This window comes from Gallinula chloropus (assembly GCF_964237585.1).
Source record: "Gallinula chloropus genome assembly, chromosome: 9".
Lineage (NCBI taxonomy): Eukaryota > Metazoa > Chordata > Aves > Gruiformes > Rallidae > Gallinula > Gallinula chloropus.
In genome coordinates, this window is record NC_140094.1 from 18,945,123 (window position 1) to 19,086,154 (window position 141,032).

Genomic DNA, 141,032 nt, shown 5'->3' on the forward strand with positions numbered 1-141,032 from the left:
TTATGTTTTAAATTATCTGCCCATCTGGCTATACTTGCAAATAATGACTGTTTATAGTGGGAGATATTAAACAGGCGCTGTTGATAGATGGGTTAATCATTGCGAGAGAAGAAAAGGGATCGTTTTATGCCTCTGTATTGACCCACGATACCTAGTAACTAATGACAGCTCTGAATACAAACAGGTAACGACCGGCCTTTCGCTTTAGAAGTGCCTTCTAATAAAAATTACAGTGTACACATCATAAGAACTCACCTGATGAGTCATTACTGCGGTACAATGTACCCACGGACTTAAATAAAGCCCCGGTTAATTATTAAACCCGAGGAGTGTACGTTTCCAATTGCACAAACTGAGGGAAGAGCTGGTGGAGCTCATGGTGTGCCAAGGCCCCATGTTTTGGGAGGGTATCTTTGGCTGGAGCTTTGCCCACCCTCTGCTCCCAGGAGCTCTGCTCCTTGCCATGCACCATCACCGGTCGCATCCAACTCCCTGAAGGCACCAGGAGAATTTCCCATGACTGAGGTAGACCTGGTTTGACAGATGCCATGCAAGTGATCTTTCTGGTACTGTCTGAATTGGGGTGTGACCCATCCTCAAACCAAAGAGGATAAAAGTTTCAAGCCAGGCTGCTCAAAATCGGTGAGTGTTTTGCAACCGGTCGCTGGGAGGAGAAGTGTGGAGCAATGTCCAGGAGAACACGTTCCTCAGAGTCCCATCATGGGGACACCTTCTTCCCGCTGCCCCCAGCAAAACCATACAGCAAGTGGAAAGGTTTTGCCACCCCAAAACACTGTGCTGCCTGAACCACTGCAGAGCGATGGGCGAGGGCATCCCTGCTGCTTCCCTCCTCCCGCTGAAGTGCTGCCTTGTCGCCCAGGAAGTGTCTGCTCTTTGCTGGCCCAGCAGAAGAACAAAGCGTGCAGTGTAATCAGAAAAGCCATTAACGCTGCCAGCTCTTAAGAAAAATTAACATTATTCTTTAATGCCAGGCCCTACTTAGGCAGCACTCAGCAGTGCAGCGGGCTGCGCCAGTCACACCAGTTTAGGAAACCGACCATAAAGCAAGATGCTTCTGGAAGGAAACCCGATAATGCATCTCCCTGGCTGTCTCCTCCAGCAGAAGGAGCTAAGAACAAGATGATTTGCTGCTGGGCTATCCAGGCCCAGCCCCTGTGCTGATGCTCCTGCCACCACAGGCAGAGCCAGGTCTGCCTTGGGAGCCCCGATGCCCGAAGAAGACATCTCATCAGCTGGGGCTCAAACAGGTCAAGCTCTGATCCTCTGAGGAAATCACTTTCTGGGAGTTTCAAACCAAAGAGGATAAAAGTTTCAAGCCAGGCTGCTCAAAATCGGTGAGTGTTTTGCAACCGGTTGGTGGGAGGAGAAGTGTGGAGCAATGGCCAGGAGAACACGTTCCTCAGAGCCCCATCATGGGGACACCCTCTTTCCACTGCCCCCAGCAAAACCATACAGCAAGTGGAAGGGTTTTGTCAGCATGAAACAGTCAAAAGAGGCTTGGGATGTCTCATTCCCCATGGAAAATAGCTCAGCGGGGCACAGACACCACTGATGGGCAAAGGGAAAGTGAGGAGCCACCAAACTCCAGGTCTAGCCATGGAAAAATAGTGTTGGGACTCACAACATCTGCATGTCTTCCTTGCTCCCTGCATGTCTCATCAGCCAGGATGAGTTCCCTGGGCTGCCCTTGCTTTGGGTGATGGTTAAGGGTGCGGGTGCTGGGATCCATCCTTTGGGTGCTGAGGAAGGACCTTGCTGGCTGGGCAGCAGGGAAGAAAATGAGGGAGATTTCCACGATTATGGAGTGAGAGCGAGCTGGGGACACCCCAGAGGGAGAGTTTTGGGGGACCTGCCAGGGCAGGGTGTGTTTTAGCAGGGGATGCAGGGTTTTTAAACACCCTCACTTTAGGGAAGACACCAGGGGAAGCACCCATTGCTGCTGGGAAAGATGAGGGCAGGGAGAGAAGGACGGAGGGAAGAAAAGACAGACCAGAAATTCACTGCAGCAGCAGGCGGTAGTGAACAGGAGCAAAGGTTGCCCCAGCACTTCCATTATAAACCCATTTTCCACGGGTTTAGTGTGTAACTAAGGCAGCCAGGAAAAGAACGGGCGCCGTGCTGGATGATGCTCTTATGTTTCCTAATCTGGAGCAATTTGAAATCTCTTTGGCCATTTCAGGAGCAGCCGTACAGCAAGAAAAATAAACAGGAGTAAGGTTATTTAAATGCTTACTTGGTGCATTAAAGCTTCCAGAAAGTTCAGGGCCATCTCAGTGCTGCTGTCATGTGCAAATATGTCCCTCGGCTCTGCTCCAGCAGCCCCAACCTCCCTGGCTGGTGGGATGGTTGCTGCTGGGCTGCTCCCATCCTGCCTCAATGTGCAGCTGGGGAAAGCTGAAGGCAGCGTTTTTGGTAGGACCTGGGAAGGGTGCTGGCCTTGCTGAATGTTCTTAGGACACACAGACAGCCACACTTACCTGTCTGGTGCTCTCCTGTCTGGAGCAGGACCTGCCCTGCTGCAGAACCTGGGCGAGCACAGCACGGCAGCTGAAGCCCATGCCATGATGAGGTTATCCAGGTGAATCATGGAGAGCTTTTCCTCGAGGTTACCCACCTGTCATAGGGGATTTTGGTCACCACATATGCAGACATCCCAGTTTCTCTTTCCCAGAGAGACACTGGGAAAGAAAGCAGAATGGCAGAACGGGAATTCCATGCACTCCATAGTCTGCAGTTGTTGCTTCTAGCTGCCTTCCAAAAGGCAATTAGCCTGTTTTATCACATAACAACAACTTATTGCTGGAGTAATGACTGAAAGGAAGCAGTGGGAACGTGTTGCTGGTTCCATGTCGCGCCGCTCTTAGCCGGCACCGTGCCGCGGCGTCAGGTTGAACCTACAGCACTTCAGCTGGAGCAGAGGGATAATTTATTAATGTGTGCACTTTGTGTTCCCAAAATATCCTGCGTGCATCGATTACCTCGCCTCTCATCTTGGCTGGCAACTCAATAAGTCCTTTTAAGTCTTGGTTTTGCAGGTGAGGGGAGAGGGAGATGGGGGGAAGGAACCTCCAGGTGCGGGAAAACCCCTGGAGAGGCCGGTCCGTGGGGGTCTGGGAACTAAACACCCCGAGTTTTACCAGCAGCAGGATGGGGGCTTAAAGGCATTTACAGTGTTACCCACCCATGCATGGTTCTGACATAAAAACCACCTCCCAGGGGCAGGCAGATGCAGGCATCAACCCCAAACCAACAATATTTTGGGGTGGGAAAAGCCCCTTCCCATCACAAATGGTGCAGGGAATGGCTAAGGAAAGGGAAGGGCTGGGAAACGGGAGTGGTTTCAGCCTTTCCCCATCAAGGCTGGTGCTGTGGATCACTCTCCTCCAGCCACACTCTTCTTTGGACAGGCAGATTCTCCCAGAGCCAGAAATAAAGCCACAGGGGATGGCAGAGGCAGGTTTCCCCAGCGTTCAGCCCCAAATTTCTCATGCTAGCAACTTCTATGAGTTTAGGTTTGAAAGGCGACATTCCAGCAAGGCTTATCACCTCAAGGGGGGAAAGGGGAGCTAAACTGACCTGTCTTTACTCACCTGCTCTCACTTTGAGCATGGCTGAGTGATGCAAGGTCAGCCCCTCGGGGTGACGCGAAATCCCTCCCGAAACATATTTCCCTTCAGAAGCAGCCGTTCCGTGTCACTGGAGGGACCCGCCATCATCCTTGCACACATAACCTGCATTCTCCTGCCAGGAATGCAACCTGATTTATATTTTTCTCCTGGTTTATATATAAAAAAACCCACCCATGGGGATGTTTACCCCCTGCTCATCCTAATTGTCCCAGGGGGATGCTCTACTGGGGGCTGGGGACCACCTTCGGTCCATTGTCGTGCAAACTTGGGCACAAGTGTAAAATTCACACTGCCAAAAACTTTCCCACTTTGGGTCACTTATCCTGTGCTCTCTGTTGGGCTGTAAAATCAGGAAGTTATCCCAGTGAGCAGGAAGATGTGGAGCCAAACTCACACCGAGTGATGCAGAGGGGGAAGTCCCCTAAACGAATTAATCAGGTGGAGTGGACCCCACAGCTCCTGCGCTGCAGCTGTGCTGGCTTAACCAGCCCCACATCCCCCACTTGCCCCCCACAGAAGGGTTTTTGGGGATGTCTGGCAAGGGTTGGGCTCAACTGCTGGCAGCAGCCAGAAGTGTTGGGAAAGGTGGGGATTTCTTTTTCCCTGAGATGGCATCTGGGTACAGATTTGAGTCAAGACGCAAGGGCGAGTCTCTGGTCCAGCACGGAAAAGTTGGGCATGGGGCTGCAGTGCAGGAGCATGCTGGGTCCTGCTGGTCACAATAAACCCCATCACTTCAGCCCAAATTTACCATAAATGTCTGGACTGTAACTGTGCACATGCAGGCTGAAGCCCATGGACATGATTTTGTGCACAGTGGGGGCTTTGTGAAGCATCCCAGCCCGGCAGGATGGGGTCTGGGCACAGCATCCTCCCAGCTCCTCCCTGCATCCCTCAGGAAAGGCTCAGCTATTGCTAACGCCGCAGAGCAGAGGAGTCCTGACCAGCTCAAAACCCTTCAAGAGGGGAAAACAACTCCATGCTCACCCAGCAAACAGCTCGGAGGGTGCAGGATCCAACCCTGCATCCCACCTCCCAAAGCTGGTTTCCCCGGTGCCAGGCACGCTGCGACCCATGGGACCACTAAGTGCCAGGCTGAGCTTTTAAAGCCAGATCTCCCTGCTTGTGTTAGATGCTTTTTTGTTTGATTTCATGTCACCAATTCAAACACTTAGTGTACTTTTTGTGCTCCTATTAACGTGAGCTTGTTGGGGGGGGGGTTATAAAGGATTATATAATAATGCATATTTATGAGACAACCGTGAATCAAGAATACTGATATTTAAAAGATGCAATTATCCCTTAAAAGTTTGCCTTTATTTTTCCTTCTAATGAACACAGCTTTTTAAAGCTGGCTAATTGGCTTGCCAGTCATTTAGCTCAGTTGCCTGCTCGTTACAACTCCTCTATTTCCTTATAAGCAAATTTAAAAGCAGGCTGTTGCTCCAGCTTTAAGTACCAGGATGCCAAGGAATTAATTTATTTCTCTTTTTTTTTTTTTGGGTACCATACAATAAAAATAATGCTTCCTAAACACTAGTGGCATCCTCATTAGATGGAGCATCTTTTTGTTTTGATTGGGAAAGCCGGAACGCCAGATCAAAAGTAAAGGGGGAGAAAAGCTTTTGTAGAAGCTGCTGCTCCAGAAGATAACGCCTAACGAGTTCCAGTCTGCTAATTAATATTGTGATTTCAGCTGGAAACCAGGCTGGTCCTCAGATGGATTTCTCTGTAGTGGGGTGGGGGATGAGCTGAGCTGTGCTTGGAGCAGCCCCCAAGCCCCCAGCCCATGGGTGAGGGGGATCTGGAGGGACAAGCCCCCACAGAGGGGTGACACTGAGACCTCGGGTACCACAGTCACTGGGTGCATCCTGGAGACCCCTGTGTGCTGTGTGGGGGTGATGCTGGTGTTAGAGCTGGTGCGACCAACAGATCCCTTCCAACCCAAACTGGCCGATGGATCACATGGCCATCCCACTGCTCTCCCTGGAAACAGAGGAGAACAAATCATCGCTGCCATTTGCCTGGGCAAATCATGTTGCCATTCGTTGAGAAGCCTTTAAATCATGGCTGGGTGTCTCCATCATTGCTCCCCTGCTCCAGGCACCGGCTGGAAGGGAGGAGGGCACAGGAGAGGGTTTCCTGTATGCCACTGGTGGGGTAGGAGACACAAGACACACCCTGTGAGATCTCAAGCTCATTGGCTGGAAATCATTATCCTCTGGGATCGGCAGAGATGTCAATGCTGTTCACACCCCCCACCAGTCCTTTACTGGGGGGACTTCAACATCCTCCCAGGCCCAGACCCTCCCTCCTTAACCCTAACCCTGACTCTAACCATCCCACCAGAGCCCATGGGATGCTCGGTGTTGCTACCAACAGCCCCCACAGTGTGTGGGCAGGAACTGCCTGCTGCCTTGGGTCAGAGGTGAGAGGGGTTCTCCAGCTTAATGAGAAGCTGCCAGCTTTTAGCTAAAGCCCAGCTCTTGACCCCCAGCCCATCCAAAGGCTGTTGGGGACACCAGTCCCTCCCAAAGAGCCCTGACCTCTTCCAGATGCAGTGTGACCAGTGAGTGCTCCCTGGGCTTGTGCACACCCCTCACAGCCGGCTGGTACCCTGAGACAGCTCACCCATCCCCCCCTTCATAGGAACAGTCACACTTTTTGGGGCTGGCATCATCAGCTGAGGACAGAGCCCACACATCTGAGGGTGTTCCTGGAGGGGGAACATCCCCTGTGTGAGCCAGGAGCACCACCCCAAGCTGATAAGGAAACAGTCTGGGGCTGGCTGTGTTCAGGTGAACATCCCAAACCTATTAATTACCACAGCCCACATATGAGATGCTGCATCAATCAACGTGCCTCTGTGCAATTAAAAAGCAGCAGAAAAAGCCACAGGGGATTTGCTGCTGCTGCTGCTCCTGCTGGTGAGGGGCTGAGATGCCCCTGGTGGTGGGACAAGGGTTTTCCAAGGATGCAGCTTATTCCCAAGCTGGGATCCAAACCCAGACAAGGTCCTGGGTCCTGCTCATCCACAGGCATCCCACCTGGATCACGTTCCTTGAGACCTAACCTCTCCATCAGTATTCCTGGTAAAAAAAATTGGGGTTTTTTGGGGTTTTTCTTTAAAAATCAAGCCACTTAAATTACATATTAATTCAATTTTCCAGAGGGTTACTAGGAAATGTTTTCAATCAAGAAGTAAATTCGGATTGTAATAAAATATTACATAAATATTTACATCAGCCCTGGCTTTACTTTAAAAGGAGGGATTTTTTTCCCTCTTGCACACACTGCCAAAGTAGTTAGCTGGCAAGGCAGTGAAAAAAACAAGGTCTGAGAGTCACTTTTTCCCCTCACAGATCCATCACCGGGCGATCAGGAGATTTATTTTTCCCATGTCTCCCCCAGATTCCATCATTTCCCTTCCTAAAAGATTCCATGTGTATCCCAAGCGCGTGGACACCCAGGTAAGGCAAAGACATCAGCTATTTATACAAATTAGATGGGGGGGGGGGGGGAGGAGGAGGGAGGGGAAACCGTCTTCAAAGCTGCAGCACATTAAAAGGAATTTATTAGATGTGTTGTGTGGGCAGGATGCCAGCTAAATTTAATATGGATCTATATACAAAGAAACTGTCTAGTTACACAGAATGAATATTTAATCATGCATGGATCAAGCAATTTCACAGAAGTAATTAAAAGCAGGCTTTGTTTATTGCTAAAAATTATAGCTACCCTATTGACCTGGTGCTGGAGTTCTTTTGCCATATTGAACATGTTACCTGCTGATATTATGTTATTAAATGGGGATTAAGGCTCTTTTTTTCCCCCCCTTTGCAGATAAGAGCTCTTAAGCTATCTTGTCTGTTTGTGCAGAGGGGAGGGGAGGGGGGAAAAAAAAGCCCCATGGTGGAAAAAGCAAGCCTGTATGAATGAGAGGGGTTAGGAAAACACCCCCACCTGTAAGGGGGAGGCAGAAAATGATGGGTCAGTTGAACACCCAGAGGATTAGTTGGCTCCCTGAGGGGGAGCAGAGCATCCCAAGGGACCAGCTTGACACCTCTGGGGATGGCTGGAGGGCAGGGATGTGGGGCAGAGCCGGGTGGAAGGATGCCCAACAGAAGGATGCCCAACAGAAGGATGCTCAACAGAGCATCCATCGGAGCACAAGGGGGGAAACCCAAACCCCGCTCAGGTTGGGGTGAGGGGTTTGTGTCCCGGCCTCTCCTTGGTGCCACAGGGGAGCTGGGGCTGTCGCCGCTGCTTCTTACAGCTCGTTTGACATCACACCCCACTCCCTCCCGCCGCGGGCTCCGCAGATCGAGCACACGCCGTGGATCTGCTCTGAGGCAAACTGACAGCCAGGGAGTCGCCCTGTGGCCTTAAACGCTCCAGCACTGTCAGAGCCACACGCTCCCAGCCCCAGCCATCCCCAAAACCCCTGTCAGGCTGACCTTGGCCCCGGCAAGAGGAGACAAACCCCCTCCTCGGGCATCGCTGAGCGCCCGTGGGCACATGGCAGGGGGCTCCTCACACAGGTGAAGGCCACTTCTGCAGGTGCAGTTCGAAGGAGCACGTTAGCATCACCCACAGCAGATCCCTCAGGTGATGGGGAGCCAGAGGAAACAGCCCTCAGCTAATCCTGGAGACAAGCAAATGGTACTTACCTGGAAGAAACCCTCTGGGGAGACCAGAGCCAGAACAAGCTGGAGACAGGCAGATGCAGCCTGCATGGTGCTTCCCATCCCCAGGTAGGGTGGGGGGGTAGGTCAAGGGAATGAGTAAGAAACTCAGCGCTAGCTGCCTCTTCCTGAGCACCTCCTACTCCTCCCTGAGCACAGGGCAGCATCGCCAGCCCACACTGACCCCCTCATTACTTAATGAGCCACGTACTAAAGAGCCCTCTCTGTGCCAAGTAATGAGCTGATGCATGGGATCCACTTAGTCTGCAAATCCTTGCTGGTCTAGAAAGCCTCCCCTTCCCTCCTCCAGCATCTCTGCCTTGCAGGAGGATGGGGAGTGGGAAGACCAGGACCTCTCCCCGGGATGTGGAAATGGGTTGAGGCCATCAGAGCTTTGGGGTACCCGTGTTTGGGAGCAGACTGGTGACCCTGAGGGCTTCTGCAAAGCACCCCAAGCGTGGGTGTTGGGGGGGGTGTGTTTGCCAAATTGCTAGCTGCAGACAGCGCTCGTTACCGCAGCGCAGCTCGGGATGATAACGTCACTTAGGAGCATAAGAAGAATTTGGAGCCAAAGGGCTGGGGAAGCAGATGGAGGTGCTGGGGAACCCCAAGCAGCAAGGAACCACGCTGGAGCAGAGAAGCCTTCAAAGCCCACCCGCTGCTGGAGCGAGGAGTTCCCAGGCTCGGCACAGCCCCACACACCTCTCCCCGCTCCGCAGCCACCTCCCCTCCCAGGGAGAGCTATTAGCAGCTGAGGATATTCCTATTCCACCCTTACTTTGCATAACTCTAAATGACAGAGCAAATTGCTGCTCTGTGAGGAAACAAGCCCGATGGATGTGAGCTGACAGCGTCTCTTTCCATTAGGATTATTTATAGAGCCCTGGTACCGGGGCGGCTTCGCCCGGCGATACCCGGGGCCGGCAGCTCCCGACCCGGCTCCTTAGAACAATAAACTGCTGCTGCTTCCTGGAGTCCACCAGAGTTCATGGACTGAAATAAAAGCCAGGGGGGTGATGACATTTATAAAGCACTAAGATCTTAAAAGGCAGGAGAAACGGCTGCGGCGGGTGGAGGCGCTGAAGCAAATTTTAATAAAAAGCTGGAATTCTGGCCAAGAACGGCTTCAGTGGGATGTGAGGGAAACCCACAGCCTTTGCTAGAGCTGTGTTTGTTATGGGACACTTGAAGACACCACTAAGGACACATCTGTGTACATACAGATACGTGTATGTGTGTATGTGCACACACGTGTGAAGGGGGCCATGCGTGTCAGCGCTGTAGGGGCTGGAAGGGACCTCTGGAGATCATCTAGTCCAAAAATACATAAATATATATGTGTGTTTGTATATATATACACACAGACACATATATATAATAAAGGGAAGGGAAGGGAAGGGAAGGGAAGGGAAGGGAAGGGAAGGGAAGGGAAGGGAAGGGAAGGGAAGGGAAGGGAAGGGAAGGGAAGGGAAGGGAAGGGAAGGGAAGGGAAGGGAAGGGAAGGGAAGGGAAGGGAAGGGAAGGGAAGGGAAGGGAAGGGAAGGGAAGGGAAGGGAAGGGAAGGGAAGGGAAGGGAAGGGAAGGGAAGGGAAGGGAAGGGAAGGGAAGGGAAGGGAAGGGAAGGGAAAGTTTTACTCTGTATCCCACTGGTATCCCTCTCAGCATTAACCCAGGACTCAGAGTGGTCCAGCTGACCCGATGCTCTCCCAGTAACCCCTTCTGACTGGTCAGACTGTGGAATAAAGCAGCGATGCTGTGCCTAAACTGCAGCTGCTCACCTGTCACCTCTGTGCCACCACCTCATCCCCTCTGTCCAAATGAAGGTGGGTGGGTTACAGGTGCCCAGCTCTGCCCGGTGCATCCGTACCCCTGGTGCGGGTGGAGGTTGCTCCTGAGGGGCTCAAAAGCTGAATAAAACCCTGTTAAAAGTCCCCCATGCCCATTACCCTCCTTCATTGCTCTCTGTTTGGGAAGACAATTAACCTAACTACTATAAATAGCATTAATAGCATCCCTGAGCCCTGCCTTGCTGGCTCCCAGCTCCCAGCCCAGGCACTGCTGTGGTACTATGGGCTGGCACAGTGACACCTTCCCCATTGTCACAGCAGAGCGATGGCTCTCTGTGACACCCACAGCCTCTGCAAGACCTTCCCAGGACAGAGGGTGCTGCCAGCTGGCACCTGCCCTGTGCCCACACCTGATGCCACAACTGGCCCCCAGAGGGTGTGATGCTGCCGGGTTAGTTATTGCAGCCTCAAGGTGATGGAAGGAGATGCTGGTGATGGTTCCTTCTCCCTGGGGCAGAAGGAGCATCCTGCAGCGGGATCCTCCCAGGGCTGACCTGCAGGTAGTTATCTTGTCTATCCCACGTGTTAACACAGGCTAATCTGCACGGATGAAAGGGAGCTCAAATCACAGAGCGTAATTAAGATGTGAATTCTGATGTGGAGGGAGACAGGGTGTGTGGGGGGGGGGGTGGGGGGGGGAACGTGGCCTCTCAAGGTCAAAAAACAAACCCAGACAAAAGTGTTATCTCCAGTGTTGCACAGCTGATTGCATCATCTGCATATGAAATGAAATATAATTAATATTTGTCATGCACAGGCTGTTGCTGAACTCCCCTCACCCACCCCCCCCCCGCCCTCCCTCCTTCATTAATCTCCCAGTAACATCCAGAAAGTTGCACGTGGTAATAAAACACCAAGAACCCTCTCCAGTGATCTGAATTGGAGATAAATCTATTCTCTTGTCAGCCAGCCTCCAAGGCAGAAACTGTAACTTCCCCAGGAGTCAGCGACCTAGCTTGCAACAATTTGCTTAATTAGGAGAAAACAATATTTTTCACTAAATTGGGTGGCTAATGTATATCATTATCATCTGCCAAGGAAGGGGGATTTGCCCTTATCTGCTGTGCCAAGAAGACAGCTGAACGTTCTCTTTACCTAGGAAGTGTCCCTCAGCCCTGCGTTAAGGAGGATGAGAGACAAATTACACCTTCAAGTTAATGGCTGATGATTCTCTCCCTGTGTGTCTGGAGGCCTCTCTGGTCCTGCTCCTCTGAGACGTGAAACAACCATTGGTCCCAGGTATATTTTTCATCGAGCCCATAAAAACTCCCAGTTGATGTTAATGGGGGAAGAGTTTATTGGCAATGGGTCCCAGGCTGGTACCAGGGGGGTGCCAAGTGCCTGTTAAAGGAGAGGATGCAACAGGGCATGTGTTAGAGCACGGTAAAGATGCACTGAGCTGGGATACAGGGGGTTACATCACTGGTGGGAAAAGCTCCCCTCCTTCACTTTTGCCCTGAAGATGGGTTTGGGGAGGGGCTTGGTGCTGCACAGGCACACCAGAGCTCCCCAGCCCCCCCTGTTCTGCACGTACCAAAGCTCTGATTTACAAAGAAAACTCTGTCCCAGCTTGGTGCTGCTGTCCTCAGCTCCTTGGGGAGAGGGGATGCTGTACCCCCCGGCGCCCACAAACCCGTGGGCACACACTGAAACCCCTCCAAACCCTGGCAGCCAGTGCAAGAGCTGAGCACACAAGAGAGGCAGGGCTGGGAGCCAGTCATTTTAAAGCCCAAATTAAATATCCCACCACGGCCAAATGCCCAGGGAGGTTTCTGCACAGACCACCAGGCTGCTGGAGGAATCCCACTCGCTGTGCTGGGGTACAGGGGATGCTCCCATGAGGGATTGTCCTGCCCTGGGATGAACTGCTCTCCCCATCCTCCTTGCTGAGCGGGAGCAGGGCAGAAGGTACCAGGGATGCAGCATCGCTCAGTGGGGTTTGCTCAGCACCACATCCCAAATTTCTTCACGGCTCAGTCTTCAGGTGCAGTGTAGCAGCTCTCATGAATATTCCCTCCCCACCTCCAACCCGAGCGCTGAGGATGGCTGCCTTGCATGTGGTGATGCCCGGGGTGGGACTCTGCACTAATTAGCAGCCTTCCCCAGACAGTTTTTTCCCCAGACTGTGATTTTTCCACCTTTTCTGCCTCTGCCTTGCCACCACAACCCGCCCTCTTCTTACACCTCCCTGAGCACACGCTGGTGCACCTTCTGTAACAGCAAAACACCACCCCAAATTAAAACCAGGCTCCTACCCGAAGGTTGTTTAAAGACCTTGGGGGAAATTGGCAGGGGATGGAGGTACCCAGGGTCTGCCAGCTTCCCACAGCCCCAGCCCTCACGCCTTACAGCACCGTTTGCCCACGGCTGAAGCCACGAGCTGAGTTTTGTCCTGGGTTATTTCAAGCTGGGCTCAGATCTGAAGCTGCAGCTCAGAGTCCTGGCTCTCACATCGCCCAGTTCCACTACGTCTTTCCCTTCGCTTCTTTGGACTTTTATGAGCCCAGCAAAAGCAGCTGAGGCTTGGACAGCACCGCGGCGTCCGCCGTGCTCAGGCCTCGCAGGAGACCACACTTCCCCAAAGTTTACTTTAGACTGCAGCTTCCAGCTCCAAAAACAGAGCCCAGGCTTTTCCAACTCATCTGCTAACTTCTCATTAAACCAGCCAAACACCCAGTTGCCATCCTGTTTATACCAACTCTTTTTCTTTTATTTCTTTTTCTTTTTCTTTTCTTTTCTTTTTTATTTTTATTTTTATTTTCTTTTTCTTCTTTTTCTTTCTCTTTTTCTTTTTCTCTTTCTTTTACTTTTTCTTTTTCTCTTTCTCTTTCTCTTTCTCCTTTTTCTTTTTCTTTCTTCTTCTTTTTCATTCTTTTTTTTTCTATTTAATTTTCTTTTTCTTTTTATTTATTATTTTCTTTTTCATCTTTTTCTTTCTCTTTCTTTTTCTTTTTATTTCTCTTTCTTTTTCATTCTTTTTTCTTTTTCTTTTTCTTTTTATTTTTATTTTTATTTTTATTTTTATTTTTTATTTTCTTTTTCTTCTTCTTTTTCTTTTTCTTTTTTCTCTTTTTCTTCTTCTTACTCTTTTTTCTCTTTTTCTTTTCTTTTTCTTTCTTTTTCTTTCTCTTTTTCCTTTTCTTTTTCTTTTCTTCTTCTTTTTCTTTTTCTTTTTCTTTTTCTTTTTCTTTTTCTTTTTCTTTTTCTTTTTCTTTTTCTTTTTCTTTTTCTTTTTCTTTTTCTTTTTCTTTTCTTCTTCTTCTTCTTTTTCTTTTTCTTTTTCTTTTTCTTTTTCTTTTGTTTTTATTTTTATTTTTTATTTTCTTTTTCTTCTTCTTTTTCTCTTTCCCTTTCTCTTTTATTTTCTTTTTTTCTTTCTCTTTTTTCTTTTCCCAATTTTTATACCACTTTCCTGCCTTTACAGCCTGGGCTGGTCAGATCTCCCAGTGTGCAAACTGGGAGCAGTGCTTTGGGGAAGCTGGTGTTTAACCTGCACTTTGCCCCTGGTTATTGCCAAACCCCAGGCTGGGGCATCACTTACAGCACTGGATTTGGGCAGCATGCAAAAGCAGGGCTGGTTGCACATAGAAACAAAAATTCCTTGGATATTCAAAGCCGAATTTCCACCCATCCTCCGTTTTTACACCCCCCCCCCCCCCCCCAACGTTGCTGACACTGGGTGCTCACCAGCTGCGGTCACCCCCTCGTCCCCAGGATGGAGCAAACCAGGCACAGGTCCTCTCCCCAAAACACAGCGTGTGGGCCTTGGGGGCTGATAAGAAGCTGCTAAGGAAAGAATCTGGGGTTACACTGGAGACCAGCTCAACCTGGGTCATCAGTGGCCTGGGGATGTGAGGGCCTGGGATGCACTGTCCTGGGACATAGTGGTCTCAAATTGCATCGGGGACAAGGGGGGAAGGGGGGGAGGAGGGGTGTTTACATTGGATATTAGGGATATTAGCTCCACAGCCTTGGCAGAGATGGAAATCAAGGGCTTCCAGTCACAGACCAGAGAGTGCATCTCCCACATCCCATCTAAGTGCCTCAGAGAAGCTGCATCTAAAAGTCCCTATTGTCCACTGAGCACCATGCCAGTGCCATAGTTTTGTAGGACTCTACATAGAAGGCAAATCAGTCCCAAAAAGCCACCCATGGTCCACATACCCCACGGCCCATCGCTCAGCACCTCCCCAAAGAGACACCTGACCACCTCACACTGACTCACTTCCTACCAGCACCGACCTTCCGGGCTGCCCAGCTCCAACAAAGTCACCAAAACGGGGTGAAGTGAAAAGAAAACAGGCGAGCTGAGGAGTTGGTGGGGAGAGAAACCAAGGGGAGACCAAGGGAAGGCTCGTGCTTGGGGATAAGGGGTATAACCAGGAAGGAAATTGGAAAGGAATTCCTTGGAGTACAGCGTGATGCTAATGGGTTCCCTCTGCCCTACTGGAGCAGAGCCTCTCCCCATCTGGATCCAATGCCAGCACTATCCCGGGTATGTGTCATGGATGCTGAACTGCACTGTGCTGCTTGAGTGTGAGAAGTGAGCTGCACTGGGGAAAATTCCATGGGAAATGAGTGGAACTGCTGGATCCCTCCAGGTTTAACCGCAGCTGGAGTGAGGACATGCCGAGCCAGCCGAGCAGCGCCGGGCAGTGGGGACCTCCAGCCACCCTCATGATCCCAGAGCCCAGCCCCTGGTGAGCTGCTGGGATTCAGGCTGAAACAGCACCCGATGGGGATGCCAGTGGAGGGATGGGTGCTGGAGTCACCCCCGAATCTGCTGCGTGGTGCGATGCCACCCAGAGATGCGGGGTCTGGGCAACGCTGGGGCAGAGCCTTGGTGTTCCCACCAGAGCCGTGGTGTTCCCAGCAGTGCCGTGGCTGTTTCCCAGCACACCATTACTCCTGGTTTAGAATGTCACTCAGCAGCCAGAGAATGGATCCACGGAGCCTCTTTGGCACCGGGGAGGTTAACACTTCCCTCTTGGCACTTGCACGCTGAGAGCTGTTAAGTGCTGGCTGCTCCCAGGCCAGAGATACGCCTTGCAATAATCCCTTCCCTTCCCATCTCAAAGCCTCCACAATAAGTATTACTTCCTGGCAATTCCCGTTAGCAGCTCAGGACGTGCTCTGCCTTGTGAGACGATGCTCCAGGAGCAGGAGAAGGCTCCAGGAGCAGGAGAAGGCTCCGTGCCGGAGCTCTGCCGGCGTTGCTGCTCTTGTGGCGAAGGAGGAATTCATCTGCTATTATATTTTCATCCCTCTGTCATCTGTTGGTGTTGGAAAGCACATTCCCCAGGCTCGCTGGACACCACATGAGCTAGTTAATGTTAATAAAAGATTAAATTAACTGTGGGATCAGAAAGGCTTTCAAGAAACATATAACGTTATATTAATCCCAGGCATGCAGATTATGAAGCATATTACTGGCTTTAAATAGCGAGCTGAAACCGGAGGGGGAGAAGGACTGTGCAATATCTGACCCAGCCAAGCGTGCCCATTACCCAGAGAGGAAATAAATCCCCTCGGCCCCCAAAGTCCTTATGATTGGAAGAGCTGGGGCTGGAGAGCTGCGCTCACAGCCAGCGTTGTGCAGGGAAAACCCTTTGTCTGCCATTAGGCATCGATCCAGCCCTTAATGAGGTCAACAGGAGGCTTTCCATGGGCTTCGGCGGCATTTGGAGCCGCTCCTTCCCAGCAAATCCAAACCTAAGAACCCTCAGACAAGCACAGCTTCGTCAGCAGGGCAATTAAGCCCACGCCGGGAGCAGAGGAGTGCTGCACTGGCTGGTGCCACCGGCCCACATCCCTGCAGATGGCCAAGCTGAGGTGAGGAGGACAAGCATCCTTCCTCCCTTTCCCTGAGGGGTGTAAGCCATGGATGGTGGAGGGCATCGTGGAGAGCATCATGGAGGCCGTCACAGAGAGCATCACAGAGAGCATTGCAGAGGGCATCATGGAGGGCATCACAGAGGGCATCGTGGAGAGGAATGTGGATGTCATCACAGAGGGCTTCATAGAGAGCATCGTGGAGGGATCATGCATGGAGGGCATCACGTAAAACATCATGGAGCATCACAGCAGCTCTGTGGGAGGAATGGGGCCAGGGAGAGCTGGAGAAGCTGGTGCAGGGCTCTAGTTACAAGCTTGGTCTCAAGTTAGGAGCCAAATCTTGATAGCAAAGAACTTCCACTGCAAAACGAGCCCTGAGTTAACCAAACCTCCCCACTGCGTTCGAGCCACAGTCTTGGGGGGTGTTCCTCACATGTAGGGGCTTGGGGCCCTGGCTGCTTCCCTTGGCTGCCATAAGACTCTGTTCCTCCAAATAAGCTTCATCTCCTCCCCTGGGCTCGCCCAGGGCTCAGCCAGAGAGGCAGCTTGGTCCCAGCACGTGGTTTGGTCCCAGCGAGGCCACCTCCAGCTCCCCCCCTCTACCTTGGCTTCTTGGAGGGAGGATATTCTGTGAGAGGGTCAGAGGAAACACTGCCCAAATGTCGACATTTCCCCACATTTATGGGTCCTGCCTTCTCTTCCTTGTGGACCCCTGAAGTCAGGCAGTAGCCAACAGCATCGCCAAGGTGGGGGGTTATTTTTGCTCCCTATTTTGGGTACATCTGGTGCATAACAGCCAGAATATCAATACAACACGGTTTTCCCCACTTATTCTTTCAAAGACACAGAACAAATAGCATTGGAGGCTGTTTGTTGTGGGGGGGGGAGGGCATGAAAGAATCCCAGCAGAGTCAATAGGATGAGAGATCCGAACACAGACAGGGAGGAGGAGAGACTGGGGCTGACCAGACACATCTCACACCGATTCTAACACCGATCGCTGGCTCAGCACAGCGATTCCCCTCTCCTCCAATGAAAAAACTGATCGCTGGGAGCTGTAAATGAGCTGAAACTTGGTGGTGGTCCAGAAGATGGCTTTGCATCGTTGGCCTGTGATGGATTACTCGCAGGACTGACAAACAAGCAGCGAAACTCCTGTGCCACACTGACATCTTATGGAAAAAAGCATCTGTTACAGTCGCAGGGCTGCGGGAACCACAGAACCACAGGGGTGGGAAGGGAACTCCAGAGCCCATCGGGTCCAACCCCCTGCCAAAGCAGGGTCCCTAGGGCCGGCATCCAGACTGGGCTGGAATCTCTCCGGAGAAGGAGACTCTACACCCCCCTGGACAGCCTGTCCCAGGGCTCCCTCACCCTCTCTGTGACAAAATTCCTCCTCCTGACATTCCCATGGAGCTTCCTCTGCTCCAGCTCACACCCACTGCCCCTTGTCCCATCGCTGCCATCCCTGAGCAGAGCCTGGCTCCAGCCTCCTGACTCTCACCCTTTGCCTATCTATAGACATTAATGAGGTCACCCCTCAGTCTCCTCCAGGCTGAAGACCTCCAGCTCCCTCCGCCTCCTCTCACTCACCCCCCAGGACACCAGTGCCCTTCCAACCCTCACCCAGTGCCGCCTGCACCCCTGCACCATCACTCTTTAAGAGCAGATAATGGCAGGACAAGGGGGAATGGACTAAAGCTAAAGGAGGGAAGGTTTAGATTAGATATTGGGGGGAAGTATTTTACAGAGAGAGTGGTGAGGGGCTGGAACAGGCTGCCCAGAGAGGTAGTGGATTCCCCGTCCCTGAGGGTGTTCAAGGCCAGGTTGGATGGGGCCCTGGGCAACCTTGTGTAGCTCCAGGCCTGGAGGTTGGTGTCCCTGCCTGTGGCAGGGGGTTGGAGCTCTGTGATCCTTGGGGTCCCTTCCAATCCAGACCATTCTATGATTCTTTGGGAGTGGGGCCCCACAGTCCTCTGCAGCCACTCCCAGGTCCACAGGAGACAGAACCTGGGGTCTCCCCAGACCGTGTACCCCCCCAAGGCCGCCCCCACCAGCCCTCCCATGACAAACCCTCCTTGGGCAATAAAAGCTTTGCCGAAACCCTCAGCCAGCTCCATCACCGCCTTTTCCTCTTCTCCCTCTTTTAATTGCAGCCGACTGCTGGGAATTAATCCTCCCGGTGCCGCTGTGGCCACAAACACCATCACAAGTGTCCTTCAGATAAGGTTGCTGCCACTTAATTAGCTAATATTTGCACAGCAGTGGGAAGATGTAGACAGCTTCCTCAGCACTGAGCATCGCTATTAGGTGGGAGATGATCCATCCCAGCTGAGGAGCCGCAGGTGGCTGCGCTGTCTGCCAGCATCAGTATCACCCCATCATCCCACCATGGACACAGCATTTAGGGACTGATCCTGGGAATGAGAGGGAGAGAGGAGGAAGGAGTGGGAAGCACGGGTCCTCTTGTGCACAGGGATGTGCTCTCCTCCCTAGCAGAGCATCGGTGCTGCAGCCTCTCAGCTGCTTTCAGCATCCGTGGACTTTATCCCCACATCATTCCTTGCCTTTCTAACACTGCAGACCAAAATTTGTGGAGGAAAGCTGCTGATGGTAAGGCAGTTATTAGAGATACCCACATCCTTATCCAAACTGCAGTGAGAGTGATGGAAGAAGAGAGAAATGTGCTGAGAAACAGCAGTCACACAACCGGGGTGTGAAATGGGATGGAGAGAAATCTGGGATTTCCCCCTGCCTTGGGCCAAAAAAAAAAGGGAATATCTGGGATAAACTCCCTGGCTCTCAGGTTTCCAGGTGCCCTGAACTTTCCTGGGGGAGTCCCCACCTCCCATGGGGTCCCCACCGAGCCTCGGTGCCTGGGGAGCAGAAAGCAACTGGTGCCAAAGCTTAATTAGGTGATAATAGTTTTAATAAGCAACTTCAGATGCTCACCTGTGGCTGGCTCAGGTGGAAGGAGCTGTGCCCAGCACCACACCGTGGGGCTCTGCTGGGGTTCGCTCCCCTCTCCCAGCCCCGTTTGGTGGGATCTCCGTCTCGCTGGGAATTCCAGGGAGCTGAGCAAAGGGATGTGGTTCTGGTTTTGTGTAGCAGAGAGCGCTGGCACGGGGCTGCCTCCCGCAGACGGAGCCTTGATGTGATTTGTACCCTGGTGTGAGAACCTGCAGCCCTCAAGGGAGCGTGTCAAACCCTCATCCTCTGCTCGCCGCTGGATCCCTGCTGGGATCGCTGCCCACTCATCCCCCCCACTACCCCAAACCCCAGCATCCCCCTGCCACCTGCTGACCCACCTCCTGGGCTGAACTGGGGCTGCCTGAGGCTGATTCCTGACCATTGCTGGGGAATTTCCACATCCTGCTTGGAACACACATACAGTGGGGGGGGGTTGTTTCTTTGGGGATGCCCTTTACACACCCCTCACACACCACTTCACACCAGCTCCTGTGCTGGAGATGGGCTCTGTGCATCCAGCTCACCCAGCTGGGAAGTGACAGAGCTTCCAACATCCCAAAGGATGAGGACAGCTGTCCTGCTGGCCTCCAGCTGCACGGTGGCCAGCAGGACATCTGCTCGGTGCAGGATGCTGAGTTTTGGGGCTGAGCACCTCGTTCCAGGGGCTGTCACACGGATGATGAGCGGGGCTGTGGGCAGCGATGTCCAGCCAAGCACAGAACCTGTGCCACCTGCAGCCCCCTCACCCCCCAGCACAATTCCCTGTCCCAGCTCAATGCAAGGATAAATCTCCCTTCATCCATCCACCCTGGCAGATCTCCCGTGGCCTCAGCTCCAGCCCTGGCTGTGTGGGATGCGTGACACACGCCAGCCCTGCCAGCACCGATCCTTTTGTGGTGACATCCCAGTCTCCTGGTGGATCCAGATGGGCTCAGCGCTGAGTCATGGCACCTAGAAAGGACTCCAAGGGCAACAGCAGCGATTTGGAGAGGATTAAACAGCAGCATCTCACACCCCAGCTGCACTGAGGGACCCTGAAATGTGCCCTGAACTTTGGGGCAGCTCCCACATCCCTCCCTCTGCAGAGTCTCGGGATGGGGCAGCGGGTCATGAGGGTGGGTGCTGGTGTGGTTCAGGGCCTGGGGGGGGACACAAGCAGCCCCTCCTCCCTGTTTCACTTCAGCAAGGTGCTGGATTAACACCACCCAGTTCTGCACCAGTGACAAAGGGCTTTGCACCCCCACGGTGCAGCCATGCCAAGCCCAAGGCAGCTGGGGAGGACGGGGCAGCTGCCCAAATCCTGACTCTCCTGCTAGCTCCCAGATGCTGACACCTGGCCGTAGGTCATTAGCAGAAACCATCAGCCTGAGCTCATTTAGCCAGATGCTGACGACTGGAGGTCACAACCCCTCACTAACGAGTGGCACTGTGTGCCTGACCGATGCCCTGAAGCAATTAGTCCCTCGCCACGCTCATTATTTCTATATGGAGTGGACACTGTATGAATTCTCTTATTTTTGGCAGAATTTGCCCCCTCTGGAAGGTAAATAAGCACACTGGCATTCACCAAAAGAGTTCCCAAGCACCATGGCCCTGGCAGCACCTCCAAGGAGAGCTGGCATGTCTTGGCTGAGCTGGGGGTCCCCATCTATCTTCCCTGGAGAGGGGTTTAGCTCAGACCCCACGACCATGAGCATCCCTGGTACAGATGGCCATGGAGCCTGCACCCTCTGCTGAGGGCAGTGTGGAGGGGCAGACCCCAAAGAGCCACCCCTGGGTTACCTCCATGGGCAGGCTCTGCTTTGCCAGTGCTGCTGAGCAACCCGAACCTTCAGCCGAAACGCTGCAGCATCTATTTATATCCTGGGGGCTGTAAAAACCTCAATCCAAGCCCTGGAGTGGCTCAGCCAAGTCAACCAGGGATCACATTAGCACCTCCTGCACAGCCAGACCACACAAACCCAGGGCTGGCAGCATCCCCCTGGCCACACACACCTCCAGAAAGGCCATGGGGCAGGAATCACTCCTCTGGGATGGAGGTGCAGCACCACGAGCACCCCGAGGAGCCCTGTGTCCCCCCCAAAAGGGACCTGCCACCAAGGGATGGACATAAAACCAGCCCAAGCAACGGGGACCCATGGGGAGGAGGGGTCCCCCCAAAGCATGGCTCCCCCCCACCATGGGGTTTCTTGGTGTGGGGAGGTAGGAGGCTGCGCTCCTTCCGTGTCCTTTAAGGCACTGGCCTCCTGCTTCGGAAGGGAGACTTGAAATCAAAATTAAAAGGCAAACAAACCCAGTGTCTCCACTTAAAAGCCCTTTAAAGGCTTGGGAATGATTAATGTGTTTAAACTATAAACCCTAGCTGTTTTAAGAGGAGATAAATACAAGATCAAGACTTCTGGCTACACAAACAGTGCGAAGGCGTAAGTAAACAGCCGTGACAAGCCCAGCGCTCTCGTGGCGACGGCGTTCTGGGGGACACGTGGTGGGGGCACCAGGCTGACCCCGAGGAGAGTGGTGAGGGATGATGCCCTTCCCAGGGTCAGAGCCCCCTGCTCAGCTGGGGGCCGGGCTGGCCGAGCAGCAGAAGGTGGGTTGCAGCAAGAAGCAAAGAGCAGCAACTCCACCCAGCTCGTTGGAGAGGCTGATGGGATGTTGGCAGAGCTGGGGTGGGGTGGGTGGTGGGATGGGATGGGATGGGATGGGATGGGATGGGATGGGATGGGATGGGATGGATGGGATGGGATGGGATGGGATGGGATGGCACAGCGCTTCCCTGCCTGCCTGGGGGAGATAATGCAGGGGGAAGGGGAAAGGGGAGGGAAGGAAAGGGGAGGGAAGGAAAGGGGAGGGAAGGAAAGGGGAGGGAAGGAAAGGGGAGGGAAGGAAAGGGGAGGGAAGGAAAGGGGAGGGAAGGAAAGGGGAGGGAAGGAAAGGGGAGGGAAGGAAAGGGGAGGGAAGGAAAGGGGAGGGAAGGAAAGGGGAGGGAAGGAAAGGGGAGGGAAGGAAAGGGAGGGAAGGAAAGGGGAGGGAAGGAAAGGGGAGGGAAGGAAAGGGGAGGGAAGGAAAGGGGAGGGAAGGAAAGGGGAGGGAAGGAAAGGGGAGGGAAGGAAAGGGAGGGAAGGAAAGGGGAGGGAAGGAAAGGGGAGGGAAGGAAAGGGGAGGGAAGGAAAGGGGAGGGAAGGAAAGGGGAGGGAAGGAAAGGGGAGGGAAGGAAAGGGGAGGGAAGGAAAGGGGAGGGAAGGAAAGGGGAGGGAAGGAAAGGGGAGGGAAGGAAAGGGGAGGGAAGGAAAGGGAGGGAAGGAAAGGGGAGGGAAGGAAAGGGGAGGGAAGGAAAGGGGAGGGAAGGAAAGGGGAGGGAAGGAAAGGGGAGGGAAGGAAAGGGGGGGAAGGAAAGGGGAGGGAAGGAAAGGGGAGGGAAGGAAAGGGGAGGGAAGGAAAGGGGAGGGAAGGAAAGGGGAGGGAAGGAAAGGGGAGGGAAGGAAAGGGGAGGGAAGGAAAGGGGAGGGAAGGAAAGGGGAGGGAAGGAAAGGGGAGGGAAGGAAAGGGAGGGAAGGAAAGGGGAGGGAAGGAAAGGGGAGGGAAGGAAAGGGGAGGGAAGGAAAGGGGAGGGAAGGAAAGGGGAGGGAAGGAAAGGGGAGGGAAGGAAAGGGGAGGGAAGGAAAGGGGAGGGAAGGAAAGGGGAGGGAAGGAAAGGGGAGGGAAGGAAAGGGGAGGGAAGGAAAGGGGAGGGAGGAAAGGGAGAAGGAAAGGAAAGGAAAGGAAAGGAAAGGAAAGGAAAGGAAAGGAAAGGAAAGGAAAGGGAAATCAGAGCACGGTAAGCAAAGTGGTGGGATGGACTTCTCTGCTGACAGATTCCTGTTGAGTTCAATGGGCCTTTAGCAGGTAACTGTCACTTCAAACAACCGGATTATTCAAACAACAGGAGACAAGCCAGGGTAATGCCGCTCATAATCCTGTGTCTGCTCAAACACTCCGACGCCTAGATAAACAGACTATTTAATTAAACCAACAAGTCATCGTTTATTTTCACATCACAATAGGTTAAATGACTTTTTTATTCCCTTTTTCCATATCAACGGAGCAGACTTCTTTTTTTTTTCTTTTTTTTTTTTTTGGTAATAAAAGCTGAACTCTAATTAACAGCTGGTGCCGTTGTACTTGGCAGCCCCGGCGAGTCATTCAGCACAAAGCAAACACATTTACTATAAATGGCTTTTGATTGCAGGGACCAAGGTGATGGATGTTTTGCCAGCGGGTGCCAGCTACTGCCTGGGTATTGTTTCAGCAGCCTTGGACGGGATGGAGGTGAGAGCTGGGAGGATGGAAGTGGGAAAATAGCTGAAGGATTTATAAACAGAGCACCCCATGGGTGCTGCCCCCATCCCAGGCTCTGTTTATAAATCCTCCACGGGTGGAAGATTCCTTTTCCTTCCCTTCCCCTTTCCTTCCCTTCCCCTTTCCTTCCCTTCCCTTCCCTTCCCTTCCCTTCCCTTCCCTTCCCTTCCCCTTCCCTTTCCCTTCCCTTTCCCTTCCCCTTCCCTTTCCCTTCCCCTTCTCTTCCCTTTCCTTCCCTTTCCCTTCCCTTCCCTTTCCCTTCCCTTCCCTTCCCTTTCCCTTCCCTTCCCTTCCCCTTCCCCTTCCCCTCCCCTCCCCAGGCTTTGTTTATACACCCTGCCATGGGTACTGCCAAAATGCTTCTTGGGGAAGGCAGATAGAACCCCCTCCGACCATGGTGGGGATCCAGGAGGGGCCCCCAGGGCAAGAGGAACCACTTAGGAAATGGAAACACCATGGGCAGTGCTGGGCCCAGTCTCCCCATCGCGTGGCTCCCACATCAGCCCCATCCCCTGGGGGATGCTCAGCGGGGATTCGGGCAGGGCTGCACCCCCCCCCCACACACACACACCCCCAGGAATGCTCCCCATGGTTCCCGCAGCCAGAGGAACAGCCCTGCCTCCTCCTCCTCCTGCTGCTGCTACAAATCAAGCACTGCCACTTAGGGATGGGATGTAAAATCTGCCCAGCTCATCAGTTCCTATCATAACCTCTTTTCTTCTCCCCCCCCCCCCCTTAACTCAGCGCTGCTTTAATAAGCGGCTGATGCTGTCAGCAGGGGGAAACGAATGGGGTGTCAGCGGCTTCCCCTGCCAGCAGCGAGATTTGTGCCGCTCCCCAGGCCCTCCACAGCCCCGAGGTTTATCTAGGCACACTCTCAGCCACATCTCCCCCCCCTCCCCCCTTTTTTTTCCATGCTTCTCCTTATTTATGCAGGAATATCGACCACACCTCGAAGGCCCTGGCCACAGAAGTGATTCCAGATCAATCCCTCACGCTTCACTTGCTGGTTTCCCAGCCAAACACTCTCTGCAGTGATTCCACTACCACAAACTCATCCAGACCCCCACAGTGATGTCCCAGGGACCCTGCTCGGGCAGGGGGTTGGACCCAATGATCTCTTGAGGTGCCTCCCCACCCCTACAGCTCTGTGATGCTGTGACTGAGCTGCTGCTCAGCTGGAGAAGTCCCCACACCAGGCAGAGCGTGTCCCAGCACACCCTGGCTGCAGGAGAGGGGTTGGGACCCCTCTGGTTTGTCCCCACCAAGGTGGCAGCTGCCCTGTAAGATATGAGGGTGAGTTTATCCTGGGATGTTCTTTCAGGGTCTGAGCCCTGAGCCAAGGAGGAGGAGTGGAAGGGAGATGGGGGCTGCCCCCCAAGCCAGGTGTGCTCTGCAGAATGGGGTTCAGGTCCCCTCCAGAGCAGCTGCTGCAGCGATGGGGCTGGGAAGACACTTTGGGGGCAGATTTACTGCAGTGCTGAGGGGAAGCACCGGTGTTTTGCCACCCCTCTCACCCAGAAGCCCCTTCTCCAGTGCCAACAGTGCACTGGGCCAGCTGCAGCTACCTCAAAGAAACTGGGAGGTGAGAAACCAACCACAGCAAGTGATGACCCAACAGAACCAACCAGCCTCTGCCTCTGACAGCAGCACCACAGCAGAGGGGCTGCTGCTCCCACTTGCCTGGGAGGGGGGCACAGGGATGTGAAGCCCCTCCAGCCCCCCACAGCATCCTGTGGGAGCCACCAACCTGCAGGCCTGGAGCTACACAAGGTTCCCCTCAGCCTTGAGCAATGTTCAGAAGAGCAGGAGGGGTGGAGCAGGGTCTTGCACAAGCGCATCGCTTTCGGGCACAGCGGTGCCCAGACCCCCACCCACCACATGCAGCGAGGGGGCTCAGGCAGCAGCATCCCTCCAGGACCTCCTGCATCACCAAGCTGCCATGCCTGGAAAGCATCCTGTGTGCAGGGACCTGGGGCCTCAGCACAAGGAAGCCTTTCCTTGGGAAGGGGGAAGCCGTGTGTTGCCCTCCCTTGTTTCTAGAGGGAATCTAAAATAATTCAGGGGAAATGATATAAACTCTGGCTGTGCTGTCTGAACATGACATGAGTGATGAGTTCATTGCACTGGGAGTGATTCGGGGCGTGAAGATGCTCAGAGGGCTGGAGCAGCTCCCTGACAGAGAGGCTGAGGGAGCTGGGCTGGTTCAGCCTGGAGAAGAGAAGGCTGTGGGGGGACCTCATTGCAGCCTTCCAGTCCCTGAAGGGAGCAGAGGAACAGGAGGGGAATCAGCTTGTTAAAGGGCAGAGACTGGCAGGACAAAGGGGATGGAGTGAAGCTGGAGGAGGGAAGAGTTAGATGAGAGATTGGGGGGAAGTTTTTTACAGAGAGAGTGGTGAGGGGCTGGAAGGGGCTGCCCAGAGAGGGGGTGGGTGCCCCATCCCTGGGGGTGTTCAAGGCCAGGTTGGATGGGGCCCTGGGCAACCTTGTGTAGCTCCAGGCCTGGAGGTTGGTGGCCCTGCCTGTGGCAGGGGGTTGGAGCTCTGTGATCCTTGGGGTCCCTTCCAACCCAGCCCAGTCTGTGATTCCATGATCCTGTGTGGGCAGCATGGCTTCCCTTTGCCCTGCTAAACACGCTCTTATTTCTCTTGTCACCTTTTGTCTCCTCCCTTCGGCTTTGGAACCTGCCAGGAGGGAATCAGGAACTGCAGCCAGGGCAGGTTACGCAGCTCAGAAGAACAAGGTGACGCTGTTCAAGCCACATCCACCCCGCCGAGGGAGAAAGGCAAACCCAGGGCTCAGAGCCAAGCCAGGGAGAGAAACAACACCCAACCCAAACCCAGCCCAGCACCTGCGCTTGTTCTGTGTGACCTCCAGGTCCAGCTATCGCCCGGCGCAGAATAAACACAGAGCAGAGTGAAAAAACCCCCACCCTGCCCTAAAACAAACAGCAAGGACAAGCTGGATGAGAGTGTTTAAGGGGTTATTAGAGAGAGCTTGATTGCAAACCTTGTAGGAGCCCTGTGGAGCATGTGATGTTTGTGTTACCAGCACTTAGCAGCTGTCCTGTTAAGGGAGAGAACAAAGTGTAGGTGTTATAAAGTCAATATTGCTACAAGGAGGCGTGTGACAAAGGGCTGCCTGAGCTGCTGCAGCATGGTGAAAGCATAGAATCATGGAATCACAGACTGGGCTGGGCTGGAAGGGACCCCAAGGATCACAGAGCTCCAACCCCCTGCCACAGGCAGGGACACCAACCTCCAGGCCTGGAGCTACACAAGGCTGCCCAGGGCCCCATCCAACCTGGCCTTGAACACCCCCAGGGATGGGGCACCCACCCCCTCTCTGGGCAGCCTGTTCCAGCCCCTCACCACTCTCTCTGGAAAGAGCTTCCCCCTAATATCTCCTCTAACCCTTCCCTCCTCCAGCTTCACTCCATCCCCCTTGTCCTGCCAGTCTCTGCCCTTTAACAAGCTGATTCCCCTCCTGTTCCTCTGCTCCCTTCAGGGACTGGAAGGCTGCAATGAGGTCCCCCCACAGCCTTCTCTTCTCCAGGCTGAACCAGCCCAGCTCCCTCAGCTTCCCTCCATAGGGGAGCTGCTCCAGCCCTTGGAGCCCCCAGGGTTTGAGCTGGAGGGTTTGGGGTTTTTATTTAATCTTAACAAGGAGCTGGATTTGAGATGAATCAAAAGCACATTTGCAAATGGTTTCACATCCCCCAGAGCAGCAGCCACACTCCGGGGGGGGGGGGGGGGGGGGGGTGGTGTTGGTGGTGTAGGGGGATAGAGCATCCCCCTTCCTGTTTTTATTCTCCAATCCCAAGAAATTACCTTTTAAATTGAATTTGATCCTGTTTATTGGGCGAATCGAAAAGGAAAGGCCCAAAATCTCACTGGCATCTTGTTGATTATCGGGGCTCCGAACAGCAGCCTTCAGAAAAGTTTCAAACATCCCCTTTCTTTTTGCACTGAATCCTCTAATCCCCCAAGGGGCTGTCCCAGGGACAGACACCACCCCCACCCCCACAGCCCCCCCAAACTGCTGGCCTAGGGAGAGTTTTATTCAGACATTTACTTTGCACTTGCCAAATTTTGGGTGGCTTTTGCCAGAAACAATGAATTGCCTTTAAAAAACCCAAGGCAGATTGGCAGAGACACCCCTGCTGATAAAAAGGGGATGTTTGCCATCACAAAAATCATTCATTACAAAATTATAATCCCAATCCTGGGGAGGAAATATGTGTCATCCCCACCCCAGGCAAACCTCCTGCTCCCAGAGCCCCAGCTCCCTGCGCTCACTCTGCACCCATCCATCAGCCAGCACCCCAAAATAAAAGAGCAGGAGCTCCTAATTCCTGCTTCCTTGGTGGGAAGCACTGGGGCTCTGGGAGCAGGAATCCCAGGTCTGTGTGCTGAGGAGGAAGGATTTGCCTTCATCCTTATTGCAGCTATTAACCCCTGCCCCTGGGGACACGGGAGGTAAATGAGTAACCCCATGGCAGGGGTGAGCAGCAGACAGACACCACCACTGCTGGTGCATGGGGAGAAAGGATTTTTCTTCCCATATATGGGAATAAACATATTTTTTTGGTGCATTTTTTTACCAGACTGGACTATTATTTGTTTTTAAAGACTCCCCCAGTTTGCAAATCTTCCCATCCTCATCAGGGGTGTAGCTCCTGCTCCCCATCCAGAGCCACATTTACAAATGCCTGACTTATTTTAGCTCTTTATAAAAACCAAAAGCATCAAATCCCAACCCTGAAGGTGGAAATCCCAGCTGGAATCCTCACACTGCAGCCTGACCTCTCTGCCTGCAGTTTACACCTCTGGAAATGCCAGCAGCTAAACCCTGCTTTCCCACTTAAACCCAGCTTAAAGATGAAACTGTCTGTAAGCTTGGTGTAGAGTAACACAAAGAGGCTTTTGTGCTACCTGCTCTGCCCAGGGTGTGTGTGTGGATGCATCCCACCCCAACACCCTCTGCATCCAGCATCCCCCTCTGCATCCAGCATCCCCCTCTGCATCTAGCATCCCCCTCTGCATCCAGCATCCCCCTCTGCTCCGCCCTGGTCAGGTCCCACCTGGAATATTGGGTCCAGTTCTGGCCTCCCTGGTATAAAAGGGACAGGGATCTCCTGGAGAGAGTCCAGTGGACGCCGACCTGTGCACCCTGTCCCAGGGACCCTGCTTTGGCAGGGGGTTGGACCCAATGGGCTCTGGGGTCCCTTCCAGCCCCTGTGATTCTGTGATCCCTTGGCTGTGCTGCCCTGGGTATCACAGGCTGGTTTCCACGCAGCAAAAGGCTCTGGGGGCTGCAGGGAGCCCCTCAAAAAAAAAATCTCAGCAGATGGGAAACCACAGCTCAAGGAAAGGCTCAGTTTGTTCCCACCTGGGCTTTGCTGCGTTCCCCTCCCGCATCAGCCTCTGCAAATAGCAGCTCAGCTTGTTTGTGAAGGTGGGGATGGCATTTCGTTAGGAACGGGAATGTCAATTTGATAAAGTTAATTACTGATTGTTTGGAATCTAATTTGCATTGAAGGCTGAATTTGTTAAAAAAAAAAAAAAGCAGAATTGATGTTGAAAGGAGAGATGCTGGAAGATGCTCAGGGGGGGGAGACAAGGGAGTGGGCGATGGGCAGCGTGTGCTGGCAACGGGGAAGGATGGACCTCACTGCAGCCTTCCAGTGCCTGAAGGGAGCAGAGGAACAGGAGGGGAATCAGCTTGTTAAAGGGCAGAGACTGGCAGGACAAGGGGGATGGAGTGAAGCTGGAGGAGGGAAGGGTTAGATGAGATATTAGGGGGAAGATCTTTACAGAGAGAGTGGTGAGGGGCTGGAACAGGCTGCCCAGAGAGGGGGTGGGTGCCCCATCCCTGGGGGTGTTCAAGATCAGGTTGGATGGGGCCCTGGGCAGCCTTGTGTAGCTCCAGCCCTGGAGGTTGGTGGCCCTGCCTGTGGCAGGGGGTTGGAGCTCTGTGACCCTTGGGGTCCCTTCTAACCCAGGCCATTCTATGATTCTATGATTCCCCTCTCTCTCTCTCCTTCCAGACAAAACCACATTTCCCAGGGAACAGATTTCCTCCCAAACCCTCTGTGCTGCTCAGACACCAGTACCGGGGCAGCAGCGCATCCCCCAAACCCCTGCTCAGCACCCACCCCTCTTTATAGGGATGCCAGGAATAATGAACAGACATTGCCAAACAGCGGCTGCCTCCAAAACTCACCAGGTATCTGGGCAAGACCCAACCAAACCCCCCACCCCCTGGGCTCCATGTCCCACCCTCTCCATCCCATGCACCCGGCAGTGCCGATGTCTCAGTGTCCCAAGCACTCTCATCCTCATCCCTTCTCCTGGGGGGGGTCTCTGAGCCAACACTACACCAGGCTTCCTGTCAAAGTGCTGGCTGCTGACATTTTAACTGCCCCCTGTTCCCTTGAGCTCCTCACCCTTTTGCCTTGCAGCCCCCCAGCCATAACTCCTCACTGAGACCCTTTCACCTCGCAGCATTTAGTGTGCTGCAGCCCAGCATGAGGTGGGTAAGCAGCAGGCACTGCTCATCTCCACGTGATACATACCACCTACAGCTTAACAACCAATTAGTGCAAAACCACCACACTTAATTAGGTATATTCCAGCCAGGGTGGATCGTGAGGCAAGGTGCAACTGCACCAAGGAGAAGGTAGGAGCATCATCACCCTGCTGGAGCCTGGCCAGGCACCCAGGGGAGGAGGATGCTCAGCCAGGGACATGCTGCTCCTCTCCCAGCTACCCAAAGCTTTTCCCTTCTTCTCTCCCCTCCTCTGCCCCATCTTCCCCCCACCCCAAGAACACAAGAGTTGGTGCTCCCACAAAGCAAAGCTGGCAAGGTGCACTTGGAGCTGGCCTCAGCTTGCTCAGAGAGAGAGGAGGGCAGGATGCAGGCAGGATGCAGGCACACAACCACCACCACCACCTCATTACTCAAACTGGGGCAAAATCCAGGCGGATTGGGTACGTGGAGCCACTTACCTTCCCTCCAGCACCTGCCTGTGTGCTCACCATTGTGGTTTCGAGGAGGTGAGGAGAACATCTTCTGCCCCAGCCACCCTGCCGCTGCCCTGGGAGCCAGCAGGCAGCCCCTGAGGTGACACTTCACACCAGGGGCTGTCACAGGGTCACCTCTTCTTGCACCAGCCAGGCAGGAGCATCTTCAGGAGTGCTGAACCAGGGCAGCTGTGTGTTGCCCTCCTGCATCCGCGTCCTTACGGAGGGGACCAGTAAGTGATGAAGCACAGCACCGAGGTCTTCCTCCACTCATGCTTCCCAGTGTGCATGAGGGTGCTCCAGAGCTTCCTCCTTCTCCAGAGCATCTCCAACCTCCTTGCTAACCCATCCCAGTATGTTCTAGCTGGTCCTTCAGGGGCTGCAGCCCCCAGGGTCCCGCAGGCGCTTTGGGGCAGGCGGGGAGTGGGAGCAGCTGGAGCATCCCCCAAAAAAGGCCTTTTACTACTCAGGGATGCTCATGCATGGACCAACAGCCATGTGAGACCCATGACAGTGGTGGGATGGAGCAGCAGCGCTGGCAAGAACATCCCCCAGCTCAGGGAGGAGGGAGAAGAGTGCTGCAGGACCCCGGTCCCCTGTGCTCCTCCTGCCAAGCAGCACAAACAGCTGCCAGGACTCGGAGCAGTGCAGGGGGAAGGCTAATCTGAGCCTGAGAAGCCAACAGACCCTTCAGAAACACTTCCAGGCACCACAGAAGGGCTGGCTCTGCTCTGAAGCACCGTAGGATGGGAGTTTTACCAGGCAGAGCCAGCGTTCCAGGCTGTGAAGGTTAAAGCTCTGCGAGCCCACACGGGTTCAGGGGCTCTGCATACTCATTTAATTTAATTTCTCTGGCTTTTGTCTGCACAACACCTTCTACCCCTTTCAACAGCAAAACGCCACAAGCCCAAAGCTAATATTTATGCCTTGGATCTCCTTGATGATGCAATCTAGTAACAAATCACTTCTTAAATAATCCAGCCATTTAATCATCCAGAAATGTGTAGAAATAAGAGGATTAGCCTCCTATCCTAGGGAATTGTATTTTACAGGCTCTCAGGGTTTTTTTTTCCCCCTAATAAAACAACAAGAGCAGCTCGTGGTATTTCAAAAATACAGCCAAGTATCCAAAGCTCAGATCAGCCGAGCTGGTGGGGCAGGAGGAGGCTCCTCTGCTACCAGCTAAAGCTCCTTGCTGGCTAATTAAAGCCTTCTCATCCAAACCAAGGGTTGAACGATGTGTTTAACTCTTGGGAAGCCAACGTGAGTTGTTTGGGGGGGGAGACCAGGCATCAGGCTGGTGCCTTTCCCTGGCAGACCACCTGCACCATCATCATCCCTGCCCCCAGATCCCACCCCCAGCCAAGCAAAGGACAAACATCTTTCCTCCAGAAAGCAACTTTGGTTGCCCACCTTCGCCCTCCTCACTCATCCTTGTGCAGGCTCTTCTCCCCCCAGGCTGGCTACCAGCAGAGACAATACAATTTCAGCACGTGGGTGGATTATTTTTAACAACATCCCAACTCAACATCAATCAGGGCAGCCAGAGGAGACAAACACTGTTTCTTGGAAGCACGGAGCAGCCCGTGGGATCAGTACTTCTATGGCAGCCAGGCTGCAGGAGCAGGTCCTGCCCGGGGCAGGGGCTGTCTGCACATAAACATCTGCCCTGTTTATAAGAGGGATAAAGCCCTGTGTCCTCAGGCTGCAGCTGGTGCTGAGCTGTGGCAGACACCAGCCATTTTTCATACCCACTGCCCTCCAGGGTAAGCTAAACACTTCTTCCTGAAGGAGGGAGGTTCAAGGTGGGTTTTGTCATCTGCAAGCCCTGGGATGCTGCTCCCAGCACGGTCCCTGCACCCCACTACCCCATCCTGCCACACCCCCACAGTGCTGCTCACGCCTGGGGGGAGTGTTGCCTGTAATTATTCACACTGGGCTGTACTGGGTTTGCCTGGAAAGGTTTTGAGATGCTTCCCCCAGGTCTGACAGAGCCAACAGCAGCCAGCTCCAAGGTAGAGGTGCTGCTGGCCAAGGTCCAGCCCAACCCTGAGAGTGGCCAAAGCCAGGAGCAACCTAATGAGAGAGGAGGTGTGAGAGGAACAACTGCAGCCCCCTGGTAAGGGCAGGAGGGCTCCCAGCCCTGCAGCAGACCATGCTGAGTGCAGGCTGTACCCATGGAGGAGGATGATGATGATGATGGAACAGAGATCCTACCTGCAGCACATGGAGGACTCCAAGCTGGAGCAGGTGGAGACACCTGAAAGATGCAGTGACCTGGTGGGAAGCCCATGCTGGAGCAAACCTCTGGCAGGACCTGCAGACTGGGGAAAAAGGGAGCCCACACTGGAGCAGGTTTGCTGGGGGGGGCTTGTGGTTCTGTGGGGGACCAGCCTGGAGCAGCCTGGGCCTGAAGGACTGCACCCCATGGAAGGGATCGATGCTGGGGCAGGTGGTGAAGAGCTGAAGCCCCATGGGAAGGAAACACATTGGAGAAGTTTGTGGGAGAGGGGTGAGGGGAGGTGCTTCAAGATCTGGGTTTTTCTCATCACCCTCCCCTGATTTGATGGGCTATAAACTGATTTCCCCAGGTCAAGGCTGTTCTGCTCATGATGGTAACTGCTGGGGGAGGTGCCTGGCCTTCTCCTGACCCACAAGCCAGGGTCAGCCCACCCCAGCAAGCCCCTCAGAGGAAAAACTACTCCAGCTAACTCCTTCAGGCCATCTAAAGCTTATTCCTGCAACCTGGGAGGAGTCAGCTTTCAGCTCTCATCCTGCCCTGTGGCTGTGGGGGGGGAGATGGAGACCACCCCCAGGGCTAGTGAGCACTGCCAGCACCATGGAGCCACAGCCAGGACAGGGCTGGACAGGAGAGAGGAGAGCACAAGAGGAGGTGAAAACAGAAAACACTTCACTATGAAAGAGCAAACTTGGCTGACACAGGCAGAACAGAGATGCTCTGCACCGACTTTGAAGCCAAAGTTGTCTCCCCCCATTCAAGGCTGGCTCAGTCAGGTTTTTTGGCTGTTCCCTGTCCCTCCCTCTCTGCAAACAGCTCCCACAGAGCAGCACAAGAGGATGAGGAGGCCGATGGGCCACAGGAGAGATGCCAGGCTGAGAACAGCTGTAGCCTTTCAGGTCAGGTTGGGAGTGCAGCCCCGGAGGAGCTGCCAGGTCCGAGAGCAAATAGGCTCCTGCAGCTCAGCTCTGCCTCAGTTTCCCTCCCCTGCACCCAGGCCCCTGCCTCACACCCAGCCCTGTGCAGCCACGATGCTCCACACAGCAGCAGAGCGCAGACACCTCTGTGTGCTGCAGCCAGGCGAGCAAGGGGGGCTGCAGAACCCCATTAACCATGCTGGGAAAACCAGTTAACCCCACAGGCTTCTGGTACTCCCATCCTCAAGCTGGGACTGAGCACCACAAGCAGGGAGGAGGAGCAGAACCCAGGGTTGGCATCCCGAACTGGCGCTCCCTCCCTCTGCCCATTTTTGACAGCAGCCTCTGGCCCAGCTCTACGCCAGGTCTGTGAGCTCAGGGTTGAGCCTACACGTTACTCTTCTGCTTTTCATTACTCAGCAGAGGCTGCAGCCAATTTATGCCAAGAACATCCAAGCAACACAGGCAACAGAGCCCTGAGGCTTCTGCCAGTAGGAAACTCTGACGATCCCGAGCTGGCAGGAAGAGGGGGCAGCGCTGGCTGCAGAGCTGAGCCCGCTGGGGGAGGAATTTCTTACCTCAAAAGGTAAACAGGAGTTGAGTTCAGTATTCCTGACAAATGCTGGCTCACTAAGGAGCTAAAGGACAAGCAAACTGCCCTAGATTTGTCTCTGACATCAGGCTCACACGCCGAGCTGGGCAGCCACCCCGCTCAGCAGCTCCCCACAGCTGACTGGCAGGGCTGGAATCCTGCAGGTTTCCAGCAGCACAGCCCAGAAGTCAGGAAAACAGTCCCAGAAATGAGCCCCCAGAACAGCAGCACCAAAGAGCTGCTTTCCCCAGAACCACACTGGAACACGGTACCATCCTCCTGACCGTGATGGAAGGACTGGTGAAGTGAGAGCGACCTGTGGAGAACCCTGTTTAAACAAACACACACACTAATTGCATAAATTATCATCAGCTGAGGTCTCCTCAGCACCAGGTTGGAGCATTCTGGGTGAGCAGGCAGCTGCTTCTTCCACACACAGAACAAACCCAGCCCTCCAGGCAAACATTCCCACTGCTGCCACCCAAGGTGCCCTCAGGTTGGAGCCCCTGCTCCTTAAATTGGTGTAATTATATTACTCTATTACTTGGCAGTGGTAAATCCAAGGCTAAAAGACCTGACAACGTGCCTGCTAGAAACTTTTGAGTGACTCCATGGGGCACCATTGGTACCCACTCTCAGGAGATGCTCCCTGGGCTCAGTGCAAAGCTCAGGGGAAAACAAAGGGAGGGATAAACACACACCCTGCAAAGGAAGTTTAAAAAGCCCTATTTCCCAAGCTGACACCTGGTCCCAAAAGCCCACTTGCTTCAAAAAGGCTTTTCCACCCCTGCCCCCCCCCCCCCCCCCCCAGCAGCAGAGCAGGGGGAGCTGGCTCTGGCTGGCACCAAGCAGGAGGCCTGGCTCAGCTATTTGGGAGGAGTGTGGGTACAGACAACCCTCCTCCTGCGTGCTGCTGTTTGTTTTAACGCTTCCCACTGAATGTCAACGGAGACTGGAGAACAGCAAGTACACAGAGATACCCACAATAAATGCCAGCCCTTGTTAGCTGAATAAATTGTGTGCTTAGCTGAGTCTTAGAGGAATCTTTGCAGAGTAAACAGTGCCAGTGCTGTGTGTGAGAGAGTAAATATGTGAAGAAGACGCAGCCACGAAGAGCAGCTCCAGAGGAATGTGATTGAGTGGCACCAGGCACAGCTCTGCTGCTGGGAATGTGCTGCTCAGCCCAGGCTGGGGAGCTGCAGGGGATGGGCATGGCCATCCTGCCTGTGTTGCCATAGGGGTCCTGTGTCTTCTCCTTCCTCCCCCCCAACCAGCCCAAGTCCTCATTCAGAGGGCATGGAGCTCTTCCCCACTCAGGTTTCAAGCTCTGAAGTGATCTACGTGGCCCAGCAGGGGAGTCATTAAAGATGTCACAGAGGAGGGAGGCACAGCGTGGCTCTGGCTGCACAGGGCTCAGGTCTAGCCAAGAGTCCAAGGCTCGTGGAGCAGCCCAGCCTTTGCCCTGCCCTCAGGTCTGCTCAACCCACAGCTCAGACATCAAGGGCAGGTGAGGCACGTGGAGAACCAGACTCCAGACAAGTTGTTACCCAGCAAGGGCATCAGCCTCACCAAGGTCCTCCCCTTGCTGTTAACCTTCCTACTAGGATAAGGTGGCTGCAGCAACTGTTTTCTTAGCAGCTTCCTCCTTCAAAACAAGGATTCTGAGCAGAGCTCTTGCAAAGCATGACACGTTCAGATACAGAGCTTGGCAAAACTCAAACGCTTTGGCCACGTGTCCTTCACTACCAGTGCTATGAACCCAGCATTTCAAGAGCTAATCCAGAACAGCTTTCACAGCGCTTTTGAAGTGACCCAAACAAAGCCAGACCCCGTGGCTAAATATTTCCCTTCACAAACCCCTGAACATCGGTTTCCTGTGGCCCTCTCCCAGATCCCACCCCTCACCATAACACCTCGGCATGACTTCTGCTGAGGGGAGGGGTGGTGGAGCCCCAAGCAGAGCTCACCCAGCCCCAACGCTGGTGGTTTTGCTCCATCTAGTGGCACCAGCTCTGATGGCAGCCGCAGCCAGCTCAGTGCTGCGGCACAGTCACAGAGCTGTAGGGGCTGGAAGGGACCTCCAGAGCCCATTGGGTCCAACCCCCTGCCAAAGCAGGGTCCCTAGGACAGGGCACACAGGTCGGTGTCCAGACGGGTCTGGAATCTCTCCAGAGAAGGAGACTCCACACCCCCTGGGCAGCCTGTCCCAGGGCTCCCTCACCCTCACTGGGAAGAAGTTCTTACCCAGATTGGTGTGGAACTCCCTGTGCTCCGACTTGAGGCCATCGCCCCTTGTCCTGTCCCCACAGACACTGAGAAGAGGCTGCCCATTTCCCCTGTGTCCCACCCTTCAGATATTGATAACCATTGATCAGATCCCTTCTCAGTCTCTTTTCCCCAGGCTGAACAGCCCCAGCTCACTCAGCCTTTAAACATGCCACCAGATTTGCCTGTCAGGCCCAAGTTCAGAGCAGCCTCTCAAACCAACCCACATGTTCCTTCTTCCCCCCCCCCCCACCCTGCCTTTGCCCTGTACAAACTCCATCCCAATTAATTACAAGGCAGTAAATAAAAGCAAAGCCAGGAGGCCCAGCACCCATCTAACAAGCCCCTGCCTGCTCACCATCTCTGCTGGCAGCTCTTTGGACCAAGGCTCTCAGACCAAGCAGGAAAGCTTCTGAAAGCACCACACAGCCCAGCCTGCTGCAGGCAGGGTGACCACACTCGGGCTCTCAGGGGGTGGATGGGATCAAGGCTGCTCCTTGAACATGAGGCACCACAGAGGACAGCTCTGCTGCTCTGCAGGGTTCTGCTCTGGCTGTGGGCCTGCAAAACCTGTGGCCAAGAAGAGCTGCTGTAGGATATAAAGTCTTTTTGTGGACCATCTGAAAAGAAATGTTTGTAGCTCAAAGGTTCAAGGTCTTAATGAGACAGTCACTTGCTCCAAGCAGAGCCAACTGCCTTCCAAAGCCATTTGCAGGCAGGAAGATCAGCTTGTTCAAACCATGGCTAGAGATCAAGCAGCCTCCTCCCAGTTTGAGCCTCAAAGTACCCCAAAAAGGCTCATTCAGCCACAGCTCTTTACACAAGACCCAGCCAAGACGCTGCCACACTCACACCTCTAGTTTCTGCAACATAACATACCCCTAAGTGACAAGAATGTGGTTTGTAAGAGTCATTAAAATCAATCCTTTTATTCAATATGTTGGCAGAGACACACACAAAGTTCTCACCTTATCTGTGAGCAAGTTACCCTTTTCCCCCCTTACCTACAGATACAAAATATTTAGTTGCTCTAGAAAAATGAAGTAGGTCTGATGTCAAGTTGCCATTCCTCAGAGCAGTGCCCTTGCCTTGTTACTAGGAAGACAACTGAAATGTTTCCACAAGCTGATGTGCATATTAAATAATCAAAAGGTGATTCTTCCAAAAAGAAATCCATGTTGCCAAGATGTTACTAGTTACAGTAAAATATGAAATGGTATAGAAACACTCTTAAAGTGCATTACTGCATCAGAATAAATAGCAGCATTTATGCCTCTTAAACAGAGGACCTGAAAAAGGGAGAATGACCAGAATAGGTAAGGTTTGGACCATAGAAAAAGCTTAAAAAAAGAGAGAAGATACAGGACCAGAAAAAAGGGGACAGCACCAGAACCCCCTACATCTTCTTTGGAATCTCAAAAAGCATCTCCAACTTAATCAGGACACCACACAGGGTGTTGTTACAATAGAAGCCTGTAGTGATAAGAGTTGATTGAGTCCATCACCAGCAGCAGGTATTACACCAGCCTGATAAAAGTCAAGAGGATTCCAAGTACATGAAGTTCAGGGCTTTTTTCGCCTAAAAAAAAGAAGAGAAAGGCCACAAAGAGCTGTCAGATTCCACACAGCAGAGTTCTCCCTAACAGCTCACAGCCTGGCTACCTCCTCTTCTACATGCAGAAGTTTCAGTTATCTCCTCATGCTAAGAAATGCTACAGTTAACACAGGAAAACCATTAACACACAAAACCAAAGGGCTTATTTATCAAGATACAGTTATCTTGGGTTTTCCTTTTGAAAGGACCCTGAGTTTAAACCACAGTTTTGCTTTTATTACTCTACAAGTTTAAATAAATACAAGCTCCAGGGGCAAGCTGAAAGATTTAGTATATTACAAGGCCATGGCAAGCAGCAGTGGCCACCTTGAGTGGGTCCCAGTAATAAGGGATGTAATAAAGTACAGGATGAGAGGCACACACTTGTCACCTTAACTGAAAGAGGGATTAGGATTACTCATCTCATACTTTCTGAAATACTGTTCCCCACCATTGCTCTAAACTAGCAGTAAATTCAGCTGATTTGGGCTTTGCAGGAGCCCCTTCACAGGCAGGAGGGGAGGGAAATGTGGCTGGTAAAAGCACAGGCACTCAGAGTTGGAAGTGTGAGTTGCACAGCACTGTCAGCACCTGCCTGCAAGAGGCCAGATCTGGGTATTGAATTCTGTTCTCCAACACCCACCTTTAACACCACCTCACCCAAAGGGTTTCTTTTGTCAGATGTGGGGCTCAAGCTTTACAAACCACAGGGTCATTTGGACTTTTTCCTGTAAATTAAGACTTCTGATTTGATAGTTTACACTTGTGTGCTGCCACCACTGATCCCACCACATTAAAGGAGCATGGTAAGAGAGCCCAGAACTCAGACTTATCTCAGCATCTGAAGAGGAAGAAAGTTTCTTCTAGCATGAGTAGAGCCTGTGCTTCCTTAGCAGGCACCATGACAGCCACCCAGCAGGTAGCAGCAGGAATATCAGCTGCATTAAGTGACACAGCAGGTACTTCCTACCATCACCTCATCTCCCTCCTCCCTACACCTCACTGAAACTGTAGCCTTGTTGAAATTAAGTGTATCTGAAGATACAAAAATGAATATCCTTCACTCAATCTAGATCTGGTCAAGGCCAGAAGGACAGAAGAGGGAATACAGCTTAGTCCCCTGTCCCTGCCATGCCTGACTTGATGGCTTTCTGGACCTGCCAGGCATCCTGCTGCTCCCAGCTTTTGACAGCCAAAGGAGCACAAGATCAAGACTGACACTCTGCTCCCCACTCTGACTGCCAGGGTTTCACTCAAAATACAAGTCAATTCAGCAGAGGGTCCTACAGAGTCACCCTGTCAGCAGTTTCCAACACTGAGTAAGCCTGCTTATCTTGTAGTATCGAGGAGGTGTGCACCCCAAACCCAAAGCAGGAAGGTCAGGAAGGCCAAGTGGGGAAAAAGTAAACACACAATTGTCTCTTTAGATGTTATCACCAGGCAAGAGGATGCCAAACCCTTGCTACAGGGAGATGCACTTACTTGGGCTGAGCATGATGCTGGTATCCAGGTCCAAGAGCTGATCCTGCCCTCATCTCTACTGCCACCGAACACTATGAAGACAGGGAAGATCAGTCTCTCTTGCTGACCCCACACCCAGTTACCAGCATCACCCCAAACTCTCATCTGGTCACACAAGGTGTCCCCCCCTCCCTCCTTTGTTTATAGCTTACTCTGGTTTCTACATCAGTCCATTCAGAGTGTGCAGCATCCTCAGCAGGGTCAGGATGAGACGGGGAGGATCTTCGCTTTCGACTGGAAGAGAATTATGTTGGGGAAAGGTTAAAGCATCAGGTACCTCAGCAGATTCTCATGCACAAGAAAATGTTTTATACTTACTACACAAATACTTTGCTCTCAGCAGCAGACCAGCCTTATGGACAACTACAGTGTCTATAAACCTCTCTAAGTTGCATCTAACTTGATACTGTATAAATGTAAGAACGTTCTGTCCAATCTTTTGGACCAGAAGCAGCTACTATTGGAGTGACACCTCCCCAACACTGCCAGAACCTAAAGTGAAGACAACTCACCCAGTTGGAGATTCTTGCTTCAGAGTCTCAATCTCTGTGAACTGCACAGCCTGGCCACCACCCCTGGTTTTGAAGACGTCTCCCTGGGAACCAAAAGCAGTTACCAAGGCAGAGTTGTGAGGTGAGTATGATGGCCACAGTGCCTGTTCTCACATTGAAACTTCAATGGTTACACACATTGGATCCTTGCAGGTCAGTAGCAAGCAAGCACATGTGCCCAAACATACTCTCCTCCACTACAGACCTCCTCTTACATTGCACAGGACAATACAGAGTGAGCACCAGCTACCCTGATGATCAAGACACCCACAGAGCAGTCACTACAACAAGATTCCTATACTATAACAAAGTAACACTGCAGAAATCATGCCATGGGTTCAGTGGCTCCATCCTCACCACAAAAAGGTACATCCATCAGCTACACAAGGCTCTGCTTTTGGAAACAGTGCTGGAACCCAGGTTTCTTTACAGGGGTGAGGGCTTTTTTTAAAGCTCAAAAAAAAGAGATGATATTGGCAGGCCTGTGACTGTAGGAAAAGTGAACCAAAAGCTTCCAGCTACAAATTACAAAGAGCTCCCAGTTTGCCTTAGGTAAGTGCAGAGTTTTGGGACAAGCACTACAAGCATTCAAAGCCCAGGCTGCCTCACCAACTGGCTGTCAGTAGGCAGCTGACTGCTAGAAGTTACATCCCAGAGCAGTGGGGTTTACTCACACCATTAGAGGAATCAGAATAACATCCCTCCCACAAGACTGACTCTGCAAGATTTGCTGCAGCCACAAGTCTAAGAAATTCCCACTACAAATGGATTTGTAGGGGGGGGGGAAGAACCACTGTAATTGTTTCCCTTGAAAGCAAGGACTGAGGTAACCAAGGCTGTAGTGGTTTAGACAAAGCATTGTCTAAAGTTGATGAAAAGCATTTTCAGACTCCAAAAGCTCCCTCAAGTCCAGCTGCACAGGGCTTTCAAATCTGCTCCCTTGGGAGAGGGAGCCAGACAGACCCTTTGCAAGCCACACACACAGTGCTGGAAATCAGCTTGGACAGGGTTAGCACAAGGTTACAGTGGTGGGGTTCAGCTTTACCTTGATGAGCTTGGTTTCAATCTCCCCATCAGAGGCTAGCTCCTGGTGTGTCAGCATGTACTTGTCACACTTAGCTAGTGCCTTTTCACTGGCAGCAGCTACTGTGATGGCGTGAGAGACGTGGGGCTGCATGACTGTGTCAGTGGGCAGGTTAGAAGGTGGTTTATGATCCACCCATCTCTCCCCAGCTGAGCGGGACCGTCTGTGTCTGAGGCGAGCTGGAGGCGCCTTCTGATCAGAGTGGAAGAGAATCAGAAGAGATCAGCACACAGTAAATCACCCAGGGTAGCATCAGCAGAGGTGAACTTTGCAGATCTGGTTAAGATGCATTTGTATGGAGATCAAGGCTTCATTCCCCAAGTGCTTTCAGAGTGCACCCCAAAAGGCACCATTACACCAAGAGCCCACTTAAAATTAACAGATTCTTTTTGTGCCAATCCCTATTCCTTGTAAGTTTTGGCTAAGCATTATCCAATCTGTTGCATTCCATACCTCAGTTTCCTCAGGGAAGGAGGGCATCTTTACATTTGAGGACACACCTCTGGAGTTCCCAAACCAAAACAGATCGCTAGGAACATATTAACCAACCCAAAAAGAAAACTGATATTCCCATGGATGCATTCTTAGATCAAGAATGTATTTTTGAGGCAGCAAAGCAAGCAGACAGAGTGTGGATTTCCAGCATCTCTAAAGGATGCAAGACATTGCAAGCCCTCTGAGCAAGCAGAGCAGAGGAAGCATGCCCTGCCCTGGGGCTATGGCTTGGGAACTCAGCTGTTAGAAATCCATGAGAAGTGATTGAAGTTCAGACAGTTTTGTTTCATCAACACAGTTGTCAGTTGCTCAGGGAAATCAGAAAAATCTGGAAACTTGTTTAAAAACCTGTATGCCTTCAAGGTCTTTTAACAGGCTTCAGGAAGAGTATCTGCAGGCTCTCTGCTCCATTTGCACACTCATTTTAGAGAGCTCTGTGTCACATAACCCAAACCTTCAAATCCAAGTCCCATCCACTGCACTTTCAACTGATGAGAATCACTTAGCTTTTCTCTGACCAATCACCATGAAACTGGCTGCACCCTTTTCCAGATAAACCTCTTTCAAGTCTAAAACAGCTCTTAAGAATTACACATATAGAGAAACATGGCTTTCAGCAAAAGTTTCCATTAAAAAAAGAATTTCAATACTTCTCAGCCTTTCAGTGGGCAAGCACTTATTCCCATTGATGGCTCTTTGAAACAATCCTGCCACAGTGCCTTAGAAGGTACATTCCAAGGAGAAGGCACACTGCTACTGGTCATACTTCACTGTGGCAGAGACCACTTCCCTTACTCTGCTGATAATGGTTCATGTATTAATTAGAATAACATTTGCTAAAATCACATCCCTGGCTTCAAGGAGCCAGCACATACCAGGGATTTTGAAAACGTTACTGATACAAATACCACCACAATAAACTTCCCCCTCTCAGGAGGGGCCAGGGCTGTACAATCCTCTTTGATTTACTTGAGCCACTGCAATAATGCACAAGACACCACCAATACAAACATTTGCACATGGCAGCTTCATAAAAACACCTCCCACCAGTAAGCAAAGCCCCCAAAGCCCCCAGCTTTAATGCAGCTGTGAGTTAGGGAGGACTAGTCTAAGCAAGTTAAAGTTAAGCATCACAGAAGTGAGATGTCAGTCCAAGTGCTATTTCCAGTAGCCCATTGCAGGTATAGCTCATAAGACCACCTTTTAAGCTGGCCAAACAGACCAGGGCACATTGCAGACTGAAAGACAGATTTGAGGAGACAGACACCAGTTAAAACAAAAACTTTACAGCTAGAGAAAGAGTCTAGCTGGTTCAGAGTTCCTAATGAGTGCTATCTGCACGCCAGCAAGACAGACAGACACTGCTCTTAAGGGGGTTCTAAACAGCAAACTAAGAAGCCAAAGAGAACAAGTAGCTAGACTCAATTTGGAAACAGTACTGGCTTACAAGAAACATTTGGGGAAAGGTTCAACTTGTGTTATGGGTGCTCTACAGAGAGCAGCTGCAATGAGCTTTTGAGCCAGACTAAGCAACACCATGTTTAGCTTTTGACAGGAGTAGCACTAACCCTGCAGCATTGATCCTCTTCTATTTCTAGCTCATCTCTATGCTTGGGAACCTCAACGAGTCCAGTCCAGCACATCCCTCGCCTTCTGTCTGAGGTGTTATAGTCTCTACTTCGTCCTGGTTCTTGGTGTCTAGTCCTTGCAATAGAAATGCCACTGGGGTACTTGTGTGAAGGGGTTTTCTGCTCCCATTCCATGACACAGGAGGCCACAGAAATGCTGCTACAAGAATTAGAACGTCTGCGCACCCGCGGGTCGCTCCCGAGCTGCTGGCTGTTAGGGACCTGAGAGGTGAAGTTACTAGAAGGCTAGAGAGAAGGGGAAAGAAGTTAGTGAATATAAAGGAGTGTCAACTTTAAGGCAATAAAACAACATGCAGAGTGCCAGTTCAGTTTCTCAGGCTTGTGGTTTTGGGAGGTATCATGTTGCAGTGACAGGTGAAGCATCAGGGATTCTTCCAGCATGAGCAATATTAGAATGTAGGAGTATGAATAAAGAGCACTGATCCATACACCAGGAGACAAAGAACTCAAAGCATCTTTACCCAAATTCTGTGCTGGGCAACTGTTTTCTAGCCACCAAAGAGAAGCATCCCACATTTTAGTTCATTCTTAAAAAGATGTTTTGCCCTGTAGCAAGGATTGTTTTAAAGGCAACTTACAGGTGCTGGTGAAGGAGACACTGGTCTCTGAACAGGCTTCTCTCGATCTCTCTCCCGTGATGGTCTCTCTGGCATTTCAGTCTTTGGTTCAGTCACAAGGGCCTTCAGCTGCTTCAGTTTTTCATCTTTGACCCAAAGTTTGTTCTGCATCTCCAGCTGTGTGGCTGCCACACGGCGCTCCTACAAGGACAGGAGAGGAAAAGCATGGAGTACCTTGTGTGAAAGCACAGTAACTGCTCTGAAACTTTGAAGGGAAGCTCTGGGAAATAGCAACAAGGCAAGCTAAAGAATGACTGCCCAGATTATGAAACAGTTTGGAATAAAAATGGTTATGGCATTATGACAAATGAGAGCACATCTAACCATATAGCAATGATCCTCAATCAGTAAAAACTCCTGCTGTGGTAAAAACTAACCCTGCAGATTCTTTCCTCATCACTGGTCGAGTACAAATCTGTGCAAGGGTTTACATCAGGTTAAGGAGAAACCCTGACACTTGTCTTCTACTGACAAAACTAGAGAATCACTCCTTTGGATGCCACAAACCCAAAAGAACAAAATCTAGCTATGAAGTGAGCAAGTGTTTAATTAACAGAGCTGCTCTAGCTACAGCAAAAGTCCTCAAGGAACTTCTCACACCAGAGTACGTTTATAACAGCTAAGAGTTCAAAGTGTCTGTCCAATCCCATAATTAAAAGCCAAACACATCTCCATCCTTAATGCCATTACTGCATGAAACCCCTCACCACAAGCCCCTAGCTCCCCCCAGTACTGCTCCACTACACCCCCAACAGATCCAGTAGCATACTTACACACTCCTTCTCCCATTTCATGGCTGTTTCTGCCACTGTGCCTTGCAACCGTGCCTCCACCCTGCGCTTGTCAGAAGCCAGACGCTGCAGTTTCTGGCTCTTGCTTTCTAGTTCTTGCTGAAGATTACGCTTGTCTTCTTCATAAATTGTGGCAGTTTTCTCCAAAATCTCAATCTGGAGGAAGAGAGGAAGGGCTGGGATATGCTGCTTAGAAGTGTGGCTGTCTGATCCCAGAACTGCCCGTTACTGATTGCCAGCACATACTTGGGTACATGAGATAAACAGTCCAAACAGCAAAAAGCTTCAGAGATTTTACAGCTTTCTTACAAGGTGGCAGTTTTCAGGTAAAAGCCTTACCTCAGAAGGTCAAAGAGCTAAAAGTGCTCAGTCAACTTCCCCACAAAGCACTTGTAATCTCATTTCTACTACCTGTCTTGCAAGCAGCTTCTGATGTCAACAAGTTTGCCAAATGAGACAGAGAAAATGCATTTTGCACTTAGCTTCAGACAATGAATAAACTGACCTTGTACTCCAATGTTTTAGTTTTCTTCTCCAGGCGTTCCAGCTCTGTTTTCTGCCCTGCTATTGTTTTCTCTTGTTCAGACAGTTTTCCTTGCACGTAGTTTTCCTGGGATACCATACTGGAGTCAAGTTCTTGCAGTGTAGCTTTAAATTCAAGCGCTGCAAGAAAATCAGTGTATTTTATCTTCTCAGCCATCTCCACAGCTCTCAATTTCTCCTACCAATTTAACACTACCAGCTCTTTCATTACACCTCAAAACAAAAGTTTTGAACATGATCAATCTAGACAAGATACTGATAGGTAAGAGATCCCTTGGGGTAGCAATAAGGGTGCCAAAAATCTAGCTTTGCACTGATGGTCCCATTCTTACCAGTTTTGGCAAGGTCTTTGACCAACATTTGTCGCAGCTGATGGCGTCTTTGCAGGACTTCAATAAGCTTTGGAAGTGTTTGATCATCATTAACATCCAATAGCTCACATGAAGGCAACGGAGGGAAGTTCTGCAAAAATGTTTCTGAAACAGATGGCTCTATTTCTGTAAGATTTAAAGCCAAAAAAGTCTGTCAGTGAGCTACAGAACAGAGAAACTCCATTTGACAATGCACAGCCACAGAGCGTTCATTCCACGGTATCACCAAGCAGACAGAACTTAGAATAATTAATGAGAACCAGACGTTTTCAGAAGACATGACAGCATTGGGAAGAGATTAAGCATGACATCCTTGATTCATTACTTTACAATAGCTCCAGGCAACTCTTGATTTCTAAAGCAGGCCCCAAGCGTACAACGATATCAAAGTATCATCCTCAGCACAATTTTCTTTCAGGAGCTGCAATAACAGGCCCACAAATCCAACTTGTCCCCAATAATGGTTGAGCAAGGTTCCTTTTGCACTGTCAAGGCTCAAATTAGGTGTTTTAGAAAAGCCTTTAACTCCTAAACTCAGCCTTTGAGGCCGAGGGAGCTGGGCTGGTTCAGCCTGGAGAAGAGAAGGCTGCAGGGGAACCTCATTGCAGCCTTCCAGTGCCTGAAGGGAGCAGAGGAACAGGAGGGGAATCAGCTTGTTAAAGGGCAGAGACTGGCAGGACAAGGGGGAATGGATTAAGGCTAAAGGAGGGAAGGGTTAGATGAGAGATTAGGGGGAAGTTCTTTCCAGAGAGAGTGGTGAGGGGCTGGAACAGGCTGCCCAGAGGGGGTGGGTGCCCCATCCCAGGGGTTGTTCAAGGCCAGGTTGGATGGGGCCCTGGGCAACCTTGTGTAGCTCCAGGCCTGGAGGTTGGTGTCCCTGCCTGTGGCAGGGGGTTGGAGCTCTGTGACCCTTGGGGTCCCTTCCAACCCAGACCATTCCATGATTCTAACAGAAGAACTGTGCTGCAGTCACCTGGTGCTCCAGCACTCACCTGCATCTATGGGGCGGCCCCGCATCTGCAGCTTCCGCGAGAGCTCCTCCTGGAAGGCCTGATTCCTGAAGCGCCGCCCGGGCGTTAAGCCACAGAGGGGCCTGTCGACAGGCCTGGCAACTTCAACCTCCTGGGTCATCTCTGCAAAGCGCATGACTTGCTACAAAGAGACACAGGAAGCAAGCTTAGCGACAGCACTAACCAGCAGCAGTCCAACCTCAGGTGACTATCACTCTTTGAGGGTGATAGTTTAGGTTGATAGAAGTATTAGGGGAGGCATCCCTGAAGCCATGATCTCAAGTAGTTCTCAACTAGGCAGCTTGGGATTCCAAAGCAGAGCATCCAGGAGCTTTCCCAGTAATGCTGCCTGAATGTTAACCACCAGGATCTGCAAAACCAACTGTGCAGAGCTCAAGTTTTCACCAGTAGGTATTAAACACCTAGATATGGATGTTTGGACTTCTGCAAGTAGAGAAGCCTGTGCCTATTTTGCCAGCAGTTGTAACTTAAGAGGAAAAGTAAGACTCACAGGGGACATTCACCCTACAATATTATATTTAAGGCACCCAAGCCACAAAAAGTAAAGTTTCTCTTGCCCACCAAAGTAGTAAAAGAATTCAGTGACAAACATGAAAAAAAAGGAAGGAATGAGGTGAGATCTACAAGGAAGTTACCAGGCTTTCCTCGTAATCCTCAGCTTTAGGATTGACACACACAATCATACGCACTTTTCCTTCACCATCAAAATAGTTCTTGAAGAGATGAGTCAGTTTGGAATCTCTATATGGCACCATCTTAAAATAAAATACACAAAAGATCTAGTAAGCTTTCGTTACACCAGCTCTTTATCAAGCCCTGTGATAATTACATAGCAGGTCACATACCTTATTTATCCCACACATCTGGTTTTCCCGCAGAACCTCAATGCATGTTCTTAATGTCATTAGTGACTGATTAATATTACCTTAAACACAAGAGAAAACACACCTCTGTAAGCAGCCATTTGGATCACCTTCCCAATTTATTTAGCAGTTTATTTAAGAATAAGTTGCCTGAACTTGAGTTATATTTGTTACAAATTCTGATTCATTACAGCAGATACAAGTGCTACTAAAAGCTTCTGGTTTACCAAACTAGAAGATTCAAGGTCAGCTGTAATAGAACACTAAATTCTTCCTAGAAGTAAAGGCTTCCATCTTTACTAGGAGCCACAACTATTATGAGTGTACAACAGCACATCAAGTCACCAGGCTGTCTGGAGGTGGCACATACCTGCTTCTCGCAGCCTGCTCCCTTCAGCTTTTGTTCGATTTGTTCTTTCACTTCCAGCCAGATCAACCAAAGACAGCTGGCTTAGATTGATCTGTTCTTTCTCCTAGCACAGAAAAAAAACTACATTAGGCTGGCTAGCAGTTAGCTCCATATTCCTTCTAACAGGGCAAGGAGAGCACCCCCCAAAACGAAACCAGCAAGAGTTCTGACAGCATTTTTACAGTACTTTATGCAAGAAGCTATGCACCACTAGCTTCTCTTGCAAGTTTAGCAGATCTTTTCTGTCTTGGGACACAAGCTGGATGTAACACCTGCATTCATTCAAATCCTTTCAATCATTTCAGATTCCAGTTTTTGCTCAAAAGAAGCACAAATAAAAACCAAAGGAATAAGCTGCTTCACTGTTTTAATGCCCAACTTTCATTACAAAAAACAGAGACTTAACTGCTGAGAGACTCAAAGCTCAGTCATCTGGCTTTCCTTCAAAATGAAGTTGCTAACTAGCAAGATGTGGGTGCTCAAGAAGTAACTGCATCAGGAGGCCATGCTGCAAGGCTCACCACCTTTCCCAACAACCCTACATACGGTGGTGTAGGTTAAGGTTAAGAGGGGATCTGATCAATGGGTATCAATATCTGAAGGGTGGGACACAGGGGGACATGGCCAGCCTCTTCCCAGTGTCTGTGGGGACAGGACAAGGGGTGATGGCCTCAAGTTGGAGCACAGGGAGTTCCACACCAATCTGGGGAAGAACTTCTTCCCAGTGAGGGTGAGGGAGCCCTGGGACAGGCTGCCCAGGGGGTGTGGAGTCTCCTTCTCTGGAGAGATTCCAGCCCCATCTGGACACCGACCTGTGTGCCCTGTCCTGGGGACCCTGCTTTGGCAGGGGGTTGGACCCGATGGGCTCTGGAGGTCCCTTTCAACCCCTACAATTCTGCACATACACACACACACAGAGCTCTGCTTCCAGCCTGGCCCAGCACTCACCTGCAGCACGTTATCTCCATCAGCATCCAAGGGTGCCTGAGCCAACTTGATGATAAAAACACTGTGAGAGCGACTGGATTCTCGGTTCAGCTGAGTGTTCGCAATACGCCGCCTCTTTTGACCTGTTCAGAAGAGAAACAATCCTTCCAGACCCCTGCTTCATTTAGCAGGCTTGCCACCTGGCAGAGCCAATTCATTCCCAGCACAATAGTGTAAAGGATTACACATCCATACTGAATTAAGTTATATTTACCTCTCCAAAACACTTCAAAAGCTTCTTCTGTAGATTTTACCTCCACCCCGGTGCAGCCTGCGACATACATGTTGTGATTCTGGTCCTCACGAAGTATTTTGGATTGTGGAGGTCTTCAGGACAGGGAGGAAATAAAACAACAACAAAAAAAAAGCATGAAACTGGAGTGGATGTTTATTCCCCAACAATACACTGTGTCATGCAAATCATCTTTTGTTGAAGTACAAAACTCAGGCTGAATTTGCCAATTATCTGTAGAGCAGATGGAAAAAGGAAGTACAAATACAGGGACACACACCCAGCCAAGATTAGTCACGCTTCAGCTACTGCTTTAATTTAGAAGCTACATTTAATTGCAATTCTTACTGGGAATCATGGGTTTGGGTGGCAGCTATTGTGTTTCTACATGCATACGCTCACACAGAAGCAAGATGGCTTCAACAAGGGTTCTACGTTGGCTAGTAAAGCAAGAGGAGATAGTGGAAGCAACAAAAACTGACTCCCTAAAAGACAACGTCCCTTCTCAGTACTGGGAGTAATCTGCTTGTGCACATACATAAAGTCACCATTTCGCACAGGAGTGTTGCAATTGTTCCACCTACCAAAAAAACAGGGTTAAAAAGAAGTATTAACTCATTCAGCTCGTGCCTAAAATTCTTTTCAGACATAACACATTGTAGATTCTGGAGATAAAAAAAAATATCCAAGATGCTTTGTTGGCTGGTTTTTTTTTTTAAGACAGAAGCACGATATCAAACCAAATCAGTTTATTCTTTAAAAAGCATTCAGACTTTCAAACCCTTTTCAAACCAGTACCCTGGAGCAGCTTCTTGATGCTTCAGAGCAATGGCTCGTTTTGCTCTACTTAGTCTTTGTAAATCAGCCAACTCTTTAATTACCACATGTACTGATGGCTATGTGTTGGGTTTTCTTTAATGGATTTAGGCTTCAAAACATACATTCAAAGTTTAACTTGCAGACTCGTTTTCTGAAGGTTTCAAGATTTATCAATTTTAGAAATCAGCCAAGTACACAAGTTTCCCAAAAATACCCAGTATTTCATTTGAGACTATTCCTTTCTGCTTCTATGGAAACAACCAGCATCCAGTGAAATAAACCACAACACATTAACTGTCAAGCAATGACAAAACAGCAGCTTCCACCCAACACACTCTCTTTCCAGGGAAAACAACATCAGCTACAGAAAGACTTACTCATCAAGCTGCAGCCACCTGCTAAGAACAGCACTCACAGAATAGTGGGAATAGACTTGGGAGTCTCAGTGGGATACAACACACTGCCTAACTAATTAAATGGTTGCTTGTTAATCTCCCATTGTAACAGGGAAGGGAGCACCAAGTCTTAGCAGCAACAGAACAACCATCAGTACTTGGCACACCGAAGTATTATTGTCCAGACACTTTGGCCATCCCATTTTTCATGGGATTCTTTTTTTTTTTAAAAAGGACTCCCATGAATTGAGCAGAACTTAACAAATCTACAGCTCCAAAAATCTACAGCTCCCACAAAAGCCTCACCAAAGCAGAAGTAGTGACAGACATAAACTAACTTTGGTTTTATGGCATCAAGGTGGCTTTCCTCCAAGAGGTCATATATGTAGTTGTTGTAGATCTCAATGTAGGAGACAAAGACACTGTAGACATTGTCTTCATCCACTTCTTCCACTTTGCAGTGATCTTGCACGTGGATCATGTCAGCAAACTCCGGATCTAGTTGTCGCCTGTTGAACACACACATGCACACAAGAAGCGGTGGTAATGGAGCACCCACAGCCAGCTAACGTGTCAGACAGCAGCTACACAGTCAGAAAACAGGTCTGATTTGAGTATAGAAGAGCTCACACTAGCAATTAATGACAACACACCCAGTCACAGGAGATTACAAGCAGCACTCTGAAGAGTTTAAATAAAAAAACCCTTACATCTGACACTGCTGTGCTCAGCTGCAGTAAGAAAAGCCCTGAAAGATTCCTGGATAGTCAACAATTCCACCCTCCATTCAGCAATTTCACTTTTTTGCTAAACATCCAAGTTTAACTTCACAGAATCCCTACTCAGTGAAGTCCCAGCATTTTACTCCTGTGTGATCAGACTTCTGCTGCCTGATTCTCAGCCTTCTAACCCAAACACTTCATTATGCAGTCACTCAAACCACATGAAACATCCTAGCTTTCCATTAACATTACCCTTCCTGCCTTCAAGGGAAGGATAAAGAGACTAAGATAAGCTAAAAAGCCACAATTTCAGAATAACATTTCCATTAGCTAAATTCACCCTGCATTTTACAGTTGTTACTTACTTGCCAGATGGAGTTTTTGGAACAGGCATGGCATCTCTTTTCTGGCGCTCCAACAGAGCATCTACTTCACACTGCACATCCACACCGTTCTTGTCATCCAGCTTAAAAACCTGAGCAGTGAGTGTGGTTAGACAATATACTGACACAAACACTGGAGAACATAAGGTGATAGCCAGCAAAACAAGTTGTTTCATCAAGCAAATACCACACCTCTTGCTAACACTCAATCTACTGGCTAATGCAAAGAAGATCTGGTAGAGAATAGGTAATTCCAAGATAAGTGTTTCACAAAAGCTCCCAGGATAGCATGCTCCCAAGGAAGAGACTTCCAGTGTTATTTCAAATATATTTAGAGAGTAAAAATCAAGGGATGTTTCACCAGAAGCCTCACATCACATCCAATGTTGGTTTAAATTCATTCCATACCTCAGAAGGCTTCCTCTTCCCTTTTATATGGCTTTAAGAGAGTTAAAGAATGAGCAATAGTTACTAGAACAGCCACAGCAATGCCTGTCCTAGCTACTACACCTGCTTCCTTGGCCCCACTCTTCAGATCTCAGGGGTTTTTTTGGTTGGTTTGCTTGTTAAAGTGCTCCCCTCACACAACTGGGCAGGAGATAAACACTTAAAGCATTTTATACAGTGTTTTTAGGCCGTCACAAGCAGCAGTGTGGAGAATTTAGTGCAAAGCTACTCACGAATCGCTTGGCCTGGAAGGGTCCTATGCTGTTGAAGATCATATCCAGACACCGTGGGAGCAGCCCTCCATCACCAGGGGATCCTGTCATGGTGTATGTTTTCCCACTGCCTGTCACACCATATGTAAAGAGGAGCCCTAGGAAGGACAGGAAAAGGATATCAATGTGCTTGCTGCCACAGAAGACAGTTGTTATGATTACACAGGCTGTCTCTCTCAGGTCAGAAGTGTCTGGAAGATACCATGGCTCCTTTGGAAGCTGGCAGTGAAATGTTGCAACCCAGGAAAAGCCACTGTGACCCACAGAAGCCATCATCCTCTCTGAGAAGGGTGCATTTGGAAGCCAAAGTGGAAGAAGCCACCATATCCCAGGTGCAGAGGCCTGATTTGTTACTGCTGTTACCAAGGAGCATGACATAAGCCAGATACATCAAGGAGCCAGATACATCAAGGACCATGTTGTGGTTTTGCTCCAGCTGAGCACTGAGCACCATGCAGTCACCTGTTGTTTTAAAAGGAAGGGGTGAGGGGGAAGGGGAAAAAAAACCCCAAAACCAAGAAATCAAAACCCCATGGGTTGGGATAAGGATAGATTAGAAGAGAAATTAACTCCATCCTAGCAGAAACCAGGACAGACCAACACTGTGATTGCAACTGTTTCCTTTTCACAAGGCCCAGGAACAAGGGGAAGGATCACCAGCCATGCCCAGGAGCTCACACCCTATGAACTACAAACTCTTCAGGTGTCATCCTGAAGAGAGAAAAGGAAGTCATCCTTTTCCACAGGAAAACACCTCTCCAGTTTACAGTGCACTAAAAGATCAGGCCTTGATAGAAGGTAACAAGGGTAAATGTGATTCAAAGCAATGAAAGGCAAGAAGGTATTACAAGGATGTCACATAGGGGAGCAATTCCCACTGCAAACACCACATACATGTTTTAACCCAGACAAGCTGAGAGGCTTTGAGACATATGAAGTCATATCAGCCTCAGCAGCTGCACAGCAGACAGGAACAGGGCAGGGAACAAGTGCTTGCTTACCGTTTTTCCCATGAATGAGATCTTCCACCAGAGGCTTAGCCACCACATCAAAAAGCTTCTTCTGAACCACATGGGTGCCAAACACTTCTTTAAATGAATACTGGGTCTGAAGAAAAGATGATACACCATCCTAAACCCTAATTTCCCTGCCCAGAAATCCACTCTTGATGTTTCACCCTGTCCAGGTGCCTTCCATCAGCCTACCAGGACAACAGAGGTTCTACTCTAGGATTATACCAGTTTCAAGACCTGCAGTTGCTCCAGCATAACTATTTTGAGAACAAGATGTGCATGAGGAAGACAGCCACTGTTTCCTTTCCACACAGCTTCACCCCAGAAATAAGCAGAAGGATCACAAAACCTGACTTCCCAAAACAGGAGGATCTCACAACCTACAGCTCCCAGCATCACATACCCAGGCCTTGAGCAAAGGAACACCCACCACAGCCAAAGCAGAGGTGTTCCAGCATTTGTTTCTTTCTGGTTTAACTTTGTGTCTGCTTCCAGTCCAGCCTGGGTCACCACTCACAGATAAATCGGGTCCCTTTCCAAGCAAAACACCCACTAACAAACACATGAATTTCAAGATTTTGATGAAAGGCTTGTTTACCAAAGCTTTTAATTGATCTTTTTCCTGTATTCCCTGAAAATTCCTCCTACTGAAACCAGACACAGAGTATTCCACACCCCACCTCACCTTCTCGGGTTTCTTTTTTCCTTAGAAACACTATGACATTCCTATTCAGGGTTAGGGCACCCTGCCAGGAGCCCACCGTTAACTGTTTCATCACCACTCTACCTTCAGGCTTCTCCTTCTGCACACACCACCTGACCCCTCCTGTTCCAGGCATCGCATCGACCAAGCAACCGCATGAACAGCTTCGGGACCTGCCACCCACCTTTCTATCTCCTCCCCTTCGTACACTTAACCTATTGCTTCCCCCTCAGAGAGCTCCTGCCAACAGGGCACCATTGCTTTGCGCCCTGCTTCAGTCTGGGACAGACCAGCCGTTACTTCATTTGAGCCCAGCTTAGGGCTGGCTTCTTTCCCTGCGTGGAAGTTGTTTAAGCAGTCCAAGCATTTCCCATCTCTGCTCTTCCCCCGGCTTTCCTTTCACCCCCCCTTTTCCCCAGCTTTCCCCTCCACCCACCCCATCCTCCCCCCCTTCTTTCGCTCCCTTCCCCCGCCCGGCCCAAGAGCCGTTCTCACAGGCGGAGGACACACTCTACGGATGAACCAACCCCGCATTCCAGCTCCTGGGGCAGCTTCACAGCTCCGAAGCTGCTGAAAGCTTCGCAAGAGGCCGCACGCCAGCGCCTGGCACCGGCAGCGGGGAGGGGGCCGCGACCCTCAGCCCGTGCCGAGCGCCAAGGCGGCGGAGGCGCGGTCCCCTCCCTCCCTGCCCGCTCCCCGGGCCGTTACCTCCCGGTACTCCCCGCTGCGGCATATCCGGTACCCGTCGGGGGGGTGGATCTGCACCGTCGTCTCGTTGATCACCTCGATGCAGCACTCCTGGTCCGGGCGGCCCAGCGGCCGCACCCTGCAGTACACCTGGGGAAGGAGGCGGCCTCAAAGAGCTGCCCCCCCCGCAGCGGGCCGGGCCCCCGGCTCCCCCGCCCGGCGCTCCCCGCACTCACCCCCACGGGGTCCTTCAGGCTGGGGTTCGACGGCTTCTTCAGCGCCGGCCTCCGCGGCGCCCTGGCCCTGCTGGGAGAGGGAAGGGGGCGTGAGGCGAGGCGAGGCGGCCCCGGCCCCGCAGCCGCGCTGGGGCACGGCGGGACGACTTACGCGGCGCTCATGTCGCGGCGGGGCGCGGCAGGCGGGGTCGTGTGTCGCGGCTGAGGGGAAGCGGAGCGGAGCTGCTGCTGCTGCCGCTGCTGCGCCTCCCGGCCCGCGCAGAGCCAGGCGGCCGCCGGGCCGCGCGCCGCGTTTTCATTCAAATCCGACCAATCAGCGCCCGCGGCCCCTCAGGCGTCACGGCGCGTGCGCGCGGCGCCGTCATACGATGCCTCCCGCACGCAGGACCTGGAGGGGGGGGAGCGGGGAGCGTTGCCATGACGACGACAACGACCCGCATACGGAGCGCGGGCGCCCCCTGCTGGGACTGGGCTGGATGCGCTCCTTCCCTCCGCGAGGGTGGGGCCCGGAGCCCGGAGCCCGGAGCCGGAGCCCGGAGCCGGGGGCAGGAGCCAGGAGCCCGGAGCAGGAGCCGGGGGCAGGAGCCCGGAGTACGGAGCCGGAGCCCGGAGCCCGGAGCCGGAGCCGGAGCCGGGGGCAGGAGCCCGGAGCCCGGAGCCGGAGCCCGGAGCAGGAGCCCGGAGCCGGAGCCGGGGACAGGAGCCCGGAGCCCGGAGCAGGAGCCCGGAGCCGGGAGCAGGAGCCCGGAGCAGGAGCCGGGAGCCCAAGCCCGGAGCCCGAGCCCGGAGCAGGAGCCCGGCCCAGCCGCGGGCGGTGGCCGGAGCCTCGGGGCGCGGGTGTCCCACACGGAGCGGGAAGCGCTTCCCACGCCGCAGCCGCCGTGCGCTTGGGCGGGGCCGGGCGCGGGGCGTCGGGGCCGGGCCGTGGGAGCCGCGCTGTCCCCAGGGCTCCCGGGCCTGTCAGCCTGCAGCACAACCCGCTGGCAGCGCCTCGCTGCCCCTCGATCCCAGACAATTAACGGCATCAATTAACCCCGGGATATGGATACGTGCAGGATGGGGGAGAGCACTGGGGATGGGCCAGTGTCATCACCGGGGGTTTAACGGGCACCCCAACGATTGGCACACCGGACGCCTTCCCCCAGCCGAGTGTACAGCAAGGCCGACGCCAGCACCTGCCCGTCCCGGGGCCGTGCTCCCAAAGACAGCCTTAATTCCCTTAATACCCCCACTCCAGCTTAGTGCCACCCGCACCGTGTGCTCCCCTCCTCCGGAAGAAGACCCGCCCTGTTTGGATTCAGTGCTGCTGGGGAGTCTTCACGTTCCCCTTTTGCCTTTGCCCAGAGCATCTCAACAGGCTGCAAGAGCTGGAGCGGTTCAGCCTGGAGAAGAGAAGGCTCCAGGGAGACCTAATTACAGCGAACCGGCACTTAGAGGGATCTGATAAGGAAGTGGGAGAGGGGCTGGTCACCCAGGGGTGCAGGGACAGGGCAAGGGGTGATGGCTTCAAGCTGGAAGAGGGCAGAGGTAGGTTAGATGTGAGGAAGAAATTCTTTATTCTGAGGGTGGTGATGCTCTGGCACAAGGTGCCTGGAGATGCTGGGGCTGCCCCTGGATCCCTGGCAGGGTTCAAGGCCGGGTTGGATGGGGCTTTGGGCACCCTGGGCTAGTGAGGGTGTCCCTGCCCGTGGAAGGGGGTTGGAGCTAGATGACCTCTGATGTCCCTTCCAACACAAAGCATACTGTGATAGACCTAAAAATCTCTTATATGTGCTCAGTCCATCAGCACAGTAAAACCTCCATGGCTGAAGAGCAGGTGAGCGATGTTCTCTGGGATTTAGACATAAAATGAGCAGTTCTGTTTGAGATTTACCCTGGACCAGACACAGGCACCCAGCAAAACAACCCCTTCCAACGAACTAATACCCCAGAGCACTTCCTTGTAACAATCTGACAACGAGTTTTACTGATGTGGTTAAACTTGAGCACACTGAACAGCTTTTGGAAGGCCCATCTCCAGCTGGACAAGAAATCTGGCTGACCCACGCTGCTTCAAGATCAAACATTGCCTGGGTCAGTGTGTACGGTATGTGCCCAGCGAAGGGGCCATGTGAAGCACTGCAGGACCCAGAGGGATTGCAGTCGCATATAAATAAATCTCATGGGTTTTTAATGTAGTTTTCCTACAGATAATTCCAGCTGAAGAGGATGAGAGGGCTTCCCAAATTCAAAAGTCAAACAACCCAGGAAAAATATAGAAGGGTTCATGTCAGTTCTCCAGACTCCACCCAGAGCCCGATTCCTCCCCAGCCCCACCAGGATGCACACAAGGTAAAGGAGCTTGGTGGCTCTCAGCAGTTAGCTCAGAAGTGATCCGTGTTCAGGAGACTGTCCAGACCAGGCTAGCATCTCTCAGTGGGATAGTTATATTAGTTTCCTCTTTTAATGAAATAAAACCATCAAAGAAACAATCACGTTCCAGTGCTTATAAATATTAACATAGATCTTGGTCAGCTTTCCAGAGAAAGCTGTTTCTCAGCAGACTCATTCATCCCATAATATGTTTAACGAGCCGTTGCATCGTCACTCAAAAGTGCATCAGTTATACCTGGAGAGAGGTAATTATCCACAAAGCAAGTTATACACCCGTATGATTATCAAGGAGCTTGATAATTTCCCCCAGCAGAAATCTTTGCATCACACCTTCCTGTACCTCCCACGTGGTATTAGGCAAATCTGATGTGACAACCTCAGTGGCTGGAGCCACTGGCCAAGCTGTCCCCATGAGCTGCCTCCCGGACCAGGCTGAGACCTCCCCGTGCTTCTCCTTGGAAAATCCAGCAAAGGAAAGCCAGGAGCAGCAGCCAGGGCACAGGGCTGGGGGTGGGGCAGAGGTCTAACCCTGGAAATGCTTTACAGTGATGTGGGTTTGACCCCCCCACACGAGCTGCTCCACTGTTCTCTACCCTGCCTTTCAGCCCACAGTGCTCACACCCCTGCGCTGTGCAGACCCCCCACTCCTTGCTTCACTCTCCCCCTCACAGCCCCATCCTACAGACTCCTGAAGGGAAACACAGCAGCTCCAGAGGCGTGGAGGGAACAGCTCTACCCCGAGTCCTGCTCTCAGACCACAGCTCCAGCATCCTGCCTCCAGCAACACCCAGGAGAGGATCCCTGGATGCTGCAGTCAGGAATTCCTCAGCACCCTCAACAAGGCATCAAACACCTTTTCCCACCAGCCCAGCTGCCCATGGTGAACACTCAGTACAAGGCAAAGCTTGGAAGGGAAGTTCTTCCTCTGTTAATGTTTGATGCCACAGTTGAGGTTGGAGAAGGAGCCCAGGACGATGGAGACACCTAGTCCAAGGAGGGAGGATGGTGCTTCCCATGCTCGGGGCTGTGCCAGCTGCTGGGCAGTCGGATCACAGGCAAGAGCTCAGCTCTCCCATGGGAAGTAATTCCCCAGGACTCACCTATGCACCGGAATTGAGGAAAGGGCTGGGGCAGGGGGATAAGCACTGTCCTGGAAGAACAACCCATGGAGAGTTCTTCTAGAGCAAGTCTTTCTGGCTAGGGGTTAAAAATAGCTGAATTTAAAACACAGGCACTTGGGTTTAGTGTTAAGGCTGTGTAACATGGGTATTTGAGGGTTTAACCCCCTAAATAATGCCACTAGCAAGAAGAAAACCATAGTTAGGGAGCCCTGGGAGAGCCCTGGCTCGTGCCTTCACCAAGGAGCCTTAGCTGTGGGTCTCAGGTGGGGAGAAGGACGCCTGTGCCGCCCTGCAAGCAGCATCACCCCTTCCCTGTCCCCTCTGTAAGGCAGCCCTGATGAATGCCTATTGCTTTGGAAAGTATTAGCACTTGTCCCCCTCTTACAGATAACAAAAGTTAGGATGATTTGGGATATCCCTTGCAGTGAAACAGCGGCTCAATTAAAAGCATCTCGGGGTCTGTCCCCAGCTTTGAAGCTCTATGTACAAAACCCAGTGCAATGACGTTTCGCTCCGGAGAAAGGTTTCTAGGAATGCTTCCTCAGGGAGCACAGGAGAACAAAACCCCTCCTCACCCATGCCATCCCCCACCACCACCTTCCCCAAGGAGCTGGGCACCCACACCCCCTGTACCCAAAGCCTAATGCCCGTGGGGTTTTTCTCGCTGCAGAGGCTCTGGCATGAAGCGCAGGGACATGGAGCAGAGCCCGATGACAGCCAGGCTCGTGGCCACGCTGATGCCCATCCACCCCAGGGTCTGCAGGGAGGAGGGGAGGAGTGAGGTGGGCAGAAGGCGGTCGCGCCGCTGGGCCATATCCATCATGATGGCTTCCATCTGGAAGTGCGTGCCGACGACCCCGCAGACGTGAAAAACTTGGTGGCTGTGTCCTGCAAGGAGGCAGAGGGGCTTTAGTGAACAGCAGACCTTCTGCATGGAATCACAGAATCATAGGATTGGAGGGGTTGGAAGGGACCTCGAGAGATCATCGGGTCCAACCCCCCTGCCAGAGCAGCTCCCCAGGACATATCACTCAGATAGGCGTCCAGACGGGGCTGGAATCTCTCCAGAGATGGAGACTTCACACCCCCTGGGCAGCCTGTCCCAGGGCTCCCTCACCCTCACTGGGAAAAAGTTCTTCCACATGTTGGTGTGGGACTCCCTGTGCTCCAACTTGCAGCCATTGCCCCTTGTCCTGTCCCCACAGACACTGAAAAGTGTCTGATTCCCCCTGCATCCCCTGCTTAAGATAATTATAGACTTTAATTAGGTCCCCCTTTAGTCTTCTTCTCTCCAGTCTGAACAGTCCCAACTTACTCAGCCTTTCCTCACAGGGGAGATGCTCCAGGCCCTTCATCATCTCTGTAGCCTCCTCTGGACTCTCTCCAGGAGATCCCTGTCTTTTTTATACCAAGGAGCCCAGAACTGGACACAACACTCCAGGTGGGGCCTGAGCAGGGCAGAGTAGAGGGGGAGGATCCCCTCCTTTGACCTGCTGGCCACACTCCTCCTGATGCCCCCCAGGATCCCATTGGCTCTCTCAGCCCCCAGGGCACACTGCTGGCTCATGGACACCCTGTCATCTACCAGCACCCCCAGGTCCTTCTCCACTGAGCTCTTCTCCAGCAGCTCCCCCCCAGCCTGTACTGATACAGGTTGTTCCTTCCCAGGTGCCAGACTCTCCACTTGCTTTTGTTGAACTTCATCCTGTTTCTCCCTGCCCAGCTCTCCAGCCTGTCCAGGTCTCTCTGGATGGCAGCGCAGTGTTCCTGCGTGTCAGCCACTCCTCCCAGCCTTTTCTTTGCCTCCAGGCATCCTGCTTTTGAACACCGGTGGGGATTTGGGTGGCTGTTCCCACCGTGCCAGCAGCACACAGAGAGTTCTAATGGAACGGGGCACGAGCAGCTCACTGCTGCCGTCCCGGCACAGGCGCTTGAGCACGGCGTGGCACAGGGAGAGGGAAAACCCTGATGTGGCTGGGTCTGCCATCCTGCATCCTCACCAGTCACTCCTGCCCTGCCCGGCCATGGCACCACCGTGCCAGAGGAGATAGTTTCATGCATGGGAAAGGAGCACTTTCCCCAGCCCAAAAACCCTCCATGTGGTGTTTTGGAAGCAGCACATTCCCAGAGCTGTTCCCACTGTGCCTCAGCAGGACTTTCCCTGGGCAGCCTTGTGTAGCTCCAGACCTGGAGGTTGGTGGCCCTGCCTGTGGCAGGGGGTTGGAGCTCTGCGATCCTTGGGGTCCCTTCCAACCCAGCCCAGTCTGTGATTCTATGATTCTATGATTCTATGACTGCTGCACCTCATACAGTAAAGTCCATCTTGAATTTCCAGAGGGAAATGGATTATAGCCTCTGGGGAGTCCCTGTCCTTCCTGAAAATACTGGGACAACAATGGCAACTCACCCCACTGGCACTCACCTATGTAATCGAAGTGTCCTGGTGCGAGCCGCTCTGGCAGGTGGCTGGCGAAGATGAAGCAAGTGAGGAAGGCAAGGATGGTGTGCTTGTAGTGGACCAGGATGGCAGCCTCCGTGCAGCTCTCTGCTGCACACTGGTAGAACTGCAGCAGCAGAGGGGTGTCCGTGCAGGGGAGAGAGGGGAACAAGACATTTCTAAGGGAGGTGCTGCCATTCCCAGAGCTCCCACCATCATCTCCAGCTGTCCATCACCCGACCATAGGGCAGGCTGGGCAGGACCCAGGGCTCTGCCACCTCCATTCCATGCAACTCCCAGCCCTGCACCTCCTGTCCTTACACCTCCCCGCAGCAAAATTCCCACCCTGCTCCATTTTAGGACCTGGAAAACACACAGCTTTCCAAGGCAGTAATTTTCCAGCCCAGGCTTTGAAGTGGAAGGGCTCTGCCTCTCAATAGGTGCAGGAAAAAACAACCAAAGCTCTTATCCTGCCAGAGTTTGTTTTCCTTTTAAAAAACCCCAACAAAGCTCAAAATTTAAAGGGCTGGCATGTTTTCCCAAATATCCTCAGCCTGAGATAAGCAGCTGATATTCCCAACCCTGCAGCAAGCACGAGTCTTGGCACTGTAAGCGGGGCCCGTCGGAGCCGTACCCTGTAGAAGAGGGGGATGCTGTCGAAGAGGTATGGGTACACAAAGGCCAGCGTGCGGGAAGCCTTGCTGAACCTGGGCTGCTCCACCTCCAGAAACCTAGAGAAAAACAGAGAAGGTGTTTCCTGTGGCCCAGCACAGCGGGTGAAGCTGTTTGTCCATGGTTTGCTGGGGTCTATGGATTGCGGTACAGACGCTGTGGATACATCCCCCAGCAGCTCACGTGGTGGGACCTTCCCTGGCTGAACCCTGGGCTTGCAGGGGGGGAAGATTTAGGGATGCCCTCTCTGAAAACCTTTTGCACACCACACTGCCAGGGGCTGTTTTTGCTGCTTTAATTGTCACTCATTTAACCGTCACCCATCAGCAGCGAGAACGGAGCCGGTTTTCAAACAGCTGCTGCCCCAGCAGTTGTTTTGCACTGAGATTTCCACTCCTGGGATTGAATCCCAGTTTTCTGAGTGTAGCAGTCCCAAGGAGAACACATCTGCTTTGGTCTGGAAGGGTTTGTAGGTGCTGCAGCAGCCAGGCTGCCGTCAGCACTGTTTGCTAATGGAGCTGTAGCACCGCTTCTCTTAGACATCAGAGAATCACAGACTGGTCTGGGTTGGAAGGGACCCCAAGGACCACAGAGCTCCAACCCCCCTGCCACAGGCAGGACCACCAACCTCCAGGCCTGAAGCTACACAAGGCTGCCCAGGGCCCCAGTCAACCTGACCTTGAACACCCCCAGGGATGAAGAATCCACCCCCTCTCTGGGCAGCCCATTCCAGCCCCTCACCACTCTCTCTGCAAAGATCTTCCCCCTAATATTTCATCTAGCCCTTCCCTCCTTCAGCTTCACTCCATCCCCCTTGTCCTGCCAGTCTCTGCCCTTTAACAAGCTGATTCCCCTCCTGTTCCTCTGCTCCCTTCAGGGACGGGAAGGCTGCAGTGAGGTCCCCCCACAGCCTTCTCTTCTCCAGGCTGAACCAGCCCAGCTCCCTCAGCCTCTCTCGGTAGGGGAGCTGGTCCAGCCCTCTGATCATCTTTGTGGCTCCTCTGACCCCTCTCCAACTGTCCCACAGATTTCTTGTGTTGAGGCCCCTGCTCTGGACACAGGACTCCAGATGGGGCCTCACGAGGGCAGAGCAGAGAGGGACAACCACCTCCCTGTCCAAGGGGCCTTCCACCATGACCCACAGCTCATTCAGAAGATGTTGTGATGATGCCGAAGATGCCTCCTGCTCCGAGTCCTCCTGTACCTCCGTGGGATTCCTGCTGCCTTTTCCTACCATGGAATCACCCACCCGGTGCCGTACCCTCATCCCACTCCCTGCTGCTGCAAGGTGCTGCACTCACCCCTCCACGTGTTCCCCTTCTTCTACCCACCCGACCTGCTCTCCCCTGTTCCCACAGCCGGCACGCAGGGCCAGGCATGAGGTAACCCCAGGGATAGTGTCCTATTCCCAGAGGATGGCTTAAGATGCAGCAGAGTCCAAGCGTGCTCCACTCTCCTCCTGAGAAGCCCATGCAGGCTTTCCATGTCCACAGGGAGATGCCAAATCCTCAAGCACGAAAGAATCCTGCATTGGAGGGAGGGATGCGGTCGGATGCTCTCTATACAGCACCGTGGAAGGGTTAGACACACTTACTTCCCTCCACCCACACATGTTGTACCCGTTTGGCAATTCAGTGTTGGAGGCCAAAGGATGCAGAACCCAACCAGCTGAAATCCTTGCTGCTGACTCATCCATCAGCCCTCCCGGATGGGAGAGTTCTCCTGAGAAGCGGATTAAACTCGGTCTGGCAGCTTAGCAAACACCTTCCCTCAGCTGCCCCACAGCAAGTCCCTGCCTCCCTCACCCCTCCACATCCCCCTCTGCATGAGCCCACACTCCCATGGACTCCCATGGATCTTTCCCGTGGGATGCTGAGCATCCCTCTGCCACCAGGTTTGGCCCCGGAGCAGAAGATCAGCCGGGTTTAGGTGGCCCAGCGCTGACATCCTGAGCCCGAACTGCTCTGAAAGGGCTGGGTGCAGGGCTCACCTCTCCCCTGGGGTGACCCCAGTCCCAGGCAGCCCCGGACCCTCCCGGCTCCTCCTGCAGCCCTGCCCAGGGTGCGGTTGGCAGAGCAGCCCCGGCAGCATTGCTGTGCCCTGTGCGAGCCGGGCAGGAGCAGGAGTGCCGGGGCAGGTCCCCTCCGAACACACCTGGCTCGGTGGCATCACCACCTGTTGCACAATTCGGTTTCGGGTCCACTCCCTTCCGACCTCCCCCTGCCTCAGAGGGACGTTTTGGGTGGGGAGGGGGATGCCAAAGCCGATGCAACTGGGGAGCAGGGCCTGCGGTAGGGAATGGGGGGACCCCAGCGGTATCACGGGGGTCTCGGGGGTGGCCAGCCCCCATGTCTCCCCATTTCCAACCCGCTGTGGCTCCAGCACCCGGCATGCACGCCTGGCACAAGCCACTTCCACATGGCAGAGGTGGGTGCAAACCCACGGACCCTCGTCCTCCACAGCCCCACCGGCCTCGACCCATGAGAGGAGAGAGGGGAGAGAGACAGATGGATAGACAGGGACTCGGACGGGGGTGGCACATGCAGCGGAGATGGGCACACACACGGGTGCAGAGGGATGCCAGCAGCCCAGCATGCCAGGGCACTACTATCCCCAGGGCAAACACAAGCCCTGGACATCCATCCTTGTGATGGGGCTCATTCTCAGCTCACCACCATGGGGCAAAACCAGCAGCATCACCAGCCCATGCTGCCATGGGGCACTCAGTATTCCAGCTCTCCCAGGGATCTTTTGCCCATATTTTCATTTTTAAGCCTAAATTTGGAGGGTTTACACCTCCAACGGCTGAGAACTGCTGCTCTGCCCCATGGTGATGGCTGTGTGTTTCCTGTGGAGCTGTACTTACAGGTTTGTAGTGGGGGGGGACACACAATGCCGGCTAATTTGCATCTGGAGAATGATATTTTTTGGAAGCAATCCAAATTAATCCGGAACTGATCCCAAGTTGCCGATAGCTCCTAAGCATTAGCGTGGCGTGGGAAGTGCTAGGATTAGCACAGGCTCAGGGAGCTTCGTTTGCTAAGCCCGTCTAATGAGGCACTGAAGAGATGCACAAGACACAAATAAAGAGGGGAGGAAGAGAGACAGGAAGAAATGAGGAATGTAAGGAGAAAATTCCAAGCCCAAACTCTCAAGATCCATGGAGTGATCCGGGAGAGATCCTTTGAGCTGGCTGTCCTACCTAAGTAATACCATGGATGGGTCCGGATCCACCCCAGGGAGTAAACCACAGTTCAAAAGGTGAGTAAATCCACAAGGGTGAATCTGCAAGGGTCTCTAAGGAATTTTAGGAGCTCGGCACGTCCCTCTCCGGAAAGACCCGGGGGATGCTCAGCTCCATGCACCCAGCAGCAGCCCCTCGCTTGCCGCAGGGGAATTCCCTGGGCCTTGGGAGCATCTTTCTTCCAGCTGAGGCAGCAGCACGGAGCACGGCACCCTGCCAGGAGGGTCCCAGGGACCCAGGAAACTCCCCCAACCATCCTCAGGGTGATGTGAAGGTCCCAGGGACCCAGGAACAACCCCCTGAAGTCCCCAGAGGCTCGGAGGCGGAAGGAAGGGCTGACACCGAGCGGCTCAGGCCTCTCGCGGGGCCTTCGCAGCCTGCGGGGAGGTGCGTGGGCTGGGTAAGGACAGCCCGTCCGGCTGGGAGTCCAGCATGGAGCGTGTCCAGCTGCCAGCCGCTGCCTCAGGCAGGCAGGGTGGGCCAGACAGTCGTCCCCACGCAGCCAGCGTGACACCACGGGGCCCAGCGCTGCTCCTGCTTCGGGAAGGGGGAGGTGGCTGCAGGGGGGTGGAGGGTCCCCCTCTGCATGGCTGCGGTACACGTGTGGAGACACACATGTGTAGGGACACACATGTATTGAAACACACACAGAAACACATGGAGAAACACACACACACACATAGAAACGCATGTAGAAGCACACACATAGAAATAAACATGTGTAGAAGCACATCTAGAAACACACACAAGCACACACACAGAAACACACATGCATAGAAAACCATGTAGAGACACAGGCATAGAAACACACACGTAGAAACATGAGTAGAAACACATACACATAGAAACACATGTTGAAACACACACATGTAGAAACACACACGCATAGGAAAACATGTAGAAACACATGCATAGAAACACACATAGAAACACACATAGAAACACTGGCATGTAGAAACACACACGTGTACAAACACACAGAGGTAGAACACACATAGAAACACACACATAGAAACACTGGCATGTAGAAACACACGTATACACACACACAGAGGTAGAACACACATGTAGAAACACACACGTAGACACACAGGGAAGTGCACACATAGAAACACAGAAACACACACATGTAGAAACATTCATGGAAACAGACATAGAAACACACACATGTAGAAAGACACGTGTAGAAACAAACACATGTGTAGAAACACACAGAGGTGGAACACTCCTGTAAGCGTGCATAGTTAGAAACACACACACACACATGTAGAAACATGAGTAGGAACACAGATGTGTACAAACACACAGGTGTACAAACACAGAAGCATAAACACACGCATGTGAACACTCAAACACCCACAGCTCTGCGTGCCTTTGGACCCACTCGTGTGCTCGGCCGTGGGCAGAGGAGCCAGGCTGGGCACACACCTTCCAGTGCTGCCCTTCAGCCTCCCTGCACTGGCTCCACACGCTCACCCACAAGCTCCCAGTGCCGCCACGCAACACGAGCCCTGAGCATCAGTCCCCCTGTGCCCTTCCCGAGTGTGAGGCCCATGTCGGCGCGGGGTGGGCCGTAGCTGAAAGCCTTACAGCATGGCAGCAGCATCACAGCGGGCATCGGAAGGCACCCCCAAAGCTCAGGGTCACCCAGCCTAAATCCCACAGGAACACACCCAGGATCATGGGTTTGGATGTCTCCAGAGAAGGAGACTCCCCAGCCTCTCTGGGCAGCCTGTCCCAGGGCCCCATCACCCTCCTGACATCAGGTGGGACTTGAGGCGGCTGCTTACCTGGAGTAGCAGGACAGGCCAGTGCTGACGGCGGTGTTGAGCACGGCGATGGGCACATAGCAGTGGTGGAAGGTGCTGCCCACCCACTCTGCTGGGAACACGTACGCCGAGTACGCCAGCGCAGACCCTGCGGGTACAGGAGGTGCCGGGTCAGCGCCAGGTCCTGCCAGCACCCACAGCATCCTCACGGGTGCAGCCATGAACCTTCACTTGGCACTGGGAAAAGGCAGTGGGAGTCAAGGTGGATGGGGAGGTAGATGGTCCGGGAGCACCAGGCAGACTCCTAAAGAGCAAACACCTTGCCACAAGGAGCTGGAGGCATGTTGTGCCACGAGAAGGCCGTGGCTGCCACTGCCACTCACCCTGGGCTCGCACCCCTGGGGAGGAGCCACTGATTTTGCCGAAGGTGTTTGGTCCCCAGCAGGATTTTCCCCCCTTATTCCATTCAGTCCGACCACCAAAGTGTGTCACAGCATCCTGGGCCTGCCCAGGATGAAAGAGCCTCAAATGATTATTTGTGGTGGTGTCAGAGAGGATTTACAGTCCCTCCCAAGCACCAGACTCCAAGGAGGAAGAGGAGGAGGAAGAGGAGGAGAAACTACACTCAAGCAGCTGCCTATCTGTGTAATATGAGATAGGGAGCCTGCTTTGGCAGGGGGGTTGGACCCGATGATCTCTTGAGGTCCCTTCCAACCCCTAAGATTCTGTGATTCTGTGATTCTGTGATTCATTTCTGCTTGTCCCATGGGTATGAGCTGCCTAAGCCACTGAGGTCCAGCTCCATCCATGATGTGTCCCTGTCTGTCAGGTCCTGCTGCCCCAGGGCAGTGCTGGGACTCCCCCTGAGACCCCTCCTCAAGCCCCCTGCCAACCTGCCCGTCCTTACCCAAGCTGTACATGCTGAGAGCCGCGTAGTCAAAGAAGTAGCAGATGTGCCGGGCGCGGGTGGACATGGTGCTGAAGGTGTGGGCACAGCTGGAGGCGAGGGGGTAGATGCAGCAGGTCAGCAGGTAGGCGAGGAGCGGCCAGGCGTGGGGGTCCTCCCGGCCCCCCGGCCCCCGCAGCCGTCCCACCAGCATCCAGACGAAGTACCTGTGGAGGGTAAGGGAGGAAGGTGAGGGTACCCCCCCCCAATCCCTGCTCCCACAGCCCCGCTCCCCTTGCTGAAGCCGATGCTGAAGACAGGGTCCCTACCAGGCGGGCACAAAATGAGTCCAGATATTTAGGGTCTCGTTGGTCATTTGGAAGACGCTGAGGAGACAGTCTGCGGCCGAGCTGCTGGGGGGGCGGTACCCGAAGAGGATCCCCTGCTCCCGGTACCCCTGCAAGGCAAAGGCTGGCACCGGCGGCAGTCGGAGGAGGAGGAGGAGGAAGGTTGCCAAAGGGAGGGTGCCCATGGGTCAGGACCCAGCACCCTGCTGCGGGGACATAGCCGCATCCCCCCACCGTGGGAGGTGGTCCCAAGGGAGGGGCAGAGCGCTGTGCTGAGGGGGTCGAGAAGGCCTGGGGTGCTGCTCCCATCTGTCACCTCCCAAAACCCCACCGAGCCTCGAGTTTGGGGAAGAAAAGCTCCTCTCTGACCTTAGGCACTTGGTTGATGCTGAGCAGCCGGGGCAGCTTGAGGCTCAGCATCGCAGAGGTTGGGGCTCCGGCTCCAAGGGGTGTTTTCGGGTGGGGACGAGCCCCAGCACTGCCTCACGCTGCTCCTGGCTGCATCTCACACCCTGCTGGGGAAATGATGGGACAGGGCTGCCCTGTGCCGGCCGAAGAGACGCTCCCCAGGGAATGGGATGGGTGACCTGGGGAGAGAGGAGCATTCGTGGGGCTGTGGCATGGTGTACCCATACAGGGTGCAAAACCCACACCTGGCTTAGGGGTTTGCCATGGCATGGGGAAGGGGGACAGCACCCATCTCTGCAGGGGATGTGGGGATCCCTCCCTGCTCCCCGTCCCGCAGCAGGGCAGGGGGACAGGGCTGCATGTCTGAAACTCCCCGTTACCACCCCAGCAGAGCTGGGGGGACACAGGGACAGCATCCCCATCCCCACAGTACCTCACCATCACACAGAAAGCCCTGGGCACGGGCTGGGGGGCTGTGGGGTGCCGCAGGACCCCTCAGGGAAGCAGGGAGGACGCAGGGCCCCAGGCAGCACCCAGTTGTTCACTTCTGCCCACTCCCCCCATCGACCACCCCAGTCCCACAGCGCAGCCCCCCCTCCAGCCCCCACATCTCCATCTCTTACCCACCAATGGTCTCGGGCAGTGCTGCCTCTTCCCCCTCCACCTCTGGCCTGCCAAATAAAGGTGAAAAATATTCATTAACTCCTGCACCCTCCTGCCAGGGACGCCCGGGCCGGGGAGGGGGGTGAGACAGCAGCCCACGGCTCGGCGTGCTCGGCTCAGTCACATGAGTTTACAGCGTGTAAACCCACACACTGGTGTCCCGAGGTGTCTGCACCCCTCCCAGCCTGGGGAACAGTGAGAAAGACCCACACACACCCCCTAAGACCCACCCCTGGGGTAGCATTCCGGCTACCTCAGTCGCCCCACGCCGCCGCACCGATTGCCAGTGCTGGGCAGAGACTCACCAATCCCAACTAAAGCCCTTGGCTGCCCTTCCCTGGCTTTGCCCTTCATCTTCCCCTTCTCTTCCTCCCCACCCATCCTCTACCTGGCCGAGCAGCTCCGGTACAAACCGACTGGAGCAAAATGCCGCCGGGGCCGCGGTGCGCAGGGAGCACCGGGAGAGAGGGAGGTGGCTGGGAGGCGGTGAGCAGGAGGCAAAAAGTTAACGAGGCAAGAGAGCAATAAACCCAGGGAAATTGGAAATGCCTGGAGTTAAAGATTACACTTCAATCCCCAGAGGGTTTTTTTTCCCCCTTGGCTGTGGTAGCGCCGGCCCGATGGCTCCAAGCTGCGCGGAGGCTGCAGCCCCCCTGTGATCCCCTCAGTATTCCAGGGGTGAAAGGGACCTTATCCTTGCAGTGGATCCGGGAGGCTCTGGATGTGGCTGGAGGAGTCCAGACCTGGCTGGAGGGGTCTGGAGCTGGCTGGAGGGCTCTGGAGCTGACTGGAGGGGTCCAGACCTGGCTGGAGGGGTCTGGAGCTGGCTGGAGGGCTCTGGAGCTGACTGGAGGGGTCCAGACCTAGGTGGAGGGCTCCGGATGTGGCTGGAGGGGTCTGGACCCGGCTGGAGGGGTCCAGACCTGGCTGGAGGGCTCCAGATGTGGTTGGAGGGCTCCAAATCTGGCTGGAGGGCTCAGGACCCAGCCAGAGGGCTCAGGACCCAGCTGGAGGGCTCTGAACTTGGCTGGAGGGGTCTGGACCCAGCCAGAAGGCTCAGATCCCAGCCGGAGGGCTCGCTTGGTGGGCAGGGAGGGAGCTCTGCCGTTGGTCATTTGCATGCCCCAGAGGTAAAGGGCAGCCCGGCGCAGGGCTCTGCCTCTCCCCGTCCCCGCCGCACCACCGACATCAACACAAATGAGGGTGAGGATGGGATGGGAGGGAAATCATGCCCTTTATCTGGGTGCAGCCACGGAAGCAGGGCGAGCTCCTGGCGAAGGCACGCCGCAGGGCGCCGGAGCCCTGATCTCCAAAGAGCCCTTGGACGGGACCCCCCCGCCCCCTAGTTGGGGGGCGACCCGCGTGGGAAGCGGGGAGCCCGTCATCCATCCCCCCCCACACACACCCCCCCCCCCCGCGCCCCACGGAAGGACGTGGGAAGCGCCGGGCCCAGCCTGAACCAAGAATTTGTATTTTTAAGAGCGAAATGAGTCACCGGCGCTGCGGGGAGCAGCAGCAGCCCGGGCACACCCTGCGGCCCCGTGTTTTCCTCCTCCTCCAGATGACTTTTTCCACCCGGGGAGCAGAGCTCCCGGCATGGGATGAGGGATGGGGTGTGTGTGTGTGTGGGGGGGAAACATCACAGCCATGACCTCTGCTAACAGGTTCCTTTGCCAACAGCAGGTTGGGAGTGCAGCCAGCGCACCCAGCTGGCTGCAAACACACCTCTTCCTCCTCCTCCTCCTCCTCCTCCTCCTCATCCCCCCCTCAGCCGCGCACGGAGCCCCGTGGGGATGCCAGCTCTCCCATCGCTGTGCCTTCGGATGGAGGGGAAAAGTGGTTTAGCCGTTAATAATTAACTCCTCTGACTTTCAGAGGGTGGCTGGAGGACAGGGGCGGGTTGGGCCGCGATGGCAGCGGCCGGGCTCCCGCCAGCGCTCCGGCACCCGGAGTCAGCAGCACGGGACGTGCCGAGACCTTTTCCAGCAGAACAAGGGAGGCTTTGTAGGAAGGAGGTTGTTATTGCTGCGGGTGGCTGCTGGGATCTGCCTGGGATCCGGGACCAGCCGTACGAGTGAGCTTAAGGCTTCCCCCCCCCCCAAAATACATCAGTGTGTCCCGGGCACGTGTTGGAGAGCTCTGCCAGCCCCAGCAGCGCTCCCACCCACCCTCCTCGGGGGGCACGGCCTTGTCCCAGCTCCTCATCCCCGCTCCTAAGCCCCGCTGGGAGAAACTTCCACGAATTCCCTTCCCGGTGGCCTACTGGAGGGAGGGCCAGGGGGAAGCAGCCACCCCGCATCACACCCAGCTCTTTTCCCACCTTCGCCATTCCCACGGCGCACCCGGGAAAGTCCCGCTGTGGACCCACGAGGGGGCTGAGGATGCGCAAACCCCCTCAGCATCCCCCAGGCAAGCGTGAAGAGCCAGCAAGCCGCAGAGATTTGGGGATGGGAAGGCGGGGAGTAAGGAAAAAGCAGAGCTGCCTGTACTTACGGCTCTGCTCCCAGGAGCGGGGCTGGGTCGGATGCTGCGTTGTCGGCGGCGCTGGCTCCGGGCGGGCGTATTACTCATCTGTGTACAAACACAGCCCGCATGGCCGAGCGCTGGGAGCAGGGCTGGGGTGGAGGCAGCCGAGCGAACGGGCTGGGACAGGTTTGCCGAAGCTGTCAGGAAGGGCAACAAGGGAGAGAGGCTCTGCCCCAAAACCCCACTCGCTGCCGGTACCCGGAGTCGGATGGTGCCCACACGTCCTGGCCAGGCTCAGGGAAGGGATGGGGTGGGGGGGTGGGGGAAAGGACACGGAGGAGGTCAGTGGCGCCGGCTGCTTTCCCAGATTAGGAGCAAATTAATTCTGGCTCGTCTTGTCGTGGAACAGGAAAAAGGCAACAAAATAAAACCGGAAATAACCGTGGCCAAAGGCGCTGGGAGCGCTCAGGGTTCCCTTCGCCAGGGCTGCGAGGACATGGAGTAAGGGCAGGGAAAAATGTGGGTGTGCAGAGCCGCCTGGTGCATCTTCAGCTCCGGGACCCTCTGGTATTTATACTGGGAAACAGCCCGAAGTTGCTTCACTGTCTCCAAGGAGAGCATAAAGTTACCCCCTCCTCCCCGTAGATGGAGAGGGATGTGCTCCCAAACTGAGGGGGGTTCTATCGCCGGTCCTGGATGGATAGAGGATGGCAGATGGATGGGTGACTGGGTCCCCGAGGCTGCTGGAGCCACTGTCCCTCCCCACAGTGATGCCTGCTGCCAGCCCGGGTGTGTTTCCCCCTCTTCTCCCCAGTAAAGCCAGTGAGTGGTTCTGCTGCAGCCGGGGTAACACACTTCCCAGCATGGGAGCAGAGCCGGGGATTGAGGGCTGCAAGTCGCTGGGTGGGCACCACTCCCCCCTCTTCAAGCACTTGGAACCAGTGGGTCCAGTAACGAGTTCCTTCACGAAGCAGCCCCCATGCTGAGGGCCAGATCCCACCAGCAAAACCAAAACCCCCACGACCTCTGCGACCACAAGCAGCATCACCATCTGCAGACCGGGGTGAGGTCGGGATGATCTTGTCCCGGCAGGGATGCTCCAGGGATGCAGGGATGGATGCTGCCCGCAAAAGCCGGTGCTCACCACGCAGGGCTGGGTTTATAGACACCTCATAATTCGGCTGAAGAAAGCAAAGCCATCCCCAGGCAGTACAAGGGAGACAATTTCACCTCAGCTCTGCTGGGAGGATGGATGAGCTGTGTCGTGGGTAACTGAGCGCCTGGGGGGTCAGCCCTGTTCCTGCAGCTTTCCCACCCCCCCTTGCCAGTAACCTGGCACAAAATTAAGGATTTACTCTGTGAGCACAGGGTGGGCGATGCCACAACACCCCAGCAGTGGGGGGGACACACATTGTCACCCACTCCACCCCACCACAGCCCCCATCCCCATGGGGCTACGGGCCAGGACACCACCACAGCTCTGCCCACCCCAGGTTTTTGGCACTGAGCCTGTGTTTTAAACCATCTCCAGGGCGTCCGCTGCTTTTCTCTCCATCCCACAGGACCCAAGATGTGGATTCTCCACACTCACCCCCTCCCCTGCCCGGGTTTATGAGCCACAACCGCTCAAATGAGCCGGAAAGGATGGAGCCTGCTGCTGCCCTGTAATAAAAGGCTTGGAAATGGCTCCTGGTTGGTTTTACACCATCATTGAGACAATCCCATCAAATAATCCACCCGCCTTTATTTGCACCGGCAGCAGCTCTGCCAGGCAGCAGTGGAGAGATTCACATCCGAGTACTTCGCCCCCGTGCCGGGCGCGACCTCCAGCCTGGCAGGACGTTCTTCCCAGCACCGTGTCCGTGCCCAAGCTGCCCAGGAAACCTCATGTTCCCAAACCTGTGTTTTCAGCTCCCTGCAACCACAGCAACAGGTTTCAAACCGGCAGAAACATCCCAGCACTGCTGGGGAGGAGGAATTGAGCTGAAATACAACCGTGTGAGTGGGGTGCCCTGGGTTCTGCAGCCCTGTTCTCCACCCTGGGATAAGGATCCAGCCCTCCACTGGTGCTCCAGCAGCTGTGATGGGGAAGCTGGAGGTGCTGAGCTTGGCATCCCGACCGCTCTCCCTGAGCCTCGCCACCAGCTTGTGTGTGCCAAGGGCTGCCCAGGATGCTGCGAGCCTGTGACGGGGTCCCCAGGGATGTTCAACCTGGGGAGGATGTGTGTGGCTGCCCCCACAGATGTGCAACCCCCAGATGTGCCCCTGCACCCTGTGAGATGTGACCATCCCCCTGCACAGCCCGGGGACAGCCTGGGGACATATCCCCCCCAAGGGGAAGGGGATGCTGGTGGTTCCTGGTCCCCATGCTGGGAGTTCCAGCGCTCATCCTACCCACCCAAGGCTGCACCCCCAGCCCACCAGCACAGCACACGGGGGGTTTCATCCTTCTCTGGGGTTTATTTGGCTTGTACCTGAGCAGCAGAAGCCAGGAGGTGACTTCTCCCACTGACTGTACCCCACACCATTCTTTAAATTGCCTGGGGAGTCTGGGCACAGACATCCCAGCATCTCTCTGGGGGTGCAGGCCAAGCATTGGTGGGGGTGGAGGGGTGGTTGTCCAGCCATTACCTGCTCTGAAACACTGAAGCCATTGCAGGAATGGATTGAGCATCCCCAGTGCCACAGCTGCAGATCGACTCCAGTGCCAGATTCCCCAGCACCAGGAGCCAGCGTGGGCAGGGGTGATGCTCTGGGCTCTCTGCCCTTCCCCTGCCCTTCCCCTGCCCGCAGCCTGGTGCGTAGCCCCCTCTGTCCCCCACCCCCATGGGTGATGGTGCCTGGCACCACTGCCAGTGCCAAATCCTGCGACGGGGGTGGCAGGGGGTCACCATGGCCAAAGGGTGTCCTGTCCCCCTCACCAAGGGCACCTTGCCAGGGCTGCCCAGCTCATCCCATCCCTCCCAGGCATCCCAGAGAGGAGCCACTCCAGCCACAGGGCTCCTGGAGCACTGGCCAAACCCCACAGCATCCCTGCGGGGCCGCTGCCGGGAGGTGCGAAGGGAGAACCCGTTAATGTTTAATTGAGCCCTAAACCCGCCTGTTTAATTACTCACATCTCATCCTCCACCACGTCGTTCACGGTCCACAGCCTCTGCAGAGCAAACCCTGCCAGGGGCCCAATCCTGCTGCACCCAGGCAGCTCAGTGCTTGTGGGTGCCCAGGGAGGACCAGGGTCCTGCTGCACCCTCTGTGCCCGTTTCGGCAGCATCCCCTTTGCAGCAGCCATGGCTGCAGCCCTGGCATGACCCTGGTGCCAACACCAATGGGGAACGATTCCCAGGGTGACAACCACAGGGCAGGGATGTGGCAGGTTCTCCCACTGCCCCGGGATGGGTTATTTTCCCCGGTGAAAGGGAGTTTGCTGCCCATGAATCGCAGAATCATAGAATGGTCTGGGTTGGAAGGGACCCCAAGGGTCACAGAGCTCCAACCCCCTGCCACAGGCAGGGCCCCCAACCTCCAGGCCTGGAGCTACACAAGGTTGCCCAGGGCCCCATCCAACCTGGCCTTGAACAGCCCCAGGGATGGGGCACCCACCCCCTCTCTGGGCAGCTCATTCCAGCCCCTCACCACTCTCTCTGCAAAGAACTTCCCCCCAATATCTCATCCAACCCTTCCCACCTTAAAAGTGAAGTCAGTTGTTGGGAGCTGGAGCTGTTCCAGACCTTGAGCTCCCTCAGGTCACCCCGGAGCCGAGCACCCTGTGCCTGACTTCTGGAATGCCGAGCTGTCCATAGGCGAGCTGGGGCTGCAGCACATCCCACAGCCCCCCTGTCCTTGGTGGGTGTTGATGCCAGGTGGCAGTGGGACCCACGGGCAGGTCCCTGGGCACCAGAGGATCTGGCTGCGTGGTCGTGAGCAGCAGGGCAGGATGGGTGCAGGCAGGATGGGTGCAGGCAGGCGGCCTCGGCGGGGGTCAGACGGTGTTGCTGTGCGGTGGGATCGCTCCAGGAGCTGAGCTGCAACAGGAACCGACCCAGCACTTCAGGAAACTTTAAATTCATCCCCCCCCAAACAAGAAAAAACCCATTAGCAGCAGCAGCAGCTCCATCATCAGGGTCAGCAGCTGCCGTGCGCCCACCGCAGCCCCCCACCCTCATGTCACTCACTGCCGAGCCTGGGGTGCTTCACCCCAGCATCTCCCCCCATTCTCCACCAGCTCTTCCCCACCTCTGCATCTCAGAGCACCAGGCTGGCCCAGCCTTGGTGGAAAAAGGTGTGTGTGGGGGGGTGTCTGGCCAAAATCAGCACCCCAGCATGTCCCACACAGGGAGCAGGACTCCCCCAGCCCCCTGGCCCTGGCTGCTGGCACAGCCCAGCTCATGGAACACAGTTCTGGCTCCAGTCTGCCTTAATTAGTCTGTGTAATTACGAAATGAATACGCTGACACGCTCTGCTTGCAGGGGGATGGATGGAGATGGAGGAATGTGTCGCTGCTGCCATGACTGCCTGTGTTTTGGGAGGGTGTGGGGGGACGGCAGCCCCAGCTGGGAGCGGGGATACTGAGGGGATACTGGGGGGAGGATGCAGGGATGCTGGGGGATGCTGTAGGGATATTGGGGTGATGATGCAGGGATACTGGGGGGATGCTGCAGGGATACTGCAAGGATACTGAGGGAATGCTGCAGGGATACTGGGGGGATGCTGCAGGGGTGCTGCAAGGATACTGAGGGAATGCTGCAGGGATGCTATGGGGATGCTGCAGGGATGCTATGGGGATGCTGCAGGGATACTGGGGGATGCTGCAGAGAGGCTGCAGGGAGCAGAGGGAAGAGGCAGGAGAGCACCTGAGGAAAACCAGTGGGGAGGGAAAGTGGGTGCCCAGGAGCTGCACCATGGATGAGGATCCCAACCCTCACTGGAGCACCGGGACTCCACGGGGAAAACCACTCCCAGCCCTTCCTCACCACCCTTGGCACCCTCCTCCTCCTCCCTGGGCACAGCTGGACACAGCCCAGTGCGTTGAAGATGCCAACACCCAGCATTAATATTTAATTCCCTGTAAGCAGCTCAGCTCTGGCTGAGCACCCAGCAGCTGCCCTGTGCTCCCCGGGCAGGGGGAAGCAGCACTTCCCAGCAGCTGCTTTTACTGCCATTTGATTGTTCAAACAAGGCCCAGGGAAAACAAGAAGCTACAGTGAAATATGGGAGCATTTCACAAGATCCAGCCAAGCCCTGCCAGTGCTGGGGATAAAGACAGGGGTTGAAAGAAAAGGCTTCGTTATGGTCTAATTAATGGGTTGGGATTCCCCACTTCAGCGATGCCATTTGGGGTTTTAAATGGTTTTTCCCCTCTCCTGGTAACGGGCTTTGTGGAAACAAGTCTTTGGAGGAACAAGTCTGCCTGCTCATGAGTGGCTGGGGGGGCCAGGGGAGGTTTGGGGGCCTGGTTCGGTACCTCTGAGGGCACTGTGCAAGGGGCAGTTTGTAATCCCACCGGGAAAAGAGCTGGGAGAAGGGAGGAAACCATCAGCCTTGGGGTAGAGCCCACAGGGGAGGGGCTGGGGGGGCAGAGTGGGGTGCTGGGGGGAGCAGAGCGGGGTCCCCATGGCACCACCGTGGGATGCAGCCAGCGCAGAGCCCTCACAGCATCCTTGTCGGGTGCTGAAGCTGGGTGCACAAGGAGCCTCTTCCCCAGCATCCTCCTCAAAGCCACTTTTCCCATCCAGAAAGGTTCAGCCTGGATTTCACTCACAAACAGGCACCTGACCCCAGGGAGCGTGTCCCCACATCCTTTAGGTCTCCCAGCACTGGGCAGCACTGGGAAGGGCTGGGAAGCTGCTCCGTGCATCAGCACTGTTCTCCTAAAGCCCCTGGAAGGCTCAGACGGTGCTGGGAAGTTGGGCAGGACCCTCTGGAGCAGCATCTTTGCTGAGGGAGGGGGCCCCAGAGGGTGAGGGCTGGAGCCAAGGTGGGATGCTGCTGAAGGGAGGCTGCCTGGGGAGCATTCCCAGGATTATTAATCTAGATGGATCTAGATAAACCCACTGGGGACCCCTCCCCTTCCCCACCACGAGCAGAACCCCTCGGCAGTGGCGGTGACAGCGGCACGAGCCGCTCCATCCCATCAACCCCCAGCTCAGCCCGAGGTGAGCTACTGGGCAAGGTGCTTGGAGACACAAATCCAGCTGATGAGCTCATAAAACATCTACTGTCCTGAAGAATCAAGCTGGTGGGTGCCAGGAGTCTTTGAACATTGGCACTTCACCACCACCACACTCCAACTTTTGAGTGCCTGGCTCAAAACAGCTCCTGATGGGCTGGGAATCCCACAATCCCCAGGTTGGGAAAAGAGCTTTAAACCCATCAAGTCCAACCGTTCCTGTCCTGTGCTGACCCAGATCCCTGAGCATCTCATCTCCCCATCTGTTAAACACACCCAGGGGTGGGGACTCAGCCCCCTCCCTGGGCAGCCTGTGCCACAGCCCCACAACTCTGCCAGGGAAGAACTTTTCCCTCACATCTGAGCTGACCTGGTGCAGCTTAAGCCCATTTCCAGTCTGTGATTCTCTGAGAAGGAAAACACCCCACATTTGTCTTTAAGATAATAATAATAAAAAAAAATAACCCAAACCCAAAACCAACTTTATTTTCCAGTCTTATAAAGCAGCTTTACATCAAGCACAAACACTGCTCCGTGTTTACGTCGTATAGAAACATAGTAGAACCTCTCCCTCTGCAAAAAAAGCCCCATCCCACCACGTAGAAAACTAACGTGTGCACATTGTGCTTCAGCTGCAAAGGCTGTACAGCTTTACCAAGGACTACCCCTCGCCAGAGCATCCTGTAAACAATTTATTGCATATTTAACACATGGTGTGTAGCCCACATGTAACATCCCACCCCCCCAACCCCCCCCAAATAAAAGGGTAAAATAATAGAAATGTAGAAAAAATAAAGTATAATTCCAAGGTGAAGGAAAATAGCAGCTCTTGGTGAAGGTCTTGCACAACAGCCAAGGAAATAAAGGGCACTGCCACCACGCTTGTAGAGTTGTGCTTGTGTTGTGGGGTTGGATGTGTGTTTCCCACCCCCCTGCACACTGTGTTGGTGGTGAAGTCTATGTACAGAAAGACTCACGGAATGACCAGACAGATCCCAGTCCCTAAAGACTTTGGGGAGGCTGAAGGCTGGAACCCAACCAATGAAACCCACCGTGAGTGAATTGGGGTGAGGATACAGGGACCAACGTCCAGTGATGCTCAGGCAAAAAGGTGACACTGCAGGAGGAGTCACAGAACCACAGGGGTTGGAAGGGACCTCAAGAGCTCATTGGGTCCAACCCCCTGCCACAGCAGGGTCCCTAGGAAACATGTCCCTGTGGTAAGGCTCTTCAGTCTACAACCAGTGGATGGGTTGGTTTCCATGGGTGTGCTAAGGCCAACGGAAAGGTGATGGAGATGATAAGGACAAGGTGGTCTGAGCAACCTGCACCTCAGGGCTCCCCCATCCAGCTGACCCTCCTGAAGCACCGACAGACCAGCAGTTCTGGAACTGAAAAACTTTCCATTCTTAATAATAAACATAGAAAAAAAAAATTAAAAAACAAAGAGGAAATTGTGGCCTCCATAAGGCACCGATCCCACGGCTTCAGCAGCACCCAGAGAGTCACAGAACCACAGGGGTTGGAAGGGACCTCAAGGTATCACTGGGTCCAACCCCCTGCCAAAGCAGGGTCCCTGGGACAGGTTGAGTCTCTCTAGATTCTCCAAATCCAAAATGGGCAAAAAAAGAAAGGAAGGAGGAAACACTCAGGAGGAATGTGAGGCTGGGTTTGCAGCCAGGACTGGCTGGTCAGAGGGGAAGCGTGGTTTGGGGGGGGAGGGGGCTGTGTGGGTGCCTCTGTGTATATAGGGGTACAGGAACACCCAAAGAAATTCACCTCTGCTACCTTTGGTATTGACAGTTCTCCTGTGACACCCACTTCTCGCGCTCACCGACGCGACTGTAGCACTTTGCAAAGCTCAAGTCGTCACAAAGCTGCCTGGAATATTGGTGAGAAGCAGGAAAAAGCATCAAAAAAGAGAAAAATAATAATAAAAAAAAAGAATATTGTCCTTGTGCCCGGCCTTTCTGTGATCCAGGTGAACTCTGCCCTTGGGAGGATCATCTGAAGCTTAACCCCCACCCACAGGTACAACAGTAAGAGGATCAGTGGAAAACCCCACAGCTAAACTACATCCTTCCCACGCCAGTGTGCTGGGGAGCTCCAGAGCCCAGGGCTCTTCCAGCACACCTCAAGGGAGGTGACAGCCCTGTTCTTTGCTGTGCTACCAAGCTGAACACCCCTGACCTAACAATGACAACCTTTGGCTCTTCTTGGATCAACCAGGATGCTACATGCTGAGAAGGTGGGGTAACAGTGGGTGGAAAAGAGGGATGGAGAAGGAAAAGAAACTGCTTGGTGACAGTGACAGCGTTTGGGTTGGGACACACATGTTTGGATCCTGTCCCCTCGCTCACCTGGCAGGGTCACCAGGACAAAGCTCAGCCCAGAAGACAGAGCTGGAGATGCAGCGACCCTGTACAGGAGGAGGAAGAAGCTGGTAGCCAGAGATGAAGGTTGGAGCCTGGAAAACCCTCTGGGGTCATTTTAGTTTCTAAGATGCTCGATGCTCTCCAGCAGGTTACAAATGAAAGGGACCAGAGGAAATCCTTAATGAATTAACTCCCACCGGATTGCCATCGCGCTGCCCGAACAGAGCTCTGCTCACGCTCGGGAACCCAAGAGAATCATCCCAAAGAATGAAGCTGCCAAAGCTTCCAGAGGCCTCTCAGGGGGAGTGACAGGATCCCAGCACCCAGCACAGGCTCTGCCACCAGAGATTCCAGCTATGAGGGAGACGGCGACACCGGCAGACCCGGCAGGTGATGGTAAATCTGGCTTCACACGGCCATGGGCTCTGGGGGGTCCATGAGCCCTGATGCCTTGTGCTTATGTGATGTGACTTGGAAGCCCACAGGCCTGTATGGGAACCACATGGCCCAAGGATCGAGCTCCAAAGGGGAAAGGAAAGGGGAAAGGAAAGGGGAAAGGAAAGGGGAAAGGAAAGGGGAAAGGAAAGGGGAAAGGAAGGGGAAAGGAAAGGGGAAAAGAAGGGGGAAAGGAAAGGGGAAAGGAAGGCGGAAAGGAAAGGGGAAAGGAAAAGGAAAGGGAAAGGAAAGGGAAAGGGAAAGGAAAAGGAAAGGAAAAGGAAAGGAGTAAAAAAGGAAGGAAGGAAGGAAGAAAGAAAGAGCATTTTTCACCCCAAGAAGAGAATTTGTGTGCAAGAAACACCTTAAAAAGACACGCTGTCCACTACCCAGGCTACAGGTAACTGTGTTTACGGCGGTACACCACAGGAGCTGTCACGCTGTTCCAACGTAGAGCCCCCAGACTAACTTCTCAGGCAAGTGCTGGACTTTAGAGACCTGTATGGCTTCTGCAAATATTTCCTACTGAAAGGAAAATAAAAATAATAATAATAATAATAATAATAATGAACCCAACCCAAAGCCATCCCCGAGCTCGGGAGCACGACGGGGCTTCGCTCCACGCAGCGAGTTTCACTGTGGGGCACTAAGGACAGGTGAAGCCCCCAAATCCTACCCACCAGACCCAAGTATCTTCACACTGGAATGCAATGATTTCAGGAGGTCAGTTTTAAGGATCACTTCTTTGAAACGGTCCATAAAAAAGAAACCCCTTGGGATGCCACCTCCGCAACGGTCCCTCCTGAGGCGGCAGGACCCGGGGAGGGGGTTTGGTTGTCAGCTCTAGTTGTGCTTTGCCCGGCCGCCTCGCAGGTAGCTCTTCCACCTCTTGACAAAGTCCTTGAAGATGGGAGATTCATCTATGGTGCTGAGGAGCTGGAGCTGGTTGATGTGGGTGGTGTGATAGTCCCACCGCGCCAGGTTGGGAGCGGTGCCCAGCATGAAGTGCCGAAGGTCGTAGATGGTCCCTGAGCCGGTGTCGTAGAGGGGCAGCATGGCCTTCAGGGACTCCATCCCCCGCTCGTAGAGGAGCCGTGCCTCCCTCCCCAGCTTCTCCCCGGCTGTTTCTTTCAAGTCATACAGCCCGATCAAGGAGTACATGAAGCCGTTGAGCACGAAGGAGCTGGGGGAGGTGGGGTACTCCTCGTACCAGTCGTGCCGGTTCATGAAGACGGCTTTCACCCCCCGCTGCTCCGAGGGCAGCTTGTAGGGCGCCGTCGCCCGCAGCGCCGCGCTGAGGAACGCGTGGTCCTTCGTCAGCAGGTACGCCCGCACCAGCGTGGAGATGGCCTGTCCCTGGGCCATGGCTGAGTACCAGCCCGGATCCAAGGACTTAAACCCTTCCCCCAGCTTCCTCGTCACCATGATGGGCCAGCCGCCCCTCTCGTCCTGGTTCCTCACCAGCCAGTTGCTGGCAGCGAAAAAAGCCGCCATGTGAGCGGTGGCTGAGATGGTGACGTTGTCCAGGAAGCCTCTTCCCTTCACTACCAGCCTCACCACTCTCTTGGGCATGATTTTGGTCTGCTTCACCGCCTTGGTGTTGGAGAGGCCCACCCCTTTGCGCAGGTCGGTCACCAGGTCCCTGGTGAGGGTGCTCCAGCTAGTCCTGGCCCCGATGCCGTAGTAGATGTCCCGGTCCTTGAAGGCGATGAGCTGGGTGTTGGAGACGTAGTGCACAGTGAAGAGCTGGTTCTTCTCCGTCGTCTCCAGCACCACCGAGACGCTCCCGTTCGTCACGAACTTGAGATCGAAGGAGATGATGAAGTCCCGGGCGTTGCCGAGCTGCAGAGACACCCCCTCCGTATTGTCTGCAAGACAAACACCCCCCCCCCCAGTCAGTGCCCAAGCCCTCAACATCTCCAAAGCACTTCCAGAGGCAACCCCCCCCCTCCCCTTACCAAGCAGGACCCAGGAGCTTTTAGGGCAGCCCATCAATAATTGAGTCGTTCCTTCTGTGCTACTGGGTAGTGTTTAATTAAGCTGAAAAGTAAAGCCAGGAGTGGGGAGAGCTCGTCTGCATCTTGCATGAAGCTGCTCTGCTGCAGCACTTTGCTGCGGAGCAGGAGCGCCAGGGGCTCTGGTGATGGTTTTATGGGCTGCTCCTGGAAGCTGATGGATGGAGGAGTGTGAGAGACACTGTGGGACACGGGGTTGGGGGCAGGGACAGTGAGGAGGACTTCTGCTGCCTGAGAACCACCCTAAGAACACAGCAGCTGTGTGATTTTCCTCTTCTGTAATTCAACACATAAACCCACACCCACCCTTTTTGGTCCAGTCTGGGACTTGCACTTGGCAGAGGAGGCACCAAAGAACGTGGTGCCACCTGGGCTTTGCTTTCAGCAGAACCACAGCTGAGAGTGTCTGGACGTGGGTTATTCTGCAGGACAGCCCCTGTTATCCATACAGGTCAGGAGATGATGGGCTATAAAGCAGCCCTGTGGAGAAGGACCAGGGGGGGACTTGTGAGGGAGAAGCTGGACATGAGTCACCAATGTGTACCTGCAGCCCAGAAGGCCAACCCCATCCTGGGCTGCATCCCCAGGAGTGTGGGCAGCAGATGGAGAGGGGGGATTCTGCCCCTCTGCTCTGCTCTGGGGAGACCTCACCTGCAGTGCTGAGTCCAGCTCTGGAGCCCTCAGCACAACGACATGGACCTGTTGGAGCAGGGCCAGAGGAGGCCACACAAATGATCCAAACTCTCCCAGCCTGGCTTCCTAGCAGGCTGGGAGAGTTGGGCTGGGTCAGCCTGGGGAACAGAAGGCTCTGGGGGGACCTTGTAGCCCCTTCCAGTCCTGGAAAGGTGCCTACAAAAAGCTGGGGCACGAAGTGACAGGACAAGGGGGGATGGTTTACACTAGAAAAGAGGAAATTTAGGTTGGATATTAGGAATAAGTTCTTCCCTCTGAGGGTGGTGGGTCGCTGGCACAGGTTGCCCAGTAAAGGTGGTGGAGGCCCTGACATTCAAGGTCAGGCTTGATGGGGCTTGATGGGGCTCTGAGTGAGCTGATCTAGTGAGGATGTCCCTGCTCACTGCAGGGTGGGACTGGGTGGCCTTGGAAGGTCCCTTCCAACCCAATGCAGACAACGATTCTATGATGATTCCATGATGATTTGATGATGGTTTTGTGCAGATTCTATGATGATTCTCTGATGACTGTAGGATGACTCTATGATTCCCCCAGGACTAAGATTTAAATCCCTGACTTTTTTTTCCTTTCCCAACCTGACAGTTCTGAGAAGCAGGGTGCTCATCAGTTTAATGGGGAAGAGGAAAAGAACATCCAAAGCCTCACGTGTTGAAGTGCAGATTAACCTCTCCATCCGCAGGACTCAGGTCAATTAAAAACTCAAAAGCAATAAAGCTCCTAGGCAAAGCCACACAATGACTCCAGTGCTCGCTGCAGGCTGGATTTTAAAGCCTAAACCCAACTCCTCCCCAAACCCCTTCGCTGGGAGATCAAAGGGCTAATTAGCTTGTAAGGCTGCGTGCAAATCCTGGAGCTCTGGAGGCACAGAGGGATGCTAAGCACTTAAAGACAGTCATCTTAAATTAATGGCTTGCCATGGAAATGGCAATTGTTTCCTTTCTGCTACTCATCCATGCGTAAAACACCCCCAAAAACGTTTCTGTGTGCAAGGGAGGAGCTTTTCCTGCAGAGCAGAGGCTTCTCCCCATCTCCCAAACCTCAGGCTGGGAGGTGGGATGCTCAGTACCTATTATTTCAACTGAACATCCCGTTTTCCTCATCTTTCAAAGGAAAAGACTGGCTCCTCTGAGTTTCAGAGATCAGCATCTGCTCTGGGAGAAGCAGCCCAGTGCTTTGTCACACAACATTTTCCCCCTGTGAAAAATCTAATTAAAAAAACACCCCCTCCCCAGCTTGCAATTCCTGTCAGGTCAGTTTTACGGTTCCCTGTAAATAAATGATGGGAATTAAAATGGGAGAGGGGGGGAAAGGCAAAGAAAAGGGTTCTGAGAAGGGGAATGAAAGGCTGCCCATGGCTTGCACCGCCTTGAGCGCCTGCAAAGCTATTCCTTAAGGCCATCCAAGATGGGTGGATGCATGCCACAGCCTCCAGGCCCCACAGAGCCCTCTGCCATCAATAAAGGACGAGGGGAGAATGCAGAGCAGGACCTGGGGCCTTTCCTCTCCCTGTATTTATCCACTGCAAAGACACAAGAGTGTTGGACAAGGTTTTCCCTAGAGACCCAGGCCTAAGGTGCCAACTGAAAATTACTCTGTTGTCTTTTTAAGTAATGGACTCGTTAATTCTAATGGGTATTGATTGAGTGCAAACACATTACACCCTTATTAATGAGCCTGCCCCTAGGAGGAGGGAAACTCTGGTGTGAAAGAATGGATTTCCCAGCTGAGAGCCAAACAGAAGGTGGTAAACTGAGGTGAGGGCAACAAAATGCGTCCTGCACGCCTGTGGGTGAGGGGGAGCCTGTGTGCAGCCCCCCAGACCCTCTCCATCCTCACCCCATCTCTGCAAACCCCTGTGTGGGACGTGGGTGGCCGCTCCCCATCCCCACCTTGGGGGACCTGACCCACCAGCTCCCATTTTCACAGAACCACCAGGTCGGAAAAGCCCTTTAAGCTCATCGAGTCCAACCGTCCCCATCCTATGCTAACCCATCCCTCCAAGCACCTCATCTACCCCCTTTTTAAACACACTTTGCACAGAGCTGCACCCCAACGAATTGATCCCAGCTCCAGCCAGAATGCTGCACGTGCTACGCCGGCTCCAGGCTGAAAATAGACCTTATCTATTGTCTGTCAACATCTGCTTATCGCTGGCCAGCCCCATTTCCCAGGCTCCACAACTGGCTCCAGTTCTCTCATTTTGATTTTTTTTTAATTTTTTTTTCTCCTCTTTCTTTTGCTTCTATTTTGAGACAGAAGCTGAAGGCTCAGGGAACGTGACTGCAGCCTCGCAGCGCCCTCCATGCATGTATCCACTCAGCTTGTTGTATAAAAAAAGGGTGAAAAAGCAGAGAGGGAAGAGAAAACGAAGGAGAAACAGGAGAAAAGAAAAACTCCACAGGCACAGAAACGAGATGCTATTCCCAGAGTTACAGGGTTGGGAAAGATCATTAATCTCATCAAGTCCAACTGTTCCTGTCCTGTGCTAAACCATATCCCTGAGCACCTCATTTACCTGTCTGTTAAACACACCCAGGGGTGGGGACTCAGCCCCTTCCCTGAGCAGCCTGTGCCACAGCCCCACAACTCTGCCAGGGAAGAACTTTTCCCTCCCATCTGAGCTGACCCTGCCCTGGGGCAGCTTGAGCCCATTGCCCCTTGTCCCATCTCCTGTCCCCTGGCTGAAGAGACCATCGCCCACCTCTCTGCACCCTCCTGTCAGGGCAGTGTAGGTGGGGAGAAGGTCTCCCCTCAGCCTCCTCTTCTCCAGGATGAACACCCCCAGCTCCCTCAGCTGCTCCTCAGAGGATTTGCCCTCCAGCCCCTTCCCCAGCCTGGTTGCCCTTCTCTGGACTCGCTCCAGGACCTCCATGTCCTTGTGGTGAGGAGCCCAAAACTGGACCCAGCACTCGAGGTGCAGCCTCACCAGTGCCCAGTACAGGGGGCACAATCCCTTCCCTGTCCCTGCTGCCCACGCAGGTGTCCGTTCTCAGGTGAAAGATGGGAAGTCACCAGGGATAAATGACAACACCTCAATCCCCACAAGCCAAAGCTTCCCCAATCCCACCTGCACTGAATTCCCAGCTGTGGCTTACCTGCCATGCATTTCAGATGACCCACCTGGAGCGACAAACTGCTTGACGCTGGTGAACTTGGCTCTGTCAGGTACGGTGGAGAGCGAGCAGCCTTTGGGCACCGTCCACTCCCCGGCCCTGCCAGCTCTGTCCTTCTCCTCAGCTGTTTCATACACCTCCACGTGAGGTGGTTTCTCTGTCAGGTTTTTGCTGTAGTGACTTAACCCGTACTGTGCGATCTGGATGGGGTAGAAGTAGCCTTGAGGTCCCCACTGCGTGGACAGCGGCACACCTGCCAGGGGGAGGAGAGGAGAAGGAGAGGAGCACGTTACCAGCAGGTTCTCAAGGGTCCCTCCTCCTCCCTACCCCTTCGCTTTGGGCAAACAGCGTATCCAGGCTTCAGCACTGGTTGGAGCCCTGTGACTGCTCCCAGTGCCACCAAGATCCATGGCCAGTCAGATGTGAGAAGCCCTTATCACAGCCTCCCACATGTCCCCATTTAATTGTTTACTGAAGCACTGCACTCCTTTTAAAACACACTTTAAACACCCCAACAGATTTCTGTTCCCCCGCTGACCACTGAACCTCCAAACGATGTCACATCTCACACGGCCCCTTTAACACCCCAGAAATCTGTGCAGACCAGGAGTAGGTGTTATGACAAGAGCCCAGTCAGAGTTATTTGATGCTAAAGGAGCAATTTACCCAGCAGCCACAAATCTGCTCCAGTGACCCTGGCTCCCCGAAGAGCATCGCAAGCGCGGTCTGATGCCTGTGGAAACCAGCCAGGCTCTCTGGGCAGTGCTGGAGTATGTCCCCATCCTTCCACCACCCAAACCCCTTGGAGCTTTGGAGCAGCCCAGCCCTGCCAGGATTAACCCTCCACACACAACTCCCTCTCCCAAAAGCCAGTAGCCTTGCAGGAGGAGCACACTTCTCCCTCTTTGTTTAGAGTGAGGGTGATTTTACGTTTAAAGGTCTGCACCAACCAGAAGGATTCCCTGGGTTACCAAGCAGGAAGGTCATGAAGAACCACTTCCACAGCTTGGCAGATTGGGCTTCACAGGCAAAACCCATTGTGTGAGCTCAGAGAATGCCCCACAGCCATGCTTGATGTAGGATTTCCATTTTATATAATGTTTCTTTGGCTCTCCTCTGCCCACCCTTCACCTGGCTCCCAGGAGCCACAGCTTCGGGTTTTGGGTGGAAAAATCCCCACTCCACACTGCCTATTGCATCACCATGAGAGCAGCCTGTGTGGAGGAGCAATATTTATACACATAGTTCCACCAGCGAGCAAAACACACCATGCCTGAGGTAAGGATAGCAACGGGATGCTTCCAAACTCCCAGGCTGGATTTGGAATGGATTTGGATTGGATTCCCACCCCTGGAATGGGACTCCAAAGTGGGAATTGTGACCCTCTTGCAGGAAAGGGACGAGAGGCAGTGCTGTAAACCTTCTCATAGAAGTAAGGAAAGAACAAAGCTGGCTCTAATAAAAGAGTTTGCCCCAGCTTCCCCCTTGGCAATGTCAAGCCCAGAATCAAATTTCCTCTGCAATCCAGTACAAGGAAAAGATTACTTGAACTAAACGTAAGAAGAACCATTTCCAGACAGGTTTTGGTGCTCCACGTTGCTACCCAGTATCACTGGTGGAGGTGTGATAGTTTACTGCTGCCTGAAGAGAAAACCAGCCCAGGAAATGTTTAAATACTGGGTGTTATCTCAGCTCCAGGACAGCAGCTTGCGTATTAACAGCAAACATTTTCAGTTCAGGGTGCATCCAGTGAGACTGGAAGACTGTAAAAGGAAAAATAAGTAAGGAATCTGTTCTAAGGGCTTGACTGGAAATTTCTACAGGGTGACACGATTAAATTCTCCAGGTCATAGGACATGACAACACATTCACCTTCCAGAGAGATGGTGAGAATACAACACAAAGGGGTTTTGCCCCGTGCAGCATCTCTAGGGTTTGGAATGATGTGAGGCAGGAGCCTAAACCTAACCAAGGGGGTGCTTTAATGTTAAAACTCCTCCCCTATGATGTCCAAGTATTTCTCTCCTCTGACCCTTCTGCTGGATGGCAGTGACTCTGCTGCCTCTGCCAACGCCAGGCTCCAGCACCACGTCTGATGATGACAGCTCTGAGACCCCGCTGCAGAGAGCCAAGGCTTCTAGAGAGATAACCACACTGACAACTGAATTCCTACCCAGGTTCTGCTTCTTTTGCTGAGAACCACAAGAACCTCAGGGCAGGGCTGCACAGGGCATCCCGTGCACCTTCCCCCTTTCCTACAAAGACCGGTGGGGCTCCAAGATCTACACCCGAGCCCAACCCCACAAGGTCACCACCCGTGGCTATTACTCATGATCACAGGCTGGATTTAATCAGTAGCAATTAGAAGGGAAAGCCATCTCCTCTGCTGCTCCCTGTGGATGTAAACCCTGAGCAGGACAACACTCACACGCAGCGGGTGAGTAGCTACAGGACGATGTATTCACACCTTTGGGAAAGCCCCAGATTTCAGAGCCCCATTTCCCTTCCTCAACGGATGGAAGGAGGAGTTCAAAAGGAAAGAAGAAAGTGAAAGGCACCTTGAAAATATAAGACTGAGATGCCCCACGTATTTGTTGATGTGAATCCTTTGCAGAGAAACTAACTGCACGACCCATCAGCTTCCTGCAGGTGGGAAGAGCTCCTACCAATGCTGCAGAGCATCCCCATCATCAGGATGTGTGGAAATGAGTGGATTTTAATCCTTAAATGAAAGTTGGTCTTTCATTCACAAGGGGTCACAGTGTCATATTCTAGAACAGTTTTATAAAGTCATTAATTTTTTTACTATGAAACCTGACAAGACTCTTCTGCAACCAAATCTTTGCTGAGCTGTGGGAAGACCTTGTGTCCTGATTACCAGTGGCACAGTTTAGCCAAAGCACAAACTGGAATGGTTTTACTGTGCTTTAATGGCACCCAGGGATGCTCCCGTGGCCAGAGAACTTTTAGATCTTTCAGCAGGGTCCACTGCTGGATCTCCAGCCCGATGGAAGGAGGGGGGTGCTGTTAGGCATGAAGACAAACCTCCCCAATATGAAGCTGGCTGCGAGTAGCCAGGCTGTTCAATGCTGTTTGGCTTAGAGCCTGGGTCCAGATCTGTGGCCGCAGGGATGCAGGAGCATCCTCAGACAGCAGGACCAGGCTTTTTTATCTGCTTTCATATTTTAAAATGGTTTCAGCTCCCTGACAGAGATGACAAGTGACAACAACAAGGCCAAAACTGGAGAGCAGTGTGGTAAAAGAAGCCCCCTGGCATCTCTGGGACCCCAATAGGAGTTGGCAAACCTGGCACGAAGCGAAACCTGTGGGATTTCTCAGAGGAGGCTGAGGGGAGACCTTCTCAGCACCTACAGTGAGCTGCCAGGAGGGTGCAGAGAGGTGGGCGATGGTCTCTTCAGCCAGGGGACAGGAGATGGGACAAGGGGAAATGGGCTCAAGCTGCACCAGGACAGGGTCAGCTCAGATGGGAGGGAAAAGTTCTTCCCTGGCAGAGTTGTGGGGCTGTGGAACAGGCTGCCTAGGGAGAGGGTTGAGTTAAACACATCTGCCCCAGGTGTATTTAACAGATGAGTAGATGAGGTACTTAGAGATCTGGGTCAGCACAGGACAGGAAGGGTTGGACTCGATGATCTTAAAGGTCTTTCCCAACCTTGTGATTCTCTGTGATTCTGTAGGTGGGTTTCAGCAGCAGCATCACAACAAAATTAAGGTCACTTCGCATCTCAAAACGACGGCAGCAAATTTTAAGCAGCATTTCAACTGTTTTAAGAAAAAAAAAAAAAAACAAACAACCAAACAACCCCAAAACAACCAAACGCTCAACACAAACCTTCAACACCACTTATGCACTTCACTCTGTCTCGAACCTCTACGTTGTAGCCCTCGAAGGACATGAAGACCCCGTCGGGGTGGTAAGGTGCTCGCTGCGTGTATACTTTGGAGTAGCTATGAGAGAATTCAAACCTGTCATAACCATCGTACTGAGCAATTTTCCCATAAACCTCAAAGTATTTCTCTACCCAGCTGAACGGCAGGAAGACCTCGTTGCCTTCCCTCCTCCCTTTCACGGTGTGCTCGTCATTGATCAGACAGTCAATCTCCTCGTACTTCAGCCCCGAGGCTTTGCTGAAGCCACCGGCGATGGGGGGAGCCTTCTGCTGCTCCTGGGGTGAGGCTTCCTCGCTCTGCTGCCGGGCTGGGTCGCTCTCGGAGGCGGCGGCGGCGGCTGCCACGGCTCGGCGTTCGGGGCCGGCGAGGCTGCGGGGGAACGGGCCGGCTCTGTCGGAGGAGCATCGGTTCCAGAGCAGCACCGTCACCAAGGTGAAGAGGGCGGAGATGACGATGAGAGTCTTGTAGTTGACCCGAGCTGCCAAGCAACGCATATTCACACCATACCTGCAAAACAAGAGAGGGAGGGAGGTTTGCAAGCGGCGGTTCTGCTGACCGGGAGCATCAGCAGGGCTTCTCGGTGAAACGGTGTTAACAAGATGCTCAGCAAGTGCTGGGACTCAGTTAACAAACTCCCACCGGCCTCAGCGGGCAAGGGGAAGAGAAATCCTTGGCAGGATGTGACTGTAGCTTTCCCATCATCACACGAGAGGGATTTCCCACAAAACAGCCTTGCAGTCAAAGCCTGTAGCCTACAAACACCCGTAGGTCACAGCTCTGAAACCAGCGGGACAGAGGCAGAAACCCAGGCAGCTATTTTTGCCCTTTTGGTTGGGTTTTTACTTTTTTTTTTTTTAAAGCTATAAACATTTGTGAGATGAAAACTCAACATTCCAGCCTAGATCAATCCTTGACTTTACTACTCCTAAGAGGATAACGTGCATGGGGAGGAGCAAGCGGGATGACAGCGAGGACTTTAGGAAGCTCCGGCAGCCCTGAGCCAGGAGCCTCCTCAAGAGGCAAAGGAAGGACTGGGAGAGCATGGGACTGTCCTGGGAATGGGACTGCCACAGACATGCTCAGGACTGGGAGAGCATGGGACTGTCCTGGGAATGGGACTGCCACGGACACGCTCGGGACTGGGAGAGCATGGGACTGTCCTGGGAATGGGGCTGCCACGGACACGCTTGGGACTGGGAGAGCATGGGACTGTCCTGGGAATGGGGCTGCCACGGACACGCTCAGGGGCTCACGTGCCCTGCTCCCCCAGGGGAAGGCAGGAACTACGCAAAGACTCTCCTGGGATTTGCTTTCTTTTTTCCCCTTGTTCCCTCTGCAGGATGGATGCAGGATGCACTGTCACAGCCCCGACAAGGAGCAGGGCTGAGCAGCACGGAAATCAATCCAGAAGCTGATATCACTTAAGCACCTTTGCTCAGAAGACCCTACTCCTGCTGGGGACCCAAGTCCTTCAAACAAACGACATGGGCATTTTCCAAACTCGCTGGAATAGTTAAGACACACTCCATAAAATCCTTATTAAGCACAACTTTAATTTCACCTCTCTGATACACCGTGAGATCAGAGACGCTGAGTTAAGTTTTAAAACCCTTTTGCTTAATTACAGCCCCATCTGACATCCCCAGGGGCAGCTCAGCACCTGAGCTGGGGGCTGGTGGTACCCCAGGATGGTCTCACTGCGCTGGACCAGTGGGGATTTCAACCAGGTGCTCCAGATGTTGCAGATATCCTGCTGCCAGGCAGGAGTGAACCACGCAGCGATTAAAAGAAGCTTCACCTCGAGTCATCCTCACATCATGTGTGTGTCCATCCCCACCCCGCTGCCTTTTTTAAATGGAAATAATCAATTATCTCTCACCAGCTTTATGCTCCCATACACTGTAAGCACCATCTGGTCATTTAAAATCGGACTTTAAAAAGGTAAGTGTCTTATTTTCTGTAAGCCCAGTTTACTACAAGCTTTTAGGGGACATCAATTGATGTATAATTGTGTTTTTATGGCAATGCTAGCATAAGAATAAATCCAATTTTCTGCATCAGCAGGTAATTTTTAGTGACGATGCTTTTGGGGTGACCCCAACAAATACACCCTGCTCTCGTTGCACAAAGGGATAATTCACTTTTTAATAGGGAAAGACACTTCTGACACCCCCTACCTATAAAGCTCAAAGTTAATTAAGCCATCTGGATTGCAGGGGGATGGGGAAAGAGAGAAGGGGAAACACCACCACCACCACCCCCCTTCTCCCATCCCTGCACCTTCAGGTGTCTTTCAGGTCTCCCCAGTGTTCAGGGGTGTGAAATGAGGTGCATCACGACAGCAGCACGTGCTGACACTGGACACAACACTTCGCATAAGGGCTGACACATGTCACCCAGGGTAAACTGGGTAACGCTTCCCCAGCTCCCAAAGGTCCCATCTGCCCCCATTACTGGTGACAGTGGGATGAATGAGACTGGAATACCACTGCCAGCCACGTGCTTTTACTTCTTTATAACCACCATGCCCATCTCACCGGAGCGACACGGCTACGCGCTGCTTCCGAGCGTGATACGAGCTGCTGGTGGTTACTGCAGGGCTGAGGGGTTGGGGTGGGTTTATTTTGCTCAGATCAGCTATTAATAAACTAGATCAATGCTCCTCTAAACCAGGAGGGATGACTCACATTTAACTTCAATTAGAAGCCCCAGAGGATGCATCCATCCTGCGCAGTGAGAGCCTGACCTCCACGGTTCTGCAACCACCCTACTAGCCCGAGTAAAAGGTGTTGTAAGCTCCTTTGTGCTCCTGGACAAATAAAGAGAGTCAGGGCTCAAGAAACCACATCACAAAGTCTGTTTCCCATGATTGGCAGCAAGTTAAAGCATTCCCATTTAAACTCTCTGTGTTTAAACAATAATCAGAACTAAGTTGCCCGCTGAGTCTCAGAGGTCTCCCAATAGTTGCTGGGTGGGAAGATGGGCAGTATTTTTCCTTAAGAGGAGGGATTTCTGCTGAGCAGTGATAAGCTACCTATTTACTTTGAAGCCAGACTAAGCTATTTAGTACACAGTAAAAATAAAACCCAGCCCTGAACACCGAGTGCCCATCTGGGATGGGCAAAACTCAGTGTTTAAATTAAAGATGCCCCCACGAAACTGGGTAAAATAAAGCAACGAGACAAGAACTTTGGTGTAGACCCAGTCCTAAAGTCCTGCTTGTTTCCACATGAACCTCAGGCTGAATTCTGTCCCTGCTTCCTGTTTATCACACAGTGAAATACCCCCCGGGCTGGTCCCGGCGACGTGACAGAACGGGAAACTCCAAACAACTCCGGGATTGTTTTCAAGAACTTTGATAATTATAACGACAACAAAGCTTCAGATCCTTTGCCAAGGCTTAGTGATGTCTTAAAATGGGGTGTTTAGGAGTCACCTGCCTTCCTTGGCATCTCCCAGACGTGTTTTACCTGGCTCCTTGGGTGTACCTCCTCTGACCCACGTCGCGATGGCTCATACACGTCCAGACCTGCCAAACGCTGCATTTTGGGGTGTTACACCTTGAGAACCACCACTGCAAACATCCAGGTGATTTATCAGCCTGCTAACCTGGGCAAGCTGAGCTTCTAGTAACTGTATTTCTCCTTGATTTGCAGGGCGCCTGTGCTCAGTGTGTATTTTACCACCCAGCGCTGCCAGGAACCTGCCAACAGACTGTCTGAGCAGCTACCACACTGCACCCAGATTACTGGCCTCTCCCCCAGCTCCTGAGCACAGATTTACCCTCTAATCCTCCCAGCACTCCATCTGCACGCGATTAGACGGAGAGGATCTACAATCTAAAGTGAAGAAGCCACATCCAGAAGCTTATCCTGCAGCTTTCCAGTCCAATTAGAGCCTAATAGAGTTTTATTTGGCTCAACGCATCTATTACTAAGCATCAGCCAAGTCTGGGGCTTTGTAACAGTCCATCCAAGGAGTCAAAGTTCTTCTCTCTGGCTCCTGATGGTGTCATTTCTTATTAGACATTGAGATTCATGTCCAATCATGGGATGGGGCGAGTTTGGTGCTGGTATCCATGGAGCTACCCCACCTGTGAAGGTTTCAAATGGGTTTAGCTGCTGCCTTGAGATACGTAAGGAGGGAGAGCGTGCCTGCCGTGCCCCATGGGACAGCACCTTCTCCTGCCTCCTGGGCAGACACATGTTTCTCCTCACATGGGAGCAGGATGGTAGTGACACACAGGCCTTCAATCAGGAATGCTTTCTGATCTGGAGTTGGAAAATAAATTGGAAGATTGGAAGAAATCTTGCACACTTCATTGGAATGAAGTGGACAAGTTGCTTCAAGGTGCTGGATAAGCGAGTCTAAGCCCTGCTTTCAACAGGAGGTGGGGCTAGATATCTCCAGACATCCCTTGCAACCTCCACTCTCCCCTGAATCCACAGCCAGAGGAAGGAGCGTGGATGAAGCCAAGGGAAAACACAAGCTCTGTTCACACTGGTCCTACAAAGCGAGCACTGCTCTTCTTCCTCACCTCCCACGCATGCTGTGTGCTTCCAGCAGCATGTGTCAGCCTGTGTTAATTAGCAATAACAACCAAGTACAGGTCAGAGGGTGATTGTCACCCAAACTAGATAGAAAAGGTACTTTTCCTAAGATGCTAGGCAGGCATTTCCCTTGGCCTGCATTGCAAACAACAGCTTCACCCCTCTCCCTTTGCACAGCTGCCCAGCCTGGTTGCATTCAGAGCAGCTCACTGTCCCCAGCTGCTGCCACGGCTCTCGGGCACCAGAGACCCACAACACACCTCTGCTTCCCTAGGAAGCCCGGAATGGAACATCAGTGCAAAACTCCATGGATGAAGTCATTTGCATATCCCACTTTCACACCCTATCAGGGAAAACAGTTAGTCGTGCTGCTGTAATTAGGAGCCCATTTATCCCACAGTCTGATCCACGTGCTTTCCAGATGGATGAAGCTATTAAACCCTTCAACTAATGGCACAAACCATAACCCCAACCCTCACTGCTGCTTACAGAGGCAATAGGCTGCCTCTTCCCCAGCTATCAAGGGTTGTACCGTTACTATGCAGGTTAACGAAGCAAGAGATGAACCTGTTCCATCAGGCTCCCGTGTCTTTGGGCTCTGAAAGCAGCACCCAGTGGAGCATGTCTCAGGACAGCAGCACAAAGGCCGTGACAAGGCTCTGGGGATGAGCCCTGAAGTACGACTCGAGGGAGCTGGGCTCTCCTGGGGCAGGAGGAGGGAGCCCAAACGCGTGGCTGGCCTTGCAGCACCCCAGGCCCTTTCCCTGGAAGGCTCTGGATGGCACGAGCTCTGCCCATCACCTGCCCCTCTGATCCTGTCCTGTGCTAAGCCACATCCCTGAGCACCTCATCTCCCTGTCTGTTAAGCACACCCAGGGAAGGTGACTCAGCCCTCTCCCTGGGCAGCCTGTGCCACAGCCCCACAACTCTTTCAGGGAAGAACTTTTCCCTCCCATCTGAGCTGACCCTGAAGGTTCAGATAAGGCAGGACACTGCAGGGACACCACAGGGACACCACAGGGACCTCCAGCTCGCACATCAAGCACTCACCTCAGCTGCCACAAGGATGAGGCATCTGAAAGGTCCATACAAACACACAGCTGCATGTTCTCCCTGAGTGCCAAGTCCACGATGCTTAATTATCATTTTTGCCCTTAAAACCAACCTCCAGGGTACCTGTTAGAGCTTCTCCAGTCCCACCACCTCCACACAGGTCACACTTAATCAGCAGCACTGGCAACTATTACATCAGTGTGTCAGCTCCTATTTGCTGCTGACTTATTGAAGAGGAGAAGTGTTTTATACTGATGCTGGAGAGCAGGAACACATCCCCATCCCTGCTCCAAGCCACAGCAGCTCCCTCACACGCGCGTGTTACACGAGGGCTGGTACCCACCCTGGTTTAACAGCACTATGGCTCTCACTGCACCCATCTGCCTTTGCCAAAACACAAGTGTGTGCACCCAGGTACTGACTGGAGGTGCAGGTATCCCAGTGTACGTGCCGTGGGGACAGAGGGGACACCCAGGTGAAGCTGCTGCCCGCCCCCCGCAGCTGCCTGGCTGTCTGGAAATCTGGTTCTTGGATTGGAGGGTTCTGCTGGAGCCCAGCATGTAAAGCCCAATTTATTTAACAGGAGGACTGGCCCAGTACAGCAGCAGTAATTTAACTTTGGATTGTGCCAAAGGACAAGACACATCACTCATGGTCTATTTAGCCCGGAAAAGTCAGAACATATCTAGTTTGGAAATCCCTTTCTGCAGCTCAGCCTCCTGTGTGAGCATCTTTAAGGTTGGGAAGACACAAAGAAGAAAGGAAAAAGCAGTTTTACCCCCCCCCCCCCAGCCTCCCAGGGAGAAGTGACCAAACCCACCCTCCTGGAGTAAAGCTTGAAGGACCTTCTAGAGAACAAACCCATCTGCTCTTCAAGCCACAGACATGTGATGTCCAACCTAATTCTAGGCTGGATGTACGAAACATAGAAGCCCTGCGTGGTTCAGGAGCACAGACCCCACCATCACGAGGCTTTCCATCCTAACAACAGAACCCAGACAGTAACACTGACCCTGTGCTTAACAAAGAAGGAAAAGGAAGGAAAGGGAAGGAAAGGGAAAAGGAAAGGGAAAGCCACGTCTCCTCATACCCAGCTTGGTACTACTGCCCACTTCAGGCAGAGTTTTGCATGTCAGACGTGGCTCCAGCCATGGGAAGGCACCGGGTCTCTTTCTGCTTCCCTGTCTCTGATGAAAACGCACCTTGGACGAACTCAAACACAAAGCCTGGAGCTTTGTTTCCCTCCTCACTGGAAAACAGGAAAGAAGGTGACCAAAGTCCCCTCTCCCCAGCCCTGAGGAGCCGCCCGGCTGCTGGCGCAGAGCATCGCTTCAATCCACACCCAGATGTGCTGTCCCTGGGAATCAGAGACACAACCCAGGAGCTTTAGGTTCCACTGGCTTATCAGAAAGGCTGGGAAGTTGTCTCACACAGCTTCAAACGCAGCAGCAACTACGTCCTGCAACTAAATGCTTCCCCCAAATGATGTGACCCCATTGCCCAGGCGTGACACAGCTCGCAGCCGAGCTCTCCTCCTTCTCCTGCTCCTCCTTCTCCTCCTCCTCCTCCACTTTCCTAACAAACTGGGGAATAACAACTGTGTCGAGCAGCCAAAACAGCCCGAGTTGCCTCCGTTCTGTGCTTCTTGCTCTCAGCATACGGCCTGAGAGACCTCTGAGGTGAGTGGAACAAGGAGCATCCTTTCCCCCCGGCGCCCACAGAAGCAGCACAGCTCAGACACCTCAACCACACCGGACCTGTGGACTCTTCTCACCACCACCAAGCCCCAGGCTCACTCAGTGCTTTTCCTTTCTTCCCTCTGGGAGTTTCCACCAAAACCTCCTGATTACTTAGAGCATCACCACGTTTTTTCCTGGCGTTAGGCATCAGCCTGATACACACCAGGCGTTTCAGCAGGATAGATGGAGCCATGCTTTCCCTCCTGGAGGGTTTTGCAGGCAGGCAGGCAGGCAGAGGGGAGGGAGATGCAGGCACTTCTGCTGCCAAGTCATGACAACGCCTACAAGAATTTAATACAAAGTGTGCTCCAAATTGCAGCTCGGACAGCTGGCAAGTATTTGGCATGCCTGCTCACATGCAGCCGTCACATAAAAATAGAAGAACCCTTCCAGCCTGAGCACTGCTGCTGTTTAAAAGGGGTGGACACGAGGCTTTGGAGACCACACATACCTCACCCTAAAAACAAGCCGGTTCCTCGCCAGCAGATGCAGTTTAAAGATGGGGATCAACATCTTCACCAGAGGGTTTTTGTTTGGCAGTCACTAGTGAGCTTCTGCAGTTAATCACAGCCTACAGACTCAGCAGCCCACAGGCTGGCTTGGGTGGGCAGAGCCCTCAGTCCCCCCCCCAGTGCCTCCCTGCCACAGGCAGGGACACCCCTCACCCCAGCCCAGGGTGCCCCAAGCCTCATCCAACCTGGCCTTGAACCCTGCCAGGGATCCCAGAGCAGCCCCAGCTTCTCTGGGCACCCGGTGCCAGGGCCTCCCAGCCCCTCTCCATCCCCCTCCTGCAGCTGAAGGCCGTTCCCCTGGGCCTGGCCCTCCCTGCCTTGGGCACCAGCCCCTCTCCAGCTCTCCTGGAGCCCCTGGAGGGCCAGGAAGGGGCTCAGAGCTCTCCCCAGAAGCAGCCTTCTCTTCTCCAGGCTGAGCCAGCCCAGCTCTCCCAGCCTGGCTCCAGAGCAGAGCGGCTCCAGCCCCGCATCATCCCCATGGCTCCTTGGAACTGGCTCCCACAGCTCTGTGTCCCCCTTGCCCTGGGGACCCCCGAACTGGAGGCAGCGCTGCAGGTGGCATTCTGTGTCCCAGAGTGGGGTAGAGGGGCAGAATCCCCCTTTCCCAGCCCCGCTGGTCCTGCTGCTGGGGACGCAACCCCAGACTCAGGGGGCTCTCCTGGCTGCTCTTCCAGTAAGCAATGGACACAGATGACAGCGCAGCACAAACCCCTGTGACACAGTAAACACAGCAGCAGTTTCCCCCTGTGCTGCTTCTAAGCCTTCCCCTGAAAGCTCAAATCCCCACAAAGCCCCAAACCCCCCAGTTCTGGCTTGCTGCTGTTTATCACTGGGATAAACCCTCCTCCTGCACACGCTGACGGTGCAGTTGGCTTTTTCCTCTCCCTGTACAAAAAGCAGAGGTTCAGGCAGTAACACTGCTTAGAGAGGAATGAATAAATCTGCTTTAAGTTAGAGGAACTGTTTCTCTTGCCCAGCAAGCCCTGGCATGCTGCAGGGATGGCTCTCTGGAAGGAGTTACTAATGGTACTTACTCAATTGCAGAATTCAAGGTTTCAGTGCTATTTTGGTGCTCCGTTCCCTAAAGAGAATGACCCAGGAGACAGGAAGAAATGCTCCTTAAAAACTTTATCCCTTTAAAGGGTGGCTGGTGGGAAGTTTGAAAGCTTTGATTAGAGTTGTTGTCACAGGTTCTTTCTCCTGGTTTGCTCTTAGGAAAGAAAAAGACAACCTGGAAATCACAGAATCGCAGGGGGTGGAAGGGACCTCCAGACAGCATCAGGTCCAACCCCCAAATCCTTTTCCTCAAAGTACACTGTCTGACACATTAAGCAGCAACAGAAAGCTTTAAGTTTCCTCTCTGTGCTGGTTTGACCAACACATGGAGAGGCCAGAGACCTGGGTGAGGGCCACCTCTGGGTCCTACCACCCACCTTAGCCACTGCCTGGCTGCAGGAACCGGCACGGGCGGGCACCAGGAGTATGTGATGCCCAAACAACACAGAGCCAGCACGCAGCCTCACAGCCCGACTATTGCTTCCTAAGGAGCCACACGTGAAGATATACACCCCAGGGACCAGTGTCCAAGCTGTAGGCAACAGGGAGGAGGGTTGAAGCTGAGCAAACACCCATCAGCAGGGTCTCCAACACACGAGATGCCTGAGAGACACAGAGAGGTGCTGTGCCTCCTTCTCCTAACCCCTCACACCGAGCTCTGCCTGGCGCCCCATCCTCCAAATAACAGCCCATCCCAGCAGAGTTTATGTTTAGACTCTGGCATTGACCCTGGCAAATGTGTTTGGGAACCTTCTGCTTCCAGACTCTGTCATATTCAGCACGCCAGAGATTACTCGGAGGCGGCAGCGCTGGGTGGGGGCTGCAGAGCCCAAGATAACACACAAATCCTGGTTCTACTGAAGTTCAGCACAAAGCTCTGACAGCAGCCACAACAGGAACATCCATTCCAGTGGGGTTTTTTTTCCTTCAGTTGCTTTTCTTTTCAAAGAAATACCCAGCCCGTGAATGCACCAAGGCATGTAATAAGGCACAGGAGAGAGATACCCCCTTATTTTGCCTTTTTTTTGAGCTCCTCCATCCAAGTTTTGAGCTCCTCAGAAGCACTGATGGAAAAGGAGGGCAGAATAAAATTAGAAGCAATATAAAAACACGCTGAAAGCTGCTTGCTAGAGAACCACTTTGCCCATGAATTATTCCGTGTGGCTACGACAGTGAATTATTTATTGTTAATCATCACTATTAAACATCCAACAGGCAAAACCCCCAAAGTTACCTGGGAAAGGAAAGGTCAGAACGACTGCTGAGAAGAGAGAAAGCGTTTCCAGAGATGACTCCTCTCTTCAGAGCCTCTTCAGGCTCGGCAGGATTTGTAGCTCTGAAATCCCAGCAAACAAGAAAATACTGTTGGATCAGTTGAGGCAGCTTTTCTGTGTGAGAAACTCATCTGTCAAGTCCTCAGATGCGTTCAGAGGGGACCCACAGCCACGGTGCAGGATGGGGATCCAAGGCAGGGACGTGGCTGGGGGGACACCACGTGCCTATCTGCTGTCCAGGAAGGCCACGTCTAAAGTTTAAACAGTTGAAGCAAACGCCAGACCTCGTTCTTAAGAGACAGCAGGAAATACCAGACATTAAAAACACTTCTGTAGTGCCAAATTCCTCCTTTTTGTGACTTTTTTTTTACGTTTATCCCTGCTTGAGAAAGAAATTCCCCTTTAACAAGCATTCTACCCCAATACTTTCAGCGTCGGGGTCTCGTTTTCAGGCAGGAGTGTCCCCTCTGTGATTTAACCCTACACCCTCAGAACCAAACACAAAGAAGCCTAAGGAACAGCTCCACCCCACCAGGAACAAAGTCCCAGTACTGGGTTTTACTGGACATTTAGTTGCATCAAACAAGGTGCAGCACCTTCCCAGGCAAGGATGGATGAGCAGAGAGAAGTGCCTGCCCCTGGAGATGAGCAGCTCCCAAGGGAGCACCAGCTAAAGCATGGAGCAGAAGGGCAGAGAGCATGGTCTGTGGGGCTTTTCCTGCTGCTGGCCAATGTTTTCTGCTCAATGGGATTACTGTCTCCACCATCCAGTGGATGCACAGAGCCTTGATGGTACAGGGGAAAACAGGATGCTTAATTAGCTAAGAAAGTGCTCTGGAAAAGAAAAATCCAACAAGTGTGTTACTTGGATGGGATACTCAGACTAACCAATGGCATGAGGAAAAGATAGAAGCAGTTCCACTCAGCAGGATGGCTTTGGGGGTTTTAGAAGGTCTCCCCTCAGCCTCCTCTTCTCCAGGCTGAACAGCCCCAGCTCCCTCAGCTGCTCCTCAGAGGATTTGCCCTCCAGCCCCTTCCCCAGCCTGGCTGCCCTTCTCTGGACTCACTCCAGGACCTCAGTGTCCTTCTTATGGTGAGGAGCCCAGAACTGGACCCAGTACTTGAGGTGTGGCCTCACCAGTGTCCAATACAGGGGCACAATCCCCTCCCCAGACCTACTAGCCACACTGTGTCTGATACAAGCCAGGATGCCATTGGCCTTCCTGGCCACCCGGGCACACTGCTGGCCCATGGTCTGTCAGCACTCAACCAACAGCCCCATGTCCTTCTCTGCCTGACAGCTCTCCAGCCAGTCTCCCCCAGATTACCACCTCAGGACAGGACACTCACCATCCTCTGAGGAAGCAGCACTCAAACTCCTTCAACCTCTAAATGCTGGAGCAACGCACAGGATTGAAAGCAGCAACCTGACCTCCCTGCTCCCAACAGCATCATCCTTCTGCTCGGGATCCATCTCCTACCAGGCCCCCCAGAGCCAACCACAGTGTCCAGCAAGAGCCTTGAACAAAAGACAGGGAGCGTGGCTACTCCATGTAGTAGGGAAATACCTGGCAGCAGAACAACCTTGGCACTAACAACCACAGACTGATTTCAGCCCATGGCCACATAACAGTTCCTGTCTCCTCCTCAGGCCCTTAGGAATTACCTGTAGCCACAGGCCCTCTGCAATACTCCAGGTGGAATTTCATATTCAAACAACGTGGGATGGGGCTTTCAGAGCTGGGATTCACCTGGGATCACAGGGATAACACCTCCAGCACCAGGAGGATGCAGGTGAAGGCTCCCATGCTCAGGGATGCTGCGCCGCCCTTGCAGCACCCACAGCACCTTGACATTATATCAGCATACAAGGAGGTGCTGTCAATAAATTCTCCCAACTTACTCCTCTCCCTAAATGCTTCCAACCATCCCAGATCAGCACATAACACTCCTGGATTAGGTCTGTGCCTAGCTGAACCTACCACACCACGAGTACCATGGGACCGGTAACCCAGCTCTCACTCTCCTCTGATTTTTAAAAGACCAAATACATTTCAAAATACCAAATACATCTAAAAAGTGCATAGTGGGAGAGAAAAAGATCCCTGTCCCATCCCAGTGGGAGCAGGACGGTGCTCAGCAATGCTCTGCCCTTTTCCCTGGGCCAGCAGCAGTTTGTTTTAGGAAAAGCTGTCTGGCAGAACAAACCCTCGAGGAAATCAGCTTGTGGTTTTCATTCTCTGGCTCTCCAGCTCCATTTATTACAGACCTTTTATTGGCTTGCAGCTCGCAGTGCAGGTTCATCAAAACACCGTGGGATCCCGGTGGAGACGTAGTGATGGGAACAGACCGATTACCCCACAGCTTCAGATCAGCATCCTCACTCCCTGGCTCTTCTCTGCACCATCTCCCCAGCCTGAATCTTTTTACCCCCTGCTCCCTTCCTGGAATCTTGTTTTACACAAATTAAGCAATGGGAGTTTTGCTACAGGCTGAGGGGAGACCTTTTCACCACCTACAGTGACCTGCAGTGACCTGCACACAGGAGGGTGCAGAGAGGTAGGTGATGGTCTCCCTCTGCCCAGAGAGGGGGTGGGTGCAACATCCCTGGGGGTGTTTAAGGCCAGGTTGGATGGTGCCCTGGGCAACCTTGTGTAGCTCCAGGCCTGGAGGTTGGTGTCCCTGCCTGTGGCAGGGGGGTTGGAGCTCTGTGACCCTTGGGGTCCCTTCCAGCCCAGACCAGTCTGGGATTCTATGATTCCCACTGATTCACAGCAAGCAACAAGTACCATCACTCCACCCCAAACCAGCAAAAATTACAGCTGCTCAGGTCACCAGGAGACATCACCTCGAGACTAGAGGCCCGTGTTCCACAAATAATGAGGTTAAACGTGAAGTGGTTTAAGGTTTGAACACCTGTGCCTGCTTGGGGGGAGGAGGAAGAGACCTTTACCCAAAGTACAAGAACACAGAGCTGTTTGGCCTCAGTAGTGTATATTGAGAGTGAAGACTCCAACATTCAAGAGGCCTAAAGGAGTCAGCATGTAACGAGCATTCCAGTCAGCAGGTTCCCTTTCAGAGCCACGATGAACTCGTGTGTAGCTCAGACACTCAGCTCAGCTCCACAAACAGGGAATTTGGATGAGACCATTCAGAAACAGCACGAGCTGACCTGCAAGCCAAAGGAGAACTTCACTATTTGAGAAGCCTGGCAACAGGATGGGCCAGCACACACCACACCAGCTCACCAGTGGTGCTGAACACCTGAAACACTGAGAGCCCAAAGAAGAACCACCACAAAGGGAGGAGAGTTTCACCAATCCCTCTATCCATACACAAACACACCCATCGCTGTACAGACAAGTGATGTCTATCCAACAACGAGGTCGTTAGTCTAATGAAAATACATCAAGAAAACAATGTGTGGAGACTGACAACACCACTTACACCTCATCGTTAATCTCCACCACGTAACGTCGCTCCGGGCCACAGGCTGATTGAGATGAAGATGCTTAAATCACTCTGCAGATGGGACTTATCATGCCACCGTGGAGATGGTTTATTAGTGACACCCTTGGAAGCATTAGCTGGAATTTCATAACAAGTTATTTAGTATTTAGGATTCGTTGGGGGTTTATTGTTGAGTTTTAGATATTTTAAAGAGTTGGTGTTGTTAACAACAGGTCGGCCGCTGACAACTGCAGCTCCATGAGCACAGTTCTCTGACAAGCTGGTGTTTATTCACAGACTCACACGATCATAGGGGCTGGAAGAGACCTCCAGAGCTCTTTGGGTTCAACCCCCTGCCAAAGCAGGGTCCTTAGGACAGGGCACACAGGGCGGTGTCCAGACGGGGCTGGAATATCTTCAGAGAAGGAGACTCCACACTCCCCTGGGCAGCCACGGGGTGTTTTTGTTCTGAGCAACTGGCAACAGCGTTGCCAAAATAATTCTGCAAGCACGAGAGGATCTGGGTAGCAATTAAGCAGGAACAATCATTTTGCTGATGATATTGTACATGCTGAACACAGTCAGCAGGATGCGGATACAGGCGGGATGAAGCGGCGCCGGCACTTCTGTGCTAGCAGCTTCACTGCACATTAAATCAAAAGAAATCTCAAAGTGAACATTTTGGGGAGGAGTGTGAGCACTCAGCAGCCTGACAGCGTTGCTGGTTTACACACTGTCAGGGTTTCTGTCCTACCCATTGTGAGCAAGGGCTGATAATGCAACTGTGTCCAGTTCTGGGCTCCCTGGGATAAAACAGACAGGGATCTCCTGGAGAGAGTCCAGAGAAGGCTACAGAGATGCTGAAGGGCCTGGAGCATCTCCCCTGTGAGGAAAGGCTGAGTGAGCTGCGGCTGTTCAGCCTGGAGAGAAGCAGCCTGAGAGGGGATCTGATCAATGGTTATCAACAGCTGAAGGGTGGGACACAGGGGGACATGGGCAGCCTCTTCTCAGTGTCTGTGGGGACAGGACAAGGGGCGATGGGCTCAAGTTGGAGCACAGGGAGTTCCACACCAATCTGGGGAAGAACTTCTTCCCAGTGAGGGTGAGGGAGCCCTGGGACAGGCTGCCCAGGGGGTGTGGAGTCTCCTTCTCTGGAGAGATTCCAGCCCCATCTGGACACCGACCTGTGTGCCCTGTCCTAGGGACCCTGCTTTGGCAGGGGGTTGGACCTGATGGGCTCTGGAGGTCCCTTCCAGCCCCTACAGCTCTGTGATTCTGGAGGAGATGATGACAAACACAGCCTTCCCATTGTGTGGTACAGCCAGAGGCTGTAGTGGCAAATACATGAATTGATATAAAATTCATCACTGTTGGTGCAAGTCACCTCAGACCAAGGAGTCTGATCCCAAAGCATTTCCATTTCAGCTGAAGCTAGCACTGCATTCCAGGAAAGGCGCTTGTCAGGCTTAATGCTGTTAGATGGACATGAAGACAAAGTGTTTGTGAGCAAGATGTACAAAATACCATTAGCAAAGCTGCCAGGGAGAACTCTTAATGCCATCTTCATCTCCCAGGGATTGTTGGAGGCTCTACCTCCCTATCCTATTGCTTGTTCTCAAGAGTCACTTGCAGAAGACAGGGGAAACCCAATTACAGGAAGCAGCAATATCTCTGTCGAAAAACAGCAAGCAATTAAATCTCCCTTCCACACAGAAACATGGACTAAAGCTAATTATTGTACAACGGTCAATGTGATTGCAGCTGGAATGCAACATGGGCCATGTAATTAGTTGGCACTAATGGACACCTCACAGCGCAGCAATTGTAACCAGAACACTCTGCGTCGAGAGCACTTCCTCCCAGCACCAGGATCTGGTCGAATTTAAGGAGCACATTGCCAAAGAGAAGATGGATGGATGGCTATCTCCCACCCCCAGCTTCCCTGTCATCAACACAGAATGCTTTGGGTTGGAAGGGACCTCAGAGATCATCTAGTGCCAACCCCTGCCATGGGCAGGGACACCCTCACTAGACCAGGGTGCTCAAAGCCCCATCCAACCCGGCCTTGAACCCTGCCAGGGATCCAGGGGCTCCCACAGCCTCTCTGGGCACCCTGTGCCAGGGCCTCACTGCCCTCAGATTAAAGAATTTCTTCCTAATGCCTAAACTAACCCTGCCCTCTTCCAATTTGTCCTGTCCCTGCACTCCCTGGTGACCAGCCCCTCTCCCATTTTCCTGTGGGACCCCTTTAAGTATTGGTAGGCCGCAATTAGGTCTCCCCAGGGCCTTCTCTTATCCAAGGTGAACCAGCCCAGCTTTCCCAGCCTGGCTTCATTGGAGAGGTGCTCCAGCCTGCTGATCATCTTTGTGGGCTCCTCTGGACTCGCTCCAACAGCTCTACATCTTTCCAGAACACCTGGAATGACTGGTGTCCTCACATCTAGAGGAAGGTGCCCAGTTGCAGGAAGGCCCCCCCCCCAATGCTCCAGCTGTAGCCTGTGCACACCCCAGCCCAGAGAAAGGGAGTTAAACACAACTCCTGCCATTGAGAAACTGCTTACACAACTCCAAGATACTCTCAAGAGTATCTCAGGGCAACATTTCCCAGCCTTCAGCTGGCTAATGGGCCAGTTTCACATTGATTCATGCTGCTTGGTGATGCTCGGAGACACTCTGCCAAGGCAGCGACGGCGGGAAGGTAAAGGAAGATCTGCAGCTGCAGGGGATGTTCAGCCTGGAGAAGAGGAGGCTGAGGGGAGACCTTATCCCCACCTACACTGACCTGACAGGAGGGTGCAGAGAGGTGGGCGATGGTCTCTTCAGCCAGGGGACAGGAGATGGGACAAGGGGAAATGTCCTCAAGCTGCCCCAGGGCAGGGTCAGATCAGATGGGAGGGAAAAGTTCTTCCCTGGAAGAGTTGTGGGGCTGTGGCACAGGCTGCCCAGGGAGGGGGCTGAGCCCCAGCCCTGGGTGTGTTTAACAGAGGGGAGATGAGGTGCTCAGGGATGCGGTTAAGCATAGGACAGGAATGGTTGGACTCAATGATCTTAAAGGCTTTTCCAACCTGGTGATTCTGTGAAGCACAGGAGCTCCTGCTGTCAGGACACCCGGAGCATTAATGGCTCCTCAGGCAGTGAGAGCACGGTGGTGGAGTTTAACAAGCATCCAAGCTGCACTTGGTACAAACCAAGCAGGAGAAGAACCACACACTTAGGAAAGATCCCACTTTGGAGCCCAGGACACAAGGCAGAAAGGAAACACCATCTGCTTGCAGGTTTCCCAGAATTAGTAATTAGTGTTAGTTAACTGGAGTCATTTCCCCCCTTCTGCTGGGGTATTTCTGCAGGAAGAACATCACCTCCCCACCAGCCCGGGACACAGCTCAAAGACCAGTTTCCAACTGCCATGGCAGATCTTTGTCTGAGGACAGAGAGCTAAATCCAGGGCTGGGTGCAGCGTGTCACCATGCCCATCCTGGCAAGCAGAGCACACAGCATCACCCCACGAGCCGAGCCTGCAAGCGGGCAGCACAAGAGGGACACAAGGAGAAGAGAAATGCTGAATTTACTACAAAAATCCTTTGTGGGGCAATTTTTCCCCATGGCAAAGGCTGTTTATTTGCAGATTCCAACAGCTCTACATCAGTTCAACATCTTGCTTGGCTTTGGTTTAGTCGCAGGGACCTGCCCAGCTCCTCAGCGGGCTTGAGCTTGTCACCTACCATCACCCACCAGTAATACCCTCTGGCCTCAGGAACAAGCAGCTGAACACATGGTCAGTGATCTATTTTAAGTAGGTAGGAATTCACCAAACCACCTTTTAGCCATCTGCTTGCAAAAATAACCCCCTGAAATCCCACATTAGGGTGATAAAACATGGGGATGTGAAATTTCCCTAAAAAGAAAGGAGTGCTTGGGTACAGCCCCTGAAACACAGCCCATCAGCTCCACGGGGAAGTGACACAAAAGACACTGTGTTTGTGGAAATTTCCAAAGAGAAAACGGTCTTTTTTGGGGGAGAAAAATCAAAACAAACCACAAAGTGGCTGTGGATGTGCCAATCTAGACTGCATGGTGACTGTAAAATATGGAGGAGGAAGGGAAAGCTTATGCATCTGCTTCCAGCAAGGGAAGTAGGTCACTGGAGAGGCAATGAAGAGGATCACTGTGATGATCTCCTTCCATCCAGCCGTGGTGCATCAGCCCCCCAAGCACCCGATGAGCTGGGAGGTGGCTGCACAGAAGTGCCCCAGCACTGGGACGGTCACAGGGCTGATCCACCCTCTGGTTTGATGGGATTTCAGAACCACCTTTGGATGTGAGAGTTTTTCAGATGCTGCTCATTGGAAGGTAGCTGCAGGCTTAATTAACTCAAAGCAGAAACACAAACTGAGAAGCTTAAAGCTCCTCTGTGGGCTAAAGGGCACCTGCATTTTACTGGGGGACCAAGAAGGGGATGTTAAACTTCAGCAGGTGCCCTTGATGCACAGGCTCAGTTATTCAGACAGATGACAGATCAAACAACCCAGACAGAGTTCATCCTAATTACTGCAGCCGAACAGCTCCCACTGAGGCACAAGTAGAACCAGAAACCACCCCAGCATCATTACAGAAAAGGTTAATCCAACAGCCAGCTCTGGAAACAGCAATCAAGACCATCAGCAAGGGTGAGACGACTTCACAGAGGGGTGTCAGCCTCCAAAAAGAATCTAGAACACCCCTGCTGCTTTGGAAAGGCAGCTTTGGGCTGGAGATGGTATGTGAAAGCCACGAATTAAAAAGTCAAAGACAAGACCTGGTACCCACAGGTGTATTTACTGTGAGGGTGCAGCCAGCAGGCTGCCTCTGTCCTTAGTAACCTGGTAGTAGTGAAAGGAGGGAACATGCAGGCAAACCCTTCTGTTTTCATCAATATTGTAAAAGTTTTCTTAAGAAGCTGGACCTGTGCACCCCCCACACCCCCACTGCCAGGAACAGGGACTCTCCCAAAGCCTGTGTCCAGTGGCTCTTTGATATCCAAGCCTAAACATAACATTACCCCATCCTGCTTCCTTCTGGATGCTACAGGCTCCCTTTTCCATCCAGAAATCCAACACCTTCACTCCTGGTTCTCTTTCAACCCCCCGTGACAGCCTGTAAATTACTCCTGGATATTGCAAAACATCCAGAGCCTCCAGCCAGGGTCAAGGCAACGCACTACAGACGAGACCCCAGCTCCAGAAAGCTCCTCAGCCCCCATCTACCAAAACACCCTTCCAGCAGATGCTGAAATCCTCCCTGTTGGTAGAAAACAAACCCACTCCATTTACGTCAATAACTGCTGCTGCTCCCCCGGGAGATTAATTATCAGTGCACCCTGATCTCCTCCACCCTATTAACCCACACAGTGATGTTTAAAACATCACATACCTGAGAAGTTGAATAATTCAGGAAGGGAGGAGGGAGAAAAAAAGGTCTACACAAAGCTAGGAGATGTTACTAACATCATTCCTTCAGCCATCACCCTCCCCTGTGTTTATTTAAACCAACAGTTAACTTGGGGGGGGTGGGAGGGCAAATAATATCCAACACAGTCCTGAGAGCAGCCTAATAATTGTCAGCATCTCCTTCAAACCCTTGTTGGGGAGCACCCACTGCTTCCAGGAAAACACAATCAGGACAGCAGCCTATGAATAAGGCTGCTTTTTCCTCTGGGATTCAATCTAGGCTGCTTCTAAGTGTGCCTAACACCTAGGCTACATTAGCACATTAAAAGCTCTGTAGATTGCCATCAGTGCTTCCATGGCTTAATTTCACCCAGCCCTCACAATTCCCATCTCCAGCTACTTTCATCCCAGAGAAAAATAAATAAAACTCTCTCCAGTTTTGACATTAAGAACTCGTGATGCTCACACAAGCGGGTGGCTAAGCGTGTTTAAGAGGATATATATATAAAACCTGGCAGCAAAACTTTATTTCCCTGCTGAACAGGAGCATCCTCTCCCATGCCTCTGCCTCCATGGTAATAAAAAGCATATTCTACGACTGGTTAAGCTTGAAGAAGCCTGGGAAGCGTGAGGAGTTTGACAAGTCAAACAATCTGGGAGTAGACTTGGAGAATACAGCAAGTGATGGAAGAACATCTTACCCAACTGAGAACCCCTCAGCCCCATGAGGGATGCAGTGGGTTTGTTTTCCACTCCAGCTGCACAGAGGATGGAGAACCCCGGAGTGGGAGCACAAAATGGATGCTTGTTTTGCAAACACCACCTTCATGTCCAAACAAGTTTGCCCATCCATTTAAAAAATTCATTTCCTACTCCTGATGGAAGGGTTTAATTGCCAACACAGATGCTCTTTTCTGCTCATTCAAAAGTAAGGAGAGAATTGAAGACACCCTGTGCCCGAGCCAGTCCTGCTGCACAGTGTAACTGGAAATGACAGATCACATCCACCAGCACAGGCTTGACATCTGTGCAGTGAGTCCTGACACAAACCTCAGCACATTCATGGGGAATACTCACCCCAAGCTCAATGATTTCAGCAGAAAAACCCTGAAAAAAGCAGCCTTACCAGTTTCAGACTGAGCACACGAGAGCGGCGTGGTATTAATTACTGGGCAGAAGTTTAAAGTTTCCTTTAATCATTTGGAAATGCTTTGAAGTCCCTTGGCTGGTACAGCAGCTCCAAAGGAGCTTTTATCTTTCAGCTGTAACGCAGGAGGCACGCTGGGAACCCCAGATGAGATTTTTCTACCTTCTAGTTTTGGCATCTCTCCTTTTGAATTGGGTTTCCTGAAGTCGTGCACAGCAAGATGCACCACGAGCTAGTAAATCACGACTAAAGTGACTACTAAAGCGAGTGTTTTAAGTATAAAACCAGAACCACTTGTTTAATCCCAGGCAAAACTTCAACTTGAAGATTAAGGGTCACAGAAAGCCAACTTTTGATTTAATATGAGCCTTTCACGGAGCATCCCAAAGCCTCCACCAAGTCCAACAGGTGACAAACCCTGCTGCAGCCTTGCTACTGAGCTTGGGTAATTATCGTTAACGTATCTCTCACAGAAAAACAAGCAGCCAGGCTAAGAGCCAGCAGACCTGGTCTCACACACCACCTTGCCCAGGATAATTCACCACTGATGCTTACAAGCGCTCACGCTGGAGTAATTGATGGATTCCATGGTAACAGCTCGCCAAGCCTCACCTTTCATCCTGTTCATGCGACTACCACCTCTCTTTCTCACCCCCTCCACCCTATCCCCCCCTCCCCAGCATCCTTCAGAAGTTCCCATGCTGACTTACCACCCCAAACAGAGCAAATAACCTCTGAAAATTAAGGTTGTAGCCATGCCTGCCCTTCAGCTGGGCAACAAAACCAACCAGCTCATCTCTGCCCCAGCACTGCAAGAACCAGGCGACGGAGTCCCAGCGCTGAGCAACCAGCTTCCCTTCCTCCAGGCAGGCTGGACTGGGCATCACCAGCACCCCCCAAACCCCCCTCCTCATACACACACAGCCATATGTCTCCTGCAGCTGCAAGTTATTAGGGTGGATGAAGGTTAACTGTTTAGGCATCGGCAGCAGGGAAGCTGTTTGAATCCTATCACGGGGACTCCAGCCCGAGAGCCAAGCCCAACACAGGTATTTATCCAGCTGGGAAGAGGGAGATTCTGCTCCTTTCTTACCTTAAGCAAAGGGAGGTCTCTGAATTCTAACGCATCGCAGGTTTTTCCAGCTTCAAAAATAGGTTGGTTGGTGATTTAAAGCGATTCTCCCCTCTGGTTTCCTGTGGGGGAGACGTGGAGAGAAAATAATACAAATGAAGGAGGAACTGAAGTACTTAAGGATCCGCAGCAGCCATGGGAGTTGGATTTCCCCCCCCTCCCCAACGCCTTCTATCTGTGGAAATCCTCTTATTCAGCCCTGCCTGCTCTTCAGACAGCGCTGCTGACGAATTTCAAGGCTCAGCCCTTGACATGCAGAATCGCTGAAGGATCAAGAGCATAAATGTCACTTCCTCCAGGCAGCACATCAACCGCAGAGGAGCCTGATCTGCTCTCCCACCCCAGCCCTGAGGAGTGAATCCCGACATCTGCCTCGCGCAGAGCCCTCACTGAACGCCCCTCAAGAATCCCAATTTAAAGCCCCTACCCAAAGGATCCCAGTTTTACCTAAACCTTGATGTAGTTTCACTCAGGAAACAGCACAAGTGGAAGAATATTAAACCAAAAAGCTAATAAAACCCAAGTCAAAGACTAACCTTGAAACAAATCACATCCAGCTATGTCTGAGCACTAGCAGAGGCTCTGGAATTATTAAAGGAGCTTCAGAAGAGATTTAACTAACCAAATTCCACTGCAATGCCTTCTTTATGGTACGTGTGCCGGCGCCAAAATATTTGGTAAGGGTTTTTTTTCCATCTCCTTTATTGCTTTTGAGTGTTTCCTAATCAAATCCAACAGGCATGAAACTCACAGAGGCTGGAGGGAGGGGTTATATATTCTTTTTTTTTTTGGACTGTATTCAGTATTTAAGTTCCTTAAAACAGGAATGAGATGTGACAAAAGCAGCATCCTAAATCCACACTCTATGTGGATTACCTAGAAATCGGGACACCACCACCCCCCCCCATGTAATTAACTCCTAAAACAGCATTTTAATGGTCTCTGCCCTTCCTCAGCTTGGCAACAGCGTGTATAATTACTCTCTTATTAGCTCGCTGCATCCTTCCCTCCCCTTCCCAATTTCAAATGGAACAAACCCTCTTCTGTTGGAGTTTGCCTTGAAGGAGCCTTGTTGTAAAAGGATTACCCATGGCTAAAAGCAAACTGGATTCCATCAAAAAGGGAGATTTATTCCTGCACTTGAAGGCTGTTTCTTTAGGGATCTAATACACACCTGGATCTTTTCAATATCTACTTGAATTTTCTATTTTTAAAGCCAAATTAGCTCAATAAAGCAAATTTTACCACCCATTAATATTTACACCAAGGCGACTCGAGCCTGCACGGTATTTCTTCCTATAATCCCCTGGCTGGGGGCTCAATTTAATAAACAAAGGCAGCTCTAATAATTCAAATCTTCCTTCCAAAGCTGTGAGGGGCCTGTCAGAAGCTTTCCCACCACAGTCAGGACATCTCCTCAGTCTCTCTCCCAGGCTTCACATCCCTCTAAGCCCGTGTCTTGCCTTCCCAGTGCTGATAGCGAGAGCGTTTCTCCTCTCCCCTTTCAAGGATTAAACACAACCCCTCAGACGTTGTCAGCAGCACATTAAACTGTCAGCTTGTCTCCCACCATCCTCTTTCTGGAAATAAATAATTAAATGCACGGCCCTGAAAACGTCTTTACAACAAAATACCCATTTTCCTGGTATTTATTCATAAACCAAAGCTGACAAAGCCAGAACCTGCCCACCACGTGTATTCATTCCCCTTGCAGCCAGGGGCAGATGGCCAGAGCTGCTCTACACACAATGTGTTTCTGAAGACCATGCTATACCCACATGTAACAGCCATGAGAAGGACCTTCACTTGGCTCCCCCAAGAGATTTCTGCTTATTATTTAAGAGCTCACCCACTGCAGTGTGGTGAGAACTCACAGAATCACAGGGGCTGGAAGGGATCTCGAGAGATCATCGAGTCCAACCCCCAAATAAAAGAGCAAAGCAAACTCCCCCATTTCATGCCCCTGGAGAAGAAATATAAGGTTTTGGCAGGGGAAAGCAATGATGTTTTTGTCTGAGACATGCTCCATATCCAAAAGATGGAGGACATGGACCTGCTGGAGCACATCCAGGATGATTCAAGAGCTGGAGCAGCTCTCCTGTGAAGCCAGGCTGAGGGAGCTGGGCTGGCTCAGCCTGGAGAAGAGAAGGCTCCAGGGGTACCTTACAGCACCTTCCAGTCCCTAAAAGGTGCCTGTAGGAAAGCTGGGGAAGAATTGTTCCCAAGAGCATGGACTGATGGGATGAGGGGGGATGGGTTAAACTAGAAAAGGGGAGATTTAGGTTGGGTATTAGGAAAAAATTCTTCAACGTGAGGGTGGTGGATCCCTGGCACAGGTTGCTTAGAGAGGTGGTGGAGGCCCCATCCCTGGAGACATTCAAGGTCAGGCTTGATGGGGCTCTGAGTGACCTGATCTAGTGAAGATGTCCCTGCCCACTGCAAGAGTGGAACTAGGTGACCTTTAAAGGTCCCCTCCAACCTAACACATCCTATGACGGTGCCAACACAAGCTCAACCCATCCCACACCAAAGATGATGACATCTTAGGACTCTCTGCAGTTGCTTCCTAAAGGCACTCTGGATTCTTAATACATCCCTTAATTTTTGTTCCATATTTCTACCCAGGAGTGAATTGGCTCTTTTTCACACCCCGCAGCTTCCTCCTCTCAAACTCCAACCTACTATTGATGATGCCCAAAATTTCCTCCATCAGGGCCGTGCTTTCCAACACAGCAACCTGAACTTGAGGAACTCCAGCTGGTCCTGCAGAAATTCAGTTCCTGCCCCAAGCCAACCCATCTAGAGGACCCTGCCCATAAAACTCCTCTACCTTCACCACCAAGCTTTAAAAGCAATCACTGTGGCTGGATTAGAAGGCACAGGGCTCACTGGTGCTTTAAATTTGCTCCTTCCTTCTGTTTTTCAGCACAGGCAGCACCACTATCCCCACATCCCTTCACAGGGGAGATTTCCTGGCTAAAATACTGGTAAAATTCCAGAAACCACTGTGGTTCTGCCCAAGGCTGACACAGAGACCAGCACTGGGCCGATGCTCTCGTGCTCCCTGCTGTCCCCAGATGGGCAGGACCAGGCTGGTTCGTTATGACAGGTCAGCAGAGAATAATCAAGGAATATCTCTGCAACAGCTTGGACACAGTCAGGAGAGCCAATCTGGCCAGGTTGGGTTTGTGTCTGGCTCCTGGCTTGCAGAAAGAACAGCTGCAGAGCCTGGAAGTAAACCCCAGAGAGCAGCTGAAGGCTGAGCACGGCACAGCCAAGCAGGTGCAGTAACCCTGTTCCTCTCACCAGGCCAGAGGCAGCTCGTGCAAACAGCCAGCCTGTGCTGGGGGCCAGGTGAGGGCATCGCTCCAACAGCCACAGAACCCCCGCGGGTACCTTCGGATGAAGGATGGAGAGCTTGGGGCAGTCACCTTCAGCCAGGCCTGCAAGGGCTGTGGGAGGCAGAGGGTGGGAGGAGAGGGAAGGAAGAAGCACAAGTGAGGGACACGTGCCCTCTCCAGAGGGATGGGGAGCAGCTGTTTTGTGTTCAGAGGAGTCCAAAGCTTCACAGGAGGCACCTCAGCAGAAAACCAGCTGAGTTGCGGGCTGAAGGCACCGTTCACACACAGGTGGTTGCACACTGAGCAAGGGTCTCTACGGCTACATGCATGAAGTGAAAGGTCTCAGGGCCACGGAGATGCTCCAAGAGCTGGAGCAGCTCCCTGACAGAGAGAGGCTGAGGGAGCTGGGCTGGTTCAGCCTGGAGAAGAGAAGGCTGTGGGGGGACCTCATTGCAGCCTTCCCGTCCCTTAAGGGAGCAGAGGAACAGGAGGGGAATCAGCTTGTTAAAGGGCAGAGACTGGCAGGACAAGGGGGATGGAGTGAAGCTGGAGGAGGGAAGGGTTAGATGAGATATTAGGGGGAAGTTTTTTACAGAGAGAGTAGTGAGGGGCTGGAACAGGCTGCCCAGAGAGGAGGTGGGTGCCCCATCCCTGGGGGTGTTCAAGGTCAGGTTGGATGGGGCCCTGGGCAACCTTGTGTAGTTCCAGGCCTGGAGGTTGGTGGCCCTGCCTGTGGCAGGGGGTTGGAGCTCTGTGATCCTTGGGGTCCCTTCCAACCCAGATCAGTCTGTGATTCTATGATCTCTAACCATCAGCAGAGACTGGTTTTTGCTCTCTGGTCCAAGCCACCTGCCTCCTTTCCAGCCTTGCTCCACTCAGCTTCACTTCCCCAAACCCAGTATCAACACCAGACTGAAGCTCTGTATTCCTCTGGTTAGACTGCTGAAATCACACCAACTCCAGCACGGGTTGGTAAGTCACTAACACACATACTGGGTGATTTGGAACCTTTACATGGAACCTGCAATTTCAGCACAGCCCGAGCAGTGTGATCAGGTAACACACTACTAACCTGCTGTGTCTGAACTCTGCGTCACAGCCAGAGGCACCTGCTAGCTCCAAACGAGCGAGCTGAGCACATGGATGCTACAGCATCAATTTCAAACTCCCATCTGGAGTTGAAATCCAGTTTCCAGCTTTGGAAAGCTAATGTTTTATAAAACACCTGGGGGATGCAACACCCTGAAACAGCAAGGACTCATTAGGGTTTTTTAATTATTTCTTTTTTACTATTAAATTATTATTCTTTAAAGTTTAAATTATTATTTTTTAAATTTAAAAATTATTTGAAATGTAAATTATTAATATTTTTTAAATTCAAAAAGCAGTAGTTTTAAGTGCCCAGCACTTGCCTTAGGAGGAACAACCCTTTCAGTGCAGGGTAAGGCCGGATAACAGCCTAACTCCAGCTTTTATACAACGTTTTAAGATGGTTCCTAGAAGGAACCTGACATAAAAGAACCCAACTTTTCCATCTTTGATAATGAAAGTTTCAACTGCAGGCAAAGCTAATGACACAGGCTAAGGAAAGCTGGAGGAAACAAGTGTTCAGCATCCCTAGGAAGGACCTGTGATAGGAGAAGCAAGAGGATCTTGTCCAAAAGTGTCAAGATACATCCCAAAGAGATGGATCCAAAGCCAGCTGAACTAATTTTGTTCATATTACTTTCACAAATCCACCAAAATAACCTCTCCTCTTCATGCCCAGACAGGAAGATGTTATCTCATTTCTATTAAGCAGAGCAGTAAGAGCTCATATTTTACACTGGCAATCTGGAAAACAGAATTTTGAGAGCAGCTTCTAAAGCCCAAGACTATTAAGAGAAAAAGAAAGAAATAAATCTCTACCCCACGAGCAGCTGCCTCGTGCTTCTGACACCGAGTCTCAAGCACCATTCCCCCCCTGAGCTGCAGTTTAACTTCTTCCCGAGCCAAGAATCTGACCAGTTCAAGTCACACAGCTCCAACCAGGCACCTGAAGCAGCCCTAAAGATCTGAATTCCATCTCTTGCACGACACCCCTTATCAACACAGCGCCCCTAAACACATTGCACCCATCTCTGGAGACTGAGAGGGATGCTTGTTCCATGATCCAGCGTTTCCATCACTACAGGACAGTGGGATGGACGGTCAGAGGAGCAACACAGATGCTACAACATGATGTCTCAGCTAAGATGCTGAAGGCCAGAAGACCCAGGGGTTTAGGGTCACATACCAGCCTGCTGCATGAGGGCAGAGGAGAGAAGGTGCAGGAACAGCAGCCAGCTTTCAGGCCACTGAACACACCGAGTTTCACGCTGGCATTTGTCATTTATTAAGAGTGCTTTTCAATTTAAATAAGGTGGTTAAAAGGATAGCACCCAATTAACTGCTCAGTAGGAGGACGGTATTAATATTCATGAAATATTCAAAGCAGACATGGGAGTCTTAATTGTCTGAACCCACATGCAACAAAGCTGCACTAATACCATCTTATTCTCCCCCCAGCCCCATCACTGTTCCTTCCAGCAGCTGACTCGGTTCCATTCTGATTTTTGCCCAGCTAAACACCAGGGTTCAGCTTCAGCCTTGCTGGTGAGAGGGGAATTTTTGGTCCCACAGAAAGAGGAACAGGCCTGATTCAAGCCCACGGGGTTAAACCCAGCACTGGGTGCTGCACCAGTCCCTCCACGCCAGGCACGGAGGCAGTGAACCCATCCTTGGTTACAGTGTTCAATCCCAGCTGGATTTCTAACTGCAATGTGTGCAAAGCAGTTAAAGGGGAAAAAAAACCCATTTAAAAATCACCGTTTAAGATTAATTTCCTTGTCCTGCAAGGTGGGGGCTCTGCTGGGTTACAAGTAATAGGGTTTTTTAAAAAAGAGAAAGAAATACATGGAAATTGAATTCTTTCAGAGACAGATCTGGGCTTAACCCAGAGGATCGGCCTGTCTCCCGTCCCCAAAGCAGAGCAGGAGCTCCTGCAGCTCCCCAAACAGGGCAAACCTCTGTGAACAGAAGCAGCTTTGGTGGTTTTACTGGGATCTCCTCTTCTTCCACCCCGCTGAGACTCATGGGCCTTTCCCAGGCCTTCCCTAGGCCTTTCCCAGGCAGCGGGAGCAGGGTGCCAGGGGCTGGCTTGGCACAGACCACTGCTCCCAGCCTATGCAATGGGGAGAGGTAGAAGAAGAATTTTTTGGAGTGGATCCCAAGGGAGATGGCTGCAACCAGGAGGAGACTGAACCATACCTGGCCATCAAACATGACAGAGGATGTGCCAGGATCTGGACTTCGGCCCTGGAAGGACAGGAGCAGGTTCCAGCAGAGGGCACTAGGATGCCAAGAGAAAATGAACCCTCCATGTACAGGGATGGTTCAGCCACCACCTCCACAGGCCCAGAGAGACTGATGGGCTTCGCCTTTGTCCTCAAGCAGTCACAAATGTGTTCCATCCAGGGTCTCATTTTGGGCTCTTGTCTGGCCACAGCAAAACCCCTTGGCTCAAAGGGTCTCAGCAATCCCTGGACATGGGTGGGTTTGCTTCAGGAATAAAACCAGAGACTAAGAAACCCCAGTCCTGTCCCTGAGGAGTCCTTCTGCTTCAGGAAACGGTTTCAGGGAAACACACGTTACTGTCAGTCCCACTGGCTGTGAAGCTAAGGAGAAGGCAACACCACAAGTCAAGCCAAGTGTCTTGTTAGGTAATTCTTTACAGAGAGAAAGCTTAAATCTTCTTGGAGAAGCGGCCAACCTCACAGCAGCAAAAGTCACTGTCAAGTGGAGAACTTGTTAGCAGTCCCAGGAGCACTGAAGCACGGTGTGTTGCAAGCTGTGGCTCAGTTTCTCACCTTCAGTGAGAAGGTCTCCCCTCAGCCTCCTCTTCTCCAGGATGAACACCCCCAGCTCCCTCAGCTGCTCCTCAGAGGATTTGCCCTCCAGCCCCTTCCCCAGCCTGGCTGCCCTTCTCTGGACTCGCTCCAGGACCTCAATGTCCTTCTGATGGTGAGGAACCCAGAACTGGACACAACACTCAAGGTGCAGCCTCACCAATGCCCAGTACAGGGGCACAATCCTCTCCCCAGACCTACTGGCCACGCTATTTCTGACACAAGCCAGGATGCCATTGGCTTTCCTGGGCACACTACTGGCTCGTGTTCAGTCAGCAGTCACCCAACACCCCCAGGTCCTTCTGCACCTGACAACTCTCCACCCAAACACACAGCAGCTTGCCTGCCAGAGACCAACCACTCAACACCCTGCAGTAACTACAGAAGACACGAGCGTACCCCCATCTTTCCTTCCAGCTCCCTGTTATCCAGTGCATTATGCAAAGGAGCCCAAGGGTCACGTTAAGTTTCCCCTAGTTCTTCCCTTGCTGTGATAAGGGCATGGGAACAGATCGTTTCAAAGTCTTAATTCCCAGCAGGCTTAATATGAACATTCCCCAAGAACGCGGTTCCTGCTTAAAAACAGACATTAAACAGCTAAAACATTTGATGTTTGGAAACAAAGTTACCCATCTGCCGAGGGGGTTGGAAGCATTACGTACCAGGAAAGATTTTCTGTTCTAAAATCATTTCATGTTAAAGGAAAAAAAAAAAAACAAGAGTTAAAAAATCTCCAGACACACAAAGCTTAAAAATAATCCTTTGCTCTTACTTCTGGCTCTGCCTTGGAAATGGTTTGTTTACTGCAAAGCACCCGTGTTCTGCCATGAACATCCACCCATCGCCTAAGAGGGAGTATTTAGATTTACCTTACGCCTCTCCAAAATAACAGCCTTTATAAATTAATCCTAACACTTAAAAATAGCTGACCTACTTTGCTGGGCCACCTAGGATTCGGTGGGAGCAGGCAGCCAAGCTAGGGATTGCCACCGCGCCAAGGGAAGCGTGAAGGTACCGCGCCTCAAGCCCAGCTTGATGGCAGGTTGCTGCAGAGCCTGGGCTGTGTGCACGCTCTGCTGCCTTCAAAATGCTGCTGTGGGGCCCCACTGAGCCTCGTGGAGAGAAGGGCTGGTGATCTCCATCAGGGTTCCCCAAACAGAAGGGCAATGGTCTGGCTGTGGCGGGCAGCTGTGTCATGGTGTTACACACCGGAGGTAGGTGGAAACTTCAGCTGCATAGCAGAGAGCTCGCTGCCTGCTGAGGGAAGCTCTGAAAATGGCTGAAAAGAAGGTAAAGAACCATACAAGGTTCTTCCCCAGCAAGTACACCGATGATCCGAAGCTGGGAGGAACGGCTCACACACAGGACACTGCGCTGCTGCGCAGCGAGGCCTGGACAGGCCAACGGCCAGGCAGGGAGAAACCTGATGGGGTTAATAAAAGCAAGTGGAGAGTCTGGCACCTGGGAAGGAATAACTCCATGTAACAGTACAGGCTGGGGGGAGCTGCTGGAGAGGAGCTCTGCGGAGAAGGACCAGGAGTGCTGGTGGGTGACAGGGTGTCCATGAGCCAGCAGTGTGCCCAAGAAGGCCGATGGGATCTGGGGTGCATCAAAAGGAGCGTGTCCAGCAGGTCAAAGGAGGGGATCCTCCCCTTCTACTCTGCCCTGGTCAGGCCCCACCTGGAGTGTTGTGTCCAGTTCTGGGCTCCCTGGGATCAAACAGCCAGGGATCTCCTGGAGACAGTCCAGAGGAGGCTGCGGAGATGATGAAGGGCCTGGAGCATCTCCCCTGTGAGGAAAGGCTGAGTGAGCTGGGGCTGTTCAGCCTGGAGAGAAGAAGCCTGAGAGGGGATCTGATCAATGGGTATCAGTATCTGAAGGGTGGGACACAGGGGGACATGGGCAGCCTCTTCTCAGTGTCTGTGGGGACAGGACAAGGGGCGATGGCCTCAAGTTGGAGCACAGGGAGTTCCACACCAATCTGGGGAAGAACTTCTTCCCAGTGAGGGTGAGGGAGCCCTGGGACAGGCTGCCCAGGGGGTGTGGAGTCTCCTTCTCTGGAGAGATTCCAGCACCATCTGGACACTGACCTGTGTGCCCTGTCCCAGGGACCCTGCTTTGGCAGGGGGTTGGACTCAATCTCTGGAGGTCCCTTCCAACTCCTACAGCTCTGTGATTCTGTTAACACATCCCTTGATTGCAACACATCGGTGAAGCCAGGACTGGCTTCCCAGTCCTGCCCAAGACCAAGTTGCAGCCTTGCTGGGAGGGGGGCAAAGGCAGTGTGTTCAGGGTGAGGAATACCCTGGTGTTTACAAGGCCACAGACATTGAGAAGTGTTTTTTTTTCTACAAGCTGATAGTCAGTGGTACATCTGTAACACCACACACTGAGTCCTGGGGTCCTGGTCTGTCCTGGCTGCAGAGGTGACCAAAATCTGAAGAGTTTTCTAATCCAAAAATCCTGCTGGCTCTGGTACCACTCACATATGGCTGAGCAGGATGAAGCTCTTCCTCCCACCTACCCAGAAGCCAGCAGCTCTTCTGATGGTTTAACTTCCTGGGAAATCCAGATTTTTTCTCTTGGAAGACTACTCAGTGCACAGAAAAATGCAGCAAAGCCCACTGAGACGTGGAGGAAGGTGGCTGCTGTTCCATGAAGCTTGTAGATCTCCAACACCTCAGTTCTGGGACTGGCAAGAGAATCGAGTTTTTCTCTAAATTCACCTTCTGTACAGAAGCTCCAGTGCAAATTCATCATGTGGGCAAGGAAAAAGCTACTCAAAACCAATTATACCATGAAATGAGAGGCACACAGCTCCACTATAAGAGCAGATTAGAAGAATCACAACAACTCCCATCACATTCAGCATCTTCCCAGTTCTTCCACAGGTGCCTCATCCTTCATTTTCTTCATATGTGGAGCAACCACAGAGCTCTACACCAAAACACTTCCCTTCTCCAATGCCTGATCTATTCTGGCTCCTCAGCATGTACATTTCATAAAAAAATACCCCAAACTGAACCCCCAAACCACACCAAGAAAAAGCCTTCTCCCTTCCTGCAGCAGAAGATGTTCTGATCTGACTTGCTGACATTTATCATTAAGAAGAGACATCCAAAAGCCCTGCTAGGAGAGGAAAGCTGCTTAGGGCTTTTAAGAAAGCTGACATTAAATGGGAGGGATGGCAAGAGCTGCTTAGTTCTTAAGCCTCAGATACATAGTACCAGTCACTAATTTTAACTTATTTTTGAAAGAACTTCAAATCAGTGAAGAGAACACAACCAGCAGCCTCCTGTGTGCAGCTTCATCCACAGGTAACCCTCAAAACATGAGGGGAGCTCGATGAGCAAATAGGACTCCAAGTCACAGCTCAACCTCCCAAAAAAGTTGACATTTGGAAGATGATATGGGAAAGAAAAAAAAAAAAACCCAAACCTTTGTGCTTATGAAAAGCAGAAGTGTAAAGGAAACAGGCACAGTGCCCACACACCCAGGAGATAAAGAGAAAAAGGTATTTTCAAAGTCTTCTCTGCTTGGAACCACCAGTGGAATCCCATCTGCAGGAGAGGCTGGGGAAACATTTTTGTTAGGAAAAAAATTTTCACTGAAAGTTGTCAGGATCTGGAGTGTGGTGTCCAGTTCTGGGCTCCCTGGGGTAAAACAGACAGGGATCTCTGGGAGAGAGTCCAGAGGAGGGACAGAGATGATGAAGGGCCTGGAGCATCTCCCCTACAAGGAAAGGCTGAGTGAGCTGGGGCTGTTCAGCCTGGAGAGAAGAGACTGAGAGGGGATCTGATCAATGGTTATCAATAGCTGAAGGGTGGGACACAGGGGGACATGGGCAGCCTCTTCTCAGTGTCTGTGGGGACAGGACAAGGGGCGATGGGCTCGAGTTGGAGCACAGGGAGTTCCACACCAATCTGGGGAAGAACTTCTTCCCGGTGAGGGTGAGGGAGCCCTGGGACAGGCTGCCCAGGGGGTGTGGAGTCTCCTTCTCTGGAGAGATTCCAGCCCCATCTGGACACCGACCTGTGTGCCCTGTCCTAGGGACCCTGCTTTGGCAGGGGGTTGGACCCAACGAGCTCTGGAGGTCCCTTCCAACCCCTAGGACTCTGTAGAGCACTTGATCTTCTCACAGGTGGTGGGAACTAGGAAGGTCAGACTGGTTCAGCTTCTAAAGGGGCTCCTTTGTTTTCTGCCCCACCTCTTGCCATGGAAAATGATGTCCAATTCCCAAAGGTTTGAGTTTTTCTCTGTGCCCCTCATAGGGTGCAGGTGAGTTCAGTGCAGGCTGTGTGCTCCAGCAAGGAGCCTCCGGAGGAGGGCAGTTCAGGAGTGTCCCTCAGCAGGTCCAACACAGCAAACACAGCTGTTAGTTCATTTCTCTTCCTCTTTTTAATGGCTTTAAGGTAGGCAGGAAATGCCAGAAAGCTTTGAAACAAAGGCAGTTTGGGGTGGCTGCCATGTGAGAGGGATGTGCTGCCATTCAGCAGGGCTCAGACAGGCTGGGCAGGACTTGGAGACTTGGGCAGGGAGAAGTTTAATGAGATTTAACCAGGGCAAGTGTCAGGTCTGGCACCTGGGGAAGAACAACCCCAGGTACCAGTACAGGTTGGGGACTGGCCTGTTGGAAAACAATGTAGGTGAGAGGGACCTGAGGGTCCTGGGGGACAGCAGGATGACCATGACCAATACTGTGCCCTCGTGGCCAAGAAGGTCAATGGTATCCTGGGGTGTGTTAGAAGGGGGGTGGTTAGTGGGTCAGGAGAGATCCTTCTTCCCATCTGCTCTGCCCTGGTGAGACCCCACCTGGAATATTGTGCCCAGAGCTGGGGTCCCCAACACAAGAAAGATGTGGGACTGTTGGAGAGAGTTCAGAGGAGCCACGAAGATGCTCCAAGGGCTGGAGCAGCTCCCCTACGGAGAGGGGCTCAGGGAGCTGGGCTGGTTCAGCCTGGAGAAGAGAAGGCTGTGGGGGGACCTCATTGCAGCCTCCCAGTCCCTGAAGGGAGCAGAGGAACAGGAGGGGAATCAGCTTGTTAAAGGGCAGAGACTTGTTAAAGCTGGAGGAGGGAAGGGTTAGATGAGATATTAGGGGGAAGTTCTTTCCAGAGAGAGTGGTGAGGGGCTGGAACAGGCTGCCCAGAGAGGGGGTGGGTGCTCCATCCCTGGGGGTGTTCAAGGCCAGGTTGGATGGGGCCCTGGGCAACCTTGTGTAGCTCCAGGCCTGGAGGTTGGTGTCCCTGTCTGTGGCAGGGGGTTGGAGCTCTGTGATCCTTGGGGTCCCTTCCAACCCAGGCCAGTCTGGGATTCTATGATCCCCTCCTCATGCAACACTGATGCCGCAGGCAACCGCTGCCATGCCTGAGGAGCATTATTTGGGGAGGGGTTTTTTGGGGGGGTTGATTTGCTGAGCTGGTTTGGGTTTTGGTTTGGTTTCTTTACACATTTTACACACCTCTCACAGCCAGTGACTTAGCAGCACCTCCTGCTTTTCCCACTGGAGCCACACTATAGACTCAGCATTACAGACGGGAGCGCTGCTGTTAAAGAATCAATTGGACAATGAAAGAGCTCAGGACACTTGTCTTACAGAAAATTACTGTCAAGGGCTGCCAGAGCAGGCTTTCCCCTCTTTCTGGGCCACCAGCCAGATACTAATCATTCCAGGTCCCTACTAATTTTTAGCTGTGCAACACGCTGTGTGACACAAAAGGGGCGGCTTGGGCCAGGTGGGGCTGGAGGACACTTTCTATTACTGTGATAAGAGATATAAAAAGGAGTAAAGCTGCTGCTATCCCAAGCACAGGGGGTGACATCGTTACCTCGTGAGAAGTGAAAAGCCTTCCTGAGGACACCTTCCTTCCTAAAGCAGGTCTCCCTACCTTTAATTAGAGCATGGCCTCAAAAGCCTTTCCACAAGCTGGGAGGATAAAATCACAGAGTCACAGGGGTGGGAAGGGACCTCCAGAGCTCATCGGGTCCAACCCCCTGCCAAAGCAGGGTCCCTGGGACAGGTTGCACAGGTCGGTGTCCAGATGGGGCTGGAATCTCTCCAGAGAAGGAGACTCCACACCCCCTGGGCAGCCTGTCCCAGGGCTCCCTCACCCTCACTGGGAAGAAGTTCTTCCCCAGGCTGGGGGGGAACTCCCTGTGCTCCAACTTGAGGCCATCGCCCCTTGTCCTGTCCCCACAGACACTGAGAAGAGGCTGCCCATGTCCCCCTGCATCCCACCCTTCAGCTATTGATAACCATTGATCAGATCCCCTCTCAGTCTCTTCTCTCCAGGCTGAACAGCCCCAGCTCACTCAGCCTTTCCTCACAGGGGAGATGCTCCAGGCCCTTCATCATCTCCATAGCCTCCTCTGGACTCTCTCCAGGAGATCCCTGGCTGTTTTATACCAGGGAGCCCAGAACTGGACACAACACTCCAGGTGGGGCCTGACCAGGGCAGAGCAGAGGGGGAGGATCCCCTCCTTTGACTTGCTGGCCACACTCCTCCTGATGCCCCCCAGGATCCCACTGGCCTTCTTGGGCACACTGCTGGCTCATGGACACCCTGTCACCTACCAGGACCCCCAGGTCCTTCTCCACAGAGCTCCTCTCCAGCAGCTCCCCCCCAGCCTGTCCTGATTCCAGCAGTTATTCCTTCCCAGGTGCCAGACTCTCCACTTGCTTTTGTTGAACCTCATTTCGTTTCTCCCTGCCCAGCTTATAGAATCACAGAAAATCCCTGTGGAAGTGAATGCCTCAGCGAGGAGGGCCTGGCTTTTCCAGAAAAGGTACAAAGGGCACCCAGATAATTGAGTTTATCTTTGACCTCCATCATATTTATCGATCACCAGCTGTACCAGAAGGGTTAGTGGGTCACTGCAGGGAAAACAAGGCCGTTGAATAAACATTGAGTGTGGTGTTTCCACCCACATCTCCCAACTATGCCAGAGAACTACTTAACAGGGCGAGATGCCCCTCCAGATAGGTTAAATATTGTTTAAGGCTGGTTACAGCTGGCCAAACTTGAAGGTACATGATGTCTCAAAAGCCTTTCCTGCTTGGCCAGCTCTATCCAGAGAATGATTAACCACAGACAGCCCCAGGACCTAAGGGAACAAGCTGAAAAAGGCTGAAATAACTGAGCCCACCTCGGGGGTCTGAGGTGCTGCACTCCCTTGAAGCCAAGGAGCACCACATGGAAGAACTGGAAGATCACACTCCTGATGGCAACACTGATCCTCTGCCACCAGCTGGGAAGCTGCAAAACATCTGCCTGTGTGAGGTTAGGAGTTTGCTGTCAGGCATAACCCACTAGCTGAAGCTTTGCAGAGCGATGCTGCTGCTGGGCATCCTCCTGACGAGGCTCAGAACAGCCTGTGGATGCTCAAACCTGTCCCCAGCTGCAGACCAAGCACATCTTATTACCCTTCTCCTGACTTTACCTCACAATAAAGCGCCTCAAACCTCTTTTGCTGCCAGGGATCTTCCACAATCCCACGTGCAAGGTGCTCTGTGTGCTGTGGCAACACGTGATGCCTCACGGATGATCCTGGAAGGTACCATCCTCGCTCCCTGAGTGCTCACCTGCACTCACACCAGCTCTTGCATCAACCACAGGTGTTATTTCAATCCTCCCCTTCCCCAGAAGGCACACTGATGGGGGTTTTCTCCTCTTCACACCCTTCAAGCGGGTGTGAACTTCCAGAAGGCAAAGTGAAGAGCACACGTAGACCACATCTCCTTAAATAAAGCCTCCTCGAGGCGGGTGACTATTCCCATCCTAACACACCTCCAGCCCAAAACCCACTGATCTGCAGCCCTCCCAGCAAGGAGAGGCTCATCCCACTACACCCCTCACAGCACTCACTGGGAGCACGTAGCCATCCCACACATGAAGAGGTTTGCAGGTGGCTGTCACCTCACTGATTCTAGAAACACCCGTGGTGCAGCTTTACATGGAGGGAGGGGGGGTGTCTGGTGGAGAAGGGGGGCTGTGGGGTGGCTCCTGCAAGAAGCTGCCTGCAGCCCCACCAAGCAAACACCAGCCAGCTCAAGGCCGGGGTCACTGCTGACCAAGAGTCCATCAGTGATGGTCACAGCACCTCTGGGAACCACATTTAAGGCAAAAAACACACAAGCAGCTGCTTTTTGCCCCCAGAGAAGGGAGTGAGGAGGTGTGAGGAGCTGTGCAGGCACCCAAGCCAGGGAAGGGGGGGGGGGAAGAGATGTCCCTGCAGCCCCTGGAGAAACCCCTGGTGGAGAAGGTGATCTCCCCCTGTTCTTATCTCCACTCCTCAGCCTCTCCATATACATTTTCTCCCCTGTCCAGCTGAGAGCGATGGAGCAGCTTGGGTGGCATCTGCCCTCCAGCCAGGGCCAAACACACCCCCCCCCACCCAAGGAACCTGCCGTTTGCCAGCACAGAAGCCGTTTCAGAGCTTGATTTGACAAGCCCGACGCCCCTTAAGCTCCCAACGCCAGACCTAAGGAATGAAGAGAGCACCCAGAGCTGAGCAGAGCCTTACGGACACCCAGCCGGGCACCTCGGCCCTGCTGCGGGTGCCTCTGCGCTGCTCTTCCCCCTCCACACCTCAGGTAGAGCCCCGAAGGCAGGAGCAACACCCCGACGGTGCAGAAGAGCCGCCCGTGCCCACGCAGGGACCCAACCCCGGCTCGCACACCACGGGCACACGCCATCACCCCCCGATACCCCGCCCGCCCGCCCAGCCGCCGCGGCTCACCCGGTAACACCACGGAGGCAGCTTGGCCCCGTCCCCCGTCCTCCCCCCGTCCCTTGGCCGGCACGGGGAGGCCTCAATTAACGCAATTCCTCCCCACGGAACTCGGTTCACCTTGAACGGGGCGGGAGGGGGAGGAGGTGGCGGGCAGGACCCCGGCGCTGGAACATCCCCCCCCCCCCCCCCCCCGCCCCGCGGGGAGCAGAGGGCTGCCCAGCCCGTTCCCGTCCCCTGCCTCCTCCCCGGGGCGCACCGGAGCCCCGCACCTCCCGCCCCGCGCACAGCGGCGGCGCCGGTTGTCCCCAGCTCCCCTCCCCAGCCCGGCCGGGCAGCCCCAGGCCGCCGGGAGAGACGACCCGACCCTCCCACAGCCCCGAGACGGCGGAGACCCGCTGGGAGGGGAGGGGAGGGGGCCGCGGGGCCGCCCGCTCGGGGTCGGCAGAGGCCTCCCGGGGGGAAGCGGAGCGGCGGCGAGGCCCCCGCGGGGACAGGAGGCGCCGGCGGGGAGCCGGGGCGGTTCCTACCTGCGGGGCGCGGAGCGGCGGAGACCCGGGAGCGGCGGGTGAGGGGGGGTCGGGCCGGTTGCTACCTGCGGGGCGCGGGCCTCGCCAGCGGCGGAACCCCAGCGCCGGACAGGCGGGGGCGCACGGAGAGGCCACGCCCCGCCCTCCCTCCGCGCCGCCAATAGGAGCGCGGGGGGCGGGCCGCGCCAAAGGCTGCGGCCAATGGGAGGGCGCGGCGCGGGACGCGCGGCGCGCCGTGACAGCGGCGCCGGCGGGGCGGGGAGCGGCGGCGGGAGGGAGGGGCCGCTGTAACCGCGGCGGCCGGTACGGCGGCGGGGCCGCCCCTACCCCTCCACCCCTTCCACCCGCGCTGCAAGCGGGCAGCTCCCACCCCGCTTCCCCCCTTTACCTGCACGGGGCCGCCGCCGCCATAGACGGTGGGCGGCGCCTCCCTAGGGAGCGGCCGCAGCGAAACCCGCGGGGAGGGGGGGGGGGGTGAGAAGAAACCCGCGAGAGCGCCGGGAGTAGGCGGGGCCTACGGCCAGCCAATGGGGTGCGCGGAGCCGCGGCGCGGGCTTTGCCGGGGGGGGGAGGGCGCTGCCTATTGGCTGAGCGGCGCCACGCCCCTTCGGCCGCGCGCACGTGGCGCGGAACCGCTCGTGGAGGGATCGCGGCGGCGGCGGCGGCGGCTGCGGGCGGGGCCGGGGCCGGGGCCGGGGCCGGGGCCGGGGCCGGGGCGGGGGCTGCGGTTGGGGCCGGGGGCGGGGCCTTTTGGCCCCGACCCCGGCCCCGGCCGCAGCCCCGACCCCGGTCCCGGCCCCCAACGTCCCCCGCCCGGCCGCTGCCCCCGGGCCGGGCTCCGTTCCCCCGCTGCAGCCCTCTCTGTCCCCCCGGGTTGCCCCGCACAGGCTCCTGTGCAGGGTCGTGGGGTGGTTTGGCCCTGGCTGGAGGCTAGATGCCCGCCAATGATGCTCCATCACTGCCCTTCTCACCGAGACAGGGGGTTATTCCTCCTCAATGGGATTCCCGGAGGCTCTGTGGCTGTGGCTGATGGGCTCGGCCTTGGTCAGCAATGACTCTGGCCTTGAATGGGCTGATATTTACTCTCTGGGGCCTGCAGAGAGCTTCTGGGTGCTTCTTGCAGAAGCCCCCGTGCGGCCCCTTCCTCATCCACCAGAACCCCCCATGCAAAAGCACAACAGGCCTGGATGCCATGTTATCCCATGTTATCCCATATTATCCCATGTTATCCCCAGCCCTCACCATAAAGCCAGGTGCAGGCAGTGCCAGGATATCTGGAAGCTGCAGGGATTTGGGCAACCTTGGATGCCGCATCTTACCAAACCCTCCTTGGTGTTTTGCAGCCATGCCCTCGACCCTCCTGCCCTTGGGTCTGCCCTTGTGCTGCCCTGCTCCCCTCTTCCCCCCCCCCCCCCCCAGCCTGGGGGTTGGCTTTCCCCCCTCAAAACTCAACCACCAGCTCCAAAAAGCCCGGCACCAGTGCTGGGACAACATGGGGCAGGTCTTGGAGCAGGGAGAGAAGAGCTCAGCATGGTGCTCTCAGGTGCTTTGGGCTGAGCTTTAACCTCCTCCAGCCCCAGCACACGGGGACACAAGCAGCAGGGGAAGAGCGGTGCTGCGCAGCTGGGGTGCCCAGGGGTGAGCAGGGATGTGCAGGACTCGCCGCTGACCTTTAAGGGAACCAGCCAAGGTCGTGTGCCACCCTGACTTCTCCCACACCAGGATCCTGGGTGGCTTTGCCTGGATGGCTTTGCAGGAATCCTTCCTTCCGCTTGGCCCAGAGATTGTTTCCATGGCAATAAACACACGTACACACCCCGCTCCTTTGTCTGAGTTACTCCTCGGGCTGGCTTGTCACACGCCACAAAATCCCAGGCTAAAATGCAAAGAGATTTTAAGATAATGGAAGGTTATTGCCTTCCTCCTCTCCTCCTCCTGGGGCGCAGAGGGAGCTGCACCTGGAGCCAGCCACGCTGAGAAATTTCCATGGCAAATGAGCTCCGGATCCCACCCAGGCTCCCACCCACTTGGGGCGAGCGGAGCACATCTCTCTGCTTCCAGGTGAGGAGTCCCTGGAGCACAGAGGAGGAGGAATGGCTTAAACACATCAGGAACAAGCAGCAGCTTCCTCCCTGGAAGATGAGGCGCCTGGGTTGAGCTCCGAGGCCTCCCCGTGCCTGCCCAGCCCGGTGCTGGCACATCGGCCTGCCCGGCTGGTTTCGGTGCCGCTGGGGATCTGGCCAAGTGCAGATGGTCCCGTCCTTGGGGCGTATTGTAAAGCAACAGTGCAGGTGCCCCGGCTCCAGCGGGGGATAAAGGCTTTCAGCAGGGGCCCTGGCTGCCCTGACGCTTCGAATAGAGCCCCAAAATCACAGGATCACAGGGTTGGAAAAGACCTTTAAGGTCATCGAGTCCAACTGTTCCTGTCCTGTGCTAAACCACATCCCTGAGCACCTCATCTCCCCGTCTGTTAAACACACCCAGGGCTGGGGCTCAGCCCCCTCCCTGGGCAGCCTGTGCCACAGCCCCACAACTCTTTCAGGGAAGAACTTTTCCCACCCATCTGAGCTGACCCTGCCCTGGGGCAGCTTGAGCCCATTGCCCCTTGTCCCATCTCCTGTCCCCTGGCTGAAGAGACCATCGCCCACCTCTCTGCACCCTCCTGGCAGGTCAGTGTAGGTGGGGAGAAGGTCTCCCCTCAGCCTCCGCTTCTCCAGGATGAACACCCCCAGCTCCCTCAGCTGCTCCTCAGAGGATTTGCCCTCCAGCCCCTTCCCCAGCCTGGTTGCCCTTCTCTGGACTCGCTCCAGGACCTCCATGTCCTTCTGATGGTGAGGAGCCCAGAACTGGACCCAGCACTCCAGATGTGGCTCACCAATGCCGAGTACAGGGGCACAATCACTTCCCCAGACCTACTGGCCACACTGTTTTTGATACAAGCCAAGATGCCATTGGCAGCACGAGGAGGAAATGGTTCCTGAAACCTCAGGAACAAACAGTCCAGGCACAGGGATCGATCCGGCTGCCGCTGACGTCAGTGGGAAGGTTTCCATTGGGCTGGGCAGGGCAGACAGAGCAGATCCTGCCCTGAGGCATAACCCAGGGAAACACCAGTGGGGTGAGGGGGGAACGTGGTATCAGGTAAAAATAACTCCTGGGGATTAAGTGACTGGCAAAGGTATTTCTCTTTCAGGGGGAAAGACAACTCTGGGGGGTGTTGGTGGTGAGCAGGGGGCTGCCCGTGATGTGGGGAGCATCTCAGCCCCGCTCAGCCACTGCCTGTACTCAGACAACCCCCCCCTCAGCTTTTGGGATGGGGCTGTAATGAGTTACTGCTCTTTTAATTAACTCTTTAATTAACTCTTTAATTAACTCCTCCATCTCATCCATCTCCCCTCTGTGTGGGAAGAAACTCGCCCCCCGTCCCCCACACCTCAGGATGGTCCCTGACCCTGCAGGGAATCCCCCCCTTTCCAAACCCCTGAAAACAAGAGCCACCAGTTTGGGACCAGTTCTACTGGGGACAGCGGGGACAGGTCCTGTCCCCTCCCAGTATAAAATTTCACAGCTCTGGAGCATCCCCTTCCCCTGGCAGAGAGAACGAGAAGACCCAGAAACCACCACTGGCCCGTCATTCCCCTAATTAGGAGCCACCAGCTAATGAGATCTCACCCAAGCAAAATATTAGGAGCCGCAGAATAATTATATCAATGAAATCAACAACGATTGAACAGCAAAGGTTAATTGCATTTATTTTAAAACCTGATAGACAAAACGATGCTCAAGCAGTTGGGCAGACTAATTGAAAGCTAATGTTGCTCCTAAATTGAATTTCAAATGAATTTTACATCCATAGTTCATTTTGCTAATTCCATTCCCCGTATCCTGTAATTTGTTGGCAGTGATTGATTACTTAAGTGAATAATATCTATGTACCAGGACCTGTTAGTAATAGGATATGCCAAGTGTGAGCATGCTGTTAATAAATACAGTTTCTTTAAGGTTTCCCTCTCTGTCTGGGGTTCGTGGGTGCTGGGGGAGCGAAGGGCTTTCGGCAGCCACACCTTCCCATCCATTTCCCTCCAGCACTGGGGAGAACTGATATCCCAACACCAAGACCTGGTGTCCCAAGGCTCAGCCATCACCTAAACCCCATCAGCTGGAGCGGTGGCTCAGGGTGGACACAGCAGAGCCTGGAGAAGGTGCTGCTGCCTCCTCTCCTGCATCCTTGAGGCCTCCACTGCATCAATTATATCTTAATAAAATTTTAATACAGGGAATTATGCGCTGTGCATCCAACCAACAATTAGCTGTTGCTATGCTACAGCCAGAGTGTAATCACAATAACGAAGCCAGCCGAGGGAAGGCATTCATCAGGAGGTGTATCATTACCCAACCTCACCCCCTGCCTCCCCAGCTCCCCAATCCGGAGCCTCCTGTTGCTTTAACATGGAAAACAAACCCCAAACTGCAGCGGATCCTGGGTTTGGAGGGAGCAGCCCCCTCTCTGGGCACCGTGTCTCATCCCAGCTCTGGCCAAGGAGCTGGAGCTGGCTGTACCCCACTGTGCAGGCAGGCTGCTGGCACATCCCCCACCCCAGCTCCAGCATCAAACCCCCTGGAGCAGCAGCAGTTCCCCCCCTCCCCGACTGTCACATCTTGTAATCATTTATTCCCAGGAACCGAAGGAAACATCCGATGAACCGGAGATGTGATGGGTGGGGGTGTGTGTGGGTGGGGGGGGATTTCTTGGGGGGGGGGGGGGGGAGATATGGCAGCTTCTGCAGATGGAAGGGGAAGAAATGCATTAATTTTTCATCGCCCTGGCTGGGACGTGAGCAGCTCAGTATTCGTCATGTCAGCAGTGACCTTGATGCTGCCTCCATCCCCACCCCTCATCCTCAGTGCTCTCCCCCACCATCTGCTGAGCATCGTCCTGCCCACCACCAATGGAAACCCCACCCTGGGGTGGGAGTGCAGGCAGGAGGGTCCTGCTGCCCAGGCAGCCAGCTCAAAGCAAGGCGCTCTGGGGCAGCAAAACCACCTCCTGCACTGTGCAACCCCCCCCTCCAGCACATCTCCAGCCTTGAAAAGAGGGGAAGGAACCCAGTACCTCCCAATGAGCCACTGGTGGCCTGTGTGCTGCAGGGCAGGAGCAGCCAGGTGACACATCAGTGTCCCCAGACACCGATGCTTTGCTCTAAAGGGAACACAAAAACCCAAACCCACAAAATCCTCACACTCTTTGGAAGCAGGGCTGCGTGCTCCTCACCGGGCTGGCAGCCCTGTTTCTGGGGGTTTTTTGCATGTTTTCCCCCCAAAACCCCTCTGTGTGCACCCTCTGGTGCCGTGATGCTCAACCAAAAAGAGCCAAATCTGCTTTCTTTTTCCCTTGGAGGCTCTGGAAGCAGCAGAGCGCTCAGCACCCTGCGCCCCGGCGGGGATGCGGAAGGAGAGTGATGATCAGCAGACTCATAATGATTCATTCTGGTTCTAATTGCTTGGAAAGGGAGGGAGGAGGAGGGGGAGATGTAATTAACTCTTCTTCATGCCTGGGACGAGCGTGTTTTCCTCGGCCACGTGATGCTGCCACGTTGCTGTTGTTTCAATTTCTTCTTTATTTTTTTGCTGGCGTCTTGGGTGATGTTTGACCTGGGGCTGTGCACATGGATGGGGTCGATCCAGCAGCGTGGCTGGGAGATACCCCTAACCCACCCTGACTCCATGGTGGGGGTGGTGGTGGGGGGGTGTCTTTATTTCCCTGCAAGCCCCAGGAGGCTGCAGCTGTCCTGATTTTCCCTCGGATCTTCCATCATCCCCTGATTGGAACAGCCATGGGCTTCCCCTGTGGTGATGCTGGTTAAAGCAGCGCCCTGGTCTGTGCCCCAGAGGATCAGTCCAGGGGCACATCCAGGCTCCGTTTCAAAGCATGGGCGTCTAGCAAAGACCTTTAATTTCCTGGGATGAAGCTGGGAAGGGACACGGAGCTGTGGCGGGGAGTGCAGGGCTAAGGAGACTCTTTGTCGGGCTAAGGAGACTCTGCAGAGCGAGCTGACGCTGGAGGATGCGGTGGGATGAAGGGGAAGCTGAGCTGAGCTGCCCCACATCTCCATCCTTGCAGCCCACGTTCGCCAGGGCGGAGAAGAGACGCTGCTTTTGGGATCAGCACCTCACTCTGCGCCTTGGCAGGGCCCTGAGGGCTCCCGGCTCTCACGAGGGAGGGCTGGGTGCTCCCTCCATCACATCCCTCAGCTGGGATGTAAGGCAGAGGGCAGCGGTACCCACCCCGCCTGCCCGAAGCCGGCTCAGCCACACGGTTCATGCTGCAGCTGCCCCCGGAGCAGCCCCTCGCTTAGGGCTCAGTGACAAAGCCAGGGGTGCCCGTGCCGGCACCCCGCCGGCTCTGGGATGGGTACAGGGGTCCGGCTGTCGCCTTGCGCAGGCAGGAGGGGCTTGGGGGTGGCCGGGAGCACTCGGGGCCGGCGAGCCGCGGTTGCCGGGGCTGCAGTGCCCTCCTGTGGGCACCGCTCCGCCGGGCTGCCGGCGCGGGGTGCCCCGGGACACCCCCCTCCATCCCGAGGGGGGGCCAAGACCCTGTGTCCCCCCCCCCCGCCCCAAAGCCCTGCGGGGGGATGAAGGACGCTGTGCCCCCACCACCACCCCATCCTCATCCCAAAGGGCTCTGGGGCGCTGGTCCTTTCCCCTTCAAAACCCAGGACACCCCGAACGGCCCCAAGACCCCGTCCCCTCCAGCCCAAAGCCCCTTTGCCCTCCCCATCTCTTGCTTCCCAAGCATCCCCGCCCTCCCCAGCCCCGACCAGAGCCAACGCGGGCGGTGCAGCGAGATCCGTCCCCTGGAGCCCGTCACCCCGCCCCGGGGCTGGCAGGGGCAGGCAGCGGGGCACGGGCTGCTGCTTAGAAGTTCTCCTTGAAGAAGCGGAAGCCGAAGCGCTCGCAGTGTGTCCTGATGACCTTGGCCAGCACCGGGGAGCCGCAGAAGAAGACCTGGACTTTCCCTTTCTTCTCCTCCGCCACCTTCCCGAAAACCTGGGGCACAGGGGAGAGGAGGGGAGAGGAGGGAAGAAGAGGAGAGGGAGAGGAGAGGGAGAGGGAGAGGGAGAGGGAGAGGGAGAGGAAGAGGGAGAGGGAGAGGGAGAGGGAGAGGGAGAGGGAGAGGGAGAGGGAGAGGGAGAGGGAGAGGGAGAGGGAGAGGGAGAGGGAGAGGGAGAGGAGAGGAGAGGAGAGGAGAGGAGGCTGGGGCAGCCAGCCCAAGGACAGCCAGACCCCTGCCCACATTGGCAGTTGCCACCTGGCACGACTCAGCCTCCCTGAGGCTTTCTTTCCCACGGGATGGAGAAGCTCCCTCAGGTCTGGGTATCCCAGTGCATCCCCCTACTCCGAATCCGAGCTCTCCCACGGTGCCCCCTCAAAGAGCAGCTTCAGGGGACAGGGCTCCCTTCCCCTGAGTGTGATCAGTGGGGCAGGGCAGGACCACCCCTCACCTTGCCCCAGTCAGGGCGGCCGGGCTGGGTCCTGGTCCGCAGCCCCGTGATGGAGTCCCTCTGCTCCTTGGCAGCCAGCAGGTCCAGGGCCATCTGCAGCCCGATGGCCTTCATGTCACTCTTGCCAAGGGCCGAGGTCATGTACATGTGCATCTCCAAAAACCGCCCTGGGTGGTCGAGGGGAGCCCAGCTGCAGGAGGATGGGGGGGGTCCAGCCCCACTCCGCAGCCCCTCAGGTCACTTGGGCTCTGCCAGGGATGATGCCAAGCCCAGGGCTGGGCAGTCCCAGGGCTGGGGGCTGTACTGGCCAGCCCCTGCACCCCCTCCCAAACTCACCTCCGGGCTCCTGCTGAGCCTGCTCCATTTCCAGCTTGGTTAGCAGGCTGACGAACCACTCAAAGTGCTTCTGGTCCCGGTTTATCCAGATGAAGTCAACCTGAAGGACACAGCACCCGCCCCTGAAGGACACAGCACCCTCCCCTGAAGGACACAGCACCCTCCCCTGCAGAGCTGGCAGGCAGCAAAGGGGCCAAGTCCAGCCACCCACCACCCCACAGAATCACAGAATCACCAGGCTGGAAAAGACCTTTAAGATCCTCAAGTCCAACCATCCCCATCCTGAGCTAAACCAGATCCCTGAGCACCTCATGCACCCCTTTTTTAAAAACACATCCAGGGAAGGTGACTCAACCCCCTCCCTGGGCAGACCTCAGACCTCCCATGCTGGGAAGGGGTGCTGCTCCTGCCCCTACCCCCAAGGCAAACCTTGTCCCCCTTTTCCTGCTCCCACCTTCCTGAGCATCATCTCCTCATCCCGCAGGTCCTCACACCACGAGTGGTGGCAGCTGGGGCAGCTCTGCTTTCGCCGGCGGTACCTGGGAGGGCAGACACAGCTCAGCCTGCCCCCCCCCTGCAAGCCACAGCCCCCTGCCCCCCTCTGCAGGGAGAGCCTCAGCACCCATTCCTGGTTGCCCATGGTGCAAACCCCTTCCTGTGGGTTTCCCACAGCAGGAATCCCTGTGGGAAGCCTGACATGCAGGGAAAACCCACTGTGGGTCTCATGGCCCCGAGAAGCGGGGAGCAGCCGCGATGGGTGCCACCCCACAGTGCCACCCCACAGTGCCACCCCACAGTGCCACCCCACGGGGAGAACCATCATAGGACGGGCCATACATCACATCTCACACCTCCCAAAGCCACGTCAGAGCTGGTGTCAGGGGTCTGCTCCAGCACCGACCTGTACATGATGCTCTGCAGGATGGAGGCGAAGGGGGTGATGCCGATGCCGGCGCCGATCAGCACCGCGTGCTCCGAGGTGAAGATCCTGCGCGTCGGCGTCCCGAAGGGGCCGTCGATGTAGCACTGGGAGAGATGAGGAGTGGGAGAGATCCAGCAGCCCATGGGTCTCTCTGAAACAGCTCTCAGGCTGCAGGGTGGGGGTGGGGGGCAAGGTGAGGTGCAGGTGTCTGGAGCCTGGGCAGGATTTGGGGTCTTTGTGGGTGTTTCATGAAGAGGAGGAGGACAGGGTGGGGAGAAGCATGAGACCCCTGGAAGTGCAGGGTCTGCATCAGCCCTGGGTGGGATCCTTGTGCCCAGGGATATGGACACATATGGGATCCTGGGGGGTGCTGAGTGCAGCCCTGCTCCCCAGAGCCGGGGAGGGGGGAACTGAGGTATCCCTCACCTTGATGCTGCAGAGCCGACGGGTCTCCCCTGCTCTGGTGGGGACCTGCTAGGAGGAGAGAGCAGTGACTGTCCCTCCTGCCACCCCCTGCAGCTGGCTATGCTAACCCCGTGTTCCTCAGCTTCCTTTTGGGGGGGGTAGAGGGTCTCTTTTCCCAGCTGGGTTTATCCAGCTGCACACACACACTTCCCACTGCACCCCAGGGCGTTGCTCGAGCCGAGCCCAGCGTGGTGCCTGTGCTCCTGATGGGATGTCCCACCAACATCCAACACCAGGACGTGTCACCTGATGTCACCTGGACCACGAGTGGCTCGACAGTGACTAAAAAAGCAATTACCCAAATCCCCAGATGGGGTTGGGGGAGGGAGAGGGGGTCAAGAAGAGCTTTGAGAGAGCCACGATGGCATGAGGGGTGGGAGCAGGACCCCCAGCTCACCAGGGGAGGTGGCAGAGACAGAAACTCTGCCCAGTGCTGGGAAGCTCAGCACATCCAGCTCTGCTCCTCCAGCCCAGGCAGGCGATATCCCCAGAGCTCCTGGTGCTGGGGGGTAAAAGCCGCTGATGGTGGCTCCCAGCATCCCACATCACTGCTGTTTACAGGCAAGAAAAAACTCTTTTCTGGCCCAAAGAGACTTTTCAGGAGCTCTGAGCCCCTGGGGATGGAAGTGATGCTCCCCCCCGGCACCGGTCCTCGGGCTGCTGCCGGATCAGTGAGAGCAGAGAACCCCCCTCCTATCCCACAGGCACCAGGGGCTCATGGGGGGCTGGGTGGGGCTGGGTGAGGGTGGGAGGTGATGCTCACCCCCCCTGCTGATGGATCCTCTTCTCCTGGGCTGGCAGCACCGGTGGCTTTGTAGGATGTCAGCTGAACGGCTCCGTCCTCACCGGTGGCCACGGCCGCCCCCTGGGAGCCGGCTCTGCTGCACAGACCCTCCTGGAAGCCAAAGGCGGAGGCATCACTGGCTGCCCCATCCCTCGGGGTCCTACAGCTGCAGCGGGGGGACACGAAACCCTTGGGGGGAGGCACGCCACAGGCGGTACCCCAACGCCCAGCCGGCTGAGAACCGGGGTGACCCGGGGAGCCAGCAAGCAGAGAGCATCCCACACAGCTATCCCACACAGCTATCCCACACAGCTATCCCACACAGCTATCCCACACAGCTATCCCACACAGATATCCCACACAGATATCCCACACAGCTATCCCCTCACTCCTTGGCTTTCCTGGAGCTTGCCCAGACAGACCAGTGGATGGGGATCTCATCTGGAGAACCCCGTGGGGACGCTGTAGGGGGTCCTGAGCTTGGCAAAGCTGTTGCCCCACAAACCTCCACTGCCCAGCAGCACCATAAGGTCCCAGCTCTGCCTCTGAGGCACTCTGAGCCCCATCAGCACCCACCTGGGCCCGGCGCCGGCGTCGCCTCTCCCTCAGGCGCCGGCTCAGCGGCTTCAGCTCCGGGCTGGGCAGTTCGGGCTGCTGGAAGTATTCGTACAGCTTGTTGGTCCACTGGCCCAGCGACCTGATGTGCAGCCAGAGGGTCTCTGTGGGGCGAAGGGGAGCTCAGAATCCCAGAATCACGGGGTTGGAAAAGACCTTTAAGATCATCGAGTCCAACCATTCCTGTCCTGTGCTAAACCACATCCCTGAGCACCTCATCTCCTCATCTGTTAAACACACCCAGGGGTGGGGACTCAGCCCCCTCCCTGGGCAGCCTGTGCCACAGCCCCACAACTCTTTCAGGGAAGAACTTTTCCCTCCCATCTGAGCTGACCCTGCCCTGGGGCAGCTTGAGCCCATTGCCCCTTGTCCCATCTCCTGTCCCCTGGCTGAAGAGACCATCACCCACCTCTCTGCACCCTCCTGGCAGGGCAGTGTAGGTGGGGATAAGGTCTCCCCTCAGCCTCCTCTTCTCCAGGCTCAACACCCCCAGCTCCCTCAGCCACTCCTCAGAGGATTTGCCCTCCAGCCCCTTCCCCAGCAGCGGGTGGGCATCCTGCACACAGAGCTGCTCAGCCAGCCCAGCACCTCTTCCCCACTGACATCCCTCTCATCAGCACTGGGCTGGCAGCACGGGACAGGGTTTGCTCTAACAGCTCCTAACCACAACCCTCAGGAGTTTTACAGCAATTATACACAGGCAGAGATGGGGGTGGGTGAGGTGAGGGATGCAGGACCACATGCTGCTCCATGGGTGTGGAGCCCCTCTCTGCATGGCCCCCTGAGGGCTTCCAACCACACAGACAGGGCTCCAGTGATGCAGAACATCACCCTGGTGATCAAAACCTCCTGGCAATGGACAATGAGGACAGGTGGGTGATCACCTGGCTGCTCCGGAGCGCTGCTGATGCTGAAGGGATGCCACTCGTAGGTGGCGATGGCCGGGATGTTCAGGTAGATGTAGTCTCCGGGCTTGTAGTGGAAGAACTGGGGCCTCTCGATCACAAGGTGAGTCACCTGTAGGAAAAGCAGACTGGGAATGCTGGGAGCACCCCATGGTCTGTCTCCTCTGGGATGGTCTTTCTGCAGCCCGCGAGCACTTGGGGTTGTGCCCCTGTTTTAGGGAGTGACCAGCACAAGACTCGTGGGTTTGGGGTTGGACTCGATGATCTCTTGAGGTCCCTTCCAACCCCTGTGATTCTGGGGTTTGACCTGAGAAGAGTGTCTGCCCCTGTCTCTGCCCAGCTCTGCTGTCCAACAGACATCCCAGCTCGGGCTGGCCCCAACCAACCAACTTTCTGGAGCACTTAAGAGTCTGAGCAGCTGTTGGTTTTGTCTCCAGCTGCTCTGTGAGTTCAGAGGAGTTGGGTTTTCACTTGAAAACCAGGCAAAAGCTCCCAATGAAAGAAAAAATGGCTGGAAGATGAAGAAATCACTTTCACCTCTGGCTGCAAACCTTCCCCAACTCATCCTGAACCTGCACCTCTTCTGTACAAGCTATTCATGAGTCACTGGGGGAGCATCCCCCTTCCAGGGGTGAAAGCACATCACCCCCCCTTCCACACACCCCTGCATTGGATAACCAGCAAAGTGCTTTTCCCTGAACTCTAAACCATCCTGCAGATATTAAAGGTGTTTCCGTGAGTGGCAGCATCTCAATTCCCACTCTGGGAAGAAGAAGGGACCTGAGGGCCTGGGAGAGTAAGTGGGGAGGGGTGCAGACCTTGGAGGGGAGCAGGTTGACCTCCACGATGCGCAGCCCCCCCGCACGCCGCCGAGCCAAACCCAGCAGCTTCTCCAGCACGAAGAGGCAGCCGGGAACAGCAAACCACTTCCAGAAGTGGGGGGCATGGAGGATGAGGAGGGTCCAGATTGAGATGTAGGAGAGGTGGGTCCAGTAGAAGACCTGTGGGCAGGGAGTGGGGGGGGCACAGGTTGGAGGAGGGGGGGGTGGTGAGCATGAACTGAAGGCTGTGGAGCCAAATGGTGCTCAGGGCAGGGGGGCAGGGGGAGGCTGCGTGGAGCATACCCAGGGGACAAGCACCCCAAGTGATGGAGGAAAGCATGGAACCCCCAAAACAGCGAGCCCGGGGAGTGTGGGGGTGGCCAGGGGAGGTGTCAGGGAAGAAGGTGGGAGGGGGGGGCACCCACTCCTGGGCCAGCACCCACCCCTGGGCCAGCACCCACCCATGGGGCCCTCACCCCACTCCCCAAGCCGGTGTTGGGCATCACTGGGGCTTTTCCAGCCGGGGTGGGACCCACCTGGAAGTGGCCGCTCCGTCGCACGCAGGGGCTGGAGAAGGCGAGCATGGCAGCCAGCAGCGCCTGGAGAGCCAGCCCCGTCTGCGAGGCCGTGCCAGCCAGGCCCCCCGCGCCGGGCCGGGCCCACAAGAGGTACTCAGCGAGGCCATGGTGCCCATCCTGCTGCGCCAGCCCGCCTGGGGACACGGTGGTTTGGGTGGGGAGCACCCACAGCACCCACCCGCTGCGTGCCTGGGCTCCCCTCACCCACCTAACCCTTGCCAGGGAGTTACTGGCTTCTCCCTAAGCAGCATCCCAACTCCTCTGGTCCAGGCTCCTTGCAGGAGCTCGATCTCCCACTCAGCGCCCCGGGGATGCTCAGCACCCCGGGGATGCTCAGCACGGGGCTGGGAGCGCCAGCGGATGGGCT

The 141,032-nt window shown here is 53.7% G+C and overlaps 4 protein-coding genes across 4 annotated transcripts in view; all 4 read right to left on the reverse strand.

Moving 5' to 3' along the window:
• Positions 1-39,435: 39,435 nt before the first annotated feature.
• Positions 39,436-54,940, reverse strand: KIF23 (kinesin family member 23; the record flags this gene model as incomplete). The annotated part of the gene is made up of 23 exons (XM_084268256.1): positions 39,436-39,510; positions 39,631-39,712; positions 39,991-40,073; positions 41,075-41,305; positions 43,177-43,482; positions 43,836-44,015; positions 44,648-44,821; positions 45,171-45,328; positions 45,541-45,705; positions 46,572-46,731; positions 47,246-47,365; positions 47,456-47,535; positions 47,844-47,946; positions 48,831-48,952; positions 49,084-49,196; positions 49,640-49,681; positions 50,654-50,824; positions 51,403-51,512; positions 52,101-52,237; positions 53,141-53,246; positions 54,564-54,692; positions 54,779-54,845; positions 54,930-54,940. 23 exons carry the CDS (start codon positions 54,938-54,940, stop codon positions 39,436-39,438), a joined length of 2,925 nt encoding a protein of 974 aa, XP_084124382.1.
• A 3,972-nt stretch (positions 54,941-58,912) lies between these two features.
• PAQR5 (progestin and adipoQ receptor family member 5) lies at positions 58,913-68,192 on the reverse strand (the record flags this gene model as incomplete). Its single annotated transcript, XM_084268052.1, has 7 exons — positions 67,997-68,192; positions 67,610-67,737; positions 67,302-67,507; positions 66,416-66,542; positions 61,344-61,440; positions 60,695-60,836; positions 58,913-59,160 (listed from the first exon to the last, which is right to left on the reverse strand). The coding sequence occupies exons 1-7, from the start codon at positions 68,045-68,047 to the stop codon at positions 58,913-58,915; spliced, it is 999 nt and encodes a 332-aa protein (XP_084124178.1). The 5' UTR covers positions 68,048-68,192.
• Positions 68,193-80,531: 12,339 nt separating this feature from the next.
• Positions 80,532-90,374, reverse strand: GLCE (glucuronic acid epimerase). The gene is made up of 4 exons (XM_084267965.1): positions 89,813-90,374; positions 85,970-86,215; positions 80,822-82,009; positions 80,532-80,666 (listed from the first exon to the last, which is right to left on the reverse strand). The coding sequence occupies exons 1-3, from the start codon at positions 90,363-90,365 to the stop codon at positions 80,985-80,987; spliced, it is 1,824 nt and encodes a 607-aa protein (XP_084124091.1). The 5' UTR covers positions 90,366-90,374; the 3' UTR covers positions 80,532-80,666; positions 80,822-80,984.
• Positions 90,375-134,652: 44,278 nt separating this feature from the next.
• The window catches only part of LOC311194992 (NADPH oxidase 5-like), a gene marked incomplete at both ends in the record, with an annotated part of 10,704 nt that continues 4,324 nt past the window's right edge, over positions 134,653-141,032 (reverse strand). The window contains 11 exons of the mRNA XM_084268257.1: positions 134,653-134,784; positions 135,240-135,406; positions 135,576-135,675; positions 136,030-136,114; positions 136,477-136,601; positions 136,924-136,968; positions 137,726-137,935; positions 138,323-138,465; positions 139,246-139,378; positions 140,085-140,267; positions 140,624-140,799. Coding sequence (XP_084124383.1) covers positions 134,653-134,784; positions 135,240-135,406; positions 135,576-135,675; positions 136,030-136,114; positions 136,477-136,601; positions 136,924-136,968; positions 137,726-137,935; positions 138,323-138,465; positions 139,246-139,378; positions 140,085-140,267; positions 140,624-140,799 — 1,499 coding nt within the window. The remainder of the gene's footprint in view (positions 134,785-135,239; positions 135,407-135,575; positions 135,676-136,029; positions 136,115-136,476; positions 136,602-136,923; positions 136,969-137,725; positions 137,936-138,322; positions 138,466-139,245; positions 139,379-140,084; positions 140,268-140,623; positions 140,800-141,032) is intronic.

Bases quoted from the DNA above. Each gene is read 5' to 3' on its own strand.
- GLCE (XM_084267965.1), bottom strand. From the start codon at position 90,365: ATGCGTTGCTTGGCAGCTCGGGTCAACTACAAGACTCTCATCGTCATC. The intron at 86,216-89,812 runs GTTTGTGTTGAG...TCCCCCTGGCAG, and splicing joins GTGCATAAGTGGTGTTGAAG to GTGTGCCGCTGTCCACGCAG. The intron at 82,010-85,969 runs GTGGGTCATCTG...TTTGTCTTGCAG, and splicing joins CAAGCAGTTTGTCGCTCCAG to ACAATACGGAGGGGGTGTCT.